This window comes from Schistocerca piceifrons, chromosome X (assembly GCF_021461385.2).
Source record: "Schistocerca piceifrons isolate TAMUIC-IGC-003096 chromosome X, iqSchPice1.1, whole genome shotgun sequence".
NCBI classification, from domain to species: domain Eukaryota; kingdom Metazoa; phylum Arthropoda; class Insecta; order Orthoptera; family Acrididae; genus Schistocerca; species Schistocerca piceifrons.
The window spans coordinates 525,804,230-525,948,408 of record NC_060149.1 but is presented as its reverse complement, the minus strand read 5'-3'; positions in this window follow the sequence as shown (position 1 = coordinate 525,948,408).

The window sequence follows — 144,179 nt, the reverse complement described above, 5'->3', positions numbered from 1 at the left end:
ATCCCAGACCTCCACATTTTGATGTCTGATGTGTGTGTCAATTGTAAATTTCAGTGACGGGCGAACCTTACTATCCATTCTCCAGAGAGACGATGACTCTCGACTACCTCAGTGTTGCAGTTACGTCGGCACACAACATCAGTGTGCATTGGGCTAGTGGACTGACTGTATTTTTTCCCCTGCGACTATCACATTGAGACATTGCAACTTTTAGCAGCTTTTCAGTTCTGTTTCCATGTGTGACATGTGGCAAGTACACTCCAACTGTGTTCTGATGATGTTTAATGATGAACGTTATTTCTGCCTATCATGAATGTGTGTGGCTCATTGACTGGAAGTGTATAAGGTGTTAACTATACGTAGACTCTTAGAAGGAGAAGATGAGTTTTGTCGAGAAGTCGTAGTTTTGTGGTAGTTTTTGCCGTTTTTAATGGGCAATGTATTTCATTTTGAGCAAATTATTTGGCTCAATGCGTTTAAGCACGTATGGTAGTCGTCATGAGTAGCCGCTAAAGTGAAGAAGTTAACTAACAGTAAGTGTTAGGGTAGAATTAGATTAATTGTCCTTGTAGTCATACTGTTTTGTTCCCCTCGTCTGTTGTTTGCATAATTACTGAGGTATACCCTGGCGGAGAGGTTGCGAATTTCTGCAGCCTGGACCAGATGTGGAGCGAAGTAGATGTGCCTATGATTTTGGAGTCTTGCAGAGTACCACTTTTGACAGTAATTTTGTTGTAGATACTTAGGAAGTGACACGTAAAACAAATTAATGGGACTGATTGCATTGCAGGTGTTTTGGGTACTGAAATGGTACAGACGCATTTAGTATTTCCGGAAGACGCATATTCGGCACCATCTGTGATGGCACTGCCTCCTCAGAAGGTGGGAGGAGAAGAAAGAAGAAATGTGTTTGTAAGGTTTATGATCGGGCAGACAAGGCTTGTGCCACTGGATCAGGAGATGACAAAAGTGATAACACTTGTAGGGTAATGGGTGATACAGGCGAAGGCTGCTGTGCAATTCCAGGGTTAGGCTTTTCATCACGCATCATGCCAAAACTGACTTCCGATGACGTGCAGTGGAACTCAGGGGGATAATTTTCAAGCTGGGGAAGCTGCCAACAGTGAAATACTGTCACAAGGTTCGTAAATCATGATAGATCAAATGCGGGCAAAATCACTAAGCATTAATCTGCGTGATGTATTGCCACGAGCCACTGGGAATTTGATTTAGGTGACCGAAGGTGTTGCTAACTTGCACGATTCTGGACTTCGCCTCCGGGTAGCGAATCGTCGTTGAGTACGCAGCGTTCAGTGATTGAGAGCAATTCACCTGCCTATACTCACATTGAGACGTTATCTGAATTCCGTCCCTCCGGCTGGGATTTAGCGTTTCTCTTCTGTAGTATACAGAGAGGAGAAGATAGTATTAGATTATACTAGTCTGAGGACCGCCTTCACCGTCCTACCGTTTAATGAGTTTTTTATTTTGTGGCTGGAGTTCTTCCATCGTCGCAGCCGTGCACGAGAAGCGTCACTCCGACACACTAACGCAGTACATTCTCTGATATTGCTAATTGCTTTGGATTATTAGGGCTATAAAGCTGAACAGCTGTGATCACGTAAGTTTCATTTCCACTGAGGTTGCAAACCGCTAGAGATCATCTTTGAAAGTAGTGTCTTTTAGTGTTTGGGACGTAGATGATATCAGTCATCTCGTGTTATTTATATTAGAACACGTAGCCACCGAAAGGGGCACATTTGAGCAGTTGATCAATAATATTAGTCAGGAAATTCATTTGTATCTCTTTACGTCCTTTGCACATCGACATATAAACATTTGTAACATACAAAGGGGTTTAAATCTACAATAAATGTATATTCAGAAACAACATTAATATTTAGTGATTACTAGTTTCCTTAATCATTCATTTATTTTTATGTTGTAATGTATATGTTAAAGAGCAAGAAACAGGAAATAATATCACCGTTAAGAGATACTAAGATCCTATTCAGGGGGTAGTCAGACAGGGCCAAATCTGTATATTTGCGTTCAGTATTTTCCACTGCGCACATTCATTTTTACACCTGCCTGGAGCAGCATCTTGGAAACCATACAAGTACCTTCCAGAAATACTTCCTAGCACTTAAATTTATATTCGACGTCAGCAAATCCCTCGTTTTCATTAATACTTTTCTTGCTGTAGTCACTATTCATTTTATATCCTCTCTACTTTGGCCATCATCAGTTATTTTGCTGCCCAATAGTGCTTTTAGTGTCTCATTCCGTAATCAGATTCCTTTAACACCACCTGATTTAACCCTCGAATACCTAGGGAGAGGGAAGGGTTACTTTTTCCCTACCTTTTCAGAATGCTACAATCTAGTCATATACATTATATTTTAAAATTTTGAAAAATGAATTTGTGACTTTTAATGATTTCTTCTACCAGATTACGTTTTAAGTTTTTGAGTAAAAATTAACTAAAAAATTTAGGTCTTGTCAGTGGATGTGAATTTTCAGAACATGTGTCATATTCATATTTTCAGATTTATGACTCTTCTTACACATAAATATTTCTTTCAAAAGTATGCTGTGCCTAAAAGACAACGAGAGTTAACGAAGTCCGTATATCTTTGTGTTCGTCATATATTACACCCCCCTTTTGTAGTACACGTTATGGTAAATCCGTTGGTACTGCTAGCTTCAGTTCGAATAGGTTACATTGCCTTTCATTTAGTTGCATTGAGGGTTATCTTATAATCCCTTTCCAAGCCACTGTCTATTCCATTCAACTGTTATTCCAAGTTCTTTGCTGTCTCTGACAGAATTGCAGTGTCACCGGTAAACTTCAACATGTTCACTGCTTCTCCCTGATATTTAAGTCTGTTTACAAATTTATCCTTGTATGCTTTAATGCTCGTTCCGAGTAGATTTTGAATGAGATCGATTGTTGTTCTTGTTATTGTGGTCTTCAGTCCTGAGACTGGTTTGATGCAGCTCTCCATGCTACCCATCCTGTGCAAGCTTCTTCATCTCCCAGTACTTACTGGAACCTACATCCTTCTGAATCTGCTTAGTGTATTAATCTCTTAGTCTCCCTCTACGATTTTCACCCTCCACGCTGCTCTCCACAGCTACATTTGTGATTCCTTGATGCCTCGGAACATGTCCTACCAACCGGTCCCTTCTTCTTGCCGAGTCGTGCCACAGACTCCTCTTCTCCCCAATTCTATTCAATACCTCCTCATTAGTTATGTAATCTATCCATATAATCTTCAGCATTCTTCTGTAGCACCACATTTCGAAAGCTTCTATTCTCTTCTTGTCCAAACTATTTATCGTCCATGTTTCACTTCCATACATTCCATTATCTTTGTTTTGCTTTTGTTGATGTTCATCTTATATCCTCCTTTCAAGACATTGTCCATTCCATTCAACTGCTCTTCCAGGTCCTTTGCTGTCTCTGACAGAATTACAATCTCATCGGCGAACATGAAAGTTTTTATTTCTTCTCCATGGATTTTAATACCTACTCCGTATTTTTCTTTTGTTTCCTTTACTGCTTGTTCAATATCAAATTGAATAACATCGGGGAGAGGCTACAACCCTGTCTCACTCCCTTCCCAAACACTGCTTCCCTTTCATGTCCCTCGACTCCTATAACTGCCATCTGGTTTCTGTACAAATTGTAAATAGCCTTTCGCTCCCTGTATTTAACCTCTGCCACTTTTTGAATTTGAAAGAGAGTATTCCAGTCAACATTGTCAAAAGCTTTCTCTAAGTCTTCACATGCTAGAAACGTAGGTTTGCCTTTCCATAATCTTTCGTCTAAGATAAGTCTTAAGGTCAGTATTGCCTCACGTGTTCCGACATTTCTACGGAATCCAAACTGATCTTCCCCGAGGTCGGCTTCAACCAGTTTTTCCATTCGTCTGTAAGGAATTCGTGTTAGTATTTTGCAGCCGTGACTTATTAAACTGATAGTTCGGTAATTTCCACATCTGGCAACACCTGCTTTCTTTGGGATTGGAATTATTATGTTCTTCTTGAAGTCTGAGGGTATTTCGCCTGTCTCATACATCTTACTCACCAGATGGTAGAGTTTTGTCAGGAATGGCTCTCCCAAAGCCGTCAGTAGTTCTAATAGAATCTTGTTTACTCCCAGGGCCCTGTTTCGAGTCAAACTCTTCACGGACTATTATATACGTATTTCATCTTCATCTACATTCTCTTCCATTTCCATTACATTGTCCCCAAGTACATCGCCCTTGTATAGACCCTCTATATACTCATTCCACCTTTCTGCCTTCCCTTCTTTGCTTAGAACTTTGTTTCCATCTGAGCTCTTGATATTCATACAAGTGGCTCTCTTTTCTCCAAAGATCTCTTTAATTTTCTTGTAGGCAGTATCTGTCTTGCCCCTAGTGAGATAAGCCTCTACATCCTTGCATTTGTCCTCTAGCCATCCCTGCTTAGTCATTTTGCACTTCCTGTCGATCTCATTTTTGAGACGTTTGAATTCCTTTTTGCCTGCTTCATTTACTGCATTTTTATATTTTCTCCTTTCATCAATTAAATTCGATATTTATTCTGTTACCCAAGGATTTCTACTAGCCCTCATCTTTTTACCTACTTGATCCTCTTCTGCCTACACTACTTCATCCCTCAGAGCTACCCATTCTTCTTCTACTGTATTTCTATCCCCCATTCCTGTCAATTATTCTCTTATGCTCTCCCTGAAACTCTGTACAACCTCTGGTTTAGTCAGTTTATCCAGGTCCAATCTCCTTACATTCCCACCTTTTTGCAGTTTCTTCATTTTTATCCTACAGTTCATAACCAATAGATAGTGGTCAGAGTCCACATCTGCCCTTGGAAATGTATTACAGTTTAAAGCCTGGTTCCTAAATCTCTGTCTTACCATTATATAATCTATCTGATACCTTCTAGTACCTCCAGAATTCTTCCATGTTTACAACCTTCTATTATGATTCTTGAACCAAGTGTTAGTTATGATTAAGTTATGATCTGTCCAAAATTCTACCAGACGGATTCCTCTTTCATTTCTTATCCCAATCCTAATTCAACTACTATGTTTCCTTCTCTTTCTTTTCCTACTCTCGAATTCCAGTCACCCAGTCTCCCTTCACTACCTGAATAATTTATTTTATCTCATCATACATTTCATCAATTTCTTCATCATCTGCACAGCTAGTTGGCATATAAACTTGTACTACTGTAGTAGGCGTGGGCTTCGTGTCTATCTTGGCCACAATAATGCGTTCACTATGCTGTTTGTAGTAGCTAACCCGCACTCCTATGTTTTTATTTATTATTAAACCTACTCCTGCATTAGCCCCATTTGATTTTGTATTTATAACCCCGTATTCACCTGACCAAAAGTCTTGTTCCTCCTACCACCGAACTTCACTAATTCCCACTATATCTAACTTTAACCTATCCATTTCCCTTTTTAAATGTTCTAACATACCTGCCCGATAAAGGTATCTGACATTCCACACTCAGATCCGTGGAACACCAGTTTTCTGTCCCCTGATAACGACGTCCTCTTGAGTAGTCCCCGCCCGGAGATCCGAATGGGGGACTGTTTTACCTCCGGAATATTTTACCCAAGAGGACGCCATCATCATTTAACCATACAGTAAAGCTGCATGCCCTCGGGAAAAATTACGGCTGTAGTTTCCCCTAGCTTTCAGCAGTTCGCAGTACCAGCACAGCAAGGCCGTTTTGGTTAGTGTCACAAGGCCAGATCAGTCAATCATCCAGACTGTTGCCCCTGCAAATACTGAAAAAGCTTCTGCCCCGCTTCAGGAACCACACGTTTGTCTGGCATCTGAACAAATACCCCTCCGTTGTGGTTGCTCCTACGGTACGGCCATCTGCATCGCTGAGGCACGCAAGCTTCCCCACCAACGCCAAGGTCGATGGTTCATGGGGGAAGGACATCGAGTGTAGGCTACCCGAATGTCTCACTCCCATCTTCAAATTGCACAACTAGAAATCCAGAAGATGGAGTAGCAGAATTTATGTGCTTCAACATGATTTGTTCTTTGGTGGGGTGGGGCTGTGAAATACATGTCCAGCCTTATTACTCCTCTCTTCTTTTTACCTGAGGACTGCAGAATTCATATTTCTGTGCATTACGGCAAAAATTCAAACTTTCATTTAGGACAACATGGATTCCCAAGGATTCACATGTAACCAGTTCTGGAAGAACATGTAGGAATGAGCATCTCTCCTATCTCCGAACATTAAATGTTGTTTTTGTAACTTCCAGATGGCAGACTACATTGAGATAACTATTTCTAGATCGAAAGGTAAGCCACTTTCGTTCTAACCCACTAGCGAGAGCAAATAGAAAGACGGTTGGAGCTGCAGTAATGGGAAAAGTCGTTAGAGTGTATTGTGGGATTGGAGAAGTATGAAGTAGGAACACTATTGTATCCATTTCATGACTTTACGCATCTTATCTTCAGATATCATTATTAAATGACGAATGGTGACCAGAGGAAAGTTGCTACCTCACAGTATCTCTGGACAAATAGCTTTTCATATAATTAAAATTTGAGGCGTTTATGTAAAAGTACGATTTCAGAAAATTCTCTGTTCTGGGGCTCCTGACTCAAATGCTTTAACAATGTCATTGTCCGTGTACACAGATGGTGCAGTGTAGGTGATTTCCCCAGTTCTAATTCCTTGGACGCCGCATTGAAGAGCTACAGAAACTCTAGTGTTTTTGAAGCTGTAAAATAAATGATTGCGTATAACAATAACAGTAATCGAATAGCGTACATAACGTAAAAAGTTCTTTCATCAGCGTATTATCAGTTACTTCATTTTGGGCTATTTCTCCCTTCCCAGAGAGCTTCTTGCACGAAGACATTCTAACATTGTCAGCTGCTTATTCCAGCGAGCATCGTTAGACTGGCTCAGTTATCTACCAAGATCATTAATTAGACCACTTTTCTTTACGGATGTGACGTGTTCTTTCAGCACAGTCAAAAGACCATGAGCTTATGGACAACTGACGCATATGCACTCCGCATTAAATTTATTTCGTAGTCCCATATTTATCATCTGGCAGGAGCAATTCAATCGTGAATAATCATGCAGTGCAGCGACAATGTTGGTACCTTGATCAGTAGTGTGCTGCATGTCTTTCAAAGTGGAGTGGTGGATACCAAGAGACATAAATCGTCTAAACTATTCTCTTAGAATGTTACCGTCCATTATTGGTTCATGTGGAAACTGGGTTGTAAATAAAATGCGAGATCTGAGAGTCCAGGCAATGAAACAGGAGACAGTACATGTCAGATAATTGTTTCTTCTCGCACTGGATGTCCACAAGTCTGTAGTTGCAGAGTATTCGGCTTCTCTTATATGAGCAATTACCTAAGGAATAATTATAAGTCAAAGGCTTTTAGCACTTCATGCCATGTATCGCGACACATTTGGGGGTGAGACATAATGGCCTTTGCAGAGTCAACTAAAGTGTGAACAACATCCATAAGACCTTCACCTCTTATAGTTCCCTAAGACCTTACATCTCGTGCACACATAGCTACGCATTTATCGGCACTTATGTCCTGAGCAGATTTAGGAAGTCGTTTCCGATCTACACAAGACCCTTATTTATTAGACGTGCCTGGATGGGGAGAAATGTGCGAAGATCCACTTGACCCTTCAGCATGAGAGCAAAATTCACAGCACAGCGAACAGCAAACAAAATGAACCGTTTTCCTAACACCATCCACGACAGTCTTCACCATGGTCCAAACTGAACCTTTAAAATTCGCTTCAGGCTGTGTGGTTCTCCACTCACCTCTCATTAGCTTTTCTTTTACTTCCCTTTTTATTGACACGTGCACCTTCTTCTGCATACCACGCTTAGTTTCCGCGCTCATTTTGTCTGATGACATAAGCAGTTAAGTCCCATAAGATTTCACACACATTTAAACATTTGAAATAACTCTGCTCTACTCACCTCTTGCGGTCCGTAGCTCACAACTGCGGTCAGTGCTACGAACAGACCGTAGGCCGCAGCACGCCAGCGCTTGCGCAAGGCACTGGTGCAGTGACGTCACGGGCTCGCTCAGTATGTAGCAGTGAGGTCGCGGCCCGTGGGCTGCATCTCCATATGCGACTCTGCTGAGCCCGTGGTATACAGGTGATTTCTCAACAACACTGCTCGGCCCTTTGGGTGACGTCAGGGACTCGCTCGGCCCGCGACTCCTGTAGCCCAGTGCGGCCGCACGACTCTGCACCTTGCGGCCCGTCTGTCGACCATGCGGCTGCCCCGGCTGGACGGGCAGCACTACGCAAGTCTCGCACGGCTGTCATGGTTACGCTCCTGAACGGGCCGCGCCTCGATGCCTACCTCTGCTGCAAACTGCAAAATCAGAACTCGCTCTCAGCCAGTTGTCACCGACCAATTGACATCATTCAAGCCAACGGCGACGTTACTCCATCAATGGTTGCATCAATTCCCACGGGCAGACATGTCCCTAAACTAAATTAACCTTGTTGTATACGAATTGAATGACTACTCATGTAACAGCCAGTATCGTAGTCAAATATATCGTAGGAAAATATAACACACCAAGGAAATTTTTCTTTCTGTATGTTTGTGAAATATGTGTGTACTAGAAAGTCAAGAAATGTTAATAAGTACATGTAATATGGGCCGATAATGAAGAACAGAGAAGCCTTCACATTTTTTCTGCGATCAGCTAGGAGATGCCTTCCTGTTTCGTATCGTCCTTTGTTCTTCAGTTTCACTATGTAAGCATCTATCCATCTGTCCTGTTAGCTCTTAAGAACCATGAATGTACGAGGGGCCATTGAAAAATCCGTGCAAAAATAAATACTGCTTGCATGTTTGGGGTAAACCATTTTTATTTTCAACATTGTCTCCTTTTAGACTTATATGCTTCGTCCAACGCTGTTCTGATTTGTTGATCCCTTCTGAATGATAGGAATTGTTCAAGTTTGCAAAATAGCTAATAGTTGCTGCAATCACCTCCTCTTTTGAATAAAATCTTTGTCCCGCCAGCCATTTCTTCAATTTGGGGAACAAATAGTAGTGCGAACGAGCCAGGTCTGGAGAATATGGGAGGTGGGGAATGTGAAACGAGTTGGAATCCTATTTCCATTAGTTTTGCGACCACAAGTGCTGAGGTGTGTGTTGGTGCATTTTCTTGATCGCAAATGACGGTGCAATAACAATGAATAATATTCACCTGTAATAGTTTTACCCTTTTCCACATAGTAGATGAGGATTATCCCTTGAGATTCCCCAAAGACAGTCTCCATAACCTTTCCGGCGAAATGAATTGTCTTCGCCTTTTTTTGTGCAGATTCTCCCTCGGTACCCATTGCTTAGATTCTTGTTTGGACTCAGGAGTATAGTAATGTATCCATGTCTAATCCACAGTGACGAAACGACGCTTGAAGTCCTGCGGATTCTTCAGAACAGCTATAAACCATCCTTGCAACACCTCGCACAGTTCCGATTTGCTCAAACGTGAGAAATCACGGAATGCATCTAACGGATAGCTTTCTGATGTCCAAATGTTCATGCAAAATATTATGTACCCGTTCATTCGAGATGCCCACAGCACTAACAATCTCACTCACCTTAACTCTTCTGTCATCCGACCCTAAATCATGGATTTTATCAATGATTTCTGGAGTGGTAACCTCCACAGGGCGTCCAGAACGTTCAGCATCACTTGTGCCATGTGGCCACTACTAAAATTTTGAAATCACTTATAAACTGTTCTAAGCAAAGGCGCAGAGTCACCGTAATGTTTATCAAGCTCCTCTTTAGTCTCCTGAGGCGTTCTGCCATCCATAAAGTAATGTTTAATCACCACACGAAATTCTTTTTCGCCCATTTTTTGACAATCACACGACTTCCTTGATTCACACGAATGCCTAACACAAAAAATATACCAATATGACTGACACTTGGTGTGCGTTCTTTCCAAATATGCTACTAACTAAACATGACCTAATTAGGCGCCGGCTGTGGCATCTCTCAGACTTTGCACAGACTCTTCAAACGCACCTCTTATTTAAGTATATTTAAATTAATACCTTTCAGATGTATTAATTTAAACAATTAAATATATCTCTTCGTATTAATGTCTTTATCCCCTTTGTATACAGCTATTCGTGAAAGAAATGCAAAACTTCTGAGGCCGTCCGTTCGAACCCACTAGCGAGAACAAAGAGAAAAGACGGTTGGAGATGCAGTAAAGGGAAATGTCGTTAGAGTGTATTCTGGGATTGGAGAAGTATGAGGAAGGAAAAGTATTCTATCCTTTTCATGACTTTACGTCTCTTATCTTCAGATACCATTTCTAAATTACGAATGGTCGCCAGAGGAATGTTGCTACCTCACAGCATTTCTGGACAAATAGCTTTACATCTAAGTATAATTTGAGGAGTTTATGTAAAAGTCCAATTTCACAAAACTCTCTGTCCTGGGGGGCCTGACTCAAATGCTTTAACATAGTCATTGTCCATGCCAACAGAAGGTGCAAAAAATGGGTCAAATGGCTCTGAGCACTATGGGACTCAACTGCTGTGGCCATAAGTCCCCTAGAACTTGAACTACTTAAACCTAACTAACCTAAGGACATCACACACATCCATGCCCGAGGCAGGATTCGAACCTGCGACCGTAGCGGCCGTGCGGTTCCAGACTGTAGCGCCTTTAACCGCTCGGCCACTCCGGCCGGCACAGAAGGTGCAGTGTAGGTGATTTCCCCAGTTCCAGTTCCCTGGACACCGCTTGGAAGAGCTACAAAAACCATTATGTCTTAAAAGCTATAAAAGAAACAATATGGTATAAGAATTACAGTAATCGAATAGCATACATAACGTAAAAAGTTCTTTCATCAGCGTATTATCAGTTTCTTCATTTTGTGCTATTTTTCCCGTGTCAACTGCTTATTCCAGGCAGAATCGTTAGACTGGCTCAGTGATCTATCAAGAGCAGGAAGGTTGAAGGAAGATAGAAAGTGTAAAGAAAATAGTGATCACCTACCACTTACCAGCAAGTAGTCAGCTCAGTATTGTCAATTGAAATTAACTGAGCAGTGCTTGTTAATTGCTGTTGTGATTTACCGTTACTCCAGGTTTGTGTTCGTGAGAAACACAAACTTACAGATGTGGCTCCAATGTTATTTTCATAAGGCAAGTGCAGAACGCGGTCTGTCTACCGAATTATGCTGTATAGTTAAATGAGTATCGGACTTCGTTTCATAAAGTCTGTAGGTTGTTTGGTGCACCATAAAAGATCTGATAAATTACTAATCAGTATTTGGATCACTCCAATGGCTGACGGACTCCACGTCAGCAGTTTTAAATTGGTTCAAATGGCTCTGAGCACTATGGTACTTACCCGGGTTCGATTCCCGGCGGGGTCAGGGATTTTCTCTGCCTCGTGATGGCTGGGTGTTGTGTGCTGTCCTTAGGTTAGTTAGGTTTAAGTAGTTCTAAGTTCTAGGGGACTGATGACCATAGATGTTAAGTCCCATAGTGCTCAGAGCCACTATGGTACTTAACATCTGAGGTCATCAGTCCCCTAGAACTGTGAACAACGAAAACCTTAATACCCTAAGGACATCACACACACCCATGCCCGAGGCAGGATTCCAACTTGCGACCGTAGCAGCCGCGCAGTCCCGGACTGAAGCGCCTAGAAACGCTCGGAGACCACGGACGGCCTCAGCAGTTTTGCATTTCTTTAACGAATTGCTGTATACAACGCTGATAAAGACATTAATACAAAGAGATATGTTTAGTTTGTTAAATTAATACATCTGAAAGGTATTAATTTAAATGTACTTGAAACGTCTGTGCAAAGTCCGAGAGATTCCACCACCGTCGCCTTTAGAGGTCATGTTTAGTTAGTAGCATCTTTGGAAAGAACGCACAACAAGTTTCCGTCATATTGGTCTATTTCTTTGTGTTTGGCATCCGTGTGAATCAAGGAAGTCGAGTGATTGTCAAAAAATGGACGAAAAATAATTTCGCGTGTTGATTAAACATTACTTTATGAAAAGCAAAACGCCTCAGGAAACTACATAGGAGCTTAATAAAGTTTGCGGTGACTCTGCGCCTTCGATTAGAACAGTTTGTAAGTGATTTCAAAATTTTAGAGTGGCCATATGGGCACAAGTGATGTTGAACGTTCTGGACGCCCTGTGGAGGTTACCACTCTTGAAATCATTGATAAAATGCATAATATGGTAATGGATGACAGAAGAGTTAAGGTGAGTGAGACTGCTAGTTCTGTGGGCATCTCGAATGAACGGGTACATAATATTTTGCATGAACATTTGGAAATGAGCAAGCTATCCGTAAGGTGCGTTCCGCGATTGCTCGCGTTTGACCAAAAACGGAATCGTGAGAAGTGTTGCAAGGATGGTTTGCAGCTGTACAGAAGAATCCGCAGGACTTTGAGCGTCGTTTCGTCGCTGTGGATGAAACATGGATACATTACTATACTCCTGACACCAAACAATAATCTAAACAATAGGTTACCAAGGAAGAATCTGCACCAAAAAATGTGATGACCATTCCTTCGGCCAGAAAGGTTATGACGACTGTCTTTTAGGATTCGCAAGGGATAATCCTCATCGACAATCTGGAAAAGAGTTAAACTATTACATGTGAATATTATTCATTATTATAGGACCGTCTTTTTCCATCATGACAATGCATCAGCACAAACCTAAGCAGTTCTGGTGGCAAAATTGATGGAAATAGGATTCCAGCTCGTTTCCCACACCCCCCTATTCTCCAGACTTGGTTCCCTCGGACTACTATTTGTTCCACAATTTGAAGAAATTTCTGGCGAGACAAAGATTTTATTCAAACAAGAAGGTGATTGCAGCAACTATTAGCTATATTGAAGACTTGGACAATTCCTATTATTCGGAAGGTATCTACAAATTAGAACAGCGTTGGACGAAGTGTATAAGTCTAAATGGAGACTATGTTGAAAAAAGAAAAGGTTTACCATTAACATGTAAGCACTTTCTATTTTTGCATGGACTTTTCAAACGCTCCTCGTATATTCGTGGTACTTAAGAGCTAACAAGATGGATGCATACATAGCGAAAGCTGAAGAACATAGGACAATACGACACAGGAAGGCATCTCCTAGCTGATCGCAGAAAAAATGTGAAGGCTTGTCTCTTCTTCATTGTCGTAGAAAGTATCTACTATCTACGAGTTATTAACATTTGTGGACTTTCTGGTACACAAATATTTCATAAACATAAAGAGAGAAAAATTTTCTTGGTGTCTTACATTTTCCTGCGATATATATGACTTCGATACTGGCTGTTACATGAGTAGTCATTCAAGTCGTGTAGAACAGGATTATGTCAGTACAGGGATGTGTGTGCCTGTGGGAATTGATGCAGCCACTGCTTGATGACGTCGTAGTTGGCTTGTATGATGTCAATCGGACGGTGACAACCGGCTGAGAGTGAGCTCTGGTTGTGCAGTTTGCAACAGAGGTTGGCATCGAATCGCGGCCCGTCCACGATTGTAGCCATCACAGCCATGCTAGCCTCACCTAGCGCAGCCGGTTCAGCTGGGGCAGTCGCATGGAGATCCGACGAGCCGCACGGTGCAGAGTCATGCAGCCGCACTGGGCTACAGCAGTCTCCGGCCGAGCGAGTCCCTGACGTCACCCCAAGGGCCGAGCAGTGCTGTTGCGAAACAACTTGTATGCCACGGGCTAAGCAGAGTCGCGTATGGAGATGCAGCCCACGGGCCGCGGACTTACTGCTCCGCACAGTGCGAGGCTGTGACGTCACTGCATCAATTCCTTGCGCAAGCGGTGGCGTGCTGCGGCGTATGTGCTGTTAGTAGCAATGACGGCAGCTGTGAGCTACGGGCTGCGAGTGGTGAGTAGAGTAGAGTTTAGTTCAAAGTTCAAATGTTTGTTAAATCTTTTGGGACTTCATCAGACCAAACACCATTTCGTCCAATGCAGATTCCCACATTGTGCTCCTGGAAAGGGGGTGGCACCGCCGTAACGACGACACAGCAGAAAGGCATTGTTAGGCCAGTTTCTGCACATCCAATCAACAGACTTCTTGTGGTCTACATGGTTGGATGCTGTGATTTGCGAAGCAAGAGTACTCTGTCCCAATATAAATTACCATTACTTTCAGTCAAAGGTGTCTCAGTCTGGTAGCTACTATCTACGAGGAGAGGTGTATGCCACTCCTCGAGGCGACATGATGCTTCAAGCAGCCACCACGAGATATGGCCTCCACTACCTGTGGGCCCCTGATGCTGGTTTTAAGATCAGTTGTGTGGGCTTAGCATCGTCCAGCAAGTGGGCCAACTACCAGGTGCAACAAGCCTTCCGCTATAGAGGGCAGTCGTTTGCGACCATGGTCGCCTGTTGCGTCAGTTACTTAAAACCCGCCGTCTTCAGCACACGCTATGAAGGACATTGCACCACAGAATGTTCTAGTTTGTTCTTCAGTAAAATGTATGACAAACAGTGAAGTTTTTATGAACAGCCATGAATCAGCATTGCGACAACAATCCACCACCTCAACTCAGACCTCTACTTGTAGAGGTCATCCATCCTAAACCTCTACATTTTGATGTCAGAGGTGTGTGTCACCTGTATATTTCAGTGAGAGAGGAACCTTACCAGTCAACCTATGTGGAGACGATGACTCCCGATTTTCTCATGGTTGCAGTTTATTCGGCACACAGCATCATTGCGCAGTGGGTGATTGCACTGACTGTTTTATTTTATTTTTTCCCTTCGAGTATCGCGTCGCGTCAGTGTACCTTTTAGCAGCTTTTCAGTTTTGTTTTCATGTGTGACATGTGTCAAGTAAACTCAGACTGTGTTCTGAGGATGTGTAAATATGAGCGTTATTTTTGCCTATCATCAAAGAGTGGGGCTCATTGTCTGGTAGTGTATAAGGTGTTAACCATGCATAGCTTCTTAGGAGCGGAAGGTGATTTTAGTCGGGAAGACGGAGTTTTGTGGTAGTTTTCGCCGTTTTTAATGGGCAATGTATTTCATTTGGAGCAATGAATGTGGCTCACTACGTTTAAACACGTAAAGTTGTAGTCATGAGTAACCGCTCAAGTGGAGAAGTTAAGAAACAGTAAGTGTTAGGATAGAATTAGATTAAGTGTCCTTGTCGTCGTACTGTTTTGTTCTCCTCGTTTGTTGTTTGCATGATTGGTGGAGAGATTCCCTGGCAGAGAAGTCTCGAATATCTGCACCCTTGACCAGAAGTGGAGGGAAGTGAGTGTGCCGATGATTTTGGTGTCTAGCGGAGAGCAGCTGCAGACTGTAATTTTGTTGTAGATACTTAGGAGGTGACGAAGAAAGCTTTCAATAAGGCTGATTGTATTGAAGATGTTTTGGGTGCTGAAATGCGGGTGTAGAAATGAATGTGCGCAATGGAAAATACTCAAAGCGAAAATAAAAATTTTGCCCTGTCTGACTACCCCGCGAAGCTGATCTTAGGATCTCTTGACGGTGAAATTGTTTCCTCCTTCTTGCTTTTTAACGTGTAAATAACAATATTAAAATATATGAATGATTAAGGGAGCTAGTGACTACTAAATATTAATCTCGATCCTGCTTATACATTTGTTGTAGATTAAAACCCCTTTAGATATTACAGATCTTTATATGTCGACGTGCAATGGACATAAAGAGATACAAACTCCAACCAAATAATAAAAAACTCATTAAACACTAGGACGGCAGAAGGCGGTCCTCTGACTAGTAAAATCTAATACTATCTTCTTCTCTCTGTATTCTACAGACAAAAAATGCGAACTTCCACACACGCTGCGTGCTCAACGACGATTCCCTTCTGGGACGCGAAGTCCAGAACCCTGTAAGTTAGCAACACCTTCGGTCACCTAAAGCACCTTACCAGTGCCTTCTGCCCTATAACATGATAATTAGGCATTAGTGATTTTGCCCGAATTGGTCCTATCATGATAAACGAACCCTGCGACAGTATTTCACTGGTGACAGCTTCCGCCAGCTTGAACATTATCCCCTTGGGTTCCACCGTTCGTCATCGAAAGTCAGTTTCGGAATGATGCTTGATGAAAAAGTCTAGCCCTGGGATTGCACGGCAGAGTTTGCCTGCATCACGCAGTACACTGCAAGTGTTGTCACTTATGTAAATCTCCAAATCCACTGGCACAAGCCTTGTCGGCCCGATCATAACCCTCACAAACACATTTCCTGTTGTTCTCCTCCTACATTCTGAGGAAGCAGTGCCGTCAAATATAGTGCCGAAACTGCGGCCTTCGGAAACACTGAATGCGTCTGTACCATATCAGTTTCCATCTGCAATACAATCAGTCTTATTGATAGCTTTTTGCATCACCTCTCAAATATCTACAACAAAATTACTGTCGTCATTTGCACTCTGCATGACACAGAGATCATCGGCACATACACTTCCCTCCACATCTGGTCCAGGCTGCAAAAATTCGCAACCTCTTCGCCAAGGTATACCTCACTAATTATGCAATCAAAGAACAAGGAGAACAAACCAGTACGACGACAAGGACACATAATCTAATTCTACTCTGACGCTTACTGTAACTTAGCTTCTTCACCTGAGCGGCTAGTCATGCTTAAACGTAGTGAGCCACACTTATTGCTCAAAATGAAATACGTTGCCCATTAAAAACTGCCACAAAACTCCGACCTCTCGACAAAACTTATCTTCTCCTCCTAAGAAGTTACGCATGCTTAACACCTTACACACTTCCAGACAATGAGCTACACTCATTGGTAATAGGATAAAATAGCGCTCATCCTTACACATCCTCAGAACCTAGTATGAGTTTACTTTACACATGTCACACATGGAAACAGAACTGAAAAGATGCTAGAAGTGCACTGAATCGGCGTGATACTCGCAGGAGAAAAAAATAGACCAGACAGTGCACTGAGCTACAGCACACTGATGCTGTGTGTCGACCAAACTGCAACCCTGAGGTAGTGGAGAGTTATCGTCTCCAGGGAGGGTGGCTGGTAAGGCTGACATCAAAATGTGGAGGGCCAGGATTTATGACCTGTACACGTGGAGGTCTGAGTTGAGCTGGTGGATTGTTGCCGGGATGATGATCCGTGGCTGCTCATAAAAACGTCTCTGTTAGTCATATTTTTTACTGAAGAACGAACTAGAACATTCTGTGGTGCAACATCCCCCATAACGTGTGCTGAAGACAGCGAGTGTTACGGAACTGACGCAACGGGTGGCCATGGCCTCAAACGACTGCCTTCTATGGCGGAAGGCTGGTTGCACCTGGTAGTTGGCCCACAGGATGGAAGATGCTAAACTCACAGCACAGACCTTAAAACCAGCAGCAGGGGCCCACACTTAGTGGAGGCCAAATCTCGTGGTGGCTGATTGTAGCCTCATGTCGCCTCGTGGAGCTGCATACACCTCTCCTTTTAAATAGTAACTACGAGACTGAGATACCTTTGACTGAAAATAATGGTAATTTATGTTGGGATAGAGCGTTCTTGCTTTGCAAATCATAGCTTGTAACCATGTAAACCATAAGAAGTCTGTTGTAGTTACTGGCTTACCAACACCTTACTGCTGCGTCGTTGTTATGACCTTACCTTTAGCACAATGTGGGATTCTGCCAGTGGCATTGCTGCATCTGTCGTAATGGTGTATGGTCGGCTCTGAGCTGGTCCACTCCCAAGATTTTTTGCAACAGCGATGGAAAAATCACAATTTTACTCAGTAGCGCCGAAAATTTGTGGTGGTACTGCAGATCGAATAACTGATAATAAGATACTGAGTCAAACTGTGGAAGACAAGAAATTTGTGGCACAACTTCGTTTAATAGGGTATATCCTGATTCATCAAGGACTCGTCTGTTTTGTATATAATTTAATTGATGAAAGGTGAAAATACAAAAACGCATTACGTGAAGCAGGCAAAAAAGAATACACACGCCTAAAGAATGAGATCGACGGGACGTGCAAAATGGCTAAGCATTGATGGCTAGAGAACAAATGTAAGGATGTAGAGGCTCATATCACTAGAGGTAAGTTAGATACTGCCTATTGGAAAATTAAAGAGATCTTTGGAGGAAAGAGAACGACTTGCATGAATATCAAAAGCTCAGATGGAATTCCAGTAATAAGCAAAGAAGGGAAAGCAGAAAGGTGGAAGGAGTATATAGAGGATCTTTACAAGGGCGATGTTCTTGAGGACAATATTATAGAAATGGAAGAGAATGTACATGAAGATGAAATAGCAGATATGACACTGCTTGAAGAGTTTAACAGAGCACTGAAAGACCTAAGTCGAAACATGGTCCCAGGAGTAAAATACATCCAATTAGAACTAATGACAGCCTTGAGAGAGCAAGGCCTAACAAAAGCGGGTGTTGACAGATGTGAAAATTGCAGAACTATCAGTTTAATCAACCACGGCTGCAAAATACTAACACGAATTCTTTACAGACGAATGGGTGAACTGTTAGAAGCCGACCTCGGGGAAGTTCAGTTTGGATTCCATAGAAATATTGGAACACGTGAGCCAATACTGACCCTACGACTTATCTTAGAATAAAGATTAAGGAAAGGCAAACTTACGTTTCCAGCATTTGTAGGTTTAGAGAAAGCTTTTGAAAATGCTGACTGGAATACTCTCTATCAAATTCTAAAGGTGGCAGGGGAAAAATACAGGGAGCGAATTGCTATTTACAATATGTACAGAAACCAGATAGCAGTTTTAAGAGTCGAGGGGGACGAAAGGGAAGCAGTGGTTGGAAAGGGAGTGAGACAGGATTGTAAGCCTATCCCCAATGTTATACAATCTGTATATCGAGCGAGCAGTAAAGGAAACAAAAGAAAAATTCGGAGCAGCAATTAAAATCCATGGAGAAGAAATTAAAACTTTGAGGTTCGCCGATGACATTGTAATTCTGTCCGAGACACCAAAGGACCTGGAAGAGCAGCTGAACGGAATGGACAGTGCCTTGAAAGGAAGATATAAGATGAACATCAACAGAAGTAAAACGAGGATAATGGAATGCAGTCCAATTAAATCAGGTGATGCGGCGGGATTTAGATTAGGAAATGAGACGCTTAAAGTAGTAAATGAGTTTGGCTATTATGGGAGCAAAATTACTGATGATGGTCGAAGTAGAGGGGGATATAAAATGTAGGGTGGCAATGGCAAGGAAAGCGTTTCTGAAGAAGAGAAATTTGTTAACATCGAGTATATATTTAAGTGACAGGAAGTCGTTTCTGAAAGTATTTGTATGGAGTGTAGTCATGTATGGAAGTGAAACGTTGACGATAAATAGTTTAGACAAGAAGAGAATAGAAGCTTTCGAAACGTGTTGCTACAGAAGAATTCGTAGATTAGATGGGTAGATCTCATTACTAATGAGGAGGTACAGAATAGAATTAAAGAGAAGAGAAATTTGTGGCACAACTTGACTAGAAGAAGGGATCGGTTGGTAGCGCAATTTCTGAGGCATCAAGAGGTCGCCAATTTAGTATTGGAGGGCAGCGTGGAGGGTAGAAATCGTAGAGGGAGACCAAGAGATGAATACACTAAATTGATTTAGATGGATGTAGGATGCAGTAGGTACGGAGAGATGCGGAAGCTTGCACAGGATAGAGTAGCATGGAGAGCTGCTGCAAACCGGTCTCTGGAGTGAAGAGCACACCAACGACAACAAGAGCTAACAAGAGAGGTGCATACATAGCCTAAGCTGAAGAACAAAGGACGATACGAAACAGGAAGACGTCTCCTAGCTGATCGCAGAAAAAAATGTGAAGGCTTCTCTGTTCTTCAATATCATAGGTAGTATTACATGTACTTATTAACATTTGTGAACTTCCTGGTACGCACATATTTCATAAACATAAAGAAAGAAAAATTTTCTTGGTGTCTTACTTTTTCCTATGATACATTTGACTAAAATACTGGCTGTTACATTAGGAGTCATTCAAAGAGTCAGTACAACAAAATTACAAGATTGGTGTATACAAGAAAAAACAATACACAATTTGACATGTTTTAAGTAAACAGTTTGACAAATCATTTACATTGGTATGGGAGAAATTTGTAAAAGATACTCTAACTTTAGAGGTATCAATGTTCTGAGGATAAGAGGTTAAGTCATTTCAGTGAAGTTTCTGCCTGTGGGAATTGATGCAGGCACTGCTGGAGTGACTTTGCAGTTGGCTTGTATGATGTCAGTCGGTCGGTGGCGACTGGCTGAGTGCGAGCTCCGGTTGTGCACTTCACACCAGACGTGGGCATCGAGGCGATGCCCGTCCAGGACCGTAGCCATCTCAGGCGTGCGAGACTTGCCTCGCGCTACCGGTTCAGCAGGGGCTGCCGCATCAAGGTCCGACGCGCCGCACGGTGCAGAGTCATGCTCCCGCACTGGACTACAGCGCAATCTCGGGCCGAGCGAGTCCCTGACGTCACACCAAGGGCCGAGCAGTGCTGTTGCGAAAGCACCTGTATGCCAGGGTCTCAGCAGAGTTCCACATAGAAACGCAGCCCCTCGGGCCGCGGCCTCGCTGCTTCACACTGAGCTAACCCGTGACACCACTGCACCAGTGCCGTGCGCAAACACTGCTGTGGTGCGGCCTACGGGCTGTTGGTAGCGAGTTACATCTACATCTACATCTATACTCCGCGAGCCACCTTACGGTGTGTGGCGGAGGGTACTTATTGTACCACTATCTGATCCCCCCTTCCCTGTTCCATTCACGAATTGTGCGTGGGAAGAACGACTGCTTGTAAGTCTCCGTATTTGCTCTAATTTCTCGGATCTTTTCGTTGTGATCATTACGCGAGATATATGTGGGCGGTAGTAATATGTTGCCCATCTCTTCCCGGAATGTGCTCTCTCGTAATTTCGATAATAAACCTCTCCGTATTGCGTAACGCCTTTCTTGAAGTGTCCGCCACTGGAGCTTGTTCAGCATCTCCGTAACGCTCTCGCGCTGACTAAATGTCCCCATGACGAATCGTGCTGCTTTTCGCTGGATCATCTCTATCTCTTCTATTACTCCAACCTGGTAAGGGTCCCATACTGATGAGCAATACTCAAGAATCGGACGAACAAGCGTTTTGTAAGCTACTTCTTTCGTCGATGAGTCACATTTTCTTAGAATTCTTCCTATGAATCTCAACCTGGCGCCTGCTTTTCCCACTATTTGTTTTATGTGATCATTCCACTTCAGATTGCTCCGGATAGTAACTCCTAAGTATTTTACGGTCGTTACCGCTTCCAATGATTTACCACCTATGGCATAATCGTACTGGAATGGATTTCTGCCCCTATGTATGCGCATTATATTACATTTATCTACGTTTAGGAAAAGCTGCCAGCTGTCGCACCATGCATTAATCCTCTGCAGGTCTTCCTGGAGCACGTACGAGTCTTCTGATGTTGCTACTTTCTTGTAGACAACCGTGTCATCTGCAAATAGCCTCACGGAGCTACCGATGTTGTCAACTAAGTCATTTATGTATATTGTAAACAATAAAGGTCCTATCACGCTTCCTTGCGGTACTCCCGAAATTACCTCTACATCTGCAGATTTTGAACCATTAAGAATGACATGTTGTGTTCTTTCTCCTAGGAAATCCTGAATCCAATCACAAACCAGGTCCGATATTCCGTAAGCTCGTATTTTTTTCACTAAACGTAAGTGCGGAACCGTATCAAATGCCTTCCTGAAGTCCAGGAATACGGCATCAATCTGCTCGCCAGTGTCTACGGCACTGTGAATTTCTTGGGCAAATAGGGCGAGCTGAGTTTCACATGATCTCTGTTTGCGGAATCCATGTTGGTTATGATGAAGGAGATTTGTATTATCTAATACGAGAACACAAAACATGTTCCATTATTCTACAACAGATTGACGTAAGCGAAATAGGCCTATAATTATTCGCATCTGATTTATGACCCTTCTTGAAAATGGGAACGACCTGCGCTTTCTTCCAGTCGCTAGGTACTTTACGTTCTTCCAGCGATCTACGATAAATTGCTGATAGAAAGGGGGCAAGTTCTTTAGCATAATCACTGTAGAATCTTAAGGGTATCTCGTCTGGTCCGGATACTTTTCCGCTACTAAGTGATAGCAGTTGTTTTTCAATTCCGATATCGTTTATTTCAATATTTTCCATTTTGGCGTCCGTGCGACGGCTGAAGTCAGGGACCGTGTTACCATTTTCCGCAGTGAAACAGTTTCGGAACACTGAATTCAGTATTTCTGCCTTTCTTCGGTCGTCCTCTGTTTCGGTGCCATCGTGGTCAACGAGTGACTGAATAGGGGATTTAGATCCGCTTACCGATTTTACATATGACCAAAACTTTTTAGGGTTCTTGTTTAGATTGTTTGCCAATGTTTTATGTTCGAATTCGTTGAATGCTTCTCTCATTGCTCTCTTTACGCTCTTTTTCGCTTCGTTCAGCTTTTCCTTATCAGCTATGATTCGACTACTCTTAAACCTATGATGAAGCTTTCTTTGTTTCCGTAGTACCTTTCGTACATGATTGTTATACCACGGTGGATCTTTCCCCTCGCTTTGGACCTTAGTCGGTACGAACTTATCTAAGGCGTACTGGACGATGTTTCTGAATTTTTTCCATTTTTGTTCCACACCCTCTTCCTCAGAAATGAACGTTTGATGGTGGTCACTCAGATATTCTGCGATTTGTGCCCTATCACTCTTGTTAAGCAAATATATTTTCCTTCCTTTCTTGGCATTTCTTATTACACTTGTAGTCATTGATGCAACCACTGACTTATGATCACTGATACCCTCTTCTACATTCACGGAGTCGAAAAGTTCCGGTCTATTTGTTGCTATGAGGTCTAAAACGTTAGCTTCACGAGTTGGTTCTCTAACTATCTGCTCGAAGTAATTCTCGGACAAGGCAGTCAGGATAATGTCACAAGAGTCTCTGTCCCTGGCTCCAGTTCTGATTGTGTGACTATCCCATTCTATACCTGGTAGATTGAAGTCTCCCCCTATTACAATAGTATGATCACGAAACTTCTTCACGACGTTCTGCAGGTTCTCTCTGAGGCGCTCAACTACTACGGTTGCTGATGCAGGTGGTCTATAGAAGCATCCGACTATCATATCTGACCCACCTTTGATACTTAACTTAACCCAGATTATTTCACATTCGCATTCGCTAATAACTTCACTGGATATTATTGAATTCTTTACTGCTATAAATACTCCTCCACCATTGGCGTTTATCCTATCCTTGCGGTATATATTCCATTCTGTGTCTAGGATTTCGTTACTGTTCACTTCCGGTTTTAACCAACTTTCCGTTCCTAATACTATATGCGCACTATTTCCTTCAATAAGAGATACTAATTCAGGAACCTTGCCCTGGATACTCCTGCAGTTTACCAATATTACGTTAACTTTTCCTGTTTTTGGTCTCTGAGGACGGACGTTCTTTATCAACGATGATAATGTCCTCTCTGGTAAGCCGTCAGGTATTTTATCGTTTCGCCCAAGGGGGGGTCCCTCTAACCTAAAAAACCCCCGTGTGCACGCCACACGTACTCTGCTACCCTAGTAGCTGCTTCCGGTGTGTAGTGCACGCCTGACCTGTCTAGGGGGGCCCTACAGTTCTCCACCCAATAACGGAGGTCGATGAATTTGCAACCATTATAGTCGCAGAGTCGTCTGAGCCTCTGGTTTAGACCCTCCACACGGCTCCAAACCAGAGGACCGCGATCGACTCTGGGCACTATGCTGCAGATATTAAGCTCAGCTTGCACTCCGCGTGCGATGCTGGTTGTCTTCACCAAATCAGCCAGCCGCCGGAAGGAACCAGGGATGGCCTCAGAACCCAAGCGGCAGGCGTCATTCGTTCCGACATGTGCTACTATCTGCAGCCGGTCACACCCAGTGCGTTCAATAGCTGCCGGAAGGGCCTCCTCCACATTACGGACGAGACCCCCCGGCAAGCACACCGAGTGCACACTGGCATTCTTCCCCGACCTACCCGCTATTTTCCTGAGGGGCTCCATAACCCGCGACGAGCGGTGAGTAAAGCAGTGTTTGATGGAGTGGTGGGATTTCTACTGTTTTTTGGTCGTGCACAAAATGAGCGCAGAAAGTAAAGGTGGTTTGCAGAAGGATGAGTGCATGTCAAGGGAAAGGAAGGTACGTGAACCATCACTCTGACGCACTGGACGCAGTACATTTGTTGAGATTGATTACCTCCACATATTAGGGCTATAAAGCTGAACAGCTGTGATCACATATCTTTCACTTCCACTGAGGTTGCACACCACTGTAGATCATCTTTGAAAATAGTGTCTTCTAGAGTTTGAGACTTACATGATGTCAGTCATTTCACGTTATTTCTATTAGATCGCGTAACCAGAACAAAGGGAAGATTTGGGCAGTTGATCAATAATATTAGTCAGGAGCCGGCCGTTGTGGCCATGCGGTTGTAGGCGCTTCAGTCTGGAACCGCGCGACCGGTCTTACCAACACAAGATCCAGCGCCAGAATGCCCAAAATATGGCCATTCTTCCGGTCAGCTCGCACCTCCGTCGAAGTGGGGGAAGAAAATGCTACCCATTAGTCAGCCACATTTCAGGCGTTCAAAGCTTAGGTATATTTCATCTCTTTGGTTCCACCAAAGGTGACCAATGGACCGTCTCAAAGATGATCATATATTCACATTCACCATCTGCGGTTAGCAGACGACCATACATTCATTCAATTCACAGATCTCACCAAATTGGATGTAGGGATTTATTTTGTGGGAGAGCACATGTAATCAATTAAATAAATAAATTGTCATTCTTTCCTACACTAGTATCCGCCTTCACTGTCTTAATTGAAATTAAGTTGTTATTAGAAAAAATATTTTGTTATGACAGGAGTAACGAAGACTGTTGTACCTATTTTCAATGTCGTGCGGTACTGTACCCTTTCAATATATAGGGCGTTTAATCTACAATAAATGTATAAGCAGAAACAACATTTATTATTTAGTAATTACTAGTTCCGTTAATCATTCGTTTATTTTTATGTTGTAATTTATATGTTAAAGAGCAAGAAGGGTGAAATAATATCACCGTTAAGAGATCCTATGATCTGCTTTAGGGGGTAGTCAGACAAGCCCAAGTCTTCATTTTCGCGTTCAGTACTTTCCAGTGCGCACATTAATTTTTCACTCGCCTGGAGCAGCAGCTTGGAAACCATACAAATACCTTCAAGAAATGCTTCCTAACACTTAAATTTATATTCGATGTTAGCAAATCCCCCTTTTTCATTAATACTTTTCCAGCTCTAGGCAGTCTTCATTTTGTATCCCCTCTACTTCGGCCATCATCAGTTATTTTGCTGCCCAATTGTCGTTTTAGTGTCTCAATTCGTAATCAGATGCCCTTAACGCTACCTAGTTTAACCCTCGCAATACCAAGGGAGAGGGAAGCGGTACTTTATGCCTACCTTTTCAGAATACTGTAATCTAGTCATGTACATTATTTTTAAAATTCTCAGAACAATATATTTGTGATTTTTAATGAAATCTTCTACCTGATTCCGTAATTGTTTTAAATTTTTCAGTAAAGCTTAACGCAAAAATTTAGGTCTAGTCAGTGGATGTGAATTTTCAGTATATGTGTCATATTCATATTTTCAGGTTTGGGACACTTCTTATGCAGTGTCACCATTAAACTTCTAAATGTTTATTGCTTCTCCCTGATATTTAATTCCGTTTACAAATTTATCCTTGCCTGTTTCACTGCTTGTTCAGTGTTGATGTTGAATAACATCGAGTTTAGGCTACCCGAATGTCGCACTCCCATCATCCCATTGCACAACTAGAAATCCAGGAAATGGAGCAGCAGAATTTATGTGCTTCAACAAGATTTATTCTTTGATGGGGTGGGGCTATGAAATCCTTGACCAGTCTCACTTCTTTCAAATGCATGTTGTGCGTAAAAGACAACATAAAATAACGAAATCCGTATTTTTTTATTTTGCTCATATATTACACCCCTTTTTGTAGTGCACGTTATGGAAAATCCGTTGATACTGCTAGGTTTCATTCAAAAACGTTCCATTTCCTTTCATTTAATTCCATAGAGGGTTATCTTATAATCCCTTTTCAGGGCTCTATCTATTCCAGTCAACTGTTATTCCAAGTTCTTTGCTGTCTCTGACAGAACTGCAGTGTCACCATTAAACTTCTAAATGTTTATTGCTTCTCCCTGATATTTAATTCCGTTTACAAATTTATCCTTGCCTGTTTCACTGCTTGTTCAGTGTTGATGTTGAATAACATCGAGTTTAGGCTACCCGAATGTCGCACTCCCATCATCCCATTGCACAACTAGAAATCCAGGAAATGGAGCAGCAGAATTTATGTGCTTCAACAAGATTTATTCTTTGATGGGGTGGGGCTATGAAATCCTTGAACAGTCTCATTACCCCTCACTTCTTTTTACCGGAGGACAGCAAAATTCATATTTCAGTGCATATATGGTCAAAATTCAAACTCTGATTTAGGACAACATAGATTCCCAAGGATTCACATGTTACCAGTTGTGGAGGAACATTTATGAACGAGCGTCTCTCCTATTTCAGAACATTAAATGTTAATTTTGTAATTCCCAGAGGAGCAGAGTACATTGGGAAAACTATTTCTAGATCGAAAGCTAAGCCACTTCCGTTCGAACCCACTCACGAGAACAAACAGAAAAGACGGTTGGAGATGCAGTAAAGGGAAATGTCGTTAGAGTGTGTTGTGGGATTGCAGAAGTATGAGGAAGGGAAACTATTGTATCCTTTTCATGACTTTACGCCTCTTATCTTCAGATATCATTGGCCAGAGGAAAGTTGCCACCTCACAGTATCTCTGGACAAATAGTTCTCATATAACTACAATTTGAGACATTTATGTAAAAGTCCAATTTCAGAAGTTTCTCTGTCCTGGGGCGCCTGACTCAAATGCTTTAATATTGTCATCGTCCATGTCAAGAGAAGGTGCAGTGTAGGTAATTTCTCCAGTTCTAATTGCTTGGACGCCGCGTTGAAGTGCTACAAAAACCATTATGTTTTAAAAGCTATAAAATAAATGGTTGCGTATAAGAATTACAGTAATAGAAGAGCATACATACCGTAAAAAGTTCTTTCATCTGCATGGTATCAGTTATTTTAGTTCGGGATATTTCTCCCTTGTCAGAGAGCTTTCCGCACAAAGTATTTTTGAAGCTGTAAAATAATCGATTGCGTATAAGAATTACAGTAATCGAATAGCATACATAACGTAAAAAGTTCTTTCATCAGCGTATTATCAGTTCCTTCATTTTGGGCTATTTCTCCCTTCTCATAGAGCTTCTTGCACGAAGACATTCTAACATTGTCAGCTTCTTATTCCAGCGAGTATCGTAAGCCTGGCTCAGTGATCTATCAAGAGCATTAAGAAGACTACTTTTCTTTACGTAAGTGATGTGTTCTTCGCCGCAGTCAAAAGACCGTTAACGTATGCACAATTAACGCATATATACTCGGCATCAAAAGTATTTCATAGCCCTGTATTTAGCGTATGGCAGGAACTATTCAATCGTGAGTAATCGCGCAGTACCACGACAATATTGGTACCTTGATCAGTCGTGTGCTGCATGGTTCAAATTGCTTTGAGCACTATGGGACTTAACTTCTGAGGTCATCAGTCCCCTAGAACTTTTAACTACTTAAACCTAACCAACCTAAGGACATCTCACACATCCATGTCTCAGGCGGGTTTCGAACCTGGGACCGTAGCGGTAGCGTGGTTCCAGAGTGATGCGTCAAGAACCGCTCGGCCACACTGGCCGGCATGTGCTGTATGTCTTTCAAAGTAGAATCGTGGATACCAAGAGACATTAACCGTCTAAACAATTCTCTTAGAATATTAGCGACGTTTGTGGTTCATCTGGACACTGGGTTGTAAACAAAATGCGAAATCTGAGAGTCCAGTCAATGAAACAGGAGACAGTACATGTCAGCTAATGGTTTCTTCTTGCACTGGACGTGCACATGTCCGTATTTGCTGAGTATTCACCTTCTGTTACATGAGCAATTACCTCAGGCATAATTATGTTTTAGCTCTTTCTGCCATTTACCGCGACACAGTTGTGGGGTGAGATATATTGGCCTTTGCGGTGTCAACTAATCTCTGAAAATGATCCATAAGTCCTCACCTCTTACAGTTCCGTACGACCTTATGTCCTGTGCACACATAGCAACGCAGTTATCGACAGATAGCTCCTGAGCTGGTTTAGGAAGTCGCTTCTCGTCCACATAAGACCTTTGTTTATTAGACACGCAAGGATGGCGAGAAATGTTCGAAGTGCCACTTGACCCTTCAGCGTGAGAGTAAATTGGTCTGCACAGCGAACAACAAACAAAATGAACGCTTTTCCTAACACCATTCACGACAGGCTTCACCAGGGTCGTAACTGAACCTTTAAAATTCGCTTCAGGCTATGTGGCTCTCCACTCACCACTCATTAGTTTTTCTTTTGCTTCCCTTTATATTCACATGTTCGCTTTCTTCTGCATACCACGTTCAGTTTCCGCGCTCATTTTGTGCGTTACGGAAAAAATCAAGAAATACCACCACTCCACTAAACTCTGGCGGTCCACGGCGCTGCAGTCATGGTCTGTGTGGCTAGTCCCGGTGGAGATTCGAGTCCTCCCTCAGGCAAAGGTTACGTGTGTTTCTCCTTCGGATCATTTAGGTCAAGCAGTGTGTAAGTTTAGGGTCTGATGACCTCAGCAGTTAAGTCCCATAAGATTTCTAACACATCTGAATATTTGAACTAAACTGTGCTCTACTACCCGCTCGCAGCCCGTAACTAACAACTGCAGTCAGTGCTACCAACAGCCTGTAGGCCACAGCACGCCAGCGCTTGCGCACGGCACTGGTGCAGTGACGTCACCTGCTCGCTCAGTGCAGAGCAGTGAGGCCGCGGACCGTGGGCTGCGTCTCCACGCGCGACTCTGCTTAGCCCGTGGAATACAAGCTGTTTCGCAACAGCACTGCTCGGCCCTTGAGGTGACGTCAGGGACTCGCTCGGCCTGAGACTGCTGTAGCCCAGTGCGGCCATACGACTCTGCACCGTGCGGCCCGACGGACCTCCATGTGGCTGCCCCGGCTGACTCGGCAGCGCTAGGCAAGGCTCACACAGCTGCCATGGCTATGCTCCTGGACAGGCCACGCCACCATGCCCACCTCTGCTGCGAACTGCACAACCAGAGCTCGCTCTCAGCCGGTTGTCACCGTCCAGTTGACATCATACAAGCCAACTGCAAAATAGCTAATACGTGCTGCAATCATCTCCTTGTTTGAATAAAATCCTTGTCCCACCAGCCATTTCTTCAAATTGGGGAACAAATAGTAGTCCGAAGGAACCAGGTCTGGAGAATATTGGGGGGTGGGGGATGTGAAACGAGATGGAAACCTATTTCCATTAATTTCGCGACCACAACTGCTGAGATGTGTGCTGGTGCATTGTCGTGACCGAAAACGACGGTCCCATGACGATGAATAATTTTCACATAGATTTACCCTTTTGCAGATAGTCGATGAGAATTATCCATTGCGGATCCCAAAAGACAGTCGCCATAACCTTTCTGGCCGAAGGAATGGTCTTCGCTTTTTTGGTGCAGATTCTCCCCGGTAACCCATTGTTTAGATTGTTGTTTGGGCTAATGAGTATAGTAATTTATCCATGTTTCATAAACAGTGGCGAAACGACGCTCAAAGTCCTGCGGATTCTTCTGAACAGCTGCAAACCATCCTTGCAACACTTCGCACAATTCCGTTTTTGGTCAAGAATGAGCAACCGCGGAACGCATCTTTCGGATAGCTTTCTCATGTCCAAATGTTCATGCAAAATATTATGTACCCGTTCATTCGAGATGCCCACAGCACTAGCATTCTCACGCACATTTACTATTCTGTCATCCATCACCATATCATGGATTTTATCAGTGATGTCTGGAGTGGTATCCTCCACAGGGCGTCCAGAAAGTTCAGCATTACTTGTGCCCATATGGCCACTCCTAAAATTTTGAAATCATTTATAAACTGTTGTACGCGAAGGCGAAGAGTCACCGTAACTTTTATCAAGGTTCTCTTTAGTCTCCTGACGCGTTTTTCTTTTCATAAGGTAATGTTAAATTACCACACGAAATTCTTCTTCGTCCATATTTTGACAAACACTCGACTTCCTTGATTCATACGAATGCCAAACACAAAGAAATAAACCAGTATGACTGAAACTTGACGTGCGCTCTTTCCAAAGATGGTACTAACTAAACTCGATAGGCGCCGGTGGTGGCATCTCTCGGACTTTGCACAGACTTTTCAAACGCCCCTCGTATTTACGTATATTTAAATTAATTCCTTTCAGATGTATTAATTTAACAATTTAAACTTATCTGTTTGTATTAATGTCTTTATCAGCTTTGTATACAGCTATTCGTGAAACAAATGCAAAACTGCTGACATGGAGCCTCTCTGCCTTTGCTATGATCCAAATACTGATTAGCAATTTATATGATCTCTTATGGTGTACCAAAGAACCTACAGCCTTTCAGAAACGAAGTACGATACTCAATTAACTATACAGCATAATTCGATTGACCGATCGCGTTATGCTCTTGCATTATGAAAACTACACTGGAGCCACATCTGTAACTTTGCGTTACTCTCGAACACAAAAATGGAGTAACATGAAATCACATCAGGAATCAACAAGCACTGTTCAGTTAATTTCAATTGACAATACTGAGGTCACTACCTGCTGGTAAGTGGTAGGTGATCACGACTGTTTCCTTCACATTCTCTATCGTCCTTCCAGCTTCGGAAGCAGATAAGGTAACAGTAACACCTCACAAGTTCCACCGGCTCATCCACCTTCGAGAGAGGTTGTTGCTATTGTCGGATAGGGACCGCTTATACTGTATGGTTGCAGTTTAAGGTCGTACCAGAGACACTTCTGTTTACAACAACAAAACAATACAATAACCACTACATCAGTTGGTTGCATCGGCCAACAGCGTGAGATAAATACCTTTTCGCAAACGAGAATGAGAAACGCCGTTAATTTAGAGCAATATAGAAACGTCTTTTGCCATGTCAACTACCGAGGGCGCTGAATCACACGTGATCCACCTTACTAATGAGTTCTCCCAGTAAACAACTTGCAAAGTTGTGGACCAGAAGCCTACCTCTCCCTCCCACCCCCATCCATAATGTTGTTGTTGTGGTCTGCAGTCTGAAGACTGGTTTGATGCAGCTGCCCAAGCTAGTCTATTCTGTGCAAGCGTCTTCAGCGCTGCACAGATAATGCAATGTGCATCAGTTTGAACTTGCTAACTGTATTCAAGACATTGTCTCCCTCTACATTTTTAACACCCCCCGTCCCTCAACACCCACATATACACACTGCTCTCCATTACCAAACTGACAAGTCCTTAATGCGTCAGGATATGCACTATGAAACGAAGTTATGCCATAAGTTTCTTGATTTCCACAGTTCGACTCAGTATCATCTTATTAGTTATTTTATTTGCAGTGTCACCACTATTTTTCGGCACTACTGAGTAAAATTGTGATGTTGTCATGGCTGTTGCAAAAGATCTTGGCATTAGGCAAGCTCAGAGCCGACAAAACACAATTACGTCAGATGCAGCAATGCCACTGGCAGAATCCCACATTGTGCTCCAGAGAAGGGGCTGGCACCGCCATAATGACGACGCAGCAGAAAGGCGTTGGTAGCCCAGTAACTAAACACCCAATCAACAGACTTCTTATGCTCTACATGCGTACAAGCTGTGATTTGCAAAGCTCCGTCCTAACATAAATTACCATTATTTATAGTCAAAGGTGTCTGAGTCTGGCAGCTACCATTTAAGAGGTGAGATATTGCCGCTCCACCAGGCGACATTACGCTACAAGCAGCCGCCATGGGATTTGGCCTCCACCAACTGTGGGACCCCGCTGCTGGTTTTGAGATCAGTGTTGTGAACTTATCATCTTCCAGCCTGTGGGCCAACTACCAGGTGCAGCCAGCCTTCTGCCATAGAAGGCAGTCGTTTGAGATCATGGACATCTGTTGCGTCAGTTCCTTAACACACGCTGTCTTCAGCACACACTATGGAGGACGTTGCACCACAGAATGTCCTAGTTGGTTTTTCAGTAAAATGTACGACTAACAGTGAAGGTTTTATGACCAACCATGTGTCATTATCCCGGCAACAATCCACCACCTCAACTCAGACATCCACGTGTAGAGGTCATCCATCCTGGACCTCCACATTTTGATGTCAGAAGTGTGGGTCACGTCTAAATTTCAGTGACAGGAGAACCTTACCAGCCACACTCCCTGGAGACGATGACTCTCTATTACCTCAGGGTTGCTGGTTCGTAGACGCACAGCATCAGTGTGCAGTGGGTGAGTGCACTGACTGTTCTATTTTTTCCCCTGCGAGTATCACGTCGAATCATTGCACCTTTTAGCAGCTTTTGAGTTCTGTTTTCATGTGTGACATGTGTCAAGTAAACGCTGACTGTGTTCTGAGGATGTGTAAATATGAGCGTTATTTTTGCCTATCATCAATGGATGTGGCTCACTGTCTGGAAGTGTATAAGGATTTAACCATGCATAGATTCTTATGAGGGAAAGATGAGTTTAGTCGAGAAGTCGGAGTTTTGTGGTAGTTTTCGCCGTTTTTACTATGCAATGTATGTCATTTTGAGCAATAAATGTGGCTCACTACGTTTAATCACGCAAAGTAGTGGTCATGAGTAGCCGCTCAATGAGAGAAGTGAAATTACGGTAAGTGTTAGGATAGAATCAGATTAAGTGTCCTTGTCATCGTACTGTTTCGTTCTCCTCGCTTGTTGTTTGCATAATTAGGCAGGAGAGGTTGCGAATTTCTGCAGCCTGGACCAGATGTGGAGGGAAGTGCATGTGCCGATGATTTTTGTGTCTTGCAGAGTGAAACTGCCGACAGCAATTTTATTGTAGATACTTAGGAGGTGACGCAGAAAGCTATCAATAAGGCTGATTGTATCGCAGATGTTTTGGGTACTGAAATGGTACAGACGCATTTAGTATTTCTGAAGGCCGCAGATTCGGCACCATCTGTGACGGCACTGCCTCCTCAGAAGGTGGGATTAGAAGAAAGAGGAAATGTGTTTGTAAAGTTTATGATGGGGCCGACAAGGCTTGTGCCAGTGGATCAGGAGATTGACTAAAGTGACAACACTTGCAGTGTAATGCGTGATGCAGGCGAAGGATGCTGTGCAATCCCAGGGCTAGACTTCCTCATCAAGCATCATGCCGAAACTGACTTTCGATGACGCGCGGTGGAACCCAGGGGGATAATGTTCAAGCTCGGGGAAGCTGTCACCAATGAAATACTGTTGCAAGGTTCTTTTATCATGATAGGACAAATGTGGGCAAAATAACTAAAGCTTAATTTGCGTGATATATGGACACAAGGCACTGGGAAGTTGCTTTATGTGACCGAAGGTGTTGCTAATTTATACGATTCTGGACTTCGCCTCCGGGTAGGGAATCGTCGTTGGGTACCCAGCGTTCAGTGATTGAGAGCACTTCTCCTGTCTATATTCACGTTGAAACGTTATCTGAATTCCGTCTTTGCGGCTGAGAGTTCGCGTTTCTTGTCCGTAGAATACAGAGAGGAGAAGATAGTAATAGATTGTACTAGTCAGAGGACCGCCTTCTGCCATCCTAGTGTTTAATGAGTTTTTTATTTTGTGGCTGGAGTTCTTCCATCGTCGCAGACGTGCACGAGAACCATCACTGCGACACACGGGACGCAGTACATTCGGTGATATTGCTAATTGCTTCGGCTATTCAAAAATGAGGGTGGAATCCAAAAATAGCTTGCATAAGAAGGAGCACATGTCAAGAAAAAGGGGTCTAAAAGAAAAACTAATCAGTGGTGAGCAGAGAACCACACAGTGTAAATCGAATCTTAAAAGATCAGTTGGGATGCTGTTAAAGCCTATTGTGGATGGCGTTAGGATATGCGTTCATTTTGTTTGCTGTTCGCTGTTCAGTGGAATTTACTCTCATGCTGAAGGCCCAAGTGGCACTAAGCACATTTCTCGCCATCCATGCGTGTATAATAAACAAGGGTCTTATGTGGAGCAGAAACGACTTCCTAAATTTGCTCAGGAGATAACTGTCGATAAAAGTGTGGCTATGTGTCCACGAGACGTAAGGTCGTATGGACCTATGAGAGATGAAGGTCTTAGGGATCTTCTTCATACGTTATTTTACATTGTAAAGGCCATTATATATAACCCCACAACTGTGTCGAGGTACATGGCAAAAAGTGCTAAAAGCCTACGACCTATATTTATGCGTGAGGTAATTGCTCAAAAAACAGAAGGTGAATACTCAGCAACTACAGAAATGTGGACATCCAGCGCGAGAAGAGACAATTATCTACATCTACATCTACATCTATACTCCGCGAGCCACCTTACGGTGTGTGGCGGAGGGTACTTATTGTACCACTATCTGATCCCCCCTTCCCTGTTCCATTCACGAATTGTGCGTGGGAAGAACGACTGCTTGTAAGTCTCCGTATTTGCTCTAATTTCTCGGATCTTTTCGTTGTGATCATTACGCGAGATATATGTGGGCGGTAGTAATATGTTGCCCATCTCTTCCCGGAATGTGCTCTCTCGTAATTTCGATAATAAACCTCTCCGTATTGCGTAACGCCTTTCTTGAAGTGTCCGCCACTGGAGCTTGTTCAGCATCTCCGTAACGCTCTCGCGCTGACTAAATGTCCCCATGACGAATCGCGCTGCTTTTCGCTGGATCATGTCTATCTCTTCTATTGATCCAACCTGGTGTAGTCCCATACTGATGAGCAATACTCAAGAATCGGACGAACAAGCGTTTTGTAAGCTACTTCTTTCGTCGATGAGTCACATTTTCTTAGAATTCTTCCTATGAATCTCAACCTGGCGCCTGCTTTTCCCACTATTTGTTTTATGTGATCATTCCACTTCAGATCGCTCCGGATAGTAACTCCTAAGTATTTTACGGTCGTTACCGCTTCCAATGATTTACCACCTATGGCATAATCGTACTGGAATGGATTTCTGCCCCTATGTATGCGCATTATATTACATTTATCTACGTTTAGGGAAAGCTGCCAGCTGTCGCACCATGCATTAATCCTCTGCAGGTCCTCCTGGAGTACGTACGAGTCTTCTGATGTTGCTACTTTCTTGTAGACAACCGTGTCATCTGCAAATAGCCTCACGGAGCTACCGATGTTGTCAACTAAGTCATTTATGTATATTGTAAACAATAAAGGTCCTATCACGCTTCCCTGCGGTACTCCCGAAATTACCTCTACATCTGCAGATTTTGAACCGTTAAGAATGACATGTTGTGTTCTTTCTTCTAGGAAATCCTGAATCCAATCACAAACCAGGTCCGATATTCCGTAAGCTCGTATTTTTTTCACTAAACGTAAGTGCGGAACCGTATCAAATGCCTTCCTGAAGTCCAGGAATACGGCATCAATGTGCTCGCCAGTGTCTACGGCACTGTGAATTTCTTGGGCAAATAGGGCGAGCTGAGTTTCACATGATCTCTGTTTGCGGAATCCATGTTGGTTATGATGAAGGAGATTTGTATTATCTAATACGAGAACACAAAACATGTTCCATTATTCTACAACAGATTGACGTAAGCGAAATAGGCCTATAATTATTCGCATCTGATTTATGACCCTTCTTGAAAATGGGAACGACCTGCGCTTTCTTCCAGTCGCTAGGTACTTTACGTTCTTCCAGCGATCTACGATAAATTGCTGATAGAAAGGGGGCAAGTTCTTTAGCATAATCACTGTAGAATCTTAAGGGTATCTCGTCTGGTCCGGATGCTTTTCCGCTACTAAGTGATAGCAGTTGTTTTTCAATTCCGATATCGTTTATTTCAATATTTTCCATTTTGGCGTCCGTGCGACGGCTGAAGTCAGGGACCGTGTTACGATTTTCCGCAGTGAAACAGTTTCGGAACACTGAGTTCAGTATTTCTGCCTTTCTTCGGTCGTCCTCTGTTTCGGTGCCATCGTGGTCAACGAGTGACTGAATAGGGGATTTAGATCCGCTTACCGATTTTACATATGACCAAAACTTTTTAGGGTTCTTGTTTAGATTGTTTGCCAATGTTTTATGTTCGAATTCGTTGAATGCTTCTCTCATTGCTCTCTTTACGCTCTTTTTCGCTTCGTTCAGCTTTTCCTTATCAGCTATGATTCGACTACTCTTAAACCTATGATGAAGCTTTCTTTGTTTCCGTAGTACCTTTCGTACATGATTGTTATACCACGGTGGATCTTTCCCCTCGCTTTGGACCTTAGTCGGTACGAACTTATCTAAGGCGTACTGGACGATGTTTCTGAATTTTTTCCATTTTTGTTCCACACCCTCTTCCTCAGAAATGAACGTTTGATGGTGGTCACTCAGATATTCTGCGATTTGTGCCCTATCACTCTTGTTAAGCAAATATATTTTCCTTCCTTTCTTGGCATTTCTTATTACACTTGTAGTCATTGATGCAACCACTGACTTATGATCACTGATACCCTCTTCTACATTCACGGAGTCGAAAAGTTCCGGTCTATTTGTTGCTATGAGGTCTAAAACGTTAGCTTCACGAGTTGGTTCTCTAACTATCTGCTCGAAGTAATTCTCGGACAAGGCAGTCAGGATAATGTCACAAGAGTCTCTGTCCCTGGCTCCAGTTCTGATTGTGTGACTATCCCATTCTATACCTGGTAGATTGAAGTCTCCCCCTATTACAATAGTATGATCACGAAACTTCTTCACGACGTTCTGCAGGTTCTCTCTGAGGCGCTCAACTACTACGGTTGCTGATGCAGGTGGTCTATAGAAGCATCCGACTATCATATCTGACCCACCTTTGATACTTAACTTAACCCAGATTATTTCACATTCACATTCGCTAATAACTTCACTGGATATTATTGAATTCTTTACTGCTATAAATACTCCTCCACCATTGGCGTTTATCCTATCCTTGCGGTATATATTCCATTCTGTGTCTAGGATTTCGTTACTGTTCACTTCCGGTTTTAACCAACTTTCCGTTCCTAATACTATATGCGCACTATTTCCTTCAATAAGAGATACTAATTCAGGAACCTTGCCCTGGATACTCCTGCAGTTTACCAATATTACGTTAACTTTTCCTGTTTTTGGTCTCTGAGGACGGACGTTCTTTATCAACGATGATAATGTCCTCTCTGGTAAGCCGTCAGGTATTTTATCGTTTCGCCCAAGGGGGGGTCCCTCTAACCTAAAAAACCCCCGTGTGCACGCCACACGTACTCTGCTACCCTAGTAGCTGCTTCCGGTGTGTAGTGCACGCCTGACCTGTCTAGGGGGGCCCTACAGTTCTCCACCCAATAACGGAGGTCGATGAATTTGCAACCATTATAGTCGCAGAGTCGTCTGAGCCTCTGGTTTAGACCCTCCACACGGCTCCAAACCAGAGGACCGCGATCGACTCTGGGCACTATGCTGCAGATATTAAGCTCAGCTTGCACTCCGCGTGCGATGCTGGTTGTCTTCACCAAATCAGCCAGCCGCCGGAAGGAACCAAGGATGGCCTCAGAACCCAAGCGGCAGGCGTCATTCGTTCCGACATGTGCTACTATCTGCAGCCGGTCACACCCAGTGCGTTCAATAGCTGCCGGAAGGGCCTCCTCCACATTACGGACGAGACCCCCCGGCAAGCACACCGAGTGCACACTGGCATTCTTCCCCGACCTACCCGCTATTTTCCTGAGGGGCTCCATAACCCGCCTAACGTTGGAGCTCCCTATAACTAATCGGCCCGCCCTCTGTGGCTGTCGGGACCTTGCCGGAGAATCGACCACTGGCCCAACAGGCGAGGCATCCTGTGGTGGCTCGGAAACGATGTCATCACCACTAGGAAGCACCCCGTACCTGTTGGAAGGGGGTAAGGCAGCTGCCACGCGGCCAGATCCCACCTTCGCCTTTCGGCCAGGCACGCGCGAGCCCACCACTGTCCGCCATCACCCAGGAGTGATGGCTGACCGGTAAGATGCTCACTGCCGGAAGACGCAGCGACATCAGGGGTTCCATGTGATTCCAAGGCCACCGAAGTAGGCATGGGTCTCACCACAGTTGCCCCAACGCCATTACGAGCCGACGCCTGCGCCTCGAGCTCGATGAGCCTATCAGACAAAGCCTCCACCTGCCCCCGAAGAGTGGCCAATTCTCCTTGCGTCCGCTCACAACAACCACAGTCCCTACACATGACTATGTTTACCCTACTCTATACGGTGACAAATTCCCAAGATAATCTTCTGATGAGCTACTCTGATAATCAAGAAACACTCACTGAAATACGAGACGCGAAAACTACGCTAGGTTTTCCCAGAAAAACTATTTAAAAGCTAAGCGCAGCAAATAAGTACAAAAACGCTTTATACAAACAGTACTCGCTGCTGCTGGTGCTCTCGCTCTGGCTGTCACACGACAACTGCTGATTCAAGTGACTAGTGGATAACGGCCGCGAAACAAACAAAAGACGGTTTTAGGGCGCTTTCTGTTCTAAACGATCAAGAAAACACTAAGAAATCTAACACGAAAACTACGTAAAGTTTTATCAAGAACTGTTAGTTACTATGCAGAGCAGATAAACACAAATAGAATCGCTTCCTTAGTGGATGGTCGTAAACAAAATGCAAGATAAACGCTTTATACAAACAGTACTCGCTGCTGCTGGTGCTCTCGCTCTGGCTGTCACAAGACATGTACTGTCTCCTGTTTCATTGACTGGACTCTCAGATCTCGCATTTTGTTTACAACTCAGTTTCCAGATGAACCAAAAACGGGTGGTAACATTCTAGGAGAAATGTTTCGACGATTTATGTCTCTTGGTATCCACCACAGTACTTTGAAAGACATGCAGCACACGACTGATCAAGATACCAACATTGTCGTTCCAAAGCGCGATATATTGAATTGTTCCTGCCATAATCAAATAGAGGGCTACGAAATTATTTTAATGCGGAGTATATATGCGTTAATTTTCCTTAAGTTCATGGTATTTTGATTGCGGCGAAAGAACGCGGTACTTACGTAAAGAAAAGTGGTCTTCTTAATGTTCTTGTTAGATGAATGAGCAAGTCTAACGACAGTCGCTGGAATAAGCAGCTGACAATGTTAGAATGTCTTTGTCCGAGAAGCTCTCTGAGAAGGGAGAAATACCTCGAAATGAAGGAACTGATATCACGCTGATGAAAGAATTTTTCACGGTATGTTTGCTATTCCATTACAGTAACTCTTATACGTAATCGTTTATTTTATGCTTTAAATAAGGTAAGGGTTTTTGTGGCTCTTGCAAGCGGCGTCCAAGTAATTAGAACTGGAGAAATCACCTACACTGCTCATTCTGTTGACATGGACAAGGACAATGTTAAAGCATTTGAATCAGGCGCCCCAGGACAGAGAAGTTTCTGATGTCTGGCTTTTACATTTACGCTTCAAATTATACTTAGATGAAAAGCTAATTGTCCAGAGATACTGTGAGGTAGCAAGTTTCCTCTGGCCACCATTCGTCATTTACAAATGGTATCTGAAGATAAGAGGCGTAAAGTCATGAAATGGATACAATAGTTTTCCTTCCTCATACTTCTCCAGTCCCACAAAGCACTCTAACGACTTTTCCCATTACTGCATCTCCAACCGTCTTTTCTATTTGCACTCGCTAGTGGGTTAGAATGGAACTCGCTTACCTTTCGATCTATAAATAGTTAACTCAATGTACTCTACTCTTCTGGAACTTACAAAAATAACGTTTAATAGTCAGAAATATTAGAGCCGCTCATTCCTAAATGTTTCTCCAATACTGGTAACGTGTGGATCCTTGGGAGTTCATGTTGTCCTAAATCAAAGTCTGAATTTTTGCCGTATATGCACTGAAGTATGGATGTTTCTTTCGTGTGGTAGATAGAAGAGAGGAGTAATGAGGCTGGACATGTATTTCACAGTCCCTCCCCATCAAAGAACAAAAGTTGTTGAAGCACATAATTTCTACTGCTCCATCTGCTGAATTTCTAGTTGTGCAATTTGAAGATGGGAGTAACACATTCCGGTAGTCTACACTCGATGTCATTCAACATCTACACCGAACAAGCAGTAAAGTATAGAAGGATAAATTTGTAAACAGGATTAAATATCAGGGAGATGTAATAAACGTTTTGAAGTTTACCGATGACAATGCTATTCTGTCAGAAACAGTAAAGAACTTGGAATAACGGTTGAATGGAATAGATAGTGCCCTGGAAAGGGATTATAAGATAACCCTCAATGGAACTAAATGAAAAGTAATGGAGCGTTTTCGAATTAAACATAGCAGTACCAACGGATTTTCCATAACGTGTACTACAAAAGGAGGGCGTAATATATGACCAACACAAAGATATAAGGAATTCGTTAATTTTCGTTGTCTTTTACGCACAACATACCTTTTAAAGATATATTTGTGTGTAAGAAGGTTCCTATAGCTGGAAATATGAATATGACACCTGTTCTGAAAACTCACATCCACTGACAACAACTAAATTTTTGCGCTAAGTATTAGTGAAAAATTAATAACAACAACGTAATCTGGTAGAAGAAATCATTAAAAATCACAAATATATTTTTACCAAAATTTTAAAAATATTTCATTCATTTATTTAGCGTATGGCTCATAACATCACAGTAAAAATTACAGAAACAATACGATTAAAAAAAAATCACATATGTATAAACAGAACAATAAATAACAGTTTGTATATATGGACACCAACAATTGTAAATTTACACTCACAGAAGAGCAATCACAAGCAGACGATTTATGTCTCTTGGTATCTACCTCAGTATCCACACCGTCGGATCTCGATGCGACTGCCCCCCCTGAACTGCCAGTGCGAGGTAAGGCTTGCACGGCTGTCATGCGTACGGTCCTGGATGGGGCCGCGCCTCGGTGCCCACCTCTGCTGCGAAGTGCTCAACCAGAACCCACACTCAGTCTATTGTCACCGACCGATTGGCATGATAGAAGCCAACTGCGACGTCACTCCAGCAGTGACTGCATCAATTCCCGCAGGCAGACAAAAATGGTTCAAATGGCTCTGAGCACTATGGGACTTAACTGCTGTGGTCATCAGTCCCCTAGAACTGAAAACTACTTAAACCTAACTAACCTAAGGACATCGCACACATCCATGCCCGAGGCAGGATTCGAACCTGCGACCGCAGCGGTCGCGCGGTTCCAGACTGTAGCGCCTAGAACCGCTCGGCCACTCCGGCCGACACAGGCAGACACATCACTGAACTGACTTAAACTCTTATCTGCAGAACATTGATACCTCGTAAACTTTTGGTTAGTGTATCTTCTACACATATCTCCCGTGCCATTGCAAATGATTTGTCAAACTCTTTACTTAAAACATGTCCAATAATTTATTGTTTTTTCTTGTTTACACCAATCTTGTAATTTTGTTGTACAGGACATGAATAAGTACTCATATAACAGCCATTATTGTAGTCAAATGTATCGTAGACAAACGTAAGACACCAGGAAATTTTTCTTTCTTTATGTTTATGAAATGTGTGTGTAGCAGAGAGTCCACAAATGTTAATAACTACATGTAATACTCTCTATGATGATAAAGAACAGAGAAGCCTTCACATTTTATTCTGCCATCAACTAGGAGAAGCCTTCCTGTTTAGTATCGTCCTTTGTTCTTCAGCTTTTGCTATGTTTGCATCTATCTTGTTAGCTCTTAAGAATAATGAATATATTTAAGTATATTTAAAATAACACCTTTCAGTTTTGTGATCAGCTATTCGTGAAAGAAATGCAAAACTGCTTACATGGTGCCCGTCTGACTTTGGTGTGATCCAAATATTGATTGGCAATTTATCAGATCTTTTATGCTGGCCGCTGTGTTTGTGCGCTTCTAGGCGCTTCAGTCTGGAACCGCGTGACCGCTTCGGTTTGAGGCCATGCCCACCTGTTGAGTCAGTTCCTTAACACTAGATGTCTTCAGCACACACTATGGAGGACTTGCACCACAGAATGTTCTAGTTTGTTCTTCAGTAAAATGTATGACTAATAGTGAAGTTTTTGTGAGCAGCCATCGTTCATCATCCCGACAACAATCCACCACCTCAACACAGACCTCCGCGTGTAGAGGTCATCCATCCTGGACCTCTACATTTTAATGTCAGAAGTGTGTGTTATGTCTAATTTTCAGTGACAGGATAACCTTACCAGCCACTCTCCCTGGAGACGCTGACTCTCGACTACCTCAGTGGGTGAGTGGGATGACTGTTCTTTTTTTTCCCATGCGACTATCTCGTCGAGTCATTGCACCTTTTAGCAGATTTTCAGTTCTGCTTCCATGTGTGACATGTGGCAAGTAAACTCAGACTGTGTTCTAAGGATGTGAAAATATGAACGTTATTTTTGTCTATCATGAATGGGTGTGGCTCATTGTCTGGAAGCGTGTAAGGTGTTAACCATGCGTAGCTTTTTAGGAGTGGAAGATGAGTTTTGTCGAGAAGTCGGAGTTTTGTGGTAGTTTTTGCAGTTTTCAATGGGCAATGTATTTCATTTTCAGCAATAAATGTGGCTCACTGCGTGTAAGCGCTTAAAGTAGTAGTCATGAGTAGCCACTTAAGTGGAGAACTTAAGATACAGTAAGTGTTAGGAGAGAATTAGATTAAGTATCCTTTTCGTCGTACTGTTTTGTTCTCCTTGTTTGTTATTCGCATAATTACTGACGTATACCCTCGCGGAGAGGTTGCGAATTTCTGCAGCCTGGTCCAGATGTGCAGGGAAGTGCATGTGACGATGATTTTTGTGTCTTGCAGACTGCAACTGCCGGCAGTAATTTTATTGTAGATACTTAGGAGGTGACACAGAAAGCTATCAATAACGCTGGTTGTATTGAAGATGTTTTGGGTACTAAAATGTTACAGACACATTTAGTATTTCCTAAGGACGTAGATTCACCACCATTGTGACAGCCCTGCCTCCTCAGAAGGTAGGAGGAGAAGAAAGAGGAAATGTGTTTGAAAGGTTTGTGATCAGTCCGACAAGGCTTGTGGCAGTGGCTCAGGAGATTGACAAAAGTGTAATGCGTGATGCAGGCGAAGGATGCTGTGCAATCTCAGGGCTAGACTTTCTCATGAAGCATCATGCCGTAACCGACATTTGATGACGCGCGGTGGGACTCAGGGGATAATGTTCAAGCTCGGGGAAGGTGTCACCATGATAGGACAAATGTGGCAAAATCACTAAGCTTTAATTTGCATGATATAGTGCTGAAAGGCACTGGGAAGTTGCTTTAGGTGATCGAAGGCGTAGCTAACTTACACTATTCTGGACTTCGCCTCCGGGTACGGAGTCGTCGTTGAGTACGCTACGTTCAGTGATTGAGAGCACTTCTTCTGTCTATACTCACGTTGAGACATCTAAATTCCGTTTGTGAATGGGAGTTCGCGTTTCTTATCAGTAGAATACAGAGATGGGAAGATAGTATTAGATTAAACTAGTCAGAGGACCCCCTTCTGCCGTCCTAGTGTTTGAACGAGTTTTTTTTTTATTTTGTGGCTGGAGGAGAAGAAAAGATACGCTCTTTTGTTATCTTTTGTTAATTTTTTTGTCATCTTCACTTCTTCTCTTGTTTTGATTGCGTGTAGATGGACATCTAGCAAGTGCTGGCAAATGTAAGCATATTTGTACCAATTAAGCAAATAACATATTGATTTAAAATTATTGTTCGATTTTAATTTGTAAGAGGTGATCCCGATTTCATGTCCGCCTTTCTTAAATTAGCTTGCATTCGAGTAATTTACGGTGCAACAATTGCAGCGGCCGATGCAGCCAACGACGTCATTACGTGGCCATATTAACTAATAAAATTTTAGCGGAAGCGAAAAACTCGCCCGCTATTGACATAATATACATTATTCTCCACAACCGACCGACGCTGGAAAAAATACGCAGCTTTAAGGTTCTTATTTTCAGTACAACAGCCGAGGGCCAGAGCCAGGACTCCGACTACAATGCAATGGTTAACGGAGGTAAGAAAAAATACTGTCGTCCGTGTGTGGGCCGCAATTGTGATTAATAACTAAAGATTTTGTGCTTTAAAGTGGACTGAGTAGCCGAGGAAATTATATGAAAAGCTTATTCCATTGTTCAACTTACATGCTCATGTTTTAAGACCCAGCGAGTCTAACGTTCATAAACGTAACAAATAATTTATACTGAGGATTAATATTGTTAAAAAAGAGAACTTCACAAAAATATTTTATTGTAAATCAAAACAACAAGATATATCCTTTCTATTAACGCCCACCACGTAAGTCAACAACAATAAAATCACCAATTAATTTCTGTGGTAAATAACATATTAAATTACGACGGCCGACGGACGCGAGAACCCGCCTAGAGTAGCATCTTGGAAACCATACAAATACCATCACGAAATACTTCCGAAACTTAAATTTATATTCTATTCTAGCAAATCCCTATTTTTCATTAATACTTTTCTTGCTATAGTCAGTCTTCATTTTATATCCTCTCTACTTCAGCCATCATCAGATATTTTGCTGCCCAATAGTCCTTTTAGTGTCTCATTTCGTAATTAGATTCCCTTAACACTACCTGATTTAACCATCATAATACAAAGGGTGAGGGAAGGGGAGCTGTATGCCTACCTTTTCAGAACACTGTAATCTAGTCATGTACAATATATTTTAAAATTTTTGAAATAAATATATTTGTGATTTTTAATGATTTCTTCTACCAGATCGCCTAATTGTTTCAAATTTTTTAGTAAGGCAAAAAATTGGGTCTTATAAGAGATGTGAATATTCAGAACATGTGTCTTATTCATATTTTCAGGTTTAGGACTCTTCTTACACATAAATATATCTTTAAACAGCATGTTGTGCGATAAAGACAACGAAAATTAGCGAAATCTGTATATCTTTGTGTCGGTCATATACTACGCCCTCCTTTTGTAGTACACGTTAGTCAAAACCCGTTGGTACTGCTAGGTTTAATCTGAATACGTTCCATCACTTATTATTTAGTTCCATTGAGGGTTATTTTATAATCCCTTTCCAAGGCACTATCTATTCCATTCAACTGTTATTCCAATTTCTTTACTGTCTCTGACAGAATTGCAGTGTCACCGGTAAACTTCAAAATGTTTATTGCTTCTCCCAGGTATTTGCTTCTATTTACAAATTTATCTTTGTATGCTTTACTGCTTGTTCAGTGTGAATGTTGAACAACAAAGAGTGTAGGCTGCCCCAAGTCTCACTCCCATCTTAAAATTGCACAACTAGGAATCCAGCAGATGGAGTAACAGAATTTATGTACTTCTACATGATTTGTTCTTTTATGGGGTGGGCCTCTGAAGTACATGTCCACTCACCTTACTCCTCTCTTCTTTTTACGGGAGAACAGCAAAATTCGTATTTCAGTACATGTACAGCAAAAATACAAACTTTCATTTAGTACAACATGGATTTCCAAGGATCCACGTGTTACCGATTGTAGAGGAACATGTAGAAAAGAGCGTTTCTTCTATTTCCGAACATAAAATGTTACTTTTGTAACTTGCAGAAGAGCAGAGTACATTGAGATAACTATTTCTAGATCGAAAGGTAAGTCAGTACCGTTCGAACCCACTAGCGAGAACAAAGAGAAAAGACGGTTGGAGATGCAGTAAAGGGAAATGTCGTTAGGGTGTATTGTGGGATTGGAGAAGTATGAGGAAGGAAAACTAATGTATCCTTTTCATGACTTTACGCCTCTTATCTTCGGATATCATTATTAAATGACGAATGGTTGCCAGAGGAAAGTTGCTACCTCACAGCATCACTGGACAAATAGCTTTTCCGTCTAAGTATAATTTGAGGCGTTTATGTAAAAGTCCGATTTCAGAAGCTTCTCTGTCCTGGGACGCCTGACTCAAATGCTTTTGATACCGCCATTCTGCATGTCTAAAGAAGGTGCAGTGTAGGTGATTTCCCCAGTACTAAACTCTTGGACGCCGCTTTGGAGAGCTACAAAAGCCCTTATGTTTTAAAAGCTATAAAATAAACGATTGCGGAAAAGAGCTACGGTAATCGAATAACATACATAACGTAAAACGTTCTTTCATCAGCGTATTATCAGTTCCTTCATTTTGGGCTATTTCTCCCTTCTCAGAGAGCGTCTTACACAAGGACATTCTAACGTTGTCAGCTGCTTATTCCAGCGACTACCTATTAAGAGAAGTAAAAAGACGACTTTTCTTTTCGTAGGTGAAGCGTTCATTCGCCACAATCAAGAGACCATGAACTTATGGACAATTGACGCATAGATAGTCCGCATTAAATGTTCTTCGTAGCACTGTATTTAGCGTATGGCTGGAGCAATTCAATCGTGAATAATCATGCAGTGCAACGACTGAGTTGGTACCTTGATCAGTCGTATGCTGCATTTCTTTCAAATTAGAGTGGTGGATACTAAGAGACATACATCGTCTAAACAATTCTCTTAGAATGTTACCGCCCGTTTTTGGCTCATCTGGAAACTGAGTTGTAAATAAAATGAAAGATCTGAGAGTCCAGTCAATGAAACAGGAGACAGTAAAAGTCAGATAATTGTTTCTTCTCGCGCTGGATGTGCACATGTCTGTAGTTGTTGAGCATTCACCTTCTGTTATATGATCAATTAACCCAGGCATAAATATATGTCGTGGCTTTTAGCACCTTCTGCCATGTATCGCGACACATTTGTGGGGTGAGACATAATGGCCTTTGCAGTGTCGATTAACGTCTCAACAAAATCCATAAGACCTTCACCTCTTATAGTCCCGTACGACCTTATGTCTCGTGCACACATAACAACGCATTTATCGACAGTCATCTCCTTAGTTGGTTTAGAAAGTCCTTTCTCGTCCACATCAGACCCTTTTTTATTAGACTCGCATGGATGGCGAGAAATGTGCGAAGTGCCACTTGACCCTTTAGCAAGAGAGTAAATTTCACCGCACTGCGAACAGCAAACAAAATGAACGCATTTCGTAACGTCATCCACGACAGGCTTTAACACGGCCCAAAGTGAACCTTTAAAATTCGCTTCGGGCTCCACTCACCACTGATCAGTTTTCCTTTTACTTCCCTTTTTATTGGCATGCGCACCTTCTTCTGCAAACCATGTTTAGTGTCCGCGCTCATTTTGTTCGTTACGAAAACAAAATGAAGAAATCCCACTACTCCAGTAAACTCTGGCGGTCTAGGTCGCTGGAGTCTTGGACTGTGTGGCTGATCCCAGTGGAGGTTCGAGTCCTCCCTCACTCATGGGTGTGTGTTTGTCCTTAGGATAATTTAGGTAAAGTAGTGTGTAAGCTTGCGGTCTGATGTCCTTAGCAGTTAAGTCCCATAACATTTCACACATATGTGAACTAAGCTCTACTCTACTCACTGCTCGCAGACTGTAGCTCACAACTGTGATCAGTGCTACCAACAGCCCGTAGGCTGCAGCACACCAGCGCTTGCGCACGGCATCGGTGCAGTGACGTCACGGGCTCTCAATGTGGAGCAGTGAGGCATCGGCATGTGGGCTGCGTCTCCATGCGTGACTCTGCCGAGCCCCTGGCATACAAGTTGTTTCGCAACAGCACTGCTCGGCCCTTGGGGTGTTGTCAGGGACACGCTCGGCCCGAGACAGCTGTAGCCCAGTGTGGCCGAACGACTCTGCACCGTGCAGCCCGTCGGACTTCCATGCGTCTGCCCCTGCTGAACCGACTGTGCTACGCAAGGTTCGCACGGCTGTCATGACTACGCTACTCGACAGGCTGTGGCTCGATGCCTACCTCCGCTACAATCTGCACAACCAGAGCTCGCTCTCAGTCGGTTGTCACCGTCTGATTGGCATCATACAAGCCAACTGCAACGTCACTCCAGCAGTGGCTACATCAATTCCCTCAGGCGGACTCGTCCCTGAACTGACTTAACCTTGTTGTACACAACTTGAATGCCTGATCATGTAACAGCCAGTATCGTATTCAAATATATCGTAGGAAAACGTTAGGCACCAAGAAAAAATTTTTATCTTTATGTTTATTAAATATGTGTGTACCAGGAAGTCCACAAATGTTAATAAGTACATGTAATACGGACCGATAATGAAGAACAGAATAGCCTTCAGATTATTTCTGCGATCTGCTAGAAGATGCCTTACTGTTTCGTATCGTCTTTTGTTCTTCAGCTTTCGCTATGTATACATCTACTTGTTAGCTCTTAAGAACGATGAATATACGAGGGGCATTTGAAATGTCCATGCAAAGATAAAACCTGTTTACATATTAGGGGTAAACCTTTCTTATGTTTCAACATAGTCTTCTTTTAGACTTATACACTTCGTCCGACGCTGTTCTAATTTATTGAACCCGTCAAAATAATAGAAATTGTCCAAGTCTGCAAAACAGCTAATACATGCTGCAATCACCTCCTCGTTTGAATAAAATCATTGTCCCAACAGCCATTTCTTCAAATTGGGGGACAAAAAGTAGTCTGAGGGAGCCTGGACTCGAGAATATGGCGGGTGGGTGAAGTGAATCGAGTTGGAATCCTATTTCCATTAATTTTGTGACCACTACTGCTGATATGTGTACTGGTGCATTGTCGTGATGGAAAAGGACGGTCCAATATCTATGAATAATATTCACCTGTAAAAGTTTTACCCTTTTCCAGATACTTGGTAAGGATTATCCCTTGCGAATCCCAAAAGACAGTCTCCATAACCTTTCCGACCGAAGGAATGGTCTTCTCCTTTTTTGGTGCAGATTCTCCCTTGATAACTTATTGTTTAGATTTTTGTTTGGTCTCAGGAATACAGTAACGTATCCATGCTTCATCCACAGTGACGAAACGACGCTCAAAGTCCTGTGGATTCTGCTGAAGTGCTGCAAACCATCCGTACAACACTTCACACAATTCCGTTTTTGGTCAAGCGTTAGCAATCACGGAAGCAACTTGCGGATAGCTTTCTCGTGTCCAAATGTTGATGCAAAATATTATGTACCCGTTCATTCGAGATGCCCACAGCACTAGCAATCCCACGCACCTTAACTCTTCTGTCATCCATCACCATATCATGGATTTTATCAATGATTTCTGGAGTCGTAACCTTCACAGGGCGTCCAGAACGTTCAGCGTCACGTATGCCCATATGGGCACTCAAAAATTTTGAAATCACTTATAAACTGTTCCAAGCGAAGGCGCAGAGTTACTGTAATGTTTATCAAGCTTCTCTTTAGTCTACTGAGGCGTTTTGCTTTTCATAAAGTAGTGTTTAATCACCTAAGGAATCTTTTTCGTCCATTTTTTGACAATCACTTGTTTTCCTTGATTCACACAAATGCCTAACACAAAGAAATAGACCAATATGACTGAAACTTGGTGTGCGTTCTTTCCAAAGATGCTACTAACTAAACTCGATAGGCGCCGGTGCTGGCATGTCTCGGACTTTGCACGAACTTTTCAGACGCCCCTTGTATTTAAGTATATTTACGTTAATACCTTTCAGATGAATCAATTTAACAAATTAAACATATCTCTTTGTGATAATGTCTTTATCAGCATTTATATACTGCTATTCGTAAAAGAAATGCAAAACTGCTGACGTGGAGCCCGTCCTCCATTGGTGTGATCCAAATACTGATTAACAATTTATCAGATCTTTTACGGTGCACCAAAGAACCTACAGTCTTTCAGTCAATTAACTATGCAGCATAATTCGATTGACCGATCTCGTTATGTACTTGCCTCATGAAAATTACATCCGAGCCACATCTGTAACTTTGCCATTCTCTCGAGCTCAAACCTGGAGTAACAGGAAATCCCATCAGGAATCAACAAGCACTGCGCAGTTAATTTCAATTGCAAATATTGAGCTGACTACATGCTGGTAAGTGGTAGGTGATCACGACTATTTTCGTTACATTCTCTATCAATCTTCCACCTTCGCAAGCAGGCCAGGTAACAGTTACAGCTCACAACATCGACTGGCTCATCCACCTTCGAGAGAGCTTGTTGCTATTGTAGTATTGGGACCACTTATACTGAATGGTTGCAGTTTAACGTCATACCACAGACACTTCTGTTTATAACAACAAAAGAATACAATAACTGCTACCTCAGTTCGTTACAAACAAAATATACAACCACCGCAACATCAGTTGGTTGCATCGACCAACAGTGTGGGATAAATACCTTTTCACATACGAGAATGAGCAAGGCCTTTAATTTAGGGCAATATAGAAACTCTTTTGCCATGTCAAGAGCCAAGGGCGCTGAATCACACGAGATCTACCTTACTCATGAGTTGTCCCAGTAAAGAACTTGCAAAATTGTGCACCAGAAGCCTACCTCTACCTCCCACCCCCTTCCTCAATGTTGTTGATGTGGTCTTCAGCCTGAAGTCTGGTTTGATGCAGTTGCCCAAGCTAGTCTATTCTGTGCAAGCCTCTTCAGCGCTGCACAGCTAATGCCATGTCCATCAGTTTAATCCTGCTAACTGTATTGAAGACTAAGTTCTCCCTCTACAACTTTAACACCCTCCCCTCCTCAATACCCACATATACACACTTCTCTCCTTTACCAAACAAACAAGTCCTTCATGCCTAAGGATATGCCCTATGGAACGAAGTTGTGCTATAAATTTCTTGTTTTCTCCAGTTCGACACAGTATCGTCTTATCACTTATTCGATCTGCAGTGCCACCACTATTTTCTGCGCTATTGAGTAAATATGTGATGTTGCCATGGATGTTGCAAAAGATGTTGCTAGTGGGCCAGCTCAGAGCCGACCAAACCTCATTTCGTCCGATGCAGCAATTACACTGGCAGATTCCCACATTGTGCTCCAGGAAAGGGGCTGGCAGCGCCATAACGACGACACAGCAGAAAGGCGTTGGTACGCAAGTAACTACACATCCAAGCAACAGACTTCTTATGGTCTACATGGATACAAGCTGAGATTTGCAAAGCAAGAATGCTCAGTCGCAACATAAATTACCATTATTTTCAGTTAAAGGTGTCTCAGTCTGGAAGCTACTATTTAAGGGGAGCGGTGTTGCCACTCCACGAGACGACATGAGGCTACAAGCAGCTACCATGGAATTTGGCTCAACAAACTGTGGTCCCCTGCTGCTGGTTTTAAGATGAGTGCTGTGAGCTTAGCATCTTCCAGCCTGTGAGCCAACTACCAGTTGCAACCAGCCTTTGGCCATAGAAGGCAGTCGTTTGAGACCACAGAATGTTCTAGTCTGTAGTACAGTAAAATGTATGACAAATAGTAAAGTTTCTATGAGCAGCCATCGATCATCGTCCCACCACCTCACTAAACACAGCTCTACTCATCGCTTGTAGCCAGTATCTTGCAACTGCGGTCAATACTACCAACAGGCCGTAGGCCCCAGCACAGGTACAGTGACGTCACGGGCTCGCTCAGTGTGGAGCATTGAGGCCGCGGTCCGTGGGCTTCGTCTCCATTTGCAACTCTGCTGAGCCTGTGACATACAGGTGGTTTCGAAACAGCACTGCTCGGCCCTTGGGGTGACGTCAGGGACTCGCTCGGTCGGAGAGTTTTTGTATCCAGTGCGGCCGCAGCTCGCGGGCCAGGCCTCTGTGCACGACTCTGCACCCTGCGTCCCGTCGGACCTCAATACGGCTGTCCCGGTTAAACCGGTAGCGCGAGGCAAGGCACGCACGTCTGACATGGCTGCGCTCCTGGACGGGCCGCACCTCGATGCCCACCTGTGCTACAAAGTGTGCAACCAGAGCTCGCTCTCAGCCTGTTGTCGCCGACCCATTGACATAATACAAGCCGACTGCGATGCCACTGCGGCAGTGGCTGCATCAGTTCCCATGGGCAGACACGTCTCTGAACTGACTTACCCTCTTATACTCAGAACAATGATAACTCTCTAATTTTAAGTTAGTGTATCTTGTGCAAATATCTCCCGTGCCAATGAAAATGATTTGTGAAACTGTTCATTTAAAACATGTGAAATTGTGTATTCTAATTCCTTGTATGCCCCAATCTTGAGGTTTTATTGTACTTACGACATGAATGACTACTTTTGTAACGGCCAGTGTCGTAGTCAAATGTATCGTAGACAAACGTAAGACACCAAGAAAATTTTTCTTTCTTTATGTTTATGAAATATGTGTTTACCAGACAGTCCACAAATGTTAATAAGTACATATAATTCATTCTATGATAATAAAGAACAGAGAAGCCTTCACATTTTGTCTGCGACAAGCTAGGAGATGCCATTCTGTTTCGTATCGTCCTTTGTTCTTCAGCTTTCGCTATGTAAGCATCTATTTAGTTTGCTCTTCACAGCCATGAATATATTTAAGTATCTCTTAATTAATACTTTTCAGATGCATTAATTTAACAAACTAAACATATCTCTTTGTATTAATGTCTTTATCAGCCTTGTGTACAGTTATTCGTGAAAGAAATGCAAATGTGATGACGTGGAGCCCGTCCGCCATTCGAGTGATCCAAATTCAGATTAGCAATTTATCAGATCTTTTATGGTGCTCCAACGAACCTGCAGTCTTTTAGAAACGAAGTCCGATACTCAATTAACTATACAGCATACTGCGACTGACCGATCATGTTATGCACTTCCCTTATGAAAATTTCATTCGAGCCATACTTGTAACTTTGCGTTTCTCTCGAACACCAACTTGGGTTAATAGGAATTGACGTTACTGAGCTGACTACCTGCTGGAAAGTGGTTGGTGATCACGACCATTTTCTTTGCAGTCTCTATCTTCCTTCCACCTTCGCAAGCAGGCAAGGTAACAATTACAGGTCACAACTTCCATTCGCTCATCCACCTTCCCGAGACGTTGTTGCTATTGTTGGACGGGGACCACTTATACTCTGGTCACTAAACGTGTGCTTGCAGTTAACCGTCATACCAGAGACACTTCTGTTTACAACAACAAAATAATACAAGAACCGCTACATCGGTTGGTTGTATCGGCCAACAGTGTGAGATAAATAGTTTTTCTCATACCAGGATAAGCAGCGCCGTTAATTTAGAGCAATATAGAAACGTCTTTTGCCATGTCTACATCCGAGGGCGCTGAATCACACGAGATCTACCTTACTCGTGAGTTCTCCCAGTAAAGAACTTGCAAAATTGTGAAACAGAAGGGTACATCTCTCTCCCCTTCCTTCCCAAATGTTGTTGTTGTGGTCTTCAGTCTGAAGACTGGTTTGATGCAGCTGCCCAAGCTAGTCTATTCTGTGCAAGCCTCTTGAGTACTGCACAGCTAATGCAATTTACATCATTGTGTACTTGCTAACTGTATTCCCGACTTTGTCTCCCTCTACAATTTTAACATCCCCCCTTCCCAACACCCACATATACACACTTTTCTTCATTACCAAACTGACAATTCTTTGATGCCTCAGGATATGCCCTATGAAACGAAGTTGTGCCATAAATCCCTTGTTTTCCCCAGTTCGACACAGTATCTTCTTATCAGTTATTCGAACAGCAGTGCCACCAATATTTTTCAGTGCAACTGAGTAAAATTGAGATTTTGCCATGGCTGTTGCAAAAGATCTTAGGAGTGGGCCAGCTCAGAGCCGACCAAACACCATTCTGTCAGCCGGCCGAAGTGGCCGTGCGGTTCTAGGCGCTGCATTCTGGAACCGCGAGAGCGCTACGGTCGCAGGTTCGACTCCTGCCTCGGGCATGGATGTGTGTGATGTCCTTAGGTTAGTTAGGTTTAAGCAGTTCTAAGTTCTAGGGGACTGATGACCACAGATGTTAAATCCCATAGTGCTCAGAGCAATTTGAACCATTCCGCCAGATGCAGCAATGCCACTGGCAGATTTCCACATTGTGCTCCAGGAAAGGAGCTGGCACCGCCATAATGACGACGCAGCAGAAAGGCTTTGGTAGGCCAGTGTCGTGCACATAGTTTCGCGTAGTCAGCTCGTACACAACTTTCCCACTAGAGCGCGCCCCACTAAGCTCAACAGCGCAGGCGCTGGGCTCGTCCGTCTCTCCACTACGATTTGGCGCTGCCTTAGAGGCGGACCAAATTCTGCTTCCACCGATCCGCGTATTAATGTGTAACGCAGCCAATGAGATTGCTGCTAACGAAGAACCTTTTCTCTTCGCGGATCACACTCGCGCAGTGATACTTGAATGTATGAGGTATTATAACGAGTGTACAGACCTCCGATTAGTCAGTCTGCATTAGTCTGTACGAGTCTGCATTAGTCTGTACCGGTCTATAGCAAGTTTCAGTCTGCGCCTAATAAGATTATCATATTCCTTTACATAGCCATGCAGATAAATGTGTAGACACTTTGTCAAGTATCAGAGATATGTGAGAATAAGATTAACGTTCCAAGACCAAAGGAACTTCAGACCGTCAGTTGTAAACAGCATCCAGAATCAACTTACATAATGTATAATCTTCTTATTATTTTAATAAATGTGTGTGAAAATTAATCAAGTTCTGTTTAAAGTTGGTCACTGTCAATCTGCTACTCTAAGCGTGCAAGTGGCATTTCTATCGTCTGACTTAACGGCAGAAGATAAACACGCCACGATAAGACCACGAGACACATTGCTGACACTCGCCTACTTCGTTAGAGCGACAAGTCAAATAATCTGATGGTGTGTGTACCGAAGGTCTTACAGTACGCACACCACATTGGCGACGAGGTGACCGTTTAGAAAGCAATGGTATTATCGAACCTGTCACATGTAGCATCTGGGCAACACCAATCGTTGTAATAGAAAAGCCCAATGGATCATTACGTATCTGTGGAGATTTCAAGAATACTTTCAATTCACAGTGCATTATAGATACATACCTGATTCCGAAACCGGAAGAACTGATGTATGAATTAGCAGGGGTGTGTGTATTTACCCAAACTGGATTTAAAGGAAGCATATCTGCAGATCCCTTTAGACAAAGATACACAAAAGTTTATGGTCATAAATACTCCGTTTGGATTGTACAGATAAAAGCCCTTACCATTTGGTATCGCTTGCACACCAAGCATCTTTCAACGTTACTTGGAACAATTAATTAGAAACTGTCGTAACGCAGTTAACTATCTCTATGACATAATCGTCTCAGGAAAATCTCCACAAAATTTACTACATAACCTGGATGAACTGTTCAAGGTTCTCAGAAAGGCCAATCTCAGGTGCAACAAGGACAAATGTATATTTTTTGTCAAGAAAATTCAGTATTTACGACATATATTGTCAAATAAAGGAATCAGTCCGACACCACAGCATAAAGAAACAAAACCGAAATTGCCAGCTCCGAAAGACCTAAAGTAACTAAGAGCTTTATTAGGCCAAATTAATTATTACCGGAAATTCATACCGAAAGCAGCTGCAATTTCCGAACCGTTGCACAGATTGCTTCGCAAAGGAGTCACGTGGAATTGGTTCAAAGAATACCAGCACGCATTCGAAAAAGTGAAACAAAGTTTAGTAGACGCAAAATGTCTTACGACATATGACCCGCAAAAGTTGATCACTATTGCGGCGGACTCGTCAGATTACTGGATCGGTGCAGTCATGTCCCATAAACATCAAGTAATTGAACGACCGATTGCATTCGCGTCGAAAACTTTAAACTCAAGTCAACGAAACTATAGCCAAGTAGAAAAAAAGGCTCTAGCAATTATCTTTGCAGTGAAGAAGTTTCATGACTACATATGCGGAAGAAAATTTATTCTGCTCACAGACCAAAAGCCATTGATGACAATATTCGGACCACATAATAGTGTATCCACTAAGACAGCAAAGCGTTTACGACGTTGGGCATTGCTACTGTGTAATTACAACTACGAGATCTTATATAGATCGACGCAAAACATGCCAACACCGATGTACTTTCACATCTACCGGCCTGTCAAGATGAACATTTTGACAAATCACAGGACGTATGTTTTCAGATAGACGTAATCAGTGAGGACGTAGTGGAAAATTCCCCCGTCAATGCCACCTTAATAGCTAAGTTAGTGACCAAAGATCCAGTGTTATCAAAGATAAAGCAGTATATTCTTAAGGAATGGCCAACCAATAAGAACATGTTCGCTCAGCCAGAAGTGAAATCTTATTAGAACATGAGACATGCTCTCACAGTGCACAAAGGCGTCATATTAGTTCACAGTGAAACGGGAAAAACAAGAGTAGTTATACCCAAAGCTCTCAGGACTAAAGTGCTAGCAATGTTACACCAATGTCATTGGGGCATATTACGCATAAAACGCATGGCCAGAGAACATTGCTACTGGAAGGACATTGATTAAGATATTGAAACAATGCTTTCTAACTGTGAATTATGTCAGACGCACCAATCAGCTCCGCCAAGACAATATTTTCCGTGGCCACACCCAATAGACCCTTGGTCAAGATTGCATATTGCCTATGCAGGTCCTTTTTTTGGAACTTCTTGGTTAATTGTCATTGATGCATTTTCAAAATTCCTTTTTGTACTACAAATGCGTACAGCTTCTTCAGTGACAAGAATTCAAGCTTTGTCAAAGATATTTTCCATTGAAGGATTGCTTCAAATCATAGTGACCGAGGCCAGAGTGGTGGCCGTGCGGTTAAAGGCGCTTCAGTTCGGAACCGCAGGACTGCTATGGTCGCAGGTTCGAATACTGCCTCGGGTATGGATGTGTGTGATGTCCTTAGGTTAGTTAGGTTTAAGTAGTTCTACGTTCTAGGGGACTGATGACCTAAGATGTTAAGTCCCATAGTGCTCAGAGACATTTGAACTATTTGAACCATAGTGACCGATAACGGCACACAATTTACGTCGCAAGAATTCCAGTCATTCTGTCAGATGAACGGAATTGCACACTCCAGGACGACACCATTTCACCCTGAGGCTAATGGACTCGCCAAACGATTCGTTCGAACGTTCAAGGCACACATGACAAAGTTGGTGCAACAGTACAACAAAGAGGCTTCCTTATTAATTTTTCTGTCACAATACAGAGCTACTCCGCACGAGGCACAGTCACCAGCAGAAAAACTGCATGGGCGACAACACAGGACTTTGATGTCCATCCTAAAACCCACAATGCATCCAGAAAATGATCAACGAACGTCGAAAGGACAACGATTCCACGTAAACGACAAAGTCCTCGTAACTGTCTACCGTCGAAGAAAGCGTACTTGGACACAAGGAATCATTGTAGAATGCAATGGAAATGTCATGTATAGAATAAAAACGAAAAGCGGCATAGTTGTTCGCCATACTAATCAATTACAGCAGCAAAGACAGCAGTCACAAATAGGCACAACTCCTAGGCTGTTTAATTTTGCAGATTCAGAAGCAGATGTCGACCCCGAGCAGCTTGCAGGATTCCAGACGCCGTTACCGGCTGCCGCCGCCGACGCCGACGCAGCACCTTCATGGGCAGCCGACTACACCAGCAGTCCACAGCCGACATCCCCAGAGAAGATGGACATCGAAGAAGAATTAGATTTACTCTATGACCAATGTACTGATGTTGAAATGCAATTATGTAACAAAATCTCTGCTTCTCCGGTTCCCTGTTCCGCAGGTTTTGAGTGGGTTTTCCTAGCGGACCGTGGGCGAATGCCACGTGGGAACAACATGTGTGCACCCACAGAGATACGCACGCCGGAAAGCAAGGAAGCAGAGAAAAAAGGATTTTCAAGCAAACTTCAAAAGCATTTTTTCTTCCCTGGAAGGGAGGGATATTGTGTACATAGTTCCGTGTAGTCAGCGCGTACACAACTTTCCCACTAGAGCGCACCCCGCTAACCACAACAGCACAGGCGCAGCGCTCGTCCGTCTCCGCACTATGAGATGGCGCTGCCTTAGCGATGGACCAAATTCTGCTTCCGCCGATTTGCGTATTAATATGTACCGCAGCCAATGAGATTGCTGCTAACGTAGAACCTTTTCTCCTCACGGATCACACTCACGCAGTGATACCTGAACGCGTGAGGTATTGTAACTAGTCTACAGACCTCCGATTAGTAAGTCTGTACCAGTCTATAGTCAAGTTTCAGTCTGCGCCTAATAAGATTATCATATTCCTGTAGATAGCCATGTAGATAAATGTATAGACACTTTGTTAAGTATCAGAGATATGTGAGAATAAGATTAACGTACCAAGACCAAAGGAACTTCAGATTGTCAGTTGTAAACAGCATCCAGAATCAAGTTACGTAATGTCTATGCTTTTTATTATTTTAATAAATGTGTGTGAAAATTAATCAAGTTCTGTTTAAAGTTGGTCACCGTCAATCTGCTACTCTAAGCGTACAAGTGGCATTTCTATCGTCTGACCTAACGGCAGAAGATAAACATGCCACGATAAAACCATGAGACATATTGCAGACACTCGCCTACTTTGTTAGAGTGACAAGTCAAATAATCTGATGGTGAGTGTACAGAAGGTCTTCAAGTACGCATACCACAGCCAGTTACTACACATCCAACCAACAGACGTCTTATGGTCTACATGGTTTACATGCTGTGATTTGCAAAGCAAGAACGATCTGTCCCAACATAAATTACCATTATTTTCAGTAAAAGGTGTCTCAGTCTGGTAGCTACTACTTCAGAGGAGAGGTGTATGCCGCTCCTCGAGGCGACATGTAGCTACAAGCAGCCACCATGGGATTTGACCTCCACTAACTGTGGGCCCCTGCTACTGGTTTTAAAATCAGTGCTGTGAGCTTAGCATCTTCCAGCCGGTGGTCCGACTACCAGGTACAGCCAGCCTTCATCCATAGAAAGCAGTCGTTTGAGCCCATGGCCACCCATTGCATCAGTTCCTTAACACTCGCTGTCTTCAGCAGACACTATGGAGGAAGTTGCACCACAGAGTGTTCTAGTTTGTTCTTCAGTAAAACGTATCACTAACAGTGAAGTTTTTATGAGCAGCCATCGAACATGATCGCGACAACAACCCACCACCTCAACTCAGACCTCCACGTGTACAGGTGTTCCATCATCGACCTCCTCATTTTGATGTCAGAACTGTGTGTCACCTTTAAATTTCAGTGACAGGGGAACCTCACCAGCCACCCTCCATGGAGACGATGACTCTCGACTAACTCAGGGTTGCAGTTTCATCGACACACAGCATCAGTATGCAGTGGGCCGGCCGGTGTGGCCGAGGGGTTCAAGGCGCTTCAATCTGGAGCTGCGCAACCGCTACGGTCGCAGGTTCGTATCCTGCCTCAGGCATGGATGTGTGTGATGTCCATAGGTTAGTTAGGTTTAAGTAGTGCTAAGTTCCAGGAGACTGATGACATCAAATGTTAAGTCCAATAGTGCTCAGAGCCTTTTGAAGGAAGTATGCAGTTGGTGATTGCACTAACAGTTCTATTTTAGCCCCTGCGAATACCACTTCGAGTTAGTGCACCTTTTAGCAGCTTATCGGTTCTGTTTTCATGTGTGACATGTCTCAAGTAAACTCAGACTGTGTTCTAAGGATGTGTAAATATGAACGTCATTTAACTACCCTCAATGATTGTATCTCATTGTCTAGAAGTGTATAAGGTCTTAACTATGCGTGGCTTCTTAGGAGGGGAATATGAGTTTCGTCGAGAAGTCTGGATTTTGTGGTAGTTTTCGCCATTTTGAATGAGCAATGGATTTCATTTTGAGCAACAAATGTGGATCACTGCGTTTAAGCACGTAAAGTACTAGACATAAGTAGCCGCTCAAGCGGAGAAGTTAAGTTATTGTATGTGTTAGGCTAGAATTAGATTAAGTGTTCTTGTCGTTGTACTGTTTTGTTCTCCTCGTTTGTTGTTTGCATAATTAGTGGTGGATACCCCGGCGGAGAAGTTGCAAATTTCTGCAGCCTGGACCAGATGTGGGGGAAGTGCATGTGCCGATGAATTTTGTGTCTTGCAGAGAGCAACTGCCGACAGTAATTTTGTTGTACATACTTAAGAGGTGACACAGAAAGCTATGTTTTGGGCACTGAAATGGTACAAATGCTTTTTGAATTTCCGAAGGCCGCAGATTCGGCACCATCTCTGACGGCACTGCCTCCTCAGAACGTGGGAGGAGAAGAAAGAGGAAATGTGTTTGTAAGGTTTATGTTCGGGCAGAGAAGGCTTGTGCCAGTGGATCTGGAGATTGACAGAAGTGACAACACTTGCAGTGTATTTTGTGATGGAGGCGAAGGCTGCTGTGCAATCCCAGGGCTAGACTTTGTCATCAAGCATCATCCCGAAGCTGACTTCCGATGACGAGCGATGGAACCCGGGGGGATCATGTTCAAGCTGGGGGAAACTGACACCTGTGAAATACTGCTGTATGGTTCGTTTATCATGATAGGACAAATGTGGGAAAACCACTAAGCCTTAATTTACATGATATAGTGCCACAAGGCACTGGGAAGTTGCTTTATGTGACCGAAGGTGTTGCTAACTTATACGATTCTTGACTTTGCCTCTGGGTAGGGAATCGTCGTTGAGTACGCAGCGCTCAGTGATTGAGAGCACTTCTTCTGTCAATACTCACGTTGAGATGTTATCTGAATTCCGTCCTTGTGGCTGGGAGTTCGCATTTCTTATCTGTAGAATACAGAGGGAAGAAGGTAGTATTAGATTATACTAGACAGGGGACCGCCTTCTGCCGTCCTAGCATTCAATGAGTTTTTTTATTTTGTGGCTGGAGATCTTTTATCGTCGCAGGCGTGTACGAGAACCCCCACTCCGACACACAGGAGGCAGTACATTCGGAGCTATTGGTAATTGCTTCGGGTTATTAGAACTATAAAGCTGAACAGCTGTGATAATGTAAGTTTCATTTCCACTGAGGTTCCACACCACTGTAGATCATCTTTGAAAGTATTGTCTTCTAGTGTTTGGGACGTAGATGATTTCAGTCATCTCGCTTTATTTATTTTAGATCGCGTAGCCATAAAAAGGGGCAGATTTGGGCAGTTGATCAATAATATTAGTCAGTAAATTCATTTGTATATCTTTATGTCCATTGCACATCGACATATAAACATTTGTAGTATATAAAGGGGTTTTAATCTACATTAAACGTATAAGCAGGGAAAACATTAACATTTACTAATTACCAGTTCCCTTAATTACTCATTATTTTTATTTTGTAATTTATATGTTAAAGAGCAAGAAGGAGAAAATAATATCACCGTTAAGATATCTTAAGATCTGCTTCAGGTGGTATTCAGACAGGGCCAAATCTTTACTTTCGCGATCAGTATTTTCCGTAGTGCACATTCGTTTTCACACCCGCTTGGAGCAGCATCTCGGAAAATATTCAAATACCTTCCAGTAATTCTTCCTAACACTTAAATTTATATTCGAAATCCCTCATTCTCATTAATACTTTCTTGCTGTAGTCAGTCTTCATTTTATATCCCGTTGTGCGTAAAAGACAACGAAAATGAACGAAATAAGTCTATCTTTGTGTTGGTCATATATTACGCCCCTCTTTGTAGTACACGTTATTTAAAATCTGTTGGTACTGCTAGGTAAAATTCGAATACGTTCCATTACCTTTGATTTAGTTCCATTGGAGGTTATCTTATAATTCCTTTCCAAGGCACTATCTACTCCATTCAACTGTTATTCCAAGTTCTTTGCTGCCTCTGACTGAATTGCAGTGCCACCGGTAAACTTCAAAATGTTTATTGCTTCTCCCTAATATTTAATTCTGTTTACAAATTTATCCTTGTATGCTTTACTGCTTGTTCGGTGTAGATGTTGAATAACATCGAGTGTAGGCTACCTGAATGTCTGACTCCCATCTTCCCATTGCACAACTAAAAATCCACTGGATGGAGTAGCAGATTTTATGTGCTTCAACATGATTAGTTTTATGATGGGGTGGGGCTGTGAAATACTAGCCCAATCTCATTACTCATCTCTTCTTATCTGTAGACAGCAAAATTGATATTACAGGACATACACGGCAAGAATTCAAACTTTAATTTAGGACAACATGGATTCCCAAGGATCCACATGTTACCAGTCATGGAGGAACATGTAGGAATGAGCGTGTCGCCTATTTCAGAACATTAAATCTTATTTTTGTAACTTCCAGAAGAGCAGAGTACAACGAGATAGCTATTTCTAGATCGAAAGGTAAGCCACTTCCGTTCGAACATACTAGTGAGAACAAATAGAAAGATGGTTGGAGATGCAGTAAAGGAAAATGACGATTGAGTTTATTCTGGGATTGGAGAAGTATGAGGAAGGAAAAGTATTGTATCCTGTCATGACTTTACGCCTCTTATCTTCAGATATCATTTTTAAATGACAAATGGTCGCCAGAGGAAGGCTGCTACATCACAGTATCTGTGGACAAATAGCTTTACATCTAAGAATAATTTGAGGCGTTAATGTAAAAGTCCGATTTCAGAAACTTCTCTGTACTGGAAGGCCTGACTCAAATGCTTTAACATTGTCATTGTCCATGTCAACAGAAGGTGCAGTGTAGGTGATTCCCCCGGTTCTAATTCCTTGGACGCCGCTTTGAAGACCTACAAAAACCCTTATGTTTTAAAAGGTATAAAACAAACGATAGCGTATAAGAACTACAGTAATCGAATAGCATACATAACGTAAAAAGTTTTTTCATGAGCGTATTATCAGTTCCTTCATTTTGGGCTATTTCTCCCTTCTCAGAGAGCTTCTTGCACAATGACATTCTAACATTGTCAGCTGCTGATTCCATGGAGTATAGTTAGACTGGCTCAGTGATCTATCAAGAGCAGGAAGTTTGAAGGAAGATAGAGAATGTAAAGAAAACGGTCGTGAACACCTACCACCTACCAGCAGGTAGTCAGCACAGTATTGTCAATTGAAATTAACTGAGCATTACTTGTTGATTCCTGTTGTGATTTCCTGCTACTCCATCTTTGTGTTCGAGAGAAACGCAAAGTTACAGATGTGGCTTCAATGTTATATTCATAAGGCAAGTGCATAACGCGGTCGGTCTATCCAATTATGCTGTATAGTTAATTGAGTATCGGACTTCGTTTGATAAAGACTGTATGTTCTTTGGTGCACCATAAAACATCTGACAAATTATTAATCAGTATTTGGATCACAGCAATGGCGGACGGGCTCCACGTCAGCAGTTTTAAATTGGTTCAAATGGTTCTGAGCACTATGGGACTTAACATTTGATGTCATCAGTCCCCTAGAACATAGAACTACTTAGACCTAACTAACCTAAGGACATCACACACATCCATGCCCGAGGCAGGATTCGAACTTGCGACGATACCAGTCGCGCTGTCCCGGACCGAAGCGCCTAGAACCGCTCGGCCACCTCGGTCGGCCTCAGCAGTTTTGCATTTCTTTCACGAATAGCTGTATACAAAGCTGATAAAGACATTAATACAAAGAGATATGTTTAGTTTGGTAAATTAATACATCTGAAAGGTATTAATTTAAATATACCTGAATACGAGGGGCGTTTGAAAAGTCTGTGCAAAGACCGAAGATGCCACCACCGGCGCCTATCGAGGTAGTGTTTAGCTAGTAGCATCTTTGTAAATAACGCACACCAAGTTTCAGTCATATTGGTCTATTTCTATGTGCATGGCATTCGTGTGAATCAAGGACGTCGAGTGATTGTCAAAAAATGGGCGAAAAAGAATTTCGTTTGATGGTTAAACATTACTTTATGAATGGCAGAACGCCTCAGGGGACTAAAGAGAAGTTTGATAAACATTATAGTGACTCTGCGCCTTCGCTTAGAACAGTTTATAAGAGATTTCACAATTTTAGGAGTGGCCACATGGGCACTAGAGATACTGAACGCTCTGGACGCCCTGTGGAGGTTACGACTCCAGAAATCGTTCATAAAATCCATGATATGATTATGGAAGACAGAAGAGTTAAGGTGCGAGAGATTGCTAGTTCTGTGGGCATCTCGAATGAACGGGTACATAATATTTTGCATAAACATTTGGACACAAGAAAGTTATCCGCAAGTTGCGTTAGGCGATTGCTCACGCTTGACCAAAAACGGAATTGTGCGAAGTGCTGCAAGGATGGTTTGCAGCTGTTCAGAAGAATCCGCAGGATTTTGAGCGTCGTTTCGCCACTGTGGATGAAACATGGATACATTTCTATACTCCTGAGACCAAACAACAATCTAATCAATGGGGTACCAAGGGAGAATCTGCATCAAAAAAGGCGATGACCATTCCTTCGGCCAGAAAGGTTATGACGGCTATCTTTTGGGGGTTCGCAAGGGATAATCCTCATCGACTATCTAAAAAAGGTTAAAACTATTACAGGTGAATATTATTCATTGTTATAGGACCGTCCTTTTCCATCATGACAATGCACCAGCACAAACCTAAGCAGTTCTGGTGGCAAAATTAATGGAAATAGGATTCCAGATCGTTTCCCATACCCCACTATTCTCCAGACTTGGCTTCCTCGGACTACTATTTGTTCCCCAATTTGAAGAAATGTCTGGCGAGACAAAGATTTTATTCAAACAGGGAAGTGATTGCAGAAACTATTAGCTATATTGCAGACTTAGACAGTTCCTATTATTCGGAAGAGATCAACAAATTAGAAAAGCGTTGGACGAAGTGTATAAGTCTAAAATGTGACTACCTTGAAAAATAAAAAATGCTTACCCCAAATATGTATGCAGTTTTTATTTTTGCACGGACTTTTCAAACGCCCCTCGTATATTCTGGTACTTAAGAGCTAACAAGATGGATGCATACATAGCGAAAGCTGAAGAACAAAGGACGATGCGAAACAGGAAAGCATCTCCTAGCCGATCGCAGAACAAATGTGGAGGCTTGTCTGTTCTTCATTGTTGTAGAATGTATTACATATACTTATTAACATTTGTGGAGTTTCTGGTACACAGATATTTCATAAACATAAGGAAAGAAAAATTTTCTTGGTGTCTTACAATTTCCTGCGATATATTTGACTACAATACTGGCCGTAACGTGACTAGTCATTCAAGTCATGTACAACAAGGTTTAGTCAGTTCAGGGATGTGTCTGCCTGTGGGAATTGATTCAGTTACTGCCGGATCCAAGTGGCTCTGAGCACTATGGGACTTAACATCTTAGGTCATCAGTCCCCTAGAACTTAGAACTACTTAAACCTAACTAACCTAAGGACATCACACAACACTAAGCCATCACAAGGCAGAGAAAATCCCTGACCCCGCCGGGAATCGAACCCGGGAACCCTGGCGTGGGAAGCGAGAACGCTACCGCACGACCACGAGATGCGGGCGCCACTGTTGGAGTGACGTCGTAGTTGGCTTGTATGAAGTCAATCAGACGGTGACAACCAGCTGAGAGTGAGCTCTGTTTGTGCAGTTTGCAACAGAGGTGGGCATCGAATAGCAGCCCATCCACGATTGTAGCCATCACAGCCGTGCTAGCATTGCCTAGCGCAGCCGATTCAGCTGGGGCAGTCGCATGGAAGTCCGACGCGCCGCACGGTGCAGAGTCATGCGGCCGCACTGGGCTACAGCAGTCTCCGGCCGAGCGAGTCCCTGACGTCACCCCAAGGGCCGAGCAGTGCTGTTGCGAAACAACTTGTATGCCACGGGCTAAGCAGAGTCGCATAAGGAGACGCAGCCCACGGGCCATGGCCTCACTGCTCCGCACTTAGCGAGGCTGTGACGTCAGTGGATCAGTGACGTGCGCAAGCAATGGCGTGGTGTGGCCTACGTGCTGTTGGTAGCACTGACCGCAGCTGTGAGCTACGGGCTGTGAGCGGTGATTAGAGCAGAGTTTAGTTCAAATGTTCTAATGTGTATGAAATCTTATGGGAAATAATTCCTAAGGTCATCAGACCAAACACCATTTCGTCCGATGCCGATTCCCACATTGTGCTCCACTAAATGGTGTGGCACCGCCGTAACGACGACACAGCAGAAAGGCGTTTGTAGGCCACTTACTACACATCTAATCAACAGACCTCTTCTGGTCTACATGGCTGCAAGACGTGATTTGCGAAGCAAGAACGCTCTGTCCCAACATAAATTACCATTACTTTCAGAAAAAGGTGTCTCAGTCTGGTAGCTACTATTTACGAGAAGAGGTGTATGCCACTCCTCGAGGGGACATGATGGTTCAAGCAACCACCGCGAGATATGGCCTCCAACACCTTTGGGCCCCTGCTGCCGGTTTTTAGATCTGTTGTGTGATACTCGCAGGGGAAAGAAATAGAACAGAGAGTGCACTCACCTACCGCACACTGATGCTGTGTGTCGACGAAACTGGTACCCTGAGGTAGTGGAGAGTTATCGTCTCTAGGGAGGGTGGCTGGTAAGGTTCTCCCGTCAATGAAATTTAGACGTGACACACACTTCTGACATCAAAATGGGTGACATCTACACATGGAGGTCTGAGTTGAGGTGGTGGATTGTTGTTGGGATGATGATCCATGGCTGCTCATAAAAACTTCACTGTTAGTCATATATTTTACTGAAGAACAAACTAAAACATTCTGTGGTGCAACGTCCTCCATAGTGTCTGCCGAAGACAGCGAGTGTTAAGGAACTGATGCAAAAGGTGGCCATGATCTCAATAGACTGCCTTCTTTGGCTGAAGGCTGATTTCACCTGGTAGTTGGTCCACAGTCTGGAAGATGCTAAACTCACAGCACTGACCTTAAAGCCAGCAGCAGGGGCCCACACTTAGTGGAGGCCAAATCCCAAGGTGGCTGCTTGTAGCCTCATGTCGCCTTGTGGAGCGGCATACACCTCTCCTCTTAAATAGTAGCTACCAGACTGAGACACCATTTACTGAAAATAATGGTAATTAATGTTGTGACAGAGCGTTCTTGATTTGCAAAACATAGCTTGTAACCATGTAGACCACAAGAAGTCTGTTGATTGGATGTGTAGTTACTGGCTTACCAACGCCTCTCTGCTGCGTCGTCATTATGGCCTTTCCTTTAGCACAATGTGGGAATCTGCCAGTAGAATTGCTGCATCTGACATAATGGTGTCTGGTCGGCTCTGAGTTGGCCCATTCCCAAGATCTTTTGCAACAGCGATGGCATCATCACAATATTACTCAGTAACGCCGAGAAGTTGTTGTGTCACTGCAGATCGAATAACTGATAAGAAGATTTTGAGGGGAACTGGGGAAGACAAGAAATTTGTGGCACAACTTCATTTAATAGGGCATATACTGAGGCATCAAGGACTCGTAAGTTTGGTATATCATTTAATTGATGACAGGAGAAAATACAAAAACGCAATACATGAAGCAGGCAGAAAAGAATACATACGTCTAAAGAATGAGATCGACAGGAAGCGCAAAATGGCTAAGCAGGAATGGCTAGAGGACAAATGTAAGGATGGAGAGGCGCATATCACTAGGGGAAAGTTAGATACTGCCTACAGGAAAATTAAAGAAATCTTTGGAGAAAAGAGAACGACTTGAATATCAAAAGCTCAGATGGAAATCCAGTAATAAGCAAAGAAGGGAAAGCAGAAACATTTAAGGAGTATATAGAAGGCGATGTTCTTCAGGAGAATATTATAGAAGTGGGAGAGAATGTACATGAAAATGAAATAGGAGATGTGATACTGCGTGAAGAGTTTAACAGAGCACTGCAAGACCTAAGCCGAAACATGGTCCCAGGAGTAGACAACGACCCATTAGAACTAATGACAGCCTTGGGAGAGCCAGGCCTATCAAAACTCTACCATCTAGTGAGCAAGTTGTATGAGACAGGCGAAATACCCTCAGACTTCAAGAAGAATATAATAATTCCAATTCCAAAGAAAGCAGGTGTTGGCAAATGTGAAAATTACCGAACTATCAGTTTAATAAACCACGGTTGCAAAATACTTTCACCAATTTTTTAGAGACAAATGGAAAAACTGTTAGAAGCCGACCTCGGGGAAGTTCAGTTTGGATTCCGTAGAAATGTTGCAACACGTTAGGCAATACTGACCCTACCACCTACCTTAGAATAAAGATTGAGGAAAGGCAATCATACGTTTCTAGCATTTGTAGACATAGAGAAAGCTATTGACAATATTGACTGGAATACTCACCTTCAAATTCTGAAGGTGACAGAGGAAAAATACAGGGAGCGAAAGGCTATTTACAATTTGTACAGTAACCAGATAGCAGTTATAAGAGTCGAGGGGCATGAAAGGGAAGCAGTTGTTGGGAAGGAAGTGAGACAGGGTTGTAGCCCATCCTAGATGTTATCCAATCTGTTTATCGAGCAAGCAGTAGAGGAAACAAAAATAAAAATTCGGAGCAGGAATTAAAAACCATGGAGAAGAAAAAAAAATTCTGAGGTTCGCCGATGACATTGTAATTCTGTCAGAGACAGCAAAGGACCTGGAGAAACAGCTGAACGGAATGGACAGTGCCTTGAAGAGAATATATAAGATGAACATCAACAGAAGCAAAACGAGGATAATGGAATGCAGTCGAATTAAATCGGGTGATGCTGCAGGAATTAGATTAGGAAATGAGAGGCTTAAAGTAGTAAATGAGTTTTGCTATCTAGGGAGCAAAATAACTGATGATTGTCGAAGTAGAGGGGATATAAAATGTAGATTGGCAATGGCAAGGAAAGCGTTTCTGAAGAAGAGAAATTTGTTAGCATCGAGTATAGATTTAAGTGTCAGAAAGTCGTTTCTGAAAGTGTTTGTATATAGTGTAGTCATGTATGGAAGTGAAACGTGGACAATAAATAGTTTAGACGAGAAGAGAGTAGAAGTTTTCTAAATGTGGTGCTACAGAATAATGCCGAAGATTAGATGGGTAGACCACATAACTAATGAGAAGGTACTGAATAGAATTTAGGAGAAGAGAAATTTGTGGCACAACTTGACTAGAAGAAGGAATCGGTTGGTGGGGCATATTCTGAGGCATCAAGGGATCGCCAGTTTAGTATTGGTGGGCAGTGTGGAGGGTAAAAATAGTGGAGGGAGACCAAGAGATGAATACACTAAACAGATTCAGAAGGATGTAGGTTGCAGTAGGTACTGGGAAATGAGGATGCTTGCACAGGATAAAGTAGCATGGAGAGCTGCAGCAAAAAAGTCTCTGGAGTGAAGAGCACACCAACGACAACAAGAGCTAACAAGATAGGTGCATACATAGTGAAAGCTGAAGAACAAAGGACGATACGAAACAGGGAGGCATCTCCCAGCTGATCGCAGAAAAAATGTGAAGGCGCTTTGTTCTTCATTATCGTAGAAAATATATGGAAATAAAAATTTTCTTGGTGTCTTACATTTTCCTACGACACATTTGACTACGATAGTGGCTGTTACATGAGTCAAATAGTCAGTACAACAAAATTACAGGATTGGTGTGTACAAGAGAAAACAATATACAATTTGACATGTTTTAAATAAACAGTTTGACAAATCATTTTCATTGGCACAGGAGATATTTTTACAACAGTAACTTAAAATTTCAGAGGAATCATTGTTTTGAGGATAAGAGGTTAAGTCATTTCAGGGACGTATCTGCCCATGGGAACTATGCTGCCACAGCTGAAGTGACGTCGCAGTTGGCTTGTATGATGTCAATCGGTTGGTGACGACTGGCTAGGTGCGAGTTCTGGTTGTGCACTTCGCAGGTGAGGTGGGCATCGAGGCGATGCCCGTCCAGGGCCGTAGCCATGTCAGACTTGCCTTGCGCTGCCGGTTCAACTGGGGCAGCTGCATCGAGTTCCGCCGCGCCGCACGGTGCAGAGTCGAGTGCCCGCACAGGACTACAGCTGTCTCAGGCCGAGTGAGCCCCTGACGTCACACCAACACCAAGGGCCGAGCAGTGCTGTTGCGAAATCACCTGTATGCCAGGGGCTCAGCAGAGTTCCGCATAGAGACACAGCCCACTGAGCAAACTTGTGACATCACTGCACCAGTGCCGCGCGCAAACACTGCTGTGCAGCGGCCTACGGGCTGTTGGTAGCGAGTTACGTGGGACGAGCGGTGAGTAGAGCAGTGTTTAGTGGAGTGGTGGGATTTCTTCATTTTTTTCGTCGCGCACAAAATGAGCGCAGAAAGTAAACGTGGTTTGCAGAAGAAGGAGTGCATATCAAGAAAAAGGAAGGTAAAAGAAAAACTAATCAGTGGTGAATAAAGAACCACACAGCCTGAAGCGAATATCAAAATTTCGATTTGGACTGTGTTAAGGCCTATTGTGGGGTGCGTTAGGAAAAGTGTACATTTTGTTTGCTGTTCGCTTTCAGTAGAATTTACACTCACACTGAAGGGTCAAGTGGCACTTCACACGTTTCTCGCCACCCATGCGTGCCTAATAAACAAAGGTCTTATGTGGACGTGAAACGACTTCCTAAACCTGCTCAGGACGTAACTGTCGATAAATGCGTGGGTATATGTGCACCAGACGTAAGGTAGTACGGAGCTATAAGAGACGAAAGTGTTATGAATCTTGTTCAGACGTTAGTTGACACTGCAAATCCCATTATATCTCACCCCACAACTGTGTCGTCGTACATGGCAGGAAGTACTAAAAGCCTACGATATATAATTATGCCTGATGTAATGTGGACAAACCAGTGAGAGAGGAAACAATTATCTGACATGTACTGTCTCCTGTTTCATTGACGGCACTCTCAGATCTCGCATGTTGTTTACAACTCAGTTTCCAGATAAACCAAAAACTGGCGGTAACATTCTAAGGGAATCGTTTAGACGTTTTATGTCTCTTGGTATCCACGACTGTACTTTGAAAGACATGCAGCCCAAGACTGATCAAGGTACCAACATTGTCGCTGCACTGAGCGATATATTCACGACTGAATTGTTCCTGCCATATGCCAATTACAGGGCTATGAAATAATTTTAATGCGAAGCATATATGCGTCTATTGTCCATAAGTTCAAGGTCTTTTGATTGCGGCGAAAGAACGTTTCACTTACGTAAATAAAATTGGTCTTCTTATTGCTCTTGAGAGATAAATGAGACAGTGTAACGACAATCCCTAAAATAAGCAGCTGACAATGTTAGAACGTCTTTGTGCGAAAAGCTCTCTGAGAAGGGAGATATAGCCAGAAATGAACTGATATCACGCTGATGGAAGAACTTTCAGATTATGTTTGCTATTCTATTACTGTAATTATTATACGCAATCGTTTATTTTATAGCTTTTAAAACACGGGGGCTTTTGTAGCTCTTCAAAGCGGCGTCCAAGGAATTAGAACTGGAGAAATCACCTTCACTGCACCTTCTGTTGACATGGACAATGACAATGTTAAAGCATTTGAGACAGGCGCCCCAGGACAGACAAGCTTCAGAAATCGGACTTTTACATAAACACCTCAAATTATACTTAGATGAAAAGCTATTTGTCCAGAGATACTGTGAGGTACCAACTTTCCTCTGGTCACCATTCGTCATTTAAAAATGATATCTGACGATAAGAGGCGTAAAGTCATGAATAGGATACAACAGTTTTCCTTCCTCATACTTCTCCAAACCCACAATACACTCTGACAACAATTCCCTCTACAGCATCAGCAACTGTCTTTTCTCTTTGTTTTCGTAAGTGGGTTCGAATGGAAGTGGCTTACCTTTCGATCTAGAAATAGTTATCTCAATGTACTCTGCTCTTCCGTGAATTACAAAAAAAAAAAAAAAAAAAAAAAAAAAAAACATTTAATGTTCGGAAGTAGGAGAGAAACTCATTCCTACATGTTCCTCCACAACCTGTAACACATGAATCCTTGGGAATCCATTTTGTCCTAAATGATAGTTCGAATTTTGGCTGTATATGCACTGAAATATGAATTTGACTGTCCTCAGGTAAAATGAAGGCAGGACTAATGACCCTGGGAGTGTGTTTCACAGCCCCATCCCATCAAAGAACAAGTTATGTTGAAGCACATACATTCTGCTACTCCATCTGCCGGATTTCTAGTTGTGCAATCTGAAGATGGGAGTGAGACATTCAGGTAGCCTACACTCGGTGTCACTCAACATCTACACCGAACAAGATGTAAAGCATACAAGGATAAACTTGTAAACAGAATAAAATATCAGGGAGAAGCAATTAACATTTTGAAGTTCAACAGTGACACTGCAATTCTCTCAGAGACAACAAATAACTTGGAATAACAGTTGAATGGAATAGATAGTGGCCTGGAAATGGATTATAAGATAACCCTGAATGGAACTAAATGAAAGGTAATGGAAAGTATTGGAATTAAACCTAGCAGTACCAACGCATTTTAGATAACGTTTACTACAGAAGGGGCATAACGTATGACCAACACAGACAAATACGGTTGTCGTTAATTTTCGTTATCTTTTACGCACAACATACTTTTTAAAGATATGCTTATGTGTAAGAAGGGTCCTAAACCTGAAATTATGAATATGACACCTCTTCAGAAAGTTCACATCCATTGACAAGACCTAAATTTTGGCGTTAAGTTTTACTGAAAAATTTAAAACAATTACGGAATCTGGTAGCAGAAATCATTAAAAATCATATATGTATTTTTTCAGAATTTTAAAATATAATGTACGTGACTAGAACTACATAGTTCTGGAAAGGTAGGCATAAAGTACCCTTTCCTTGTCCATTGGTATTGCGAGGGTTAAATCAGATAGTGTTAAGGGAAACTGATTCCGAAATGACACACTAAAAGGACTATTGGGCAGGAAAATAACTGATGATGAACGAATTAGAGGGGATATAAAATGAAGACTGACTACAGCAAGAAAAGTATTAATGAAAAATTGGGATTTGCTAACATCGAATATAAATTTAAGTGTTAGGCCGTATTTCTTGAAGGTATTTGTATTGTTCCCAAGATGCTGCTATAGGCGGGTGTAAAAATGAATGTGCGCAATGGAAAATACTGAACACGAAAATAAAGATTTGGCCCTGTCTGACTACCCCATGAAGCAGATCTTAGTATCTCTTAACGGTGATATTATTTCCTCCTTCTTGCTCTTTAACATATAAATCACAACATAAAAATAAATGAATGATTAAGGGAACTAGTAACTACTAAATATTAAAGTTTCTGATTATATATTTACTGTAGATTAAAACATCTATATTTGTTACAAAGGTTTATATGGCAATGTGCAATGGACATAAAGAGATACAAATGAATTTCCTGACTAATATAATTTATCAACTGCCCAAAACTGTAACTTTTTATGGCTACGCGATCTAATGTAAATAACACGAGATGACTGATATCATATACGTCCCAAACACTACAAGACACTACTTTCAAAGATGACCTACAGAGCTGTGCAACCTCAGTGGAAATGAAACTTACGTGATCACAGCTGTTCAGCTTTATAGCCCTAATAAGTCGAAGCAATCAATATCACCCAATGTACAGCGTCCCGTGCGTCGGAGTGATGGTTCACGTACGTGACTGCGATGATCTTACAATCTCTTTCCAGGCCACTATCTATTCCATTACTCTGTTATTCCAAGTTCTTTGTTGTCTCTGAGAGAATTGCAGTGTCACTGGTAAACTTCAAAATGTTTATTGCTTCTCCCTGATATTTAATTCGGTATACAAATTTATCCTTGCATGCTTTCCTGCTTTTTCAGTGTAGATGTTGAATGACATCAAGTGTAGGCTACCCGAATGTCTCACTCCCATCATCCCATTGCACAACTAGAAATGCAGGAGATGGAGTATCAGAATTTATGTACTTCAACAAGAATTGTTCTTTGATGGGGTGGGGCTATGAAATCCATGCCCAGTCTCATCACTCCTGTCTTCTTTTTACCAGAGGACAGCAAAATTCATATTTCAGTGCATATACGGCAAAAATTCAAACTCTGATTTAGGACAACATGGATTCCCAAGGATTCACATTGTACCAGTTGTGGTGGAACATTTAGGAATGAGCGTCTTTTCTATTTCAGAATATTAAATGCTATTTTTGTAACTCCCAGAAGAGCAGAGTTTATCGAGACAACCATTTCTAGATCGAAAGGTAAGCCACTTCCGTTCGAACCCACTAGCGATAACAATGAGAAAAGACAGTTGGAGATCCGGTAAAGGGAAATGTAGTTAGAGTGTATTGTGGGATTGCAGAAGTATGAGGAAGGAAAACTACTGTATCCATTTCATGACTTTACGCCTTTTATCTTCAGATATCATTTTTAAATGACGAATGGTGGCCAGAGGAATGTTGCTACCTCACAGTATCTCTGGATAAATAGCTTTTCATATAAGTACAATTTGAGGCGTTTATGTAAATGTCCGATTTCAGAAGTTTCTCTGTCCTGCTGCGCCTGACTCAAAAGCTTTAACATTGTCGTCGTCCATGTCAAGAGAAGGTGCAGTGTAGGTTATTTCTGCGGTTGTAATTGCTTGGACGCCGCTTTGAAGTGCTACAAAAATCAATATGTTTTAAAAGCTATGAAATAAACGATTGCGTATTAGAAATACAGTAATAGAATAGCATACATACCGTAAAAAGTTCTGTCATCAGCATATCAGTTCTAGTAGTTCGGGCTATTTCTCCCTTCTTAGAGAACTTTTCACACAAAGACATTCTAACATTGTCAGCTGCCTATTCCAGCGAGTAATGTAAGACTGGCTCAGTCATCTATCAAGAGCAATAAAAAGACCACTTTTCTTTACGTAAGTGATATGTTCTTTCGCCGCAGTCAAAAGACCATGAAAGTATGGATAATTAACGCTTATATGCTCCGCATCAAAATTATTTCATAGCCCTGTATTTAGCATTTGGCAGGAACAATTCAGTCGTGAATACTAGCGCAGTGCAACGACAATGTTGGTACTTTGATCAGTCGTGTGCTGTATGGTTCAAGTGGCTCTGAGTACTATGGGACTTAACTTCTGAGGTTATCAGTCCCCTAGAACTTAGATCTACATAAAACTTACTATCCTAAGGACATCACACACATCCATGTCCGAGGCAGGATTTGAACCTGCGACTGAAGCGTCCAGAACTGCTCGGCCACTCCGGTCGGCATGTGCTGTATGTCTTTCAAAGTAGCAATGTGGATACCAAGAGACATTAATCGCCTAAACAATTCTCTTAAAATATTACCGACCGTTTGTGGTTCATCTGGAAACTGGGTTGTAAACAACGCGTGATCTGAGAGGCCAGTCAATGAAACAGGAGACAGTACTTGTCAGCTAATGGTTTCTTCTCGCGCTGGACGTCCACATGTCCGTAGTTGCTGAGTATTCACCTTCTGTTACATGAGCAATTACCTCAGGCATAATTCTATGTCGTAGGCCTTTAACACTTTCTGCCATGTACGACCACACAGTTGCGGGGTGAGATATAATGGCCTTTGCGGTGTCAACTAACGTCTGATCAAGATCCCTAAGACCTTTCTCATAGTTCCATACGACTTTACGTCTCGTGCACACATAGCAACGCAATTATCGACAGTTATCTCCTGAGCTGGTTTAGGAACTCGTTTCTCGTTTACATAAGACCTTTGTTTATTAGACACGCATGGATGGCGAGAAATGTACGACGTGCCACTTGACCCTTAAGCATGAGAGTAAATTTCACAGTACCGCGAACAGCAAAGAAAATGATCGCTTTTCCTGACGCCATCCACAATAGACTTTAACAAGGTCCAAAGTGTACTTTTAGAACTTGCTCTAGGCTGTGTGGTTCTCTACTCACCACTGATTAGTTTTTCTTTTACTTCCCTTTTTCTTCACATGTGCTCCTTGTTCTGCAAACCACCTTTAGCTTGCCGCTCTCATTTTGTGTGCTACGAAAAAAAATGAAGAGATCCCATCACTCCAATAAACACTGCTCTGCTCACCGCTCGTAGCCCGAAGCTCGCAACTGCGGTCAGTGCTACCAACAGTTCGTTGGTGCATCACACCAGTGCCAGCTCACCGCACTGGTGCAGTGACGTCACGGGCTCGCTCTGTGCGGAGCAGTGAGGTCGCGGCCCGTGGGCTGCGTCTCCACGCGCAACTCTGCTGGCCCGTGACATACAGGTGATTTCGCAACAGCACTGATCGGCCCTTGGGATGACGTCAGGGACTCGCTCAGCGCGATACTGCTGTAGTCCAGTGCGGCCGGAGCTCGCGGGCCCAGCCTCTACACAGGACTCTCCCGGCGGACCTCGATGCGGCTGCCCCGCCCGAACCGGCAGTGCGAGGCAAGGCTCGCCCTGCTGTCATGGCCACGGTGCTGGATGGGCTGCGCTTCGATGATCACCTCTGCTGCAAACTGCACAAACAGAGCCCACACTCAACTGGTTGTCACCGACCGATCGACATCATAAAAGCCGACTGCGAAGTCACTCCAGCAGTGACTGCATCAATTACCACGGGCAGACACGTCCCTGAACTGACTTAACCTCTTATCCTCAGGACATTGATACCATTCAAATATTAAGTCAGAGTATCTTTTACAAATATCTCACGTGCTAATCTAAATGATTAGTCAAATTGTTTATCTAAAACATGTCAAATGATGTATTGCTTTTCTTGTATACACCAATCTTGTAATTTTGTTGTACACGACTTGAATGAGTACTCATGTAGCAGCTAGTATCGTAGTCAAATGTATCGTAGACAAACGTAAGACACCAAGAAATTTTTTTTTCATTATGTTTATGAAATATGTGTTTACCGGAGAGTCCGCAATTGGTAAAAAGTACATGTAATACTTTCTGTGATGATAAAGAACAGAGAAGCCTTCACATTTTTTCTGCGATCTGCTAGGGGATGCCTTCCTGTTTCGTATCGTCCTTTGTTCTTCCGCTTCCGCTGTGTTAGCATCTACACTACAGGCCATTAAAATTATTACACCACGAACGTGCTACAGACGCGAAATTTAAACGACGGGAAGAATATGCTGTCATATGGAAATGATTACCTTTCCAGAGCATTCACGCAAGGTTGCCGCCGGTGGCGACACCTACAACGTGCTGACATGAGGAAAGTTTCCAACCAACAAACAGCAGTTGACAGGCGTTGCCTGGTGTAACGTTATTGTGATGCCTCGTGTAAGGGGGAGAAATGCGTACCATCACGTTTCCGACTTCGATAAAGGTAGGATTGTAGCCTATTGCGATTGCGGTTTATCGTATCGCGACATTGCTGCTCGCGTTGGTCGAAGTCCAATGACTGTAAGCAGAATATGGAATCAGTGGGTTCAGGAGGGTAATACGGAACGCCGTGCTGGATCCCAACGGCCTCGTATCACTAGCAGTCGAGATGACAGGCATCTTATCCACTTCGTTGTAACCGATCGAGCAGCCACGTCTCGATCCCTGAATCAACAGATGGGGACGTTTGCAAGACAACAACCATCTGCACGAACAGTTCAAAGGCGTTTGCAGCAGCATGGACGATCAGCTCGGAGACGATGGCTGCAGTTTCCCTTGACGCTGCATCACAGACAGTAGCGCCTGCCATGGTGTACTCAACGACGAACCTGAGTGCACGAATGGCAAAACATCATTTTTTCGGACGAATCCAGGTTCTGTTTACAGCATCGTGATGGTCGCATCTGTGTTTGACGATATCGCAGTGACGCACATTGGAGGTGTGTATTCGTCATCGCCATACTGGCGTATCACCCGGCATCATGGTATGGGATGCCATTGGTTACACGTCTCGGTCACCACATGTTCGCACTTCGAACAATGGACTTTACATTTCCGAAGTGTTAAGTCCAGTGGCTCTACCCTTCTTTCGATCTCTGCAAAACCTTACATTCCAGTAGGATAATGCACGACCACATGTTGCAGGACCTGTACGGGCCGTTCTGGATACAGAAAATGTTCGACTGCTGCCCTGGGCAGCACATACTCCAGATCTCTCACCAACTGAAGGCGTCTGGTCAGTGGTGGCCGAGCAACAAGTGGCTCATCACAATACGCTAGTCACTACTCTTGATTAACTGTGGTATAGTGTTGAAGCTGCATGGGCAGCTGTACCTATACACGCTATCCAAGCTCTGCTTGGCTCAAAACTAAGGCGTATCAAGGCCGTTATTACGGCTAGAGAAGGTTGTTCTGGGTACTGATTTCTCAGGATCTGTATACCCATGAATGAAACACGTTTATCATCTGCATCTCTTCTTGGTGCAACAATTTTATGGCCAGTAGTGTATCTTGTTAGCTCTTAAGAACCATGAATATATTTAAGTGTAATTAAATTAATAACTTTCAGATGTATTAACTTAACAAACTAAACATATCTCTTTGTATAATGTCTTTATCAGCTTTGAGTTCATAAATTAGTGAATGAAATGCAAAACTGCTGACGTGGAACCCCACCGCCATTGGTGTGATCCAAATACTGATTAGAAATTTATCAGATGTTTTATGGTGCCTCAACGAAACTGCAGTCTTTCAGAAACGAAGTCCGATACTCCATTAACTATACACCATAATGCGACTGACCGATCGCGTTATGCACTTACGCCGGCCGAAGTGGCCGTGCGGTTAAAAGCGCTGCAGTCTGGAACCGCAAGACCGCTACGGTCGCAGGTTCGAATCCTGCCTCGGGCATGGATGTTTGTGATGTCCTTAGGTTAGTTAGGTTTAACTAGTTCTAAGTTCTAGGGGACTAATGTTCTCAGCAGTTGAGTCCCATAGTGCTCAGAGCCGTTTGAACCATATGCACTAGCCTTATGAAATATACATTGGAGGCACATCTATAACTTTGCGTTTCACTCGAACACAAACCTGGAGTAATAGGAAATCACAACAGGAATCAACAAGCACTGCTCGGTTAATTTCGATTGACATTATTGAGCTGAATCCCTGCTGGTAAGTGGTAGGTGATCAGAACTATTTTCTTTACATTCTCTATCATTCTTACACCTTCACAAGCAGGCAGGGTAACAGTTACAGTTCAAAACTTCCACTCGCTCATACACCTACCAGAGAGGTTGTTGCTGTTGTTGGATGGGGACCACTTATACTGTGGTCACTCCATGTGTGGTTGCAGATTAACATCATACCAGAGACATTTCTGTTTACAACAACAAAACAATAGTGTGAGCCAGTTAGCTTTTCTCATACGCGAATTAGCAGCACCGTTAATTTAGAGTAATATAGAAACATCTTTTGCCATGTCAACAGCCGAGGGTGCTGAATCACACGAGATCTCCCTTACTCGTGAGTTCTCCCAGGAAAGAACTTGGAAAGTTATGGAACAGAAACCTACCTTTCCCTCCCATCTCGTTCGCCAATGTTGTTGCTGTGGTCTTCAGTCTGATGACTGGTTTGATGCAGCTGCCCAAACTAGTCTATTCTGTGCAAGCCTCTTCAGCGCTGCACAGCCAACGCAATGTGCATCAGTATGAACTTGCTAAGTGTATTCAAGACTTCGTCACCCTCTACAATTTTAACAGCCCCCCCCCCCCTCCCCAACACCCACATATACACACATCTCTCCATTACCAAACTGACAAGTCCTTGATGCCTGAGGGTATGCCAACGAAACGAAGTTGTGAAATAAAATTCTTATTTTTCTCAGTTCGAATCAGTATCTTCTTCTCAGTTATTCGATCAGCAGTGCCACCACTATTTTTCGGCGCTAATGAATAAAATTGTAATATTGCCATGGCTGTTGCAAAAGATCTTTAGAGTAGGCCAGCTCAGCGCCGACCAAACACCATCACGTCAGATGCAGCAATGCCACTGGCAGATTCCCACATTGTGCTCCAGGAAAATGGCTGGCACCGCCATAACGACGGCACAGCAGAAAGGCGTTGGTAGGCCTGTAACTGCACATCCAATCAGCAGACGTCTTATCGTCTACATGGTTGCAAGCTGTAATTTGCAAAGCAAGAACGCTCTGTCCCAACATAAATTACCATTCTTTTCAGTCAAAGGTGTCTCAGTCTGGTACCTACTATTTAAGAGGAGAGGTGTTGCAGTTCCACGAGGCGTCATGAGGCTAGAAGCAGCCACCATGGGATTTGGCATCCACTAACTATGGGCCCCTGTAGCTGGTATTAAGATCTGTGCTGTGAGTTTGGCATCTTACAGCCTGTGGGCCAACTACCAGGTGCATCCAGCCTTCGACCATTGAAAACAGTCGTATGAGGCCATGAAAACCTGTTGGGTCAGTTCATTAATACTCGTTGTCTTCGGCACACGCTATGGAGGACGTTACACCACAGAAAGTTCTAGTTTGTTCCTCAGTAAAATGTATGACTAATAGTAAAATTTTTATGAGCAGCCATGGATCATCATCCCGACAACAACCCACCACCTCAACTCAGACCTCCACATGTAGAGGTCATCCATACTGGACCTCCGCATTTTGATGTCAGAAGTGTGAGTTATGGCTAAATTCTAGTGACAGGGGAACCTTACCGGCAACTCTCCCTGGAGACAATGACTCTCGACTACCTCAGGGATGCAGTTTCGTCGACACACAACAGCGTCGAGTCAGTGCACCAATAAGCAGCTTCTCAGTTCTGTTTCCATGTGTGACATTAGTCAGGTAAACTCAAACTGTGTTCTGAGGATGTGTAAATATGAACGTTATTTTTACCTATCAAAAATGAGTGTGGCTCATTGACTGGAAGTGTACAAGGTGTTAGCTATGCGTAGATTCTTAGAAGAGGAAGATTAGTTTTGACGAGAAGTCGTCGTTTTTGGTAGTTTTCGCCGTTTTTAATGGGTAATCTATTTCATTTTGAGCAATAAATAAGGCTCACTGTGTTTAACGGCGTAAAGTAGCAGTCATGAGCAGCCCCTAAAATGGGAAGTTAAGTTACAGTAGGTGTTACAATAGAATTAGATTAAGTGTCCTTGTAGTTATACTATTTTGTTCTCCTCGTTATTTGTTTGCATAATTAGTGGGGGATACCCTGGCGGAGAGGTTGCGAATTTTTGCAGCCTTGACCAGATGTGCAGAGAAGTGCATGTGCCGATGATATTTGTGACTTGCAGAGTGCAACTGCCGACAGTAATTTTGTTGTAGATACTTAGGAGGTGACACAGAAAGCTATCAATAAGAGTGATTGTATTGCAGGTGTTTTGGGTACTGAAATGGTACAGTCGCATATAGTACTTCCGGAGGACGCATATTCGGCACCATCTGTGACGGCACTGCCTCCTCAGAACGTGGGAGGAGAAGAAACAGGAATTGTGTTTGTCAGGTTTTTTTCGGGCCGACAAGGCTTGTGGATCGGGAGATTGACAAAAGTGACAACACTTGCAGTGTAATGGGTGATGGAGGCGAAGGCTGCTGTGCAATCCCAGGGCTAGACTCATCAAGCATCATGACGAAGCTGACTTTCGATGACGCGCCGTGAAACTCATGGGGATAATGTTCAAGCTGGCAGAAGCTGTCACCAGTGAAATATTGTCGCTAGGTTCTGGACTTCGCCTCCTGGTAGAGAATCGTCGTTTAGTACGCTGCGTTCAGTGATTGAGAGCACTTCTCCTGTCTATACTCACGATGAGACTGTATCTGAATTCCATCCTTGTGGCTGGGAGTTCGCATTTCTTGTCTGTCGAATACAGAGAGGAGAAGCTAGTATTAGATTATTCTAGTCAGAGGACAGCCTTCTGCCGTACTGGTGTTTAATGAGTTTTTTATTTTGTGGCTGGAGTTCTTGCATCGTCGCAGACGTGTACGAGAACCATAAATCCGACGCACGAGACACAGTACATTCGGTGATATTGGTAATTGCTTCAGCTTATTTGGGCCATAAAGCTGAACAGCTGCGATCACGTAAGTTTCATTTCCGCTAAGGTTGCACACCACTGTAGATCATCTTTTAAAGTAGTGTCTTCTAGTGTTTGGGACGTAGATGATATCAGTCACCTCGTGTTATTTACATTAGATCGTGTAGCCACAAAATCGGCCCATTTGTGCTGTGGATCAATAATATTGGTCAGGAAATTCATTTGTATCTCTTTATGTCCATTGCACATCGACATATAAACATTTGTAATATTTAAAGGGGTTTTAATCTCCAATAAATATGTTAAAGAGCAAGAAGGAGGAAATAATATCACCATTAATAGATCCTAAGATCTGCTTCAGGGGGGAGTCAGACAGGGCCAAATCTTTAAATTTGCGTTCAGTATTTTCCACTTCGCACATTCATTTTTACACCCGCCTGGCGGAGTATCTTTGAAACGATACAAATACCTTCCAGAAATACTTCCTAACACTTAAATTTATATTCGAAGTTAACAAATCCCTCTTATTCATTAATACTTTTCTTGCTATAGTCGCCGGTCTGAGTGGCCGTGCGGTTCTAGGCGCTGCAGTCTGGAGCCGAGCGACCACTACAGTCGCAGGTTCGAATCCTGCCTCGGGCATAAATGTGTGTGATGTCCTTAGGATAGTTAGGTTTAATTAGTTCTATGTTCTAGGCGACTGATGACCTCAGAAGTTAAGTCCCATAGTACTCAGAGCCATTTGAACCATTTTTGCTATAGTCAGTCATCATTTTGTATCCTGTCTACTTCGGCCATCATCAGTAATTTTGCTGCCCAGTAGTGTCTCATTTCGTAACCAGATTCCCTTAACACTACCTGATTTAACCCTCGCAATACCATGGGATAGGCAAGGGGTACGTTACCCTACCTTTTCAGAACACTGCAATCTAGTCATGTACATTATATTTTAAAATTTTGAAAAACAGGTATTTGTCATCTTTAATGAATTCTTCTCCCAGATTCCATAATTGTTTTAAATTTTTCAGTAAAACTTAACGCAAAAATTTAGGTCTTGACAGTGGATGTGAATTTTCAGAACATGTGTCATATTCATACTTTTAGGTTTAGACCCTTCTTATACTTAAATATATCTTTAAAAAGTATGCTGTGCGTATGAGACAACGAAAATTTACGAAATCGGTATATCTTTGTGTTGGTCAAATATTACACCCCCCTTTTGTAGTGCACGTTCTGGAAAATCCGTTGGTACTGCTAGGTTCAATTCGAATAGGTTACATTACCTTTCATTTAGTTCCATTGAGGGTTATCTTATAATCCCTTTCCATTCAACTGTTTTTCCAAGTTCTTTGCTGTCCCTGACAGAATTACAGTGTCACCGGTAAACTTCAAAAGGCCGGCCGAAGTGGCCGTGCAGTTAAAGGCGCTGCAGTCTGGAACCGCAAGACCGCTACAGTCGTAGGTTCGAATCGTGCCTCGTGCATGGATGTTTGTGATGTCAATAGGTTAGTTAGGTTTAACTAGTTCTAAGTTCTATGGGACTAATGACCTCAGAAGTTGAGTCCCATAGTGCTCAGAGCCATTTGAGCCATTTTTTTTTTTTTTGAACTTCAAAATGTTTATTGCATCTCTCTCATATTTAATTCTTTCTACAAATTTATCCTTGTATGTTTTACTGCCTGTTCAATGTATTTGTTGAATGATATCGAGTGTAGGGTACTGGAATGTCTCACTCCCATCTTCAATTTGCACAACTGGAAATCCAGGAGATGGAGTAGCAGAATTTATGTGCTTCAAACATGATTTGTTCTTTGATGGGGTAGGGCTATGAAATACATGTCCAGCATCATTACTCCTCTCTTCTTTTTACCTGGGGATTGCAAAATTTACCTTTCAGTACATATACGGCAAAAATTCAAACTTTTATTTAGGGTAACATGGGTTCCGAAGGATTCACATGTTACCAGTTGTGGAGGAACATGTAGGATTGATCGTCTCTCCTATTTCCGAACATTAATTGTTGTTTTTGTAATTTCCTGATGTGCAGAGTACGTCTGAACTTACTAGCGAGAACAAAGAGAAAAGACTGTTGGAGATGCAGTAGTAGGAAATGTCGTTAGAGTGTATCGTGAAATTGGAGAAGTATGAAGAAAGAAAACTATTGTATACTTTTCATGACTTGACGCCTTCAGATATCATTTTTAAATGATGAATGGTGGCCAGTGGAAAGTTGATACCTCACAGCATCTCTGGACAATAGCTTTTCATCTAAGTATAATTTGAGGCGTTCATGTAAAAGTCCAAATTCAGAGGCTTCTCTGTCCTGGGGCGCCTGACTCAAATCCTTTAACATTTTCATTGTCCATGTCAAAGCAGGTGCAGTGCACGTGATTTGCCTAGTTCTAGTTCCTTGGACGCCGCTTTGAAGAGCTACGAACATCCATATGTTTTAAAATCTATAAAATAAACTATTGTGTATAAGAATTACAGTAATAGAATAGCATACATACCGTGAAATGTTCTCACATCAGCGTGATATCAGTTCCTCCATTTCGGGGTATTTCTCCCTTCTCAGAGAACTTTTCGCACAAAGACATTCTAACACTGTCAGCTACTTATTCTAGCGACTATCATAAGACTGACTCATTTATCTAAGAAGAGCATTAAGAAACTACATTTCTTTACGTAAGTGATGCGTTATTTCGCACCAAATGACCATGAACTTATGGACAATTGACGCATATATACTCCGCATTAAAGTTATTCCCTAGCCCTGTATTTAGCGTAAGGCAGGAACAACTCAATGGCGAATATATCGCGCAGTGCAACGAAAGTGTTGGTACCTGGATCAGTCGTGTGCTGCATGTCTTTCAAAGTAGAGTGGTGGATACCAAGAGACATAAATCGTCTAAACAATTCTCTTAGACTGTTATCGCCCGTTTTCGGTTGATCTGGAAACAGAGTTGTAAAAAATTGCGAAATCTCAGAGTCCAGTCAATGAAACAGGATATTTTTTGCTTCTCGCACTGGATGTCCACATGTCTGTAGTTGCTGAGTATTCACCTTCTGTTATATGAGCCATTACCTCCGGCATAATTATATGTCGTAGGCTTTTAGCACTTTCTGCCGTGTACCGCGAAACATTTGTGGGGTGAGATATAATGGCCTTTGCAGTGTCAACTAACGTCTGAACACCTTCATCTGATATAGTTCTGTACGACCTTACATCTCGTGCACACATAGCCACACTTTTATCGACAGCTATCTCCTGAGCAAGTTTAGGAAGTCGTTTCTCGTCTACACAAGACTCTTTTTTGTTAGACACGCATGGATGGGGAGAAATGTGCGAAGTGTCACTTGACCTTTCAGCAGGAGAGTAAATTTCACCGCACAGCGAACAGCAAACAAAACGAACGTTTTTCCTAACGCCATACACAATACGCTTTAATACGGTCCAAACTGAACTTTTAAGATTCGCTTCAGGATGTGTAGTTCTCTACTCACCAGCCTTTAGTTTTTCTTTTACTTCCCTCTTTATTGACATGCGCTCCTTCTTCTGCAATCCACATTAGTTTCCTCACTCATTTTGTGCATTACGACAAAAATGAGGAAATCCCACCACCCGACTAAACACTGCTCTACTCACCGCTCGGAGCCCATAGCTCGCAACTGCGGTCAGTACTACCAACAGCCTGTAGGCCACAGCACGCCAGTGCTTGCGCAAGGCACTGTTGCAGTGACGTCACGGGCTCGGTCAGTGTGGAGCAGTGAGGCCGCGGCCCGTGGGCTGCGTCTCCATACGCAGCTCTGCTGAGGCCGTCGCATACAGGTTCTTTCGCAACAGCACTGCTCGGCCCTTGGGGTGACGTCAGGGACTCGCTCGGCTCGAGACTGCTGCAGTACAGTGCGGCCGCAGTAGGAGGGCCGGGCACGACTCTACACCGTGCGTCCCGTCGGTCCTCGATGCAGCTGAACCGGCAGCGCTAGGCAAGGCTCACACGGATGTCATTATGTCATGGCTACGCTCCTGCATGGGCCGCCCCTCGATGCCCACCTCTGCTGCAAGCTGCACAACCAGAGCTTTCTCTCAGCCGGTTGCCACCGACCGATTGACATCATACAAGCCAACTGCGACCTCAGTCCAGCAGTGGCTGCATCAATTCCTATGGGCACACACGTCACTGAACTGCCTTATCCTCCTATCCTCAGAACAATGATACCTCTCAAATTTTAAGTTATTGTATCTTTTATAAATATCCCCCGTGCGACCACTTTTGTAAGTGTCGTAATCAAATGTATCATAGGCAAATATAGGACAACAAGAAAATTTTTCTTTCTTTATGTTTATGAAATGTGTGTGTACCAGAGAGTCCACAAATGTTAATAAGTACATGTAATACTTTCTATGATAATAATGAACAGAGAGCCTTCACATTTTTTCTGTGATCAGCTAGGAGATGTCTTCCTGTTTTTTTATCGTCCATTGTTCTTCAGCTTTCGCTATGTAAGCGTCTATCTTGTTAGCTCTTAAGAACCATGAATATATTTAAATCCATTTAAATTAATACCTTTCAGATGTAGTAATTTAATAAACTATACATATCTCTTTGTATTAACGTCTTTATTAGCTTTGTGTACAGCTAATCGTGAAAGAAATGCAAAACTGCTAACGTGGAGCCTGTCTGCCGTTGGTGTGATCCAAATACTGATTAGCAATTATCAGTTATTTAATGAAGCTGCAGTCTTTAAGAAACGAAGTCAGATAGTCAATTAACTACACAGCATAGTGCGATTGACCGATAACGTTATGCACTTGCCTTATGAAAATTACGTTGGAGCCACATCTGAAACTTTACGTTTCTCTCGAACACCAATCTGGAGTAATAAGAAATCACAAAACGAATCAACAAGCACTGCTCGGTTAATTTCAAATGACATTACTGAGCTGACCACCCGCTGGTAAGTGGTAGGTGATCACGACTATTTTCCGCAGATTCTCTTTCTTCCTTCCACCTTCACAAGTAGGAAAGGTAACAGTTACAGCTTAGAACTTCCACTCGTTCATCCACCTTCCAGAGGGGTTGCTGCTATTGTTGCTTATACAGTGGTCGCTCCACGTGTGGTTACAGTTTAACGTCATACCAGAGACATTTCTGTTTACAGCAACAAAATAATACAAAAACATACTACAACCGCTACCTCAGTTCGTTGAATCGGCCAATAGCGCTAGATAAATAGCTTTTCTCATACAAGAATGAGCAGCGCCGTTAATTTAGAGCTATACAGTAACGTCTTTTGCCATGTCAACAGCCGATGGTGCTGAATCACACGAGATCTACCTTACTCATGAGTTCTCCCAATAAAGAACTAGCAAAATTGTGGACCAGAAGCCTAGTTCTCCCTGTCGCCCACTTCCTCAGTGTTGTTGTTGGGGTTTTCAGTCCGAAGACTGGTATCAAGCTAGTCTATTCTGTGCAAGCCTCTTCAGCGTTTCACAGCTAATGCAATGTGCATCAGTTTGAACCTGCTACCTGTGTTCAAAACTTTGTCTCCCTCTACAATTTTAATACCCCCCTCCTCAACACCCACCAAATTGACAAATCCTTGGTGCTTCAGGATGTGCCCTGTGAAACGAAGCCGTGTCTTAAGTTTCTTGTTTTCCCCAGTTGACTCAGTATCTTCTTATCAGTTATTCGACCTGCAGCGCCACCACTAATTTTCGGCGCTACCGAGTGAAATGGTGATTGTGGTATCGATAGCTACGATGCCACGGCGTACGTGGAAGTTCTTAAGTTGGCACTACGAAAGACACCGACGCCAGCTCCCTCTAGCCAGTGCTGTGGAGGTCTACGAGCTCCGCGACAGATTCTGCCCATTTTGAACAAGAGTAGACGGCCAGGACACCTCGCTTGCTATTGAGACTATGTACGACATTCGACGGGTCTGAGGCTTCCCACCTCAGTGCAAAGTTAGGCATTCAGTTAATATTGTGATATAGTAAAACCATTTCTAAAGCAGTGCCGAGAGATGTTCACCTTTTTCTGCTCCTACTCACATCCTTCATTCGGCCAAACTTTCAGTTTACAGGAGCAGACCCACCCACCGCCTTACAGGCGGAATACAAAACTTGGCGACAAACTGCGATTAAAGTTTTTTTCCCTCTCCTCTCGTTTCCTTTTTTCCTCGGTACTGCTTCAGCTTTTTTGTGATGTCCCCGTGTGGCTGAGTGACTGTCTTTAAGTGTTTTCCACCATTCGCGGTAAGACTTTCATTTGCGTAAGTCATGGCTTCGCCACTGCAACAGGCTTCGCTGTCCGATGTTGTACGTTTTTAGGCTCAGCAAATGACGCAGCTGCTTGCTGCCATAAATGGACTGGTCACACTACAAACTGCAGCTACTTCGGCGCCTCCGACGCCACCGCCTGTACCGACGCCGGGCAACGGTGCCGCTACTTCGTGCCTTCAATGCTGACGTTGAACGCTGGATAGAATACATCCCACAGCTCGAGGCACACTGGCAACTTACAACATACCAGGTATAGAGCGGCTTGCTTTTTTTATTGTCATCGCGGGTGTTGTGTTGTACCATGTGCTCGTGAAATTGTTTCCCACCAATCGCCCCGAAACTAAAACTTACGACGAAGTAATTGATGCTTTGAATTCCTACTTTCGTGATTGTGTAAATGTGGTAGCCGCACCCAACGACTTCTTTCGCCTCCGGCGTGGCTCTATTCAGTCGAATAAAGCTTGGTTAGCGGACCTTCAGGGACTAACTTCTGATTGTGACTTAAATTGCTCGTGTGGACGCTCATATGTGGATGTAATTATTAGAGGTGCTATTGCGCAGAATGTGGCGGATCACCACATCCGCGGACAAATCCTCAGATTTAAAAACCCGCCTTTGCAGGAAGTGGACTTGCTAGACAGACAAGATACATTAGACATGGCTACTTCCGCGTTCGACGTGACCAAGGGTGTGTGTACTGAGAGCGCAGCACAACACGTTCCTTCCCGCCCGCCAGCACGACCAGCAACGCCGCGTCGCTCGCGCGCAAGTAAACAAATTTCACACCAGGTACCCAATAAGAAACTGAAATCATGTCCGAACTGCTTTCGTGCCCACCCACGGGACAGTTGCCCATTCCGCCAAACACTGTGTTATTTTTGTAATAATAAAGGACATGCAAGCTGTGTGTAATAAGAGAAACTCTAATTTACCAATTGCCTCCCGTTCGCGTGACTCACGTAGGCGTCACCGCAACGGCAACCGCCATGAACGTGAAACACATCACCCTGTGGATGTTAATGCCATTTATTCAAAGCGTTCTATTTCACGTACTTCGACAGCTCGTCGTGAGAATCAAGTTTTGACAGACACTTCCTCTCGCATTCAGCGCGATGCGAGGAAACTTTTTGTGACTTTGCTCATTTGTGTTCGTTCTGTTCGCATGCAGCTGGAGACTGGTGCGTCAGTTTCTTAACTGAACAAATCGATGTATGACTTGCTTGGTTCACTCCCGCTTCATCGTTCACATTCCACATTGACTGCACTTACTGGACAGGAAATCTCAGTGCTCGGCGTGTGTAGTTTGCTAGCCACGTATGATCCACGACCCGTACAGTGTCTTTCCATGTACTCTGCTACGAACATATTTGGCATGGACGCATTTGAACTTTTTCGTGTCGCAATTCAGGACAATGTACTTTGCATCAACGCTATTGACCATGCAGACAGTGTTGCCGCACTATGCGATGATTTTTCTGAACTCCTTTCTGATGGCCTTGGTTGCGCCACAGACTTTGTAGCGCATGTTGTAGTTAAAGACAATGCCATGCCTGTTTTCCGGCGTGCACGCCCGGTACTGCACGCACTGCGCGACGCCGTAGCTTCTGAACTTAAGCATTTGCAAGACATTGGTGTCATTGAACGTGTTTCTGCTTCGCCATGGGCTTCGCCTATAGTGTGTCTGAAGAGACAAACGGTCGTCTCCGTATTTGTGCTGTCTTTAATTCTACAGTAAATTCCCAGACGGTGGTAGCTACATTTCCCCTACTGCGTCCTGAAGACATTTTTGATAAGCTTGATGCGGGAAAATTCGTTTCCACGATTGACTTGCGGGACGCATAATATCATATTCCGCTCGACGAACAGTCGCAGCGCTATTTTCTGATCAACACCCACCTTGGATTGTTCAAGTTTCACCGCCTTCCGTTCCGTTGTGCTTCGGCTCCTGCTATTTTTCAGTCTTATTTGCAGCAGTTGTGGGCCACTGTCTCTGATTGCTCAAATTATCTGGACGATATAGTGGTATAAGGTCGCACGCCTGACGAACATTTGCAGAATTTGCGTGCCTTATTTATTGTACTTTTGCAGGCAGGACTAAAGCATAACAGAGGCAAGTGGAAATTTTTTCAAACTGAGATTCAGTATTTAGGACATATGATTAACGAACAGGGTATCCACCCGTCGCCGTCACATCTCAGTGCAATTAGAGACTTGCCAGCACACAGGAACTTGAAAGAACATCAGTCTGTGTTGGGCAAAATTTCATATTATATTCGGTTCATACCAAATGCAACGGTGATTGCAGCGCCTTTGCATCGCCTTCGGCGTAAGAATGTTCTTTTGTTTGGTCTTCGGAATGTGAAACTGCTTTCCACAATCTCAAATCTGCGTTGTTGAGTGATCGCTGTTTGATTCCTTTCGATCCCTCCAAACCAGTTGTTTTGGCTGTCGATGCATCTTTTCACAGCATCGTAGCAGTCCTCTTACACCGCATAAAATCTGTCGATCGCCCGATAGCTTTTGCGCCTAAGTTGCTCAATTCTGCCTAGCAAAACTATTCTCAAATTGGGAAAGAAGCTTTAGTTATTGTATATGGTGTGACAAAGTTTCATGATTTTTTTGTACTGTCGCAAGTTCTATTTGGTCACCGACCATTACCCTTTGAGGTCGTTGTTCCACCTGTCAAAGGCAGTTCCGGCCCGTACTGCACAAAAGTTGCAACGTTGGTCTTTATTTTTCTCTAACTACATTTATGAAATTTTGTTTCGGCCCACAGCCGAGCATGGCAATGCTGATGCTTTGTCTCGTCTGCCTATCGGTCGTGACAAAGTGTTTGATTCTTCAGAATTGTCATGCATGTTTATTGGTTCACAAGATAAGGAATTAGCTGATGGTTTTGCAGTGGATTTTCGTCGCATTGCTTCATCGACAGCCGCCTATGCTTCTTTGCAGACTCTTTTGCAGTATATGCGTACTCAATGGCCATCTGCTACGCAGATTCGTGATCCACTTGTTCGACGTTACTTTGCACAACGTCACAATTTGTCTGTGCACCACAGTGTTATTTTGTTATGAACTGACGATGATCAGTCTTGTGTGGTTGTACCTCGTTCGTAGTAGTCGGAAATTCTCCGCTTGCTGCACGCTGGTCATTGGGGTATAGTGCGGATGAAGCAATTAGTGCGTCGTCACTGCACTTGGATCGGCATTGCGTGGAGCATCAATCTGCTCGCCGCCAGCGTTTCATTGCGTGGCCGACTCCTACTGCGCCTAGGCAGCGCGTTCATATTGATTTTGCGGGTCCTTTCTGGGACACCCGCTGGTTGGTAGTCATTGATGCATACAGCAACTTTGCTTTTGTTGTACCTATGTCTTCTACTACATCTGCCAGTACTATTCGGGCTTTGACGTCTGTTTCCTGCATTGAGGGCTTTCCTGAAGTTATTGTCTCCGACAGTGGCCCCCCGTTCGTGTCCTCAGAGTTTGAAGCGTTCTGTGCTGCTAATGGCATTCGCCATTTGACCTCAGCCCCATTCCACCCCCAGTGAAACGGCGAGGCTGAACGCTTTGTGCGTGCGTTTAAGTCACAGATGAGCAACTTGCACGCCACACACTCTCACGAGCACACGCTCTGGACTTTCCTTGCTTCATATTGCTCGCAGCCGCTTGGCACCTGTTCCCCAGTGGAATTGCTACATGCCCGCGCCCATCGGTCGCTCCTGCGGCTATGCACCTGCCGACGCGCGCTCCCGCTGCTTCGCCTCGTTGTGGGTTGGCGCCGCATGATTTAGTGTTCTATCGCATTTTCTTTGGTAGGCAGCGCTGAGAGCAGGGACGCATTCCTCGCCAGCTTGGCGGCGCCTTATTTGTCAATTCTGGTCCCTCCAGCACTGACAATCGACACCGGAACCAGATCCGTGTGTGCAGTGCTCGGTTTTCTGCTGTTAGCTATTTTCCGGCAGAATTGGAGGCTACCAGCATTCCGCCGCCTCAGCCCACGACTACACCGACGGCGCCCCCGCTGCTCGCGCCCACGCCACGGGCGCACCTGCCGTCGTCGCCGCGTTTCTCCGCGGTGTCGGAACCGAAGGACGCTGAGGCTGCCGTCACGCCGTCACCGCCGTCGCCCATAGAAGTCATGGCTCTGCCTCCTCATCTGAGCATACCCAGTGGCGGTGCGCGGCCTGGGCAGGTTTTCCATGGGGCGTTTTCCTCTCCCCCTCGCGAGCAACTCGGGGTCGCGGGTGGACAGCACACCCCGGCAGTTTCGCTGTCCGCTGCCCCCCCCCCCCCCCTGGGGCCCCCCACCCATCTTCGGAAGCCATACACAGCGACGGTGTGTAGTTTCAGGGGGGAGGGATGTGGTATCGATAGCTAAGATGCCACGGCGTAGGTGAAAGTTCTTAAGTTGGTACTACAGCAGACACAGACGACAGCGCCCTCTCGCTGGTGCTGTGGAGGTCTATGAGCTCTGTGCTCATTTTGATCAAGAGCAGACAGCTGGAAGGCTTTGCTTGCTATTCAGACTACGTACCACTTATGATGGGTCTAAGGCTTCGCATCTCAGTGGAATGTTATGTATTAAGTTAATATTGTGATATAGTAAAACCATTTCTAAGGGCAGTACCGAGAGATTTTTCACCTTTTCCTGCTCCTACTCAATTCCTTCATTCGCGCGAACCTTTCACTGTACAGGAGCAGACCTACATGCTGCCTTCCAGGCGACACAAAAGTCATATTGCCATGGCTGTTGCAAAAGACTTTGTTAGTGGGCCAGCTCAGAGCCGACCGAACACCATTACGTCAGATGCAGCAATGCCACGGGCAGATTCTCACATTGTGCTCCAAGAAAGGTGATGGCACTGCCATAACGAAGACACAGCAGAAAGGCGTTTGTAGGCCATTTACTTATTATGGTCTACATGACTGCGAGCTGTGATTTGCAAAGTAAGAACGCTCTCTCCCAACATAAATTACGGTTATTTTCAGTCAAAGGTGTTTCAGTCTGGTAGCTACACGAGGAGAGATGTATGCCGCTCCTCGAGGCGACATGATGCTACAAGCAGCCACCATGGGATTTGGTCTCTGCTAACTGTGGGCCCCTGCTTCTGGTTTTAAGATCAATGCTGTGGCTTAGCATCTTCCAGCCAGTGGACCACCTTCGTGCCAACTACCAGATGCAAACAGCCTTCCGCCATAGAAGGCAGTCGCTTGTGATCATGGCCATGTTTTGCATCTGTTCCTTAACACTCGCTGTCTTCAGCACACGTTATGGAGGATGTTGCACCACAGAATGTTCTAGTTTGTTCTTCAGCAAAAAGTATGACTAGTAGCGAAGTTTTTACGAGCAGCCACCTATCATCATCCCGACAACAGTCCCATCCTCAACTCAGACCCCCACATTTACATCTACATCTACATGGATACTCTGCAAATCACATTTAAGTGCCTGGCAGAGGGTTGATCGAACCACCTTCACAATTCCCTATTATTCCAATTTCGTATAGCGCACGGAAAGAATGAACATCTATATCTTTCCGTACGAGCTATGATTTCCCTTATTTTATGGAGGTGATCTTTCCTCCCCATGTAGGTCGGTGTGAACAACATATTTTTCCCATTCGGAGGAGAAATATGGTGATTGGAACTTCGTGAGAAGATTCCATCGCAACGAAAAACGCCTTTCTTTTAATAATTTCCAGCCCAAATCCTGTATCATTTCTGTGACACTCTCTCCCATATTTCGTGATAATACAAAACTTGCGGCCTATATTTGAACTTTTTCGTTGTACTCCGTCACTCCTATCTGGTAAGGATTCACCACTGCTCAGCAGTATTCAGAAAGAGGACGGACAAGCATAGTATCCTCTTGTAGCGTTGTGTCGTCCTTAGTACGTTTGTTACATTTTCTAAGTGTCGTGCCAATAAAACGCAGCCTTTCTTTAGCCTTGTCCACAACATTTTCTATGTGCTCTTTCCAATTTAAGTTGTTCGTAATTGTTAATACCTAGGTACTTATTTGAATATACGCCTTGTAGATTAGACTGATTTATCGTGCAACCGAAGTTTAAAGAGTTCCTTTTAGCACTCATGTGGATGACCTAACACTTTTCGTTATTTAGCGTCAACTGCCACTTTTCGCACTGTTCAGATATTTTTTCTAAATCGTATTGCAGTTTGTTTTGGTCTTTTGATTACTTCATTAGTCGATAAACGACAGCGTTATCTGCAAACAACCGAAGACGGCTGCTCAGATTGTCTCCCAAATCGTTCATATAGATAAGGAACAGCGAAGGGCTTATAACAGCAAAGGGCCTGTAACACCACCTTGGGGAACGACTGAAATCACTTTTGAATTACTCGATGGCTTTCCGTTAATTACTACGAACTGTGACCTCTCTGACAGGAAATCACAAATCCAGTCACACAACTCAGATGATTTTCCATAAGCACGCAATTTCACTACGAGCAGCTTGCGTGGTACAGTGTCGAAAGCCTTACGGAAATCCAGGAATACGGAATCGATCTGAAATACCTTGTCAATAGCACTCAGCACTTCGTGTGAATAAAGAGCTAGTTGTGTTACACCGGAACGATGTTTTCTAACCCATGTTGACTGTGTATCAATAGACCCTGTCCTTCGAGGTAATTCATAATGTTCGAACACAATATATGTTCTAAAATCCTGCTGCATATCGACGTTAACGATATGGGCCTGTAATTTAGTGGATTACTCCTACTACCTTTCTTGAATATTGGTGTGACCTGTGCAACTTTCCAGTCATTGGGTACAGATCTTTCGTCAAGCGAACAGTTGTATATGATTGTTAAGTATGGAGCTAACGCATCAGCATACTCGGAAAGGAACCTAATTGGTATACAGTCTGGACCAGAAGACTTGCTGTTGTTAAGTGATTTGAGTTGCTTCACTACTTCGAGGATATTTACATCTACGTTACCCGTGTTGGCAGCTGTTCTCGATTCGAATTCTGGGATATTTACTTAGTCTTCTTTTGTGAAGGCATTTCGGAAGGCTGTGTTTAGTAACTCTGCTTCGGCAGCACTGTCTTCGATAGTAACTCCAATGTTATGGCGCAGAGAAGGCATTGATTGTTTCTTGCCGCTGACGTACTTCACATACGACCAGAATCTTTTTGGATTTTCTGGCAGGTTTCGAGACAAAGTTTCGTTGTGGAAACTGTTGTAGGCATCTCGCAATGAACTCCGCGCTAAATTACGAGCTCCTGTAAAGGATCGCCAGTCTTGGGGATTTCGCGTCTATTTAAACTTGGCATGTTTGTTTCGTTGTTCCTGCAACAGTGTTCTAACCTGTTTTGTGTACCAAGGAGGATCAGCTCTGTTGTTTGTTTGTTTATTTGGTATAAATCTCTCAATTGCTGCCGATCCTATTTCTTTGAATTTAAGACACATCTGGTGTACACCTATATTATTAATTTGGAATGATTGTAGACTGTCTCTCAGGAAGGCGTCAAGTGAATTTTTATCTGATTTTTTAAATAGGTATATTTTTCGCTCAATTTTCGAGGATTTGGAGATTACAATATTCAATCTCACTACGACAACCCAGTGTTCACTAATCTCTATACCGGTTTCGGTGTTCGTTATTAACTCAGGATTATTTGTTGCTAAGTGGTAAAGTGTGTTTCCACAACCGTTTACTATTCGCCTGGGCTAATGAACTGCTCGAAATAATTTACAAAGAATGCGTTTGGCAAAATTTCGGATGATATTTTATGCGTACTTCCGGAATTAAACATGTATTTTCGCCTAGATATCGAGGGTAAATTAAAGTCACCACCAACAATTATCGAATGAGTCGGGTACGTGTTTGAAATCAAACTCAAGTTTTCTTTGAACATTTCAGCAACTGTATCACCTGAACTGGGAGGGCTGTAAAAGGATCCCATTATTATTTTATTCCGGTTGCCAATAATGACCTCCGCCCATACTAACTCACAGGAAGTAACTACTTCAATTACGCGACAAAATGAACTCCTTCTGACAGTAACAAACACGCCACCGCCAACTTTTCGGAACACCGTTAGTTAAAAATGGCTCTGAGCACTATGGGACTTAACATCAGAAGTCATCAGTCCCCTGGAACTTAAAGCTACTTAAACCTAACCAACCTAAAGACATCACACACATCAATGCCCGAGGCAGGATTCGAACCTGCGACCATAGCAGTCTCGCAGTTCCGGGCTGAAATGCCTAAAACCGTTCGGCCACCGGGGCCGGCACACCGTTAGGTTCTTCGCAAAAATTTCGGCTGAGCTTATATCCGATTTTAGCCAGCTTTCATTGCCTATAACGGTTTGAGCATCAGTGCTTTCTATTAGCGGTTGGATCTCTGGTTCGTTCCCAACACAGCTACGACATTTTACAACTGTTATACCAATGATTCCTGCATCTACGTTCTTCCTGCGTTCAGCTTGCACCCTCTGTCACTGAAGCGCTTCTTGTGTTTTCCCGAGACCTTCTAACCTAAACAACCGTCTAATCCACGCCACACACCCCTTCCACCCGTGTAGCCGCCTCTTTCGTATAGTGGACACCTGACCTATTCAGTGGAACCCGAAACCCAACCACCCGTTGGCGCAAGTCGAGGAATCCGCAGCCTACACGCTCGCAGAACCGTTTGAGCCTCTGATTCAGACCCACCACTCGGCTCTATACCAGAGGTCCGCAATTGGTCCTGTCGACTATGCTGCAAATGGTCAGCTCTGCTATCATCTTGCAAGCAAGACTCCACCCGGTATGCACACGGAGTGCACATTGTATTTCTTACCCTTCTTGTCAGCCAAGTCCCTAAGGAGCCCCATAACGCGCCTAACGTTGGAGCTCCCAACTACCAATAATCCCACCCTCTGCGATTGCCCGGATCTTGCAGGCTGAGTGGTTTCCTCTGAAACAGGACAACCGACAACATCCGGCTCAGTGACAGTGTCAGCCACAGACAGCAGCTGGAACCTGTTTGCCAGACAAACCGGATGCCTTACGTGCGGCCGCTTGGGAAGTCTTCTGCCGCCTGCTTCGCCCTTGGGCGACCTCTACATTTTGATGTCAGAAGTGTGTGTCACCACCAAATTTCAGTGACAGAGGAACGTTACCACCCACCCTACCTGGAGACGATGACTCTCGGCTACCTGAGAGTTGCTGTTTCGTCGACAGACAGCATCAGTATGCAGTGGGTGGTTGCACTGACTGTTCTTTCTTTTCCCCTGCGAGTGTCACGTCGAGTCAGCTCACCTTTTACCAGCTTTTCAGTTCTGTTTTCATGTGTGACATGTGGCATGTAAACTCAGACTGGGCTCTGAGGATGTGTAGACATCAACGCTATGTTTCTCTGTCATCAATGGATGTGGCACATAGGAATGGTATGAGGTGTTAACCATGTGAAGCTTCTTAGGAGGGGCAGATGAGTTTTGTTTAGAAGTCGGAGTTATGTGGTAGTTTACGCCGTTTTGAATGGGGAATGTATTTGATTTCGAGCAATAGATGTGGCTCACTACGTTTAAGAACGTAAAGTAGTAGTCATGAGTAGCCGCTCAAGCGGAGAAGTTAAGTTACAGTAAGTGTTAGGATAGAATTAGATTAAGTGTTGTAAGGTGGCATGATTTTGAGCCACATTACAACTACCACTCCGGAAAGAAGACCGTTTAATAGTATAAACACCGAGACAGGAAACCTTTAACGTTACTGACATCGGCTAGGGATCTTAATTTGTAGCAGAATATATGCACGTTGAGCGATAGTGAAGCGGACAGAGGACGTGAAAGTCACAAGCGAGGCAGGCAATCCTGAGAGCTGTAGACAACATCGAAAGTAAGCTCCTGGAAACCCCAGGCTGGTGGATCGCTGCTTAGAGGGAGCCACGTGGCCGAGGACAAGGAGAAGACACAGGGGCTCGCTCACAAAACGCGTGGCGGCGTGTAGGTGGTTTTCCGAACGGCCGTAGCAGAAACATTTGGAACAGTCTGGAAACTTCTAGAAGCTTCGGTCGATTGCTAATCTGAGATTGGTCGGCGCTCGGAAACGAACGCCATCCAGCAACATGATTGGCCACACACATTAAAGGGAGGGGAGAAAAAAGAACAGGAGCTACGATAAAGCGTTGCGACTGTGAAACACTTGTTCCTGGGGCGTCGAGGAGAGAGGTTGGTCATGGCGAGGTGTGCGACCTCGTTACATGGACAGAGCACTTGTAGCGAGAGCCTGAGGATCGTTTGGTGTTCCACGGAAGCTTTTGGTGATGTCGAATTTATGTTATCTCGCTGAGGCGAGAACCTTTGCAGCGATAAGCGTTGGATCACTGTAGTGGTCATGCATTCGCAACGGCGGTTAGGGAAGTAAAGTAAATTGCAGCTCACGTGTCTTTTTCGTTCTATGCTGAGGCTTCACGTTGCTAGTCGTGAGTGTAGTTCTAAATGCAAATGCTAGTGCCATAGCTGATGTCAGTATTCCGCGTTGAATTAACAACAGCGAATATATCAAACGACAGACGATTACCGTACTGTGTAATCTTGTATCGGCTAAATTACAGAAGAGTAAAGAACTTAACACTACTGAGTGTATCATTTCATAGCTAGTACATTCCTTTCTCATTTTATTATCTCCTTATTTTGTATATCATGTTTGCAACCACCTGGTGGAGGCATTGTTAGTAGGTCAGCACATCTGAACATTCTAGGATGTATTGAGGATATGGTTAGAAACCAACCACATTTGAATACGACTACTTGATGTCACATGTAGAGCAAATGAGAAGCCTACCCTTCTGACAGCGTATAAGTGTCAGGGCAACTAATTAGCGTTATAAAATCCGCTGTGCAAAATTATTCACTTATACGTTCGGCTCAGCAGAAATGAGCAAAACAGAAGCGGTAGCAAAATGGTTCAAATGGCTCTGAGCACTATGGGACTTAACATCGGAGGTCATCAGCACCCTAGAACGTAGAACTACTTAAACCTAACTAACCTAAGGACAGCACACACACCCATGCCCGGGGCAGGATTCGAACCTGCGACCGTAGCGGTCGCGCGGTTGCAGACTGAAGCACCTAGAACCGCTCGGCCACTCCGGCCGGCAGAAGCGGTAGCATACAGTGTCCTTCTCGTCGTACTGTTTTGTTCTCCTCGTTTGTTGTTTGCGTAATTAGTGAGGTATACCCTGGCGGAGAGGTTGCGAATTCATGCAGCCTGGAACAGATGTGGAGGGAAGTGCATGTGACGTTGATTTTTGTGTCTTGCAGAGTGCAACTGCCGACAGTAATTTTGTTGTAGATATTTAGGAGGTTGCACAGAAAGCTATCAATAAGGTTGATTGTATTGCAGATGTTTTGCTTACTGAAATGGTACAGACGCATTTAGTATTTCCGAAGGACGCAGATTCTGCACCATCTATGACGGCACTGCCTCCTCAGAACGTGGGAGGGGATGAAAGAGGAAATGCGTTTGTAAGGTTTATGATCAGGCCGACAAGGCTTGTGCCAGTGGGTCAGGAGATTGACAATAGATACAACACTTGCAGTGTAATGCATGATGCAGGCGAAGGCTGCTGTGCAATCCCTGGGCTAGACTTCCTTATCAAGTAGCATGCCGAAACTGACTTTCGATGACACGCGGTGGAACTCGGGGGAATATGTTCAAGCTTGGGGGAACTGTCACCAGTGATGTACACTCGCAAACTTCGTTTGTCATGAACGACAAATGCGGGCAAAATCACTAAGGCTTAATTTGCACGATATAGTGCCAGAAGGCACTGGGAAGCTGCTTTAGGTGACCGAAGGTGTTGCTAACTTATACTATTCTGGACTTCGCCTCCGGGTAGGGAGTCATCATTGAGTACGCAGCGTTCTGTGATTGAGAGCACTTCCTGTGTTCATACTCACGTTGAGACGTTATCTGATTTCCGTCCTTGTGGAATTCGTGTTTCTTGTCTGTAAAATACAGAGAGGAGAAGATAGTATTAGATTACACTAGTCAACGTACCGCTTCTGCCGTCCTAGTATTTGAACGTGTTTTGTATGTTGTGGTTGGAGTTCTTACATCGTCACAGACGTGTACGTGAATCATCACTCCGACGCACGAGACGCAGTACATTCGGTGATATTGGTAATTGCTGCGGCTTATTATGGCTATAAAGCTGAACAGCTGTGATCACGTGAGTATCTTTTCCACTGAGGTTGCACACCACTGTAGACCATCTTTGAAAGTAGTGTCTTCTAGTGTTTGGGACGTAGATGATATCAATCTTATCGCGTTATTTATATTAGATCGCGTAGTCATAAATAGGGGCAGATTTGGGGCAGTTGATCAATGATATTAGTCAGGAAATTCAATTGTATCATTTTATGTCCATTGCACATCTCCATATTAAGATTTGTAATAAATAAAGGGGTTTTAATCTACAATAAATGCATAAGCAGAAACATTAATGTTTAGTAGTTACTAGTTCCCTTAAACATTCATTTATTTTTATGTTGTAATTTATATGTTAAAGAGTAAGAAGGAAGAAATAATAACACCGTTAAGAGATCCGAAGATCTTCTTCAGAGGGTAGTCAGAGAGGGCCGAATCTTTATATTTGCGTTCAGTATTTTACACTGCGGATATTCATATACACACCCGCCTGGAGCAGCATCTTGGAAACCATACAAATACCTTCAAGGAATACTTACTAACACTTAAATTTATATTCGATGTTAGCAAAGCTCTCTTTTTCATTAATACTTTTCTTGCTGTAGTCAGTCTTCATTTTATATCCTCTCTACATCGGCCATCATCAGTAATTTTGCTGCTGAATAGTCCTTTTAGTGTCTCATTTCGTAATCAGATTCCTTAACACTTCCTGATTTAACCCTCGCAATAGAAAGGGAGAGTACTACCGTTTCAGAATACTGTAATCCAGTCATGTGTATATTATTTTAAAATTTTGAAAAAAATATATTTGTAATTTTCAGTGATTTCTTCTACCAGATTCCGTACTTGTTTTAAACTTTTGAGTAAAGCTTAACGCAAAAATTAAACTCTTTTCAGTGGATGTGAGTTTTCAGAGCAGGTGTCACATTCATATTTCTAAGTTTAGGACCCTTGTTACACATAATTATATCTATAAGCAGTATGTTGCGCGTAAAAGACAACGATAATTAACGAAATCCGTAAATCTTTGTGTTGCTCATATATTTTAGTACTCGTTATGGAAAATCCGTTGGTACTGCTAGGTTTAATTCGAATACGTTCCATTACCAATCATTTAGTTCCATTGAGGGATATCTTATAATCTCTTTTCAGGACACTATCAATTCCGTTCAACTGTTATTCCAAGTTCTTTGCTGTCTCTGACAGAATTGCAGTGTCACTGGTCAACTTCAAAATATTTATTGCTTCTCCCTGATATTTCATTCTGTTTAAAATTTATCCTTGTGTGCTTTACTGCTTGTTCAGTGTAAACGTTGAATGACATCGAGTGGAGGCTACCCAAATGTGTCACTCCCATCTTCAAATTGCACAACTAGAAATCCAGCAGTTGGAGTAGCAGAATTTATGTGCTTCAACAAGATTTGGTCTTTGATGGGGTGGGGTTGTGAAATACATGTAGAGCCTCATTACTCCTCTCTTCTTTTCACCTGAGGACAGCAAAATTCCTATTTCAGTGCATATACGGCAAAAATTCAGACTTTGATGTAGGACAGTATGGATTCCCAAGGATTCACATGATACCAGTTGTGGAGGAACATGTAGGAATCGGAGTCTTTCCTATTTCCGAACATAAAATGTTGTTTTTCTAGTTTCCGCAAGGGAAAATTACATTGAGATAAGTATTTCTAGATCGAAATGTAAGCCAGTTCCGTTCGATCCCACTAGCGACAACAAAGAGAAAGGACGTTTGGAGATGCAGTAAATAGAAAAGTCTATAGAGAGTATTGTGGGACTGCAGAAGTATGAGGAAGGAAAACTATTGTATCGTATTCATGACTTTACGCCTCTTATCTTCAGATATCATTTTTAAATGACGAGTGGTGGCCAAAAGAAAGTTGCCACTCCACAGTATCTCTGGACAAATAGCTTTTAATCTAAGTACAATTTGAGACGTTAATGTAAAAGTCCGATTTCAGAAGTTTCTCTGTTCTGGGGCGCCTGATTCAAATGCTTTAACATTGTCATTGTCCAGGGCAATAGAAGGTGCAGTGCAGGTTATTTCCCAAGTTCTAATTCCTTGAACGCCGCTTTGAAGAGCTACAAAAACCCTTATGTTTTAAAATCTATAAAATAAACTATTGTGTATAAGAATTACAGCAATAGAATAGCATACATACCGTGAAATGTTCTTACATGAGCGTGATATCAGTTGCTTCATTTCGGGCTATTTCTCCCTTCTCAAAGAGCTTTTCGCACAAAGACATTCTAACATTGTCACCTGCTCATTCCAGCGAGTATCGTTAGACGGGCTAAGTTATCTATCAAGAGCATTAAGAAGACCACTTTTCTTTACGTAAGTGACGCGTTCTTTCGACACAGTCAAAAGACCATGAGCTTATGGGCAATTGACGCATATATACTCCGCATTAAATTTATTTCGTATCCCTGTATTTATCATATGGCAGTAACAATTCAATCCTGAATAATCATGCAGTGCAACGACAATAACAAACTTGATCAGTCGTGGGCTGCATGTCTTTCAAAGTAGAGTGTTGGATACCAGGAGACATAAGTCGTCTAAACAATTTATTTTATTTATTTATTTTTATTTATATATTTATTGTTCCGTGGGCCCAAATTAAGGAGAAGTCTCCATGGTCATGGAACTAGTCAATACATGAAATTATAAGACGATATTAGAAACAGATAAAATGAAATATAAAAAAAACATTCAGGTGACAAGTCGTAAGTTTAAATAAAGAAAATCAACAATGTAGAATTGGAATTTGCTTAATTTTTTAGCTCTTCCAGGAGCTCCTCGACGGAATAGAAGGAGTGAGCCATGAGGAAACTCTTCAGTTTACACTTAAAAGAATTTGGGCTACTGCTAAGATTTTTGAGTTCTTGTGGTAGCTTATTGAAAATGGATGCAGCAGAATACTGCACTCCTTTCTGCACAAGAGTCAAGGAAGTGCATTCCACATGCAGATTTGATTTCTGCCTAGTATTAACTGAGTGAAAGCTGCTAACTCTTGTTAATAGGCTAATATTGCTAACAACAAACGACATTAAAGAAAATATATACCGTGAGGGCAATGTCAGAGTTCCCAGACTACTGAATAGGGGACGACAAGAGGTTCTTGAACTTACACCACATATAGCTCGAACAGCCCGTTTTTGAGCCAAAAATACCCTTTTTGAATCAGAAGAATTACCCCAAAAAATAATACCATACGACATAAGCGAATGAAAATATGCGAAGTAGACTACTTTTCGTGTTGAAGTGTCACTTATTTCAGATACTGTTCTAATGGTAAATAAAGCAGCATTTAGTTTCTGAACAAGATCCTGGACATGGGCTTTCCACAACAGCTTAATATCTATCCGAACGCCTAGGAACTTGAACTGTTCCGTGTCGCTTATAATATGCCCATTCTGTCTGATCAAAATATCGGTTCTTGTTGAATTGTGAGTTAGAAACTGTAAAAACTGAGTCTTACTGTGATTTAGCATCAAATTATTTTCCACAAGCCACGAACTTATTTCACGAACTACATTATTTGATACTGTTTCAATATTACGCACAAGATCCTTCACTATCAAGCTGGTGTCATCAGCAAACAGAAATATTTTTGAATCACCTGTAATACTAGAAGGCATATCATTTATATAAATAAGTAACAGCAGTGGCCCCACCACCGACCCTTGGGGAACGCCCCACTTAACAGTGCTCCATTGGGACTGAACATCACTGCCACTCTCAATATTGCGGAGAATTACCTTCTGCTTTCTGTTCTTAAAGTAAGAGGCGAACCAATTGTATGCTACTCCCCATACTCCATAATGGTCCAACTTCTGCAGTAATATTTTGTGGTCAACACAGTCAAAAGCCTTCGTTAAACCAAATAAAACACCTAGCATTCGCAACCTTTTATTTAATCCGTCCAAAACCTCACAGAGAAAAGAGAATATAGCATTTTCAGTTGTTAAACCATTTCTAAAACCAAACTGTACATTTGACAGCAAACTATGTGAATCTAAATGCTCCAGTAACCTTGTATATACAACCTTCTCGATAACTTTAGCAAACACCGATGGCATAGAAATAGGTCTAAAATTGTCAACATTATCAATGTCTCCCGTTTTTATAAAGTGGCTTCACTACCGAGTACTTTCATCGGTCAGGAAACCGACCACTCCTAAAGGAAAAGTTACAGATATGGCTAAGTATTGAGCTAACATACATAGAACAATACTTCAATATTCTGCTAGATACCCCGTCATATCCATGAGAGTTCTTGGTCTTTAGTGATTTAATTATTAACTCAATCTCCCTCTTGTCAGTATCATGGAGGAGAATTTCAGGTAACAGTCACGGAACACATTTTTCTAAGAGCGCTATATGATTCCCTGTTGGGACTAGGTTTCTATTTAGTTCACCTGCTATATTCAGAAAGTGATTATTAAATACTGTACATATATGCGACTTATCAGTAACACGAACATTCCCACTACGCACTGATTCTATATCCTCGACCTGTCTCTGCAGACCAGCCGCTTCCTTTACGACTGACCATATGGTTTTAATTTTATTCTGAAACGTAGCTATTCTATCTACATACCACATACTTTTTGCCTTCCTAATAACATTTTTAAGCACCTTACAATACTGTTTGTAATGGGCTGCTGCATTTAGATTTTGACTGTTTCTAACGTTTTGATATAATTGCCACTTTGTTCTACAAGAAATTCTTATCCCTCTAGTCAGCCACCCAGGCTGCCTGTTTGTGCTAGTTCCCTGTTTTGAACGTTCTAATGGAAAGCAACTTTCAAAGAGCACGAGAAAAGTCTTGAGAAAAGCATTATATTCGTCGTCTACTGTATCAGCGCTACAAACATCTTGCCACTCTTGTTCCTTGATAAGGTTTACAAAGGTCTCTACAGCAACTGGATCGGCTTTCCTAAACAGCTGGTGACTATATTTAACACGTATTGGAGCTCAAATATCTTTTAGAGTTAAAATTCGTGCATCATGATCTGAAAGGCCATTTACCTTTTTGCTAACAGAATGCCCTTCTAGTAATGAGGAATGAACAAAAATGTTGTCTATGGTTGTTCTACTGTTCCCTTGCACTCACGTTGGAAAGAATACGGTTTGCATAAGATTATATGAATTAAGGAGGTCTACCAGCATCCTCTTCATTGCACAATCACTTATACAATTAATATTGAAGTCAGATTCTCTTAGAATGTTACCGCCCATTTTTGCTTCATCTAGAAACTGAGTTGTAAATAAAATGCGAGATCTGAGAGTCAAGTCAATGAAACAGGAGACAGTACATGTCAGATAATTGCTTTTAGTCGAGCTGAATGTCCAGATGCCTGTAGTTGCTGAGTATTCCCCTTCTGTTATATGAGCAATTACCTCAGCCATAAAGATATGTCATAGGCTTTAAGCACTTTCTGCCATGTACCGCGTCCCAGTTGTGGGGTGAGACATAATGGCCTTTGCAGTGTCGATTAACGTCTGAACAAGATCCATAGGACCTTTACATCTCATAGCTCCGTATGATCTTACGTCTCGTGCACACTTAGGCACGCATTTATCGAGTCATCTCGTCAGCTGGTTGAGAAAGTCGTTTCTCGTCCACATAAGACCCTTATTTATTAGACATGCATGGATGGCGAGAAATGTACGAAGTGCCACTTGACCCTTCAGCATGAGAGTTAATATGACAGTACAGCGAACAGCAAAGAAAATGAACGCTCTTCCTAATGCTATACTCAATAGACTACAACAAGGTCCAAAGTGTACTTTTAAAATTTGCTCCATGCTGTGTGGTTCTCTACTCACCACTGATTAGTTTTTCTTTTGCTTCCCTTTTCCTTGGCATGTGCTCCTTCGTCTGCAAACCACGTTTAGCTTCCCGCTCTCATTTTGCGTGTTCGGAAAGAAACGAAGACACCCCATCACTCCACTAAACACTGCTCTACTCACCGCTCGTAGCCCGTAGCTCGCCACTGCGATTAGTGCTACCAACAGCCCATGGGCCGCAGCACACCAGTGCTTGCATAAGGCACTGGTGCAGTGACGTAATGAGCTCACTCGGTGTGGAGCAGTGAGGCCGCGGCCCGCGGCCTGCGTCCCCATTCGCAACTCTGCTGAGACCATGGCATACAGGTTCTTTCCCAACAGCACTGCTTGGCCCTTGGGATGACGTCAGGGACTCGCTCGGCCCGAGACTGCTGCAGTCCAGTGCGGCCGCAGCTCGCGGGCCGAGCCTCTTCGCACGACTCTCCCAGGGGACATCGATGCGGCTGCGCTGCCCCACCTGAACCGGCAGCGCTAGGCAAGGCACGCACGGCTGTCATGACCACGGAACTGGACGGGATGCACTTCGATGATTACCTCTGCTGCAAACTGCACAACCAACCGACCGATTGACATCATACAAGCCAACTGCGAAGTTACTCCAGCGGTGGCTGCATCAATTACCACGGGTAGACACGTCCCTGAACTGACTTAAACTATTATCCTCAGAACATTGATACCTCTCAAATTTAAGTTAGTGTATGTCGTTCAAATATCTCACGTGCTAATCTAAATGATTTGTCAAACTGTTTATGTAAAACATGTCAAATGGTGTATTGTTTTTCTTGTATACACCAATCTTGTAATTTTGTTGTACACGACTTGAATGAGTACTCATTTATCAGCCAGTATCGTAATAAAATGTATCGTAGACAAACGTAAGACACCAAGATATTTTTCTTTCTTTATGTTTATGATATATGTGTTTACCAGCGGGTCCACAAGTGTTAAAAAGTACATGTAATACTTTCTGTGATGATAAAGAACAGAGAGGCCTTCTCATTTTTTCTGCGATCAGCTAGGGGATGCCTTCCTGTTTCGTATCGTCCCTTGTTCTTCCGCTTTATAAGCATCTACACTACAGGCCATTAAAATTATTACACCACGAACGTCCTACAGTCCCGAAATTTAAACAACAGGAAGAATATGCTGTCATATGCAAATGATTACGTTTCCAGAGCATTCACGCAAGGTTGCCGCCGGTGGCGACACCTACAACGTGCTGACATGAGGAAAGTTTCCAACCGTTTTCTCATACGCAAACAGCAGTTGACCGGCGTTGCCTGGTGAAACGTTGTTGTGATGTCTCGTGTAAGGAGGAGAAATGCGTGCCATCACGTTTCCAACTTCGATAAAGGTAGGACAGTAGCCTATTGCGATTGCGGTATACCGTTTCGCGACATTGCTGCTCGCGTTGGTCGAGAACCCATGATTGTTAGCAGAATATGGAATCGATGGGTTCAGGAGGGTAATACGGAACGCCGTGCTGGATCCCAACGGCCTCGTATCACTAGCAGTCGAGATGAGAGACATCTTATCCACTTGGCTGTAACAGATCGTGCAGCCACGTCTCGATCCCTGAGTCAGCAGATGGGGACGTCTGCAAGACAACAACCATCTGCACGAACTGTTGGACGACGTTTGCAACAGCATGGACCATCAGCTCGGAGATAATGGCTGCAGTTACCCTTGACGCTGGATCACAGACAGGAGCGCCTGCGGTTTTGTACTCAACGACGAACCTGGGTGCACGAATGGCAAAACGTCATTTTTTCGGATGAATCCAGGTTCTGTTTACAGCGTCATTATGGTTGCATCTGTGTTTGGCGACATCACGGTGAACGCACATTGGAAGCGTGTATTCGTCATCGCCATACTGGCGTATCACCCGGTGTGATGGTATGGGGTGTCATTGGTTACACGTCTCGATCTCCTCTTGTCCGCACTTCGAACAGTGGACTTTACATTTCAGATGCGTTACGACCCGTGGCTCTACCCTTCATTCGATCCCTTACATTTCAGCAGGATAATGCACGACCGCATGTTGCAGGACCTGTACGAGCCGTTCTGGATACATAAAATGTTCGACTGCTGCCCTAGCCAGTACATCATACAGATCTCTCACCAACTGAATGGTCAATGGTGGCTGAGCAACTGGCTCGTCACAACACGCTAGTCACTACTCTTGATTAACTGTGGTATTGTGTTGAAGCTGCATGGCCAGTTGTACCTGTGGTGTCGTGTTGAAGCTACATGGCCAGCTGTACCTGCACATGACGTCCAAGCTGTGTTTGACTCAATGCCCAGGCGTATCAAGGACGTAATTACGGCCAGAAGTGGTTGTTCTGGGTACTGATTTCTCAGGATCTATATACCCAAACTGCCTGAATATGTAATCACATGTCATTTTTAGTATAATATATTTGTCCAATGAAACACGTTTATCATCCGCATTTCTTCTTGGTGCAGCTCTTAAGAACCATGAATATCTTTAAGTTTATTTATATTAATAACTTCCCGAAGTATTAACTTAACCCACTAAACATATCTCTTTGTATAATGTCTTTATCAGCTTTGTGTCGGCTATTCACGAAACAAGTGTAAAACTGCTGACGAGGAGCCCGTCCGCCATTGGTGTGATCCAAATACTGATTAGCAATTTATCAGATCTTTTATGGTGCACCAAAGATCCTACAGTGTTTCAGAAACGAAATCCAATACTCAATTAACTATATAGCATAATTTGATGACCGATCACGTAACGCACTGGACTTATGAGAATTACATCAAGCCACATCTGTAACTCTGCGTTTCTCTCTTACACCAACCTGGAGTAATAGGAAATCACAACAGGAATCAACAAGCACTGCTCGGTTAATTTCGATTGACATTACTGAGCTGAATACCTGGTGCTAAGTGGTAGGTGATCATGACTATTTTCTTTACATTCTCTATCAACCTTCCACCTACGCAAGCAGGTAACGTAACAGTTACAGCTCAGAACTTCCAGTCGCTCATCCACCTACCAGAGGGGTTGTTGCTGTTGGTGGATCGGGACCACTTATACTGTGGTCACTCCATATGTGGTTGCAGATTAACGTCATACCAGAGACATTTCTGTTTACAATAACAAAATATACAAGAACCGCTAATTCAGTTCGCTGCACCGGCGAATAGTGTGAGCTAAGTAGATTTCCTCATACGGGAATGAGCAGCACCACTAATTTAAAGTAATATAGAAACGTCATTTGCCATGCCTCAGCCGAGGGTGCTGAATCACACGAGATCTGCCTTGCTCATGAGTTCTCCCACGAAACAACTTGCAAATTATGGACCAGAAACCTACCTCTCCCTCCCGCCCACTTGCTCATTGATGTTGTTGTGGTCTTCAGTATGAAGACTGGTTTGATGCAGCTGCCCAAGCTAGGCTATTCTGTGCAAGCCTCTTCAGCGCTGCACAGCTAACGCAATGTACATCAGTTGGAATCTGCTAACTGTATTCAAGAGTTTGTCTCCCTCTACCATTTTAACACCCCGCTCTCTAACACCCACATATACACATATCTCTCCATCACCAAACTAACAAGTCCGTGATGCCTTAGGATATACTCTATGAAACGAAGTTGTGCCAAAAAATTTCTTGTTTTCCTCAGTTTGATTCAGTATCTTCTTATCAGATCAGCGCCGACCAAACACCATTACGTCAGATGCAGCAATGCCACTGGAAGATTCCCACATTGTGATCCAGGAATATGGCTGGCACCGCCTTAAGGACGACACAGCAGAAAGGCGTTGGTAGGTCAGTAACGACACATCCAATCAGCAGACGTCTTATCCTCTACATGGTTGCAAGCTGTGATTTGCAAAGCAACTGCGCTCTGTCCCAACATAAATTAACATTATTTTCAGTCAAAGTTGTCTCAGTCTGGTAGGTACTATTTAAGAGGAGAGGTATTGCCGCTCCACGAGGTGACATGAGGCTAGAAGCTGCCACCATGTTACTTGGCATCCACAAACCGTTGGCCCCTGCTGCTGGTTTTAAGATCAGTGCTGTTAGCTTAGCATCTTCCAGCCTGTGGGCCAACTACCATCTGCAACCAGCCTTCGGCCATAGAAGGCAGTCGTTTGAGGCCGTGCCCACCTGTTGAGTCCGTCCTTAAAACTCACTGTCTTCGGCACACACTACGGAGGACGCTGCGCCACAAAATGTTCTAGTTTGTTCTTCAGTAAAATATATGGCTAATAGTGAAATTTTTATGAGCAGCCACCGAACATCATCCCGACAACAATCCACCACCTCAACTCAGAAATGCACGTGTAGAGGTCGTCCATCCTGGACCTCCACATTTCGATGTCAGAAGTGTGTGTCACGTCTAAATTTCAATGACAGAGGAACCATACCAGCCACTCTCCCTGGTGACAATTACTCTTGACTACCTCAGGGTTGCAGTTTCGTCGACATACAGCATCACTGTGCAGTGGGTGAGTGGACTGATTGTTCTATTTTTTCCCCTGCGAGTATCACGTCGAGTCATTGCACCTTTTAGCAGCTTTTCAGTTCTGTTTTCATGTGTGACATGTGGCGAGTAAATTGAGACTGTGTTCTGACGATGTGTAAATATGAACGTTGTTTCTGATTATCATCCATGATTGTGGCTCATTGTCTGGAAGTGTATAAGGTGTTAACCATGCGTAACTTCTTAGGAGGGGAAGATAAGTTTTGTCCAGAAGTCGGAGTTTAGTGGTAGATTTCGCCGTTTTTAATATGCAATGTATTTCATTTTAAGCAATAAATGTGGCTCACTACGTGTAATCACGCAGAGTAGTAGTCATGAGTAGCTGCTCAATGGAAGATGTTAAGTTACAGTAACTTTTAGGGTAGAATTAGATTAAGTGTCCTTGTCGTCATACTGTTTTGTTCTCCTTTTTCTTTGATTGCATAATTAATAAGGTATACCCATGCGCAGAGGTTGCGAATTTCGGCAGACTGAACCAGATGAGGAGATAAGTGCATGTGCCGATGATTTTTGTGTCTTGCAGAGTGCAACTGCAGACAATAATTTTGTTGTAGATACTAAAGAAATGACACAGAAAGCTAGGATATCGCTGATTGTATAGCAGATGTTTTGCGTACTGAAATGGTACAGACGCATTTAGTATTTCCGAAGGCCGCAGATTTGGCACCAACTGTAACGGCACTGCGTCCTCAGAACGTGAGAGGAGAAGAAAGAGGAAATGTGTTTGTAAGGTTTATGATCGGGCCGACAAGGCTTCTGCCAGTGGATCAGGAGATTGACGAAAGTGACAACACTTGCAGTGTAATGCGTGATGCAGGCGAAGGCTACTGTGCAATCCCAAGGCTAGGTTATCCCATCAAGCATCATGCCGAAACTGACTTTCGATGACGCGCGGTGGAACCCACGGGGATAATGTTCAAGCTGGGGGAAGCTGTCACCAGTGAAATACTGTCGCAAGGTTCGTTTATCATGATAGGACAAATACGGGCAAAATCATTAAGCCTTAATTTCCATGATATAGTGCCACAAGACACTAGGAAGTTGCTTTAGGTAGCCGAAGGTGTTGCTAACTTATACGATTCTGGACTTCGCCTCCGGGTGGGGAATTGTTAAGTACGCAGCGTTCAGTGATTGAGAGCACTTCTCCTGTCTGTACTCACACTGAGTTTTTTATTTTGTGGCTAGAGTTCTTCCATCGTCGCAGCCGTGTACGAGAAACATCACTCCGATGCATGGGACGCAGTATATTCTCTAATATTGCTAATTCCTTCGGCTTATTAGGGCTATAAAGCTGAACAGCTGTGATAGTGTAAGTTTCATTTCCACTGAGGTGTCACACCACTGTAGATCATCTTTGAACGTAGTGTCTTCTAGTGTTCGGGACGTAGATGATACCAGTCATCTCGTGTTATTTATACTAGATCACGTGGCCATAAAAAGCGGCACATTTGGGCAGTTTATTAATAATGTTAGGAAATTCATTTGTATCTCTTTATGTCCATTGCACATCGACATATAAACGTTTTTAATATATAAAGGGGTTTTATTCTACAATAAATGTATAAGCAAAAACATAATCAATGATTAGTAGTTACTAGTTCCCTAAATTTATTTCTATGTTGCAATTTATTTGTTAAAGAGAATGTAGGAGGAAATAATATCAGCATTAAGAAATCCTAAGATCTGATTCAGGGGGTAGTCAGACAGAGCCGAATCTTTAATCTGCGTTCAGTATTTTCCATTGCTCACATTCATTTTTACACCAGCCAGGATCAGCATCTTGGAAACCATACAAATACCTTCCAGTAACAGTTCCTAACACTGAAATTTATATTCGATGTTAGTAAATCCCTCTTTTTCATTAATAATTTTCTTGCTATGGTCAGTCATCATTACATATCCTCTCTACTTCGGCCATCATCAGTTATTTTGCTTCCCAATAATCATTTTACTGTCTTATTTCGTAATCTGATTCCTTAACAGTATCTGATTTAAACCTCGCCGTACCAAGGGACAGGGAAGGGTTTCTTTATGCCTACCTTCTCAGATTATTGTAATCTACCCATTTACATTATATTTTAAAATTTTAAAGAAAATAAATATGTGATTTTTGATGATTTCTTCTACCAGATTACGTAGTTGTTTTTAATTTTTCACTAAAACTTAACGCAAAAATTTAGGTCTTGTCAGTGGATGTGAATTTTCAGAACAGGTGTCATAATCATATTTCCAGGTTTAGAACCCTTTCTTACACACAAATATATCTTTAAAAAGTATTTTGTGCGTAAAAGACAACGAAAATTAACGAAATCCGTATTTCTCTGTGTTGGTCATACATTACGCCCGCTTCTATAGTACACGTTATGGAAAAATCCGTTGGTACTGCTAGTCTTAATTCAAATAGGTTACATTACCTTTCATTTAGTTCCATTGAGGGTTACGTTATAATCCCTTTAAAGGGCACAATCTGTTCCATTCAACTGTTATTCCAAGTGCTTTGCTGTCTCTGAAAGAATTGCAGTGTCATCAGTAAACTTCATAATGTTTATTGCTTCTCCCTGATATTTAATTCTGTTCACAAATTTATCCTTGTGTGCTTTACTGCTTGTTCGGTGTTGATGTTGAATGACATCAAGTGTAGGCTACCCGTATGTCTCACTCCCATCTGCAAATTGCACAGCTAGAAATCCAGCAGATGGTGTAGCAGAATTTATTTGCTTCAACAAGTTTTGGTCTTTGATGGAGTGAGGCTGTGAAATACATGTAGAGCCTCATTACTCCTCTCTTCTCTTAACTGAGGACAGCAAAATTCATATTTCAGTGCATATACGGCAAAAATTCAAACTTTCACTTAGGACAACAAGGATTCCCAACTCCTCAACTCCCCAGTTGTGGAGGAACATGTAGGAATGAGCGTCCCTCTTATTTCCGAACATTAAATGTGTTTCGTAAGTTCCAGAAGAGTAAGGTACATTGAGATAACTATTTCTACATCGAAAGGTAAGCCAGTTCCGTTCTAACCCACTATCGAGAAGAAATACAAAAGACGGTTGGAGGTGCAGTAATGGGGAAATGTCGTTAGATTGTATTGTGGGATTGGAGAAGTATGAACAAGGAAAACTCTTGTATCATTTTCATGACTTTACGCCTCTTATCTTCAGATATCATTTTTAAATGACGAATGGTGGCCAAGGGAAAGTTGCTACCTCACAGTATCTCTGGACAAATAGCTTTTCATTTAAGTATAATCTGAGGCGTAAATGTAAAAGCCCGACATCAGAAACTTCTCTGTCCTGGGGCGCCTGACTCAAATTCTTTTAACATTGTCATTGTCCATGTCAACAGAATGCGCAGTGTAGGTGATTTCTCCAGTTCTAATTACTTGGACGCCACTTGCAAGAGCTACAAAAACCCTTATCTTATTTAAAGCATAAAATAAACGATTACGTATAAGAATTACAGTAATGGAATAGCAAACATGCCGTGAAAAATTCTTTCATCAGCGTGATATCAGTTCCTTCATTTCGAGGTATTTCTCCCTTCTCAGAGAGCTTCTCGCACAAAGACGTTCTAACATTGTCAGCTGCTTATTCCAGCGACTGTCGTTAGACTTGCTCATTTATCTAACAAGAACATTAAGAAGACCACTTTTCTTTACGTGGGGGAAGCGTTCTTTCGCCGCAATCAAAAGACCATGAACTTAAGAACAATTGACGCATATATACTCCGTTTTAAAACTATTTCGTAGCCCTGTATTTGAAATATGGCAGGAACAATTCAGTCGTGAATATATCTCGCATTGCTACGACAATGTTGGTACTTTGATCAGTCGTGTGCTGCATATCCTTCAAAGTACTGTGGTGGATACTAATCGACATAAATCGTCTAAATAATTCTCTTAGAATGTTACCGCCCGTTTATGGTTCATCTGGAAACTGAATTGTAAACAAAATGCGAGATCTGAGAGACTAGTCAATGAAACAGGAGACAGTACATGTTAGATAATTGTTGCTTCTCGTAGTGGATCTCCATATGTCTGTAGTTGCTGAGTATTCACCTTCTGTTATATGAGCAATTACCTCAGGCATAATTATATTTCGTAGGCATTTAGCAATTTTTGCCATGTACCTCGACACAGTTGTGGGGTGAGATATAATGGCCTTTGCAGTATCAACTAACGTCTGAACAAGATCCCTAAGACCTACATCTCTCATAGTTTCATCCGTGCATACATAGCCTCGCATTTATCGACAGTTATCAGTTATCTCCTGGGCAGGTTTAGGAAGTCGTTTCTGCTCCACTTAAGACCCTTGTTTATTATACACGCATGGATGGCGAGAAATGTGCGAAGTGCCACTTGGGCCTTCAGCATGAGAGTAAATTCCATCTAACACTGAACAGCAAACAAAATGAACGCTTTTCCTAACGCCATCTACAATAGGCCTTAACACGGTCCCAACTGAACTTTTAAGATTCGCTTTACGCTGTGTGGTTCTCTGCTCACGACTTATTAGTCTTTCTTTTGCATCCCTTTTGGTAGGCCAGTTGCTACACATCCAATCAACAGACGTCTTATGGTATACATGGTTACAAGCTGTGATTTGCGAACCAAGAATGCTCTGTCCGATCATAAATTGCTACTATTTTCAGTCAAAGGTGTCTCAGTCTGGTACCTACTATATTTGAGAAGAGGTGTATTCCACTCCTCGAAGCGACATGATGCTTCAAGTAACCACCACGATATTTGGCCTCAACTACCTGTGGTCCCCTACTTCTGGTTTTAAGGTCAGTGCTGTGGACTTAGCATCTTCCAGCCAGTGCACCAACTACCATGTGCATTGTAGGGTGTATGATCGGGCCGACAAGGCTTGTGCCAGTGGATCAGGAGACTGACAAATGTGACAACACTTGCAGTGTAATGCGTGATACAGGCGAAGGCTGCTGCGCAGTCGAAGGACTAGACTTTCTGATCAAGCATCATGACGAAACTGAGTTTCGATAACGAGCGGTGGAACTCACGGGGATAACTTTCAGCTGGGGAAAGGTGTCACAATTTAAATGCTGTTGTAAGGTTCGTTTATCATGATATAGTGCCATAAGGCATTGGGAAGTTGGTTTGCATGACCGAAGGTGTTGCTAACCTATACGATTCTGGACTTCCCCTTCGGGTAGGGAATCGTCGTTGAGTACGCAATGTTCCCTGATAGTGAGCACTTCTCCTGTCAATACTCACGTTGAGACGTTATCTGAATTCCGTCCTTGTGGCTGGGAGTTCACATTTCTTGTCTGTAGCATACAGAGAGGAGAAGATAGTGTTAGATTATACTAGTCAGAGGACCGCCTTCTGCCGTCCATGTGCTTAATGAGTTTTTTTATTTTGTGGCTGGAGTTCATCCATCGTCGCAGACGTGTACGAGAACCATCACTCCAACACTCGGGAAGCAGTACATTCGGTGATATAGCTAATTGCTTCGGTTTATTAAGGCTATAAAGCTGAACAGCTGTGATCACGTACGTTTCAATTCCACTGATGTTGCACACCTCTGTAGATCATCTTTGTAACTAGTGTCTTCTAAAATTTGGGATGTATACGATATCAGTCACCTCGTGTTATTTATATTAGATCGCGTAGCCAGAAAAAGGGGCACATTTGACCAGTTGATCAATAATATTACTCAGGAAATTCATTTTTATCTCTTTATGTCCATGGCACATCGACATATAAATATTTGTAATGTATAAAATAGTTTGTATCTACAATTAATGTATATGGAGAAACAACATTTATTATTTAGTAGTTACTAGTTCCCTTAGTCATTCATTTATTTTTATGTTGTAATTTATATGTCGAAGAGCAAGAAGGAGGAAATAATATTACCGATAAGAGATGCTAAGATCTGCTTCAAGTGTTAGACAGACAGGGCCAAATCTTCATTTTCGCGTTCAGTATTTTCCATTGCGTACATTGATTTGCGCACTCGCCTGGAGTAGCATCTTGGAAACCATACAAATACCTTGAAGAAATACTTCCTAACACTTAAATTTATATTCTATGTTAGCAAAACTCTCTTTTTCATTAATACTTTTCTTGCTGTAGTCAGTCTTCATTTTATATCCTCTCTACTTCGGCCATCATCAGTTATTTTGCTGCCCAATAGTCCTTTTACTGTCTCATTTCGAAATTAGATTCCCTTAACACTACCTGATTTAACCCTCACAATACCAAGGAAGAGGGAAGGAGTACTTTATGATTACCTTTTCAGAATACTGTAATCCAGTCATATACATTATATCTTCAATTTTTTTTAAAAATATATTTGTGATTTTTAATGGTTTCTTCTTCCACATTCCGTACTTGTTTTAAATATTTCAGTAAAACTTAACGCAAAATTTAGGTCTTGTCAGTGGTATAGAACTTTCAAAACAGGTATTATATTCATATTTTCATGTTTAGGACCCTTCTTACACATAAATATATCTTTGAAAGGTATGTTGTGCGTAAAAGACACCGAAAATTAACGAAATCCGTATATCTTTGTCTTGGTGTTATATTACGCTTCCATTTTGCAGTACACGTTATGGAAAATCCGTTGGCACTGCTAGGTTCATTTCCAATACGTTCCAAGATTTCAAACTTTCATTTAGAGCAACATGGATTCCCAAAAATTCGCGTGTTACTAGTTGTGCAGGAACATGTAGGACTGAGCGTCTCTCCTATTTCAGAGCATTAACTGATATTATTGTAACTTCCAGAAGAGCAGAGTACATTGAGATAACTATTTCTAGATCGAAAGGTAAGCCAGTTCCTTTCGAGCCCACTAGCGAGAACAAAGAGAAAAGACGGTTGGGGATACAGTAATGGGTAATGTCTTTAGAGTGTATTGTGAGATTGGAGAAGTATGAGAAAGGAAAACTATTGTCTCCTTTTCATGACTGTACGCCTCTTATCGTCAGATATCATTTTTAAATGACGAATGGTGGCCAGAGGAAAGTTGCTACCTCAAAGTATCTCAGGACAAATAGCTTTTCACCTAAGTATAATTTGAGTCCGATTTCAGAAGCTTCTCTGTCGTGGGACGCCTGACTCAAATGCTTTAAGATTTACATTGTCCATGACAACAGAAGGTGCAGTGCAGGTGTTTTCTGCAGTTCTAATTCCTTGGACGCCGTTTTGAAGAGCTACAAAAACCCTTGTGTTTTTAAAGCTATAAAATAAACGATTGCGTATAAGATGACAGTAATCGAATAGTATACATAACGTAAAAAGTTCTTTCATCAGCGTATTATGTGTTCCTTCACTTTAGGCTATATCTCCCTTCTCAGAGAGGTTGTCGCACAAAGACATTCTAACATTGTCAGCTGCTTATTCCAGCGACTATCCGGTATCTATCAAGAGCATTAAGAAGATTACTTTTCTGTACGTAAGTGACGCCTTCTTTCGCCACAGTCAAAAGACCGTAAGGTTATGGACAATTGACGCATATATACTCCGCATTAAATTTACTTCATAGCCCTGTATTTAGCAGGAACAATTCAATCGTGAATACATCGCGCAATGCAACGACAATGTTGGTACCTTGTTCAGTTGTGTGCTATATGGTTCAAATGACTCTGAGCACAATGGGACTTAACTTCTGAGGTCATCAGCCCATAGAACTTAGAACTACTTGAACCTAACTAAGCTAAGGACATCACACACACTCATGCCGGAGGCAAGATTCGAACCTTCCAGACTGAAGATCATAGAACCACTCGGCCACTCTGGCCGGCTTTTGCTGTATGACTTTCAAAGTAGAGTCGTCGATACCAATACACATTAATCGTCTAAACAATTCTCTTAGGATATTACAGACCGTTTATAGTTCATCTGGAAACTGGGCGGTAAACAAAATGCAAGATCTAAGAGTCAAGTCAATAAAACAGGTGACAGGACGCGTCAGCTAATGATTTCTTGTCATGCTAGACGTCCACAAGTCCATAGTTGTTGAGTATTCACCTTCTGTTATATGAGCGATTACATTAGGCATAATTATATGTCGTAGGCTTTTAACACTTCCTGCCATGTACCGCGACACAGCTGTGGGGTAAGATATAATGGCCTTTGCAGTGTTGATTAACGTCTGAATAAGATGCATAAGACCTTCACATCTTATAGCTCTGTATGATCTTACGTCTCGTGCACATATAGCCAGACATATATCGACAGTTATGTCCTGAGTAGGTTTAGGAAGTCGTTTCTGATCAATAGAAGACCCTTGTTTATTAGACACGCATAGATGGCGAGAAATGTGCGAAGTGCCACTAGACCCTTCTGCATAACAGCAAATTTCACTGCACAGCGAACAGCAAACAAAACGCCATCCACAATAGGGTTTGCCGCGCGTGATTAGCCGAGCGGTCTCGGGCGCTGCAGTCCTGGACTGTGCAGCTGGTCCCGGAGGAGGTTCGAGTCCTCCCTCGGGCATGGGTGTGTGTGCGTTTGTCCTTAGGGTAATTTAGGTTAAGTAGTGTATAAGCTTAGGGACTGATGACCTTAGCAGTTAAGTCCCATAAGATTTCACACACATTTGAACATTTTTTTTTGAACAATAGGGTTTAACATGATCCAAACTGAACATTTAAGATTCGCTTCAGGATGTGTGGTTCTGCACTCAACACTGATTATTATTTCTTTCACTTACCATTTTAATTGACATGCGCTCCTTCTTCTGCTGACCACATTAGTTTCCTCGCTCATTTTGTGTGTTACGACAAAAATGAAGAAATCCCACCACCCCACTAAACACTGCTCTACTCACCGCTCGTAGTTCGTAGCTTTCAACTGTGGTCAGTACTACCAACAGCCCGTAGGCCGCAGCACGCCAGTGTTTGCGCACGCACTGGTGCAGTGACGTCACAGGCTCGCTCAGTGTGGAGCATTGAGGCCGCGGCCCGTGGGCTGCGTCTCCATGCGCAGCTCTGCTGAGCCCGTGGCATACACGTTCTTTCGCAACTGCACTGCTCGGCCCTTGAGGTGACGTCAGGTACTCGCTCGACCCGAGAATGCTAGAGTCCAGTGCGGCCGCAGCTCGCGGGCCGGGCATCTGCGCACGACCCAGCACCGTGCAGCCCGTCGGATCACGATGCAGCTGCCCCGGCTGAACCTGCACTGCGAGGCAAGGCTCGCCCCTCTGTCATGGCTACGTTCCTGGACGGGCAGCGCCTCGATGCCCATTTCTGCTACAAAGTGCACAACCAGAGCTAACACTCATCTGGTCGTCACCAACCGTTTGACATCATATAAGCTAACTGCGACGTCAGTCCAGCAGTGGCTACATCAATTCGCACGGGCAGTCACGTCCCTAAACTGACTTAAAGTCTCAAATTTTAATTTAATCTATCTTGTACACTTATCTCCCGTGCCAAGAAAATGATTTCTCAAACTGTTTATTTAAAACATGTCAAACTGTGCATTGTTTTTCTTGTATACACCAATCTTGTAATTTCATTGTACTAACGACATGAATCACTGCTCATGTAACAACCAGTATCGTTGTCAAATGTATCGTAGGAAAATGTAAGACACCAAGAAAAATTTTCTTTCTTTATGTTTATGAAATATGTGTGTACCAGATAGTACACAAATGTTATTAAGTACATGTAATACTTTCTACGATAATGAGGAACAGAGAAACCTTCACATTTTTTCTGTTATCAGCTAGGAGATGGCTTCCTGTTTCGTATTGTCTTTTGTTCTTCAGCTTTCAGTATGTATGCATTCATCTTGTTAGCTCTTGTTGTTGTTGTTGTGGTCTTCAGTCCAGAGACTGGTTTGATGCAGCTCTCCATGCTACTCTATCCTGTGCAAGCTTCTTCATCTCCCAGTACCTACTGCAACCTACATCCTTCTGAATCATTTTCGTGTATTCATCTCTTGCTCTCCGTCTACGATTTTTACCCTCCACACTGCCCTCGAATACTTATTTGGTGATCCCTTGATGTCTCAGAATATGCCCTACTATATGATCCCTTCTTGTAGTCAAGTTGTGCCACAAATTTCTCTTCTCTCTAATTCTGTTCAATACCTCTTCATTAGTTATGTGATGTACCCATCTAATCTTCAGCATTCTTCTGTAGCACCACATTTTGAAAGCTTCTATTCTCATCTTGTCCAAATTATTTATCGTGCACTTTCGCTTCCTTACATGGCTACACTCCATACAAATACTTTCAGAAACGACTTTCTGACACTTAAATCGATACTCGATGTTAACAAATTTCTCTTCTTCAGAAACGCTTTCCTTGCCATTGTAAGCCTACATTTTATATCCTCTCTACTTCGACCATCATCACTTATTTTGCTCCCTAGATAGCCAAACTCATTTACTACTTTAAGCCTCTCATTTCCTAATCTAATTCTCGCAGCACCCCCGCCCCTATTTAATTCGACTACATTGCATTATCCTCGTTTTGCTTCTGTTGATGTTCATCGTATGTCCTCTTTTCAAGACACTTTCCATTCCGTTCAGCTGCTCTTCCAGGTCCTTTGCTGTCTCTGACAGAATTACAATGGCATTGGTGAAACTTAAATTTTTTATTTCTTCTCCATGGGCTTTAATTCCTACTCTGTATTTTTCTTTTGTTTCCTTTACTGCTTGCTCAATATACAGATTGAATAACATCTGGGATAGGCTGGGCGGCCGCGGTGGTCTAGCGGTTCTAGGCGCGCCGTCTGGAACCGCGCGACTGCTACGGTCGCAGGTTCGAATCCGGCCTTGGGCATGGATGTGTGTGATGTCCTTAGATTAGTTAGGTTTAAGTAGTTCTAAGTTCTAGGGGACTGATGACCACAGTAGCTAAGTCCCATAGTTCTCAGAGCCATTTGAACAATTTTTTGGGATAGGCTATTTTGTGGCGGCGTTCGTAGCGACAAACAATTCGCTGTAGAAACGGCTTACGAAGTCACCGCCACACTTTTAATAGCGGGCCGACCGGTCCGCTGGAACAGTGAACAGAAAGATGGAAACCCAAACACTCTGATTAAATAAAAGTCGGTACTTATCTTTATTAACGAAGATACAGAAACACAGTAGTGAACTCCGTGTATACAGAAATCTGTCTAGTTCGAGTCGGATTGGCTAGGTCAGCGTCGGCTGACGACAAACAACAACTCTGCTGCGATGAACACACAACTGACTAGCAAGTACACAATTAGGTGGCGAGTATACAACTGAGCGGCGAATACAGAACTGTCCTAGCGCTCGCGACTCCAGCGCTTAAGAAACCAGAAGCCAGCGGTGGCGCGCGCAGACTTGCGGCGATTTCCTGTCTCGCTGGCGCTGCTTATGCGGACGGCGTCCGGACTTTGATGCTGCCAACCTTTTGGCAGCGGGCTCGGGTAGCATTACTGGCTAGGATATAACACTCCTCCCCCCCAAATCGCCGCACCGTCGTTGAATAATGACGTGGCGAGCGTCGACGGCGGGGGAGGGGTCTGGCCGCAGGCGTAGCAGAAGAGACCGGGGCGGAGACTGTTGTCGGTGGCAGTCCCCGGTCCGCACCCCAGCATTGGCTGCGCGGGACCTCGGGAAACACTGACTGAAAACCGAGGTCAGGGTGCACGCCTGTGACCACGGGCGCAGGTTCTGGTACTGGACGCGACGGGGCGTCGGGACCCACGAAGAGAGGCAGCGTCTCCTGACGCTGCGTCGACGGCTGCTGAGTGGGCGCCGGACAAGGCGCTGCGGTGTCAGACTCCTTGGGGGTGCCCAAGGAAAGCGGCTGCAGGACAGGCTGCACAGCCACCGCTTGGGAAGGCGGCCCGGCTGAGAGGTCGACGTCCATCAGCTCCGAAGGCGGTGGCGACTGAAGAGGGACCGCAGGCGCCGGAGCGACCACCTGGGGCGCTCCCGGATGAAGCTGCGCGGGAGGCATCAACGGGACGGGCTGACGGCGTGGTAGCGGCGACGGCTGCTGCTGCTGCCCTGGGGGCGGCAGCGAAGTCGGAAGGCGCGGCTGGAACCCGCCGCGGACCAAATCTGTGGACAAAGAACGAGCGGCAGAATCCGGGCGGCCAGCGCGGCGCAACTGGTTCCGATGCCTCCTGTGCACCCCAGTAGCACCTTGAACAGTATAAAAACCTCGACCCTGGACACTTATCACGGTACCACGTTCCCAACGACGGCGACCGTGATAAACTCTGGAAAAAACGGCGTCGTTGCGCTGAAAACGCGTGCGATGCTCAGAAGCGGCGGGTCGATCCGGGGGGTGCAACAACCGTAGTAGGGTGCGATGACGACGGCCGTGGAGAAGCTCCGCAGGCGAAGGGCCGTCGCGTGGCGTGGTCCGGTACGACGACAGGAACGTGATGAGGGTCTGCTGACGAGAGTGCGTAGCATGAAGGCGGTCCATATGATCCTTGAATGTGCGTACAAAACGTTCCGCTGCACCATTCGATTGAGGGTGGAACGGCGGAGTAAGAACATGGCGAATGTCATTGGCAGAACAACAACTTTCAAATTCAGCAGAGGTAAATTGTGGACCATTGTCAGACACTAAAACTTCTGGAAGACCCTCAATACAAAAAATTGAAGTCAACGCCTGTATAGTTTGTGCAGACGTTGTAGACTGCATGGGCACAACAAACGGAAAATTACTAAATGCATCTATCACGATGAGCCAACGAGAATGCCAATATGGACCAGCGAAATCAATATGTACACGCTGCCAGGGACCGGCAGGGCGTGCCCACTCAAAATAGCGTTGAGGCGGAGCAGCTTGGTGTTCGGCACACGTCGAACAATCTGTAGACATCTGCGTAATCTGCTTATCAATGCCGATCCATGTATAATGACGGCGGGCAAGCTGCTTGGTGCGGACCACTCCCCAATGACCTTGAGGCAACAAGTCGAGGACCTTGGATTGGAGCACTTGGGGAACCACTACACGAAGCTGGTCATTCTCGGTGCGTAACAGCAAAACTCCGTGCGAAACAGACAACAGATGACGTTGCGGATAATACCGACGAACCACAGGATCCGATATGTCCTTTGCCTTGGACGGCCAACCACGTTGAACAAAACGTAATAGTAAACTCAGATGAGGATCCGTAGCTGTCTCACGTGCCACCTGACGATAATCAATCGGAAAATCCCGGAGGGATTGATGCTCATCGGCGTCAATCTGATGGCAAGAGTCGTCTGAGGAATCGAAGACATCATCCGCAGCAATCGGCAATCTAGAAAGCGCGTCAGCGTTTGCATGCTGAGCTGTAGGGCGATACAGTATCTCATACTGGTATTGTGATAACAAAAGAGCCCAACGTTGTAGTCTCTGAGCTGTCCGCTGAGGAACTGGTTTAGACGGATGAAACAGTGACGTCAGGGGCTAGTGATCTGTTACTAAATAGAATGGTCTACCATAGAGGTAGTGATGGAATTTTGTGACACCGAACACAATAGCCAACGATTCCTTGTCCAATTGGCTATAATTACACTGAGCTTTGTTTAGCAATTTAGATGCGAACGCAATAGGACGTTCGGTGTTACCGACTCGGTGAGACAACACAGCACCGAGGCCGAAAGAAGAGGCATCACAAGCTAACACCAGAGGCTTGTTAGGGTCGTAATGGACCAGACAACGATCATTCAATAAAGCCTCTTTAAGCTGCTGAAAGGCTGATTGGCAATCAGCTGACCACACAAACGGAACATTCTTACGGCGGAGACGATGCAACGGTGCAGCAATCTGTGATGCATTAGGTATAAACCTAATATAATACGTCAATTTGCCAAGAACTGCTTGCAATTCATGCAGATTGCGAGGGGCGGGCAAATCACGAATAGCTGCTAAATGTGACTGGGAGGGATGAATGCCTTGAGCATTAATAACATGTCCCAGATACTCCATCTCCGTAAGGAAAAATGAACATTTATCAATGTTGCAACGTAGGCCTGCCTGAGACAACACTTTAAACAAACACTCCAAATTACGGAAATGTTCAGCAGGCGTCCGACCGGACACAACAATATCGTCTAAATAGTTGCAACACGATGACACATTAGCCAGACGTTGTGACAAAAAACGCTGAAAAACAGCTGGAGCTGGCGCACAACCAAAAGGCAAACGCAGAAAACGGAACAACCCCAACGACGTGTTTATGACAAAATACTGTTGTGATTGCTTGTCGAGGGGCAATTGCAAATATGCTTCACGGAGATCAGTTTTGGAAAAGAAACGAGCTTCCCCTAACTTATCCATCAGCTCGTCCGGTCTAGGCAAAGGAAAAGAATCAATGACAGTCTGAGGATTAACTGTCGACTTAAAATCAGCACACAAACGTAACTTGCCAGACGGTTTCATATAATAACTAAGGGAGAAGCCCACTGGCTCGCTGAAACGGGTTGAATAACACCGTTGTTTTGCCAACGACGAAGTTCATCTGCTACAGGTGCCCGGAGGGCGTGAGGCACGGGACGAGCACGAAAAAATCGAGGCAGAGCATTATCTTTTAACGTAATATGAGCGGCAAAGTTCGCAGCACAACCTAGTTCGTCTTTAAATATGTCACTGTATTGTTTACACAAATCGGTTATGCTGTCTTGAGGAACAACAACAGAATTAATTTGCAACACATTGTCTTGGATAGACAGGCCAAACAAGTCAAAACAGTCTAATCCGAAGATGTTTACACTGTCTGTAGCGCGGAGCACTGTGAATGAAACTGTTTTTGTATTGCCACGGAATGTGGCTGGCACGCTACATACACCTAACACAGGAATTTGTTCTCCACTATAAGTAGCCAAAGAATGTTTTGCCGCTGAAAGTTTAGGGCGGCCGATAGCCGCATACGTAGCACTATTTATGAGAGTCACAGACGCACCAGTGTCTAATTGAAAATTGAAGGTCTTATCCTGGATGCGTAGCTTCACAAATAGTTTATTACACTGTCTCTGGATCGGTGCAGTGGAGGCGGAAGACACAAAATCAGCGCGTTTAGCGCGTGTTCGCTGCCTACGACGACTCGTGGGTTGGGCGGGTGGAACAACAACTCCCGCTTCACTTGCAGTCTGTACATTACTTTTTACAGCGTTTGAATTACGCTTGCGTCGCATAGCAGAGGGCTGGGTGGGTGGTTTATTGCGAACAAGTTTATTACCCACAGGAACCGTGGAAGAGTCTTTAAACGCGACCTTCTGGGCGGGCTGGCTTTGAAGAACATGAATATCCATGGGCTGGGCAGCACTAGAATTGTTCTTGCGTTTTCGCAAACAAACAGTCTGGATGTGTCCTTTCCTTTGACAAAAGTGACAAACCGCGTTTCTTAACGGGCAACGTTCACGAGGATGAGCAAGAACACACTTAGGGCAAGACTTAACTCTATCATTTTGCACACGCGGCTGACGAATGTGTTTAACATGACGCGGCCGGCTAGTGTTTACTGTCTGACTCTGCCGGTGGGGCCGCGGGCGCGACAGAACTTGCTTAGCACAGGCAATTTGAGAAATACATGGCTGATCTAACTCACACTCAGCATAGTCAAAAGTATCTTGGGCTTCAATGATGTTCATCACAGTCTCTAATGACGGGTCAGGCAACTTTAAGATAGCAGCACGAATACGAGAATCTGCAATGTTTTGAGTAATAGCGTCTCGTCGCATGACATCACTGTAGGAAGCTCCACACACACAATTAAATCGGCACTGACGGGTGAGGCCCCGTAAATCTGTTAATCACTGTTTATTAGATTGATGTGGCAGTTTCTTTAATCTGAAGAACTTGAATCTGGCTGCTGCCACATGAACTCGCGACTCGAAATACTCAGCAAGCTCAGCAAGCTTGTTAACAACAACGTCATAGTCTAAAGCTTCTGGCTGGGATTCCGGGAACAACTTACAAAGTAGTCGATAGATTTCCACGCCTGCAGTGGAAATTAAATAAAGCTGCCGCTCAGTACCTGTGATTTTGTAGACTGTCATGTGCGCCTGCAACTGCGCGAAATATTCTCGCCATTCTTCTCTTGATGCATCAAAAGCACGGAAAGGTGGTTCTGCCTGTGCTTGTTCCTTTTGTGTTGGAGGATTAGCCGCTTGTGTGGCGATTGCTTCCACCAGACTTTGTATTTGCTGACTCTCTAACAAGATCAACTGCTGTAATTCGGCAGACATAGTGAACACAAAGTAAACCAGCCCCCAAAATTTTATCGCTATAATTAGTATAACCAGAAACAAGTTGAACCAGCCCGGCACATGAGTTCGGAAGCCCTCGTCGCCAGTTTTGTGGCGGCGTTCGTAGCGACAAACAATTCGCTGTAGAAACGGCTTACGAAGTCACCGCCTCACTTTTAATAGCGGGCCGACCGGTCCGCTGGAACAGTGAACAGAAAGATGAAAACCCAAACACTCTGATTAAATAAAAGTCGGTACTTATCTTTATTAACGAAGATACAGAAACACAGTAGTGAACTCCGTGTATACAGAAATCTGTCTAGTCCGAGTCGGAGCGGCTAGGTCAGCGTCGGCTGACGACAAACAACAACTCTGCTGCGATGAACACACAACTGACTAGCAAGTACACAATTAGGTGGCGAGTATACAACTGAGCGGCGAATACAGAACTGTCCTAGCGCTCGCGACTCAAGCGCTTAAGAAACCAGAAGCCAGCGGTGGCGTGCGCAGACTTGCGGCGATTTCCTGTCTCGCTGGCGCTGCTTATGCGGACGGCGTCCGGACTTTGATGCTGCCAACCTTTTGGCAGCGGGCTCGGGTGGCATTACTGGCTAGGATATAACAGGCTTCAACCCTGTCTCACTCCATTCCCAACCACTGCTTCCCTTTCATGCCCATCGACTCTTATAACTGCCATCTGGTTTCTGTACCAACTGTAAATAGCCTTTCGCTCCCTGTGTTTTATCCCTGCCACATTCAGAATTTGAAAGAGAGTATTCCAGTCAACATTATCGAAAGCTTTCCCTAAGTCTAAAAATGCTAGAAACGTAGGTTTGCCTTTCTCAAATCTATTTTATAAGATAATTCGTAGGGTCAGTGTTGTCTCACGTGTTCCAACATTTCTACTTAATCCAAACTGCCCTTCCCCAAGGTCGGCTCTACCAGTTTTTCCATTCGTCTGTAAAGAATTCGTGTTAGTATTTTGCAGCTGTGTGTTATTAAACTAATAGTTCGGTAAATTTCACATCTGTCAACACCTGCTTTCTTTGGGATTGGAATTATTATATTCTTCTTGAAGTCTGAGGGTATTTCGCCTGTCTCATACATCTTGCTCACTAGACGGTAGAGTTTTTTTTAGCCCTGGCCCTCCCAAGGCTGTCATTAGTTCTAATGTGATGTTGTCTACTCCTGGGGCCTTGTTTCGACATAGGTCTTTCAGTGCTCTGTCTAATTCTTCACGCAGTATCATATCTCGTATTTCATCTTCATCTACATTCTCTTCCATTTCTATAATATTGTCCTCAAGATCATCGCCCTTGTATAGACCCTCTATATCAGGCTCATCCAAGAATTGCGCCCGGCGGGAGCCGCGGGCGCAAGGCAGTGTAGTTCAGCGCCCCGTACACGACCGTGTGTCGTTAGTGTCAGCGTAGAGAGAGAGAGAGAGAGAGAGAGAGAGAGATAGCTGCGGAGCGAGTGAGACCGCTTAGCACTGCTCTGCGCTGGACTGTAATTCGGTCTGATCAAACGTAAACAAAACATTCTATTTTAGAAATAGTTTTATGTAAGGGATATAGTGTCTCATTCTTATTGTTAATAGTTACAAGTAAATATTTTTTTATACTTCGTGCTACAGCTTTTTGTATCACTTTCCAGAGTTTAGAAACCGGATCCTTAGTTTGGTGTTTTGTACATAATAAATTTAACTGACCAAGTTTGAAAACTCATTAAAAATTGATTTAAGGTTATAAAGCTCTTTAATTCTTACAGTCAACATTGTTAAAGACGACAATTAACATTTTACACGTTTTTATTTTTCGAGGAAACGATTTTGTCTAGGTTTGGTACAATATTCCGTGAGACTGCTTACCTCAAAGACTTTGTCAAATTTTTATCGCCAAGTAATGAACGGTTCTTAGTATTAGCAAGCTTTAAAAGAGAGAAAATCCAATCACAAATATACGTTGAACAAAACATTGAGATAAATTTGGCCGTGTGCTTGTGCAAAAGAGGATATTTCTCTCGTGGAAGACATCTGTAAAAGTCACCCAAAGTTTTACACATAAGAAAGTGGTTCTTCAGGCGGATATCGCAATGCAGGTCAATCAGCTCTAGTTGAAGCACTTGTGAGACGTCCTCTGCCAGAAGGGAAAATGGGCGAACAAATATATATAAGGGCGATTGAAGCTCACTTATCTCCAAAAATTTGTTTTCAAACTGTTCTTGTAATTCGCAAATGATTTGAACATAATCTGAAAAATCCACATCTTCTTTAACACTGTCTAGTGCAGAAAAGTGTCCACAATTCTTCTCGCGCAACTGTTTTCCCCACAAAATAACTTTTTTTTTTTTTAAATGCTTGAATCGTCTGCACTAAATCAGCAACAGAGTGATTTTCGCCTTGGAGTGAAATGTTCAAAGTATTTAAATGACCATTAACGTCACTCAAATTCGCCACCCACTTAGAATCACAAAGTAATTCTTCTGGCGTCCTTTCATTTGAAAAAGATTTTTATTTCACCCCTCAAGGAGAAAAACCGATGAAGCACATTTCTTCTGCTCAGTCATCTTAGTTCGGTGTGGTAGGGGATGTCCGGGTATTCCACTTCGATATCAGCCAGAAATTCTTTAAATTGGAGATGTGTGAGTCCGTGCGATCGAAGATAATTAACCGTTCGAAGAACTGTGTCCATAACATTTTTTATGTTGACAACCTCCACACAAAGTGCCTCCTGGTATATCAGACAATGGACTGCCGCGAATAAGGAACAGCCGACTTCAGCCATATTTGACCTGACGTAACCCAGGAATCCAGTGCGTATCCCTCGTAGCACAGAGGCTCAATCCGTTGTTACACTGGTCAGGCGTTCCCGTTTTAAACCCATTGACTGTAACACGTTTTCCACGGCTAGAAAAATATCCAAACCCGTGGTCGTGTCTTATAATGGTATAATGTCGAGTGACGCGGCGGTCGGTCGGGCGGTCCGCACGGCCAGCTAAGCGACACGGCTCGGCCACTGTGACAACATACGAAGTCTTCGGGGGCGATGGCCGCGGGCGATCGCGGGCGCTAGCGCTCCAGGGGCACAGTTTGGACGAGCCTCCTTCCAACTTTCTGCTTTCCCTTCTTTGCTTATTACTGGATTTCCATCTGACCTCTTGATATTCATGCAAGTCGTTCTCTTTTCTCCAAAGACCTCTTCAATTTTCCTGTAGGCAGTATCCATCTTAACCCTAGTGATATGCCCTCTACATCCTTAGATTTATCCTCTAACCATCCCTGCTTAGCCATTTTATGCTTCCTGTCGATCTCATTTTTGACACGTCAGTATTCTTTTTTGCCTGCTTCATTAACTGCATTTTTGTATTTTCTCCATTCACCAATTAAATAATATACGAGGTGCGTTTGAAAAGTCAGTGCAAAAAAAAGAAAAAGAAAAAGAAAAAAGAAAAAACCGCTTACATGTTTGGGGTAATTTCTTTTATTTTTCAACATAGTCTCCTTTTAAATTTATACTCTTCGTCCAATGCTGTTCTAATTTGTGGATCCCTTCCGAATAATAGGAATTGTCTAAGTCTGCAAAATAGCTAATAGTTGCTGAAATCACCTCCTCGTTTGAATAAAATCTTTGTCCCACCAGCAATTTCTTCAAATTGGGGAACAAATAGTAGTTCGAAGGAGCCAAGTCTAGACAATAGGGAAGGGGTGGATGTGAAATGAGTTGGATTCCTATTTCCATAAATTTTGCGACCACAAATGCTGATGTGTGTGATGGTGCATTGTCATGATCGAAAAGGACGGTCCAACATCGATGAATAATATTCAAGTGTAATAGTTTTACCCTTTTCCAGATAGTCGATGGGGATTATTCCTTGCGAATCCCAAAAGACAGTCGCCATAACCGTTCCGGCCAAAGGAATGGTCTTCGCCTTTTTTGGTGCAGATTCTCCCTTGGTAACCCATTGTTTAGACTGTTGTTTGCTCTCAGGAGTATAGTACTGTATCCATGTTTCATCCACAGTGACGAAACGACGTTTGATGTACTCTTAACGTCCTGCGGATTCTGCCTGAACAGCTGCAAACCATCCTTGCAACACTTCACACGATTCCGTTTTTGGTCAAGCGTGAGAAAACGCGGAACGAATCTTGCGGATAGCTTTCTCATGTCCAAATGTTCATGCAAATTATGTACCCGTTTATTCGAGATGCCCACAGCACTATCAGTCTCACACACTTCAACTCTTTTGTCATCCATCACCATATTAAGGATTTTATCAATGATTTCTGGAGTGGTAACCTCAACAGGGCGTCCAGAAAGTTCAGCAACACTTGTGCCCATATGGCCACTCCTAAAATTTAAAATCGCTTATAAACGGTTCTAATCGAAGGCGCAGAACAACATGACTGAAACTTTGTGTGCGTTCTTTCCAAAGATGCTACTAACTAAACATTATCTCGATCGGCGCCGGCGGTGGCATCTCTCGGACTTTGCACGGTCTTTTCATACACCTCTCGTATTTGAGTATATTTAAATTAATACGTTTCAGATATATTAATTTAACAAAATAAACATATCTCTTTGTGTTAATGTCTCTATCAGCATTGTGTACAGCTATTCGTGAAAGAAATGCAAAACTGCTGACGTGGAGCCCGTCCGCCATTGGTGTGATCCAAATACTGATTAGCAATTTATCAGATCTTTTGCGGTGCACCAAAGAGCCTACAGTCTTTCAGAAACAAAGTCCGGAACTCAATTAACTATATAGCATAATTCGATGACCGATCACGTTAAGCACTTGACTGATGAAAATTACATCTGTAACTTTGCGTTTCTCTCTTACACCAATCTGGAGTAATAGGAAACCGCAAACAGGAATCAACAAGCACTGGTAGGTTAATTTTAGTTGACATTACTGAGCTGACTATCTGCTGGTAAGTGGTAGGTGATCACGACTATTTTCTTTACCTTCTCTATCTTCCTTCCATCTTCCCAAGCAGGCGAGGTAACACTTACAGCTCACAGCTTCCACTCGCCCATCCACCTTCGAGAGAGGATGTTGCTATTGCTGGCTGGGGAGCAGTTATACTGTGGTCACTCCATGTATGGTTGCAGTTTAATGTCATACCAGAGACACTTATGTTTACAACAACAAATTAATGATAGAACCGCTGCATCAGTTGGTTGCATCGGCCAACAGTGTGAGATAAATACCTTTTCTCATACGAGAAGGAGCAACGCCGTTAATTTAGACCAATATAGAAACGTCTTTTGCCATGTCAACAGCCGAGAGCGCTGAATCACACGAGATCTACCTTAGTCATGAGTTCTCTCGGTAAATAACTTCGAAATTTGTGGACCAAGAGCCTACCTCTCCCTCCGGCCCCGCACCCCAATGTTGTTGTTGTGGTCTTTAATCTGAAGACTGGTTTGATGCAGCTGCCCGAGCTAGTCTATTCTGTGCAAGCCTCTTCAGCGCCGCACAGCTAATGCAATGTGCATCAGTTTGAACCAGCTCACTGTATTCAAGACTTTGTCTCCATCCACATTTTTAACACCCCCGGCAACAACACCCACATATACACACTTTTCTCCTTTACCAAACTGACAAGTCCTTGATGCCTTAGGATATGCCCTATGAAAAGAACTTGTGCCATATATTTGTTTTCCCCAGTTCGACTCAGTATCTTCTTATCAGTTATGTGATCAGCAGCGCCACCACTATTTTTCGGCGCTACTGAGTAAAATTGTGATGTTGCCATAGCTGTTGCAAAAGATCTTGGGAGTGACGCAGCTCAGAGCCGACCAAACATCATTACGTCAGATGCAGCAATGCCACTGGCAGATTCCCAGATTATGCTCCATGACAGGGGCTGGCACCACCATTACAACGACACAGCACGAAGGCGTTGTCAGGCCGGTTACTACACATCCAATCAACAGACTTCATATAGTCCACATGGTTGCAAGCTGTGATTTGCGGAGCAAGAACGCTCTGTCCCAACATAAACTGCCATTATTTTCAGTCAAATGTTTCTCGGTCTGGTAGCTACTATTTATGACAAGAAGTGTGTGCCACTCCTCGAGGCGACATAATACTTCAAGCAATTACCACGAGATTTGCCCTCCACTACCTGTGGGACCCTGCTGCTGGTTTTAAGATCACTGCTAAGGGCTTAGCATCTTCCACTGTGTGGGTCAACTACCAGGTGCAACCAGCCTTCCGCCATAGAGTGCAGTCGTTTGAGACCATGGCCACCTGTTGCCTCAGTTCCCATACACTCGCAGTCTTCAGCACACGCTATGGGGGATGTTGCACCATAGAATGTTCTAGTTTGTTCTTCAATAAAATGTATAACCAATAGTGAAGCTTTTATGAACAGCCGTCGATCATCATCCCGGCAATAATCCACCACCTCAACTCAGACCTCCACATGTAGAGGTCATCCATCCGGAATCTCTACATTTCGATGCCAAAGAGTGTGTCACCACTTAATTACAGTGACAGAGGAAAATTGCCAGCCACCCTACCTGGAGACGATGACTCTCGACTTCCTCAGGGTTGCAGTTTCGTCGACACACAGCATCAATATGCAGTGAGGAGTGCACTCCCCTGCGAGTATCACGTCGAGTCAGTGCACCAATAAGCAGCCTTTCAGTTCTGTTTCCATGTGTGACCTGTGTCAAGTAAACTCAGTCTGTGCCGGCCGGAGTCGCCAAGCGGTTCTAGGCACTTCAGTCTAGAACCGCGCGACAGCAACGGTCGCAGGTTCGAATCCTGCTTCGGGCATGGATGTGTGTGATGTCCTTAGGTTAGTTAGGTTTAAGTAGTGCTAAGTTCTAGGGGACTGATGACCTAAGATGTTAAGCCCCGTAGTGCTCAGAGCCAGCCAATCTCAGTCTGTAATCTGAGGATGTGTAAACATGAACTTTATTTATGTCTATGATGAATGGGTGTGGCTTATTATCTGGAAGTGTATAAGATGTTAACCATGCGTAGCTTCTTAGGACAGAAGATGAGTTTTGTCGAGAATTTGGAGTTTTGTGGTAGTTTGCGCCGTTTTAATGGGCAGTGTGTTCCATTTTGAGCAATAAATGTGGCTCACTGCGTTTAAGCGCGTAAAGTAGTAGTCATGAGTAGCAGCTCAAATGGAGAAGTTAAGTTACAGTAAGTGTTGGGATAGAATTAGATTAAGTGTCCTTGTCGTCGTACTGTTTTGTTTTCCTCGTTTGTTGTTTGCATAATTAGTGAGGTATACCCTGGCTGAGAGGTTGCGAATTTCTGCAACGTGGACCAGGTGTGGAGGGAAGAGCATGTGCCGATAATTTTGGTGCCTTGCAGAGTGCAACTGCCGACCGTAATTTTGTTGTACACACTTAGGAAGTGACACAGAAAGCTATCAATAAGGTTGATTGAATTGCAGATGTTTTGGGTACTGAAACGGTACAGACGCCTTTCGTATTTCCGAAGGCCGCAGATTCGGCACCATCTGTGACGGCACTGCCTCCTCAGAACGTGGGAGGAGAAGAAAGGGGAAATGTGTTTGTAAGGTTTATGATCGGGCCGACAAGGCTTGTGCCAGTGGATCAGGAGACTGACTAAAGTGACAACACTTGCAGTGTAATGCGTGATGCAGGATAAGGCTGCTGCGCAATCCAAGGGTTAGGCTTTCTTATCAAGCATCACGCCAAGACTGACGTTCGACGAAGCGCTGTCGAACTCAGGGGGATAATTTTCAAGCTGGGGGAAGTTGTCACCAGTGAAATACACTCATAAGGTTCGTTTGTCAAAGGAGACAAAGGCAGGCAAAATCACTAAAGCTTAATTGGCAGGATATAGTGCTACAAGACACTGGGAAATTGCTTTAGGTGATCGAAAGTGTTCCTAACTTACACTATTCTGGACTTCGCCTCCGGGGAGGGAGCCATCGTTGAGTACGCAGTGTTCAGTGAATGAGAGCACTTCTCCTGTTTATACTCACGTTGAGAAGTAATCTGCATTCCGTCCTTGTGGCTGGGAGTTGGCGTTTCTTGTTTGTAGAATACAGAGTGGAGATGATATTATTAGATTATACTAGTCAGAGGACCGCCTCCTGCCGTCCTAGTGTTTAATTAGTTTTTTATTTTGTGGCTGGAGTTCTTCCATCGGCGCAGACGTGTACGAGAACCATCACTTCGACATACGGGACGCAATAAATTTGGTGATATTGCTAACTACTTCGGCTTATTAGGGCTATAAAGCTGAACAGCTGTGATAACGTAAGCTTCAATTCCACTGAGGTTGCACACCACTGTAGATCATCTTTTAAACCAGTGTCTTCTGGTGTCCTAGTGTATGGGACGTGTATGATAACAGTCATCTCGTGTTATTAATATTATATCACGTTGCCATAAAAAGGAGCAGATTTGGGCAGTTGATCAGTAATATTAGACAGGAAATTCATTTGTATCTCTTTATGTCTATTGCACATAGACATATAAGCATTTGTATTGTATAAAGAAATTTTAATCTACAATAAATGTATATGCAGAAACATTAATATTTAGTAGTTCCTAGTTCCCTTAATCATTCATTTATTTTTATGTTGTAATTTATATGTTAAAGTGCAAGAAGGAGGAAGTAATATCACCGTTAAGAGATTCTAGGGTCTGCTTCAGGGTTTAGTCAGACTGGGCCAAATCTTCATTTTCGCGTTCAGTAATTCCACTGCGCACATTCATTTTTGCACCCGTCTAGAGTAGCATTTAGGAAACCATACAAATTCCTTCGAGAAATACTTCCTAACATTTAAGTATACATTCTATGTTAGCAAATCCGTCTTTTTGCTAATAGTTTTCATGCTATAGTCAGTCTTCATTTGATATCCTTTCTACTTTGGCCATCATCATTTATTCTGCTGCCAATAGTCCTTTTAGTGTCTCATTTCGTAATCTGATTCCCATAACACTACCTGATTTAACCCCCGCAATACCAAGGGAAAGGGAAGGGGTATGAAATACATATATTTGTGATTTTTAATGGTTTCTTCTTCCACATGCCGTAATTGTTTTAAATATTCCAGTAAAACTTAACGCAAAAATTTAGGTGTTCTCAGTTGTATAGAATTTTCAGAACAGGTGTTACATTAATATTTTCAGGTTTAGCACCGTTCTTACACATAAATATATCTTCAAAAAGTATGTTGTGCGTAAAAGACAACGAAAATTAACGAAATCCGTATATCTTTGTGTTGGTCATATATTACACAACCCTTTTGTAGTACACGTTATGGGAAACACGTTGGTACTGCTACGTTTATTTCGAATACGTTCCAAAATTTCAAACTTTCATTTAGGACAACATGGATTCCCAAGGATTCACGTGTTACCAGTTGTGGAGGAACATGTAGTAATGAAAGTCTCCTCTATTTCAGAACATTAAATGTTATTTTTGTAACTTCCAGAACAGCAGAGTACATTGAGATAACTATTTCAAGATCGAAAAGTAAGCCAGTTACGTTCGAAACCACTAGCGAGAACAAAGAGGTAAACGGTTGGAGATGCAGTAGAGCTAAATGTCGTTAAATCGCATTCTGGGATTGGAGAATTATGAGGAAGGAAAACTATTGTCTCCTTTTCATGCCTTTTCGCCTCTTATCGTCAGATATCTTTTTTAAATGACGAATGGTGGCCAGAGGAAAGTTGCTACCTCAGAGTATCTCCAAATACTGATTAGCAGTTTATCAGATCTTTTATGGTGCACCAAAGAACTTACAGTCTTTCAGAAACGAAGTCCGAAACTCAATAAACTATACAGCAAAATTCGATTCACCAATCGTGTTACGCACTTGCCTTATGAAAATTACATTGGAGCAATATCAGGCGAAGGCTGCTGTGCAATCCCAGGGCTAGTTATTCTCATCAAACATCATGGCGGAACTGACTTTCGATGACGAGCAGGGGAACTCAGGGGAATAATGTTCAAGCTGGGGGAAGCTGTCATCATTGAAATATTGTTGCAAGGTTCCACAAAATTATTCAGTAAAACTTAACGCAAAAATTTGTGTCTTGTCAGTGGATGTGAATTTTCAGATCAGGTGTCATATTCATATTTTCAGGTTTAGGACCCTTCGAACACATAAATATATCTTTAAAATGTACGAAACCCGTATATCTTTGTGTTCGTCATACACTACGCCCCCATTTTGTAGTACACGTTATGGGAAACACGTTTGTACTGCTAGGTTTAATTCGAATACGTTCGATTCCCTTTCATTTAGTTCCATTGAGGGTTATCTTATAATCCCTTTTCAGGGCACTATCTATTTCATTCAACTGTTATTCCAATGTCTTTGCTGTCTGTGACAGAACTGGAGTGTCACCAGTAAACTTCAAAACGTTTATTGTTTCACCCTCACATTTAATTCTGTTCACAAATCTATTCTTGTATTCTTTACTGCTTGTCCGGTGTAGATGTTGAATTACATCGAGTGTAGGCTACCCGAATGTCTTACCCCCATCTTCAAATTGCACAATTAGAAATTCAGCAGATGGAGTAGCTGAATTCATGTGCTTCAACAAGATTTGTTCTTTTATCTGATCGGGCTGTGAAATACATGTCCAGTCTCATTACTCCTCTGTTCTTTATGCCGGAGGGCAGCAAAATTCGTATTTCAGTGCATATCCGGCAAAAATTCTAACTTTCATTTAGTACGACATGGATTCCCAAGGATTCACGTGTTACCAGTTGTGGAGTAACATGTAGGAATGAGCGTCTCTCCTATTTCCGAACTTCTTATGGTCTACATGGTTGCAAGCTGTGATCTGCAAAGCGATAACGCTCTGTCCCAACATAAATTACCAATATTTTCAGTCAAAGGTGAAATTTGCCCCTGCTTCTTGTTTTAAGATCAGTGCTGTGGCCTAGCATCTTCCATCCAGTGGGCCACCTTCAGGCCAACTACCAGGTGCAAAAAGCCCTGTGCTATAGAAGGCAGTCGCTTGAGATCATGGCCACCAGCTGCATCAGTTCCTTAACACTCACTGTCCTTAGCACACGTTATGGAGGATGTTGCACCACAGAATGTTCTAGTTTGTTCTTCAGTAAAATGTATGACTAATAGTTAAGTTCTTATGAGCAGCCATCTATCATCACCCCGACAACATTCCACCACCTCAACTCAGACCTCCACATGTCCATCTACATCTACATGGATACTCTGCAAATCCCATTTAAGTGCCTGGCAGAGGGTTCATCGAACCACCTTCACAATTCTCTATTATTCCAATGTCGTATAGCGCGCGGAAAGAATGGACACCTATATCTTTCCGTACTAGCTCTGATTTCCTTTATTTTATAGTGGTGATCGTTCCTCCCTATGTAGGTCGGTCTCTACAAAATATTTTCGCATTCAGAGGATAAAGTTGGTGATTGGAATTTGGTGAGAAGTTTCCATCGCAACGAAAAACGCCTTTCTGTTAATGATTTACATTTCTGTGACACTTTCTCCCATATTTCGTAATAATACTAAACGTGCTGCCTTTCCTTGACCTTTTTCAATGTACTCCGTCAGTTCTATCTGGTAAGGATCCTACACTGCGCAGCAGTATTCTAAAAGAGGAAAGACAAGCGTAGTATCCTCTTGTAGCGTAGTGTCCTCTTTAGTAGGTTTGTTACATTTTCTAAGTGTCCTGCCAATAAAACGCAGCCTTTCTTTAGCCTTCCTCACAACTGTTTCTATGTGCTCTTTCCAATTTAAGTTGTTCGTTATTGTAATACCTAGGTATTTAGGTGAATTTGCGGCTTTTAAATTAGACTGATTTATCGTGTAACCGAAGTTTAACCAATACATTTTAGCACTCATGTGGATGACCTCACACTTTTTGTTCTTTAGGGTCAACTTCCACATTTCGCACTATACGACCGTGTCTGGCATCCCGGTCTCCTGTTTAAACTCCAAACCTACGCCCTTCCTATCAACTACATCCGTCTGGTGGCCTCCTTCCTCTCCCGCCGCCCCTCCTACGTTACCATCCATCATGCCAATTCCCGCACCTTCTACCCCTCTGCCGGTGTGCCCCAGGGCTCTGTCCTCTCCCCTCTCCTCTACCTCCTGTACACAGCAGATATGCCCCAACCCCCCCCCCCTCCAGTGCACCTCTTGCAATATGCTGATGACACCGCATTCCTCGCCCTCGCTCCTACCCTCCAACGGTCCCAACGCCTTCTCCAGAATCACCTTGAACTTTTTGCTGCATGGTGTAACCAATGGCTCCTGAAACTCAATCCTTCCAAGACCCAGGCAATCATCGTAGGTCGTACCACTCGCTCCTTCCGGCTCCTGGATTTCTCCCTTACTGTCTGCACACATCCTGTCCGTCTCACCCCCACCCTCACCTACCTTGGCCTCACCATTGACCGTCACCTCACCTGGACCCCTCATCTCCGATCCATCCAATCCAAAGCCCACAACCGCCTCCGCCTCCTCAAACTCCTCTCTGGCCGGACATGGGGGTTGCACCCCTCTACCATCCTCCACACCTACAAATCCTTAATCCGTCCCATCCTCTGTTATGCCAGTCCTGCCTGGATATCTGCCCCCCCCAAATTCTATCAGTCCCTCCAGATCCTTGAGCGTCATGCACTCCGCCTCGCCTTCCGTATCCGCCTCCCGTCCCCCACGCGGCTCCTCTATGATCTCATTCCTTTCCCCCATCTGCTCCTCTTCCTCGAACATATCCGCATCCTCTACACCTCCCGCCGTCTTGAACCCCCTCACCCCCTGGTTGCTCCTCTCCTCTCCCATCCTCGCCCCCTGCCCCGTCTTCACCGTTGTGTCCCCCCTACCCTCCATCTCTACACCCTCCATCTCCTTTCCCAAGGTGGCTTCCGTCAACTCCCCCTCCCGGATGATGCCCTCTCTCCCTCCATTTATCCTTCCTATCAACTCTGATCCTCCCTCCCCCTCCTTTCCTCTGTCCTTTCCCTGGGCTCCCTCTTCCCCCCCCTTCCGTCCTGTTTCCTCCCCGCTACACCTCTCCCTACCTCCCTTCTCGCCCCCAGTCCTTTTGTATTCCCCTCCTCTGCCTACCCCCCTCCCTGTCGCGTCTGCCCCCCACCCCTCTTATGGGTCCTCATCCTCCATCAGCTCCTTTCCCGGTTCCCCCCCCCCTTCGCTTTTACTCTCCTTTCCCCCCTTTTTGTTTTCCCATCTCCTGTTCAGTTTCCCCCCACCTGCTCTCGACTGTGGTGTCACCTTTGCCGACTTTTTCGTGCTGTGTTCTAGTGACTATTCAGTGTTGTGTTGCGAACAGAAACCATGCTGTCGCTGGGTGTGCGTTTTATATACTTTGCGAACAGAATCCAGACTGTCGCCGTGTTTTTTTTTAATTGTCTATTGTTTCCCCTGTCTGCTCCGTATGTATTTTTATTCGCTTCATCATCCCTCTGTTGTTTGTTTTCATTTCCCCATTTTCTTTTCACCTTGTTACTCAATGAGTCCCCGATTTTATCGCCTGTTTTTTATTATTATTTATTCTCCTGCTCTTTGTCAGAAAACCTGTAGGCTGCAGAGCGGCGTCCTAAGCTGCTGCCAGCCCGCCCCCTTCGGGGGGAATTGAAATTCAATAAAGGAAAAAAAAAAAAAAAAAATTTCGCACTATTCAGATCTCTTTTCTAAATCGTTTTGGATTTTGTTTTGATCTTCTGATGCCTTTATTAGTCGATAAACGACAGTGTCATCTGCAAATAACCGAAGACGGCTGCTCAAATTGTCTCCCAAATCGTTTATATAGGTAAGGAACAGCAAAGGGCCTATAACACTACCTTGGGGAACGCCTCAAATCACTTTTGTATTACTCGATCACTCTCCGTCAGTTACTACGAACTGTGACCTCTCTGACAAGTAATCGCAAATCCAGTCACACAACTGAGGCGATATTCCATAAGCACGCTATTTCCCTACGAGCAGCTCGTGTGGTACAGTGTCAAAAGCTTTCCGGAAATCCAGGAATACGGAATCGATCTGAAATCCCTTGTCAATAGCACTCAGAGTTCGGGTGAATAAAGAGCTAGTTGCGTTTCACAGGAACGATGTTTTCAAAACCCGTGTTGACTTTGTGTCAATAGACCGTTTCCTTCGAGGTAACTCACAACTTTCGAACTCTATATATTTTCTAAAATCCTGCCGCATATCGACGTTAGCGATATGGGCCTGTAATTTAGTGGATTACTCCTAGTTCCTTTCTTGAATATTGGTGTGACCTGTGCAACTTTCCAGTCTTTGGGTACGTATCTTTCGTGGAGTGAACGGCTGTATATTATTGTTAAGTATGGAGCTAAGGCATCAGCATACTCGGAAAGGAATCCAATTGGGATACAGTCTGGACCAAAAGACTTTCTTTTATGAAGTGATTCGAGTTGCTTCACTGCTTCGAGGATATTTACTTCTACATTACTCATGTTGGCAGCTGTTCTCCATTCGAATTCTGGGATATTTACTTCGTCTTCTTTTGTGAAGGCATTTCGGAAGGCTGTGTTTAGTAACTCTGCTTTGGCAGCACTGTCTTCGATAGTAACTCCATTGTTATCGCGCAGAGAAGGCATTGATTGTTCCTTGCCGCTAACGTACTTGACATACGACCAGAATCTATTTGAATTTTCTGCCAGGTTTCGAGACAAAGTTTCGTTATGGAAACTGTTATAGGCGTCTCGCATTGAACTCCGCACTAAATTTAGAGCTCTTGTAAAGGATCGCCAATCTTGGGGATTTTGCGTCGTTTAAATTTGGTACGTTTGTTTCGTTGTTTCTGCAACAGTGTTCTAGTCCGTTTTGTGTACCAAGGAGGATCCACTGCGTTGTTTGTTTGTTTATTTGGTGTAAATCTCTGAATTGCTGCCGATACTACTTCTTTGAATTTAAGCCACGTCTGGTCTGCACTTTATATTATGAGTGGAGATTGTCTCTCAGGTAGCCGTCAAGTGAATTTTTATTTGCTTTTTTGAATAGGTATATTTTTCGCTCGTTTTTCGAGAATTTGGCGATTACAGCATTGTCTCACTACGACAAACCTGTGTTCACTAATCCCTATATCGGTTTTGCTGCTCGTTATTAACTCAGGATTATTTGTTGCTAAGAGGTAAACTGTGTTTTCACAACCGTTTACTATCCGTGTGGGCTCATGATCTAACTGCTCGAAATAATTTTCAGAGAATGCGTTTGACAAAATTTCGGATGATATTTTATGCGTACTTCCGGAACTAAACATGTATTTTCGCCAACATATCGAGGGTAAACTAAAGTCACCACCAACTATTATCGTATGAGTCGGGTACTTGTTTGAAATCAAACTCAAGTTTTCTTTGAACATTTCAGCAACTGTATCACCTGAACTAGGAGGGCAGTTAAAGGGTCCCATTATTATTTTATTCCGTTTGCCAACAATGACCTCTGCCCATACTAACTCACAGGAAGTATCTACTTCAATTTCGCGACAAGTTAAACTACTTCTGACAGCAACAAACACGCCACCGGCAATGGTGTTCAGCCTATCTTCTCGGAACACCGTTAGTTTAAAAAATGGCCCTGAGCACTATAGGACTTAACATCAGAGGTCATCAGTCCCATAGAACCTAGAACTACTTAAACTTAACCAACGTAAGGATGTCACACACATCGATGCCCGAGGCAGGGTTCGTACCTGTGCCCGTAGCAGTCTCGCAGCTCGGGACTGAAATACCTAAAACCGTCGGCCACCGGGACCGGCACACCGTTAGGTTCTTCACAAAAATTTTGGCTCAGCTTATATCCTATTTTTGCCAGCTTTCAGTGCCCATAAAGATTTGAGCATCAGTGCTTTCTATTAGCGCTTGGAGCTCTGGTAAATTCCCAACACAGCTACAACAATTTACGACTGTTGCACCAATGGTTCCTGTATCTACGTTCTTCCTGTGTTCAGCTTGCACCCTTTGTGACTGCAGCCCTTCTTGTGTTTGCCCGAGACCCTCTAATCTAAACAACCGTCCAATCCACGCCACAAACCCCTTCCACCCGTGTAGCCGCCTCCTACGTATAGTGGACACCTGACCTATTCAGTGGAACCCGAATCCCAACCACCCGTTGGCGTAAGTTGAGGAATCTGCATCCTACACGCTCGCAGAACCGTCTGAGCCTCTGATTCAGACCGACCACTCGGCTCTGTACCAGGGGACCGCAATCGGTCCTGTCGACTATGCTGCAAATGGTCAGCTCTGCTTTCATCTTGCAAGCAAGACTGGCAGCCTTTACCACTTCTGTTAGCCGCTCGAAACCAGAGAGAATGTCTTCTGATCCAAAGTGACACACATCACTGGTACCGACATGAGCAACCACCTGCTGTTGGCTGCACCCTGTGCTCTTCATGGGATCGGGGAGTACCCTTTCCACATCTGGAATGACTCCACCCGGTATGCACACGGAATGCACATTGGTTTTCTTACCCCTCTTGTCAGCAAAGCCCTAAGGGGCCCAATAACGCGCCTAACGTTGGAGCTCCCAAATACCAATAATCCCACCCTCTGCGTTTCCCCAGATCTTGCAGGCTGAGTGGTTTCCTCTGAAACAGGACAGGCGACAGGATCTGGCTCAGCGACAGCGTCGGCCACAGGCAGTGCCTGGAACCTGTTTGTCAGACAAACCGGCGAGGACTTGTGTGCTCACGCTTGGGAAGTCATTTGCCGCCAGCTTCGCCCTGGGGCGACATCTACATTTTGATGTCAGAAGTGTGTGTCACCACTAAATTTCAGTGACAGAGAAACCTTACCAGCCACCCTCCCTGGAGACGATGTCTCTCGGCTACCAGAGAGTTGCAGTGTCGTCGACAAAAATGGTTCAAATGGCTCTATGGGACTCAGCTTCTGAGGTCATTTGTCCCCTAGAACTTAGAACTAGTTAAACCTAACTAACCTAAGGACATCATACACATCCATGCCCGAGGCAGGATTTGAAACTGCGACCGTAGCGGTCTCGCGGTTCCAAACTGCAGCGCCTATCACTGCACGGCCACTTCGGCCGGCTTTCGTCGACAGACAGCATCAGTATGCAGTAGGTGATTGCACTGACTGTTCTTTCTTTTCCCCTGCGAGTGTCACGTCGAGTTAATCCACCTTTTATAAGCGTTTCAGTTCTGTTGTCATGTGTGACATGTGGCAAGTGAACTCAGACTGGGTTCTGAGGATGTGTAAATATGAACGTAATTTTTCCCTGTCATCAATGGGAGTCGCTCATTGTCTGGAATGGTATAAGGTGTTAA